The sequence below is a fragment of the Balaenoptera borealis genome (genome assembly GCF_965194805.1).
Source record: "Balaenoptera borealis genome assembly, contig: HAP1_SCAFFOLD_1331, whole genome shotgun sequence".
Taxonomy (NCBI): domain Eukaryota; kingdom Metazoa; phylum Chordata; class Mammalia; order Artiodactyla; family Balaenopteridae; genus Balaenoptera; species Balaenoptera borealis.
In genome coordinates this window covers 21,954-166,132 of record NW_028122890.1, presented here as the reverse complement: position 1 = coordinate 166,132, position 144,179 = coordinate 21,954, and the positions used below count along the sequence as shown (strand labels likewise).

At 40.7% G+C, this 144,179-nt stretch overlaps 2 protein-coding genes and 3 long non-coding RNA genes across 7 annotated transcripts; 2 read left to right on the top strand and 3 right to left on the bottom strand.

The window, feature by feature from the left end:
- Nucleotides 1-4,223: 4,223 nt before the first annotated feature.
- On the top strand, nt 4,224-8,312 carry LOC309621985. Its single transcript, XR_014240401.1, has 2 exons — nt 4,224-6,746; nt 7,383-8,312. It is a non-coding gene; the product is annotated as an uncharacterized lncRNA (long non-coding RNA).
- Nucleotides 8,313-25,029: 16,717 nt separating this feature from the next.
- Nucleotides 25,030-124,239, top strand: LOC309621983. Of its 2 annotated transcripts, XR_014240397.1 has the most exons (5): nt 25,030-25,925; nt 27,098-27,195; nt 52,833-52,958; nt 62,750-62,864; nt 122,916-124,239. It is a non-coding gene; the product is annotated as an uncharacterized lncRNA (long non-coding RNA). The 2 variants fall into 2 exon arrangements; XR_014240398.1 differs by lacking the exons at nt 62,750-62,864; nt 122,916-124,239 and adding an exon at nt 52,218-52,489 and having other exon boundaries at nt 52,833-53,138.
- Nucleotides 28,364-50,477, bottom strand: LOC309621986 (RAD52 motif-containing protein 1-like; the record flags this gene model as incomplete). The annotated part of the gene is made up of 6 exons (XM_082409225.1): nt 28,364-30,903; nt 44,903-45,001; nt 45,968-46,136; nt 46,512-46,634; nt 49,822-50,019; nt 50,313-50,477. The coding sequence occupies 6 exons, from the start codon at nt 50,475-50,477 to the stop codon at nt 30,848-30,850; spliced, it is 810 nt and encodes a 269-aa protein (XP_082265351.1). The 3' UTR covers nt 28,364-30,847.
- On the bottom strand, nt 56,979-64,339 carry LOC309621984. Of its 2 annotated transcripts, XR_014240399.1 has the most exons (6): nt 63,950-64,339; nt 63,421-63,515; nt 58,966-59,014; nt 57,718-58,002; nt 57,309-57,450; nt 56,979-57,199 (listed from the first exon to the last, which is right to left on the bottom strand). It is a non-coding gene; the product is annotated as an uncharacterized lncRNA (long non-coding RNA). The 2 variants fall into 2 exon arrangements; XR_014240400.1 differs by lacking the exons at nt 57,718-58,002; nt 63,421-63,515; nt 63,950-64,339 and having other exon boundaries at nt 58,966-62,741.
- LOC309621982 (leucine-rich repeat-containing protein 37A3-like) lies at nt 64,361-76,383 on the bottom strand. Its single transcript, XM_082409224.1, has 3 exons — nt 76,274-76,383; nt 67,783-67,901; nt 64,361-65,759 (listed from the first exon to the last, which is right to left on the bottom strand). The coding sequence occupies exons 1-3, from the start codon at nt 76,342-76,344 to the stop codon at nt 65,446-65,448; spliced, it is 504 nt and encodes a 167-aa protein (XP_082265350.1). The 5' UTR covers nt 76,345-76,383; the 3' UTR covers nt 64,361-65,445.
- Nucleotides 124,240-144,179: the final 19,940 nt, after the last annotated feature.

Here is a 144,179-nt window from a genome sequence, read left to right as displayed (position 1 = left end):
AATGGGAGAATAATTACAGTTTCAGAGGTGCTCCCAGGTAGCAGGGGTATGAAGCCAACATCAGGCTCCCAAGCCCAGGGATCCTGTGCTGGAAAGAAGAGTCCCTAGAAAGTTGGGCTTTGAAGACCAGTAGTGTTTATTTTCCAGAGAGCCAGAGGGTTGTGGGAAATAGAGACTCCACTCTTAAAAGATGCTCACAAAATCCCACATGATCCGAAAATCAGAACAGAAGCAGTCATTTGAAAGGATCCTGGGTCACACCTACCTCCTGATCTTAGAGAGTCTCCCAGAGAGGCAAGAGGCAACTACAGCACAGCCTCAGGGACAGAGACACTGGCAGCAGCCATTCAGGGGAGCTCCTTCTACCTCGTGGACGCTGGTACCAGCAAGCATAATTTCAGAATCCTCCCTCTAGCTTATCAGCCGCAGGACCGAACCCTACCCATTTCCACCAGGCTATAGACACAAGTACTAGGATGCTGCAGGCCAAGCAACTAACTGAGCAGGGGCATAGCCCCATCCACCAGCAAACAGGCTGCCTTCAGACCCTCTCAAAGCACAGCTGACCCTGGACGTGGGTCCAGCCACCAAAAGCCCCAGGACCAGCCTCCACACCTCAGTGGACAGGCACCAGCCCCAGAGTCCCTGGCCCCTCTGACAAGTGAGCCTGCTCTGGCCTTGGAGTCAGCCTCACCATCGGCAGGTGATTACTGCACAGGGACTGGATGGAGCTTGGACCTACCCAACAGCAAACCTGCTCTAGCAGTGGGATCAGCCTCATACACCAACAGGCACACACCAGCTCCAGGAATACCACAGCCCAGCAGCCTGTGTGACCAGAACACTCACTTGCAGGCCAGAAGCAGCCATGGACTCAGCTGGGTCCTGACCCTGCCCATCAGAATGCCAACACAAGATTAGGGATACCCCAGACCCTGCAGAGAGCTGTGTCAGGAACAGTGATCCAACACCAACTCTGTGACTCCTGGGCCCTGCAGCCAGAATGCAGGACCTGTCTCTTCCTCCCAGTAGCCAGCATAGCCCCAGAACCAGTGACTGGGCACTAGCCCTGATATCACCTGGACTGCAATTCTACCCATAAGTGAACCAGCACTAGATTTGGTGTCCCCCAGAGATGTGCAGCCAGCTGCCTTATGATCTAGTCTCACCAAGCAGCACAGACAGCCTCCATACAAGGCAGAGCCTGGCAAACAAGCAGTCTGGGGGCAACCAAGCCTACCAGACCACCCACAGTAGTCAGCCCACCACAGCAGAAGAGCCCAAGCAGCCCACATAGGGGGTACACCTAGAACATATCATTCTAGTGACCAGGGGACAGTGGGCTGCTGGGACACATAGGACCTCTCCTACAAAAGGCAATTTCTCCAAGGTCAGGAAATGTAACGAACCTACTACATACATAGCAATAAAAACAGGAAGTTAAGAAAAATGAGGTGACACAGAAACACGATCCAAATGAAGGACCAAGATAAGAATTCAGAAGAAGAGCTAAGTGAAGTAGAGATAGCCAATCTCCTCAACAAAGGGTTCAAGGTAATGACTGTAAAGATGATCAAAGAACTCAGGAGAAGAATGGACGACCAGGGCAAGAAGTTAGAATTTTTTTAAAAAGAGTTAGACCATTAAAGAACAACAAAACAGAGATGAGGAATACAATAACTGAAATGAAAAATACATTGAAGGAAACTACTGTAGACTAAATGATACAGAGGAATGAATCAGAAAACTGAAGGACAGAGTACAGGCAATCACTGAAGATGAACGGTAAAACAATAGATTAAAATGAAATGAGGAAAGTTGAACAGACTTGTGAAAGAATATCAGGTGTACTAATATTTGCATTATACTGGTCCCAGAAGCAAAAAGGAAAGAGAAAGCAGTGTAGAACATACCTGAAGACATAAGAGCTGAAAACTTCCCTAACCTGGGAAAGAAAACAGACATCCAAGTCCAGTAAACACAGTAAGGCCAAAACAGGATCAACCCAAAGAGGACCACAGCAAGACTCATTGTAATTAAAATGGAAAAAGAAAAAAAGATAAAAAGACACCATTAAAAGGAGCGAAGGAAAAGCAACAAGTTACAAACATGGGAAATTGCATAAAGTTATCTGCTGACTTTTCAGGATAACCTCTGCATGCCAGAAGGGAGTGGCATGGTATATTTAAAGTCATGAAAGGGAAAAGCCTATAACCAAAAATACTCTACCCAGCAAGGCTCTCCTTCAGATTTGATGGTGAGATCTAAAGTTTTACAGAGAAGCAAAACTAAAAGAGCTCAGCATCGCCAAACCAGCTTTATGAGAAATCTTAAAGGGGCTTTTCTAAGTGAAAAAGAAAAGGTCACGATTGAAACACAAAAATTAGGAAAGGAAACTTACTAAAGGAAAAACCTCATTGGTTAAGGCAAATATTCAACAAAGGTAGTAAATCAACCATGGACACAGCTAATAGGAAGGATGAAAGAAAACAGTAATAAAATCATCTATATTCACAATAGGAAGTTAAGGGACACACAAAACAAGTAGATGTAAAATATAAGGTCAAATTCAGTAACTGTGGGGGAGCAGAGTAACAATGCAGGGTTGTTAGTGTCCATGTGAAATTAAGAGCTCAGCAACTTAAATAATCACACACACACACACACACACACACACACACACATACACAAAACTGAAAGAAATCCAAACATAATATTAAAGATAGTCCTCACATCACAGATGAAGGGAATAAAAGGGGAAGAAAGGAACACTGAAGAAATTAAAGAGGGATTCTAAAAATACCCAAGACAAATGAAAATGAACACACAATGATCCAAAATCTATGGGACACAGCCAACGCAGTTCACAGGGGGAAGTTATAGTGATACAAGCTTATTCTTAGGAATCAAGAAAAATATCAAATAAACAACCTAACATTACACCTGAAGGAATTAGAAAAAGAAGAAAAAACAAACCTCAAAGCTGTCAGAAAGAAAAATTAAGAAAACTATACCATACGCAATCACACCAAAAAGAATAAGACACCTAGGAATAAACACACCTAAGCAGGTAAAAGATGTGTGCTCAGAAATCTATCAGCCATTGGTGAAAGAAGTTGAGGACAACACAAAAAGATGGAAAAATATAGCATGTGCATGGACTGGAAGAATTAATACTGTTAAAATAACCATACTACCAAAGACAATCTACAGATTTAATGCAATCCCTATCAGAATACCAAAGCATTTTCACAGAACTTGAAAAAGTAATTTTAAAATTTATATAGAAACACAAAGACCCCAAATAGCCAAACAATCTTGAGAAAGAACACAGCTGGAGGCATCATGCACCTTGACTTCAGACTATACTGCAAAGTGACAGTAATCAAAGAGAAAGGTACCAGAGCAAAAACAGACACAAAGATCACTGGAATAGAATAGAGATCCCAGAAATAAGCCCACACACTTATATTTAATTGATTTATGACAAAGCAGGCAATATGGAGAAAAAACTGTCTCTTCAATAACTGGTACTGGGAAAAATGGTCAGCTACATGGAAAAGAATAAAATTAGATTATTTTAGCACACCATATATAAAATAATTGCAAAACTGAATAAAGACCTAAATGTAGGACCAGAAACCATAAAACCCCTAGAGGAAAATATAGAACATTCTTCAACATAAATGATAGCAACAGTTTTAGGTTCAGTCTACTAAGGCAAATGAAACAAAAGCAAAAATAAACAAATGGGACTTCACTAAACTTAAAAGATTTTGCACAGCAAAGGAAACCAAAGACAAAATGAAAAGACAACCTGCTGAAGGAGAGACAATATTTGCACATGATAAGAGGTTAACACCAAAAAGATGACCAAGCAAGGGTTCATATCTAAACTACAGAAACAGCACATACAACTCAATATCAAAAAAACACCCAAAATCTTTTTTAAAAAAATGAGAAGACCTAAATAGACATTTTTCCAAGGAAAAACTACATATAGACAGCCAGAACTCACAAAGATGCTAAACACAGCTAATCGGCAGTAAAATGCAAATCAAAACTATGAGATAGGGCTTCCCTGGTGACGCAGTGGTTGAGAGTCTGCCTGCCAATGCAGGGGACACGGGTTCGAGCCCTGGTCTGGGAGGATCCCACATGCCGCGGAGCAACTAGGCCCATGTACCACAACTACTGAGCCTGCGCGTCTGGAGCCTGTGCTCCGCAACAAGAGAGGCCGCAAGAGTGAGAGGCCCGTGCACCGCGATGAAGAGTGGCCCCCACTTGCCACAACTAGAGAAAGCCCTCACACAGAAACGAAGACCCAACACAGCCATAAATAAATAAATTAATTAATTAATTAAAATAGCTTTACAAAAAAAAAAAAAAAGCAAAATCATTTAAAAACAAAAAAACAAAAAAACTATGAGATATATCACTTCAGTCTTGTCAGAATGGCTGTCATCAAAAAGATCACAAATAACAAAGGTTAGTGAGGATGTGGAGAAAGGGAAACTCTTGTACACTCTTGATGTGAATGTGAAGTAGTGCAGCTACTGTGGAAAGCAGAATGGAGGTTCCACAAAAAACTAAAAATAGAACTACCATAATAGCCAGCAATTTCACTGTTGGGTATATCAGAAGAAAACAAAAACACTATTTAAAAAAAAAATAACTGCACACCAATGTTCATAACAGTGTTATTTGCCATAGCCAAGATATAGAGTCAAACTAAGTGTTCATTAATAGCTTAGTGGATAAAAAAGATTTTTTATGATGACTTCAGCAAAAAATGAAATTTTGCCATTTGCAAGAACATGGATGGACTTGGAGGGTATTATGCTTAGTAAAATAAGCCGCAGAGAAAACAAGCATGGTGTGTTATGAGAAAAAAAGCGTGGTATGTTATGAGAAAACAAGCATGGTATGTTATCACTTACACGTGGCATCTAAAAAATTGAATACAACAACAACAACAACAACAACAAAACAGACTCACAGATTAAAGAACAGACTAGTGGTTACCAGCAGGGAGAGATAGGGTGGAGGAGCAAAATAGTGGTAGGAGATTTTGAGGTACAATCCACTATGTATAAAATCAATAATCTACAGTGATGTACTGTATAGCATGGGGAATATAGCCACTCTTTTATAATAACTATAAATGGAGAAGAACCTAACCATTTATGAATCACTATGTTGTACCTCTGAAACTAATATAATAATGTAAATTAACTATAGATCAATAAAATATAAAGTAAGAAACAATAAAGGGGAGACACAGATTATTAGATAGAAATCAATTAAATAAACACAAGTTTTGGAAATCAAGGAATTAAAAAACAACACGTAAGACACAACATTGGCATTTAAAGTGTACAATCTATTCATTTAAAAGAAATCATTTAAGTGGTAAAAAATGGTACCCATTCTCACAATTTTGTATATCTAGGATAAATTATTATCTACAAAAATATGTTACAAATATTCACTCAAAAAGAAAGAGAAAATTGGGATAAACCCATTGTAGTATACAAATTTAATATCAAAGTCTCTATGTAAAATTGATTTGAATAAGTTCTGTTAGCCACTTCTAGTTTCTTTGTGATGTAAAATCTTTTAAAGCATAAAAATCAGCCTTTCTACATTATTCCATTAGACATACATAGAAGTTAAAAGAAATGAGAAGACAGAACAATCAACCAGGAAGGTGAATTTACTGAGAAACAGTCATTCGTTCTCCCTCCTCCTTTTCTTTTCCTCCTTTACCAGGTCTCTTTCTGTTCCAATCAAGAGAAGTCTTGAGAGTTCTGAGAATATTTCTTTGAGGGCTTCAAATCACCATACCTACATCCTCTGCCACAACTACACACACGGGAACAAAAATAAACCTCTGCTATCTACTCATGTAGGAGGGATTCATGCAAAATAAACTCCTACATGGAGACCAACAGGTGAGTTTTCTACCTGTTCTTTATAATGTCCTTCCATTAGAGTAAATCCCACACATTATGAGGAAGAAGCGGTTATGTGAGCTTTTCCTTGAAGTCAAAAAACTTGCATTCATTTCAAGTACGTGGTGATCATAGGGTACAGCCAGGGAAGGTGCCATCCCCCTTGGGGGGAGGGGCGGTGAATGGGCTCCCGCACCCATGCACCTCCTGATGTACAGATTCTGGAGAAACAGAGGGCGGTCACACCGCAGTCAGCCTGTCGGGCCACTGGGCAACCCGACCAGCCTGGAAGTGCCCCATCAGTTGCTGAAAGCAAAACTCTGTCCCCCCTGTGAAGCCAGGCAATTTAGGTCAGAGAGTCAGAGGAGACCGGTAATCAACTCCTCCTCTCTGCTCACCTCCTTGGGGTTACAGCAACCCCATCTCCAAACCCAAATCTGACCCTGGAGTGCCAAACTGGGAGTGGCAGGTGGGCTCTGCCGGTGCTTCAGCGCCCTCTGGAGGTTGTCTGCTCTAATGGCAACTCTCAGCCCTTCCTCCTCCTCCTTCCCTAGTCCTGGGGGCTGCCTTGGCCTCCTGCAGCTGCTGGCCTGAATTCATTCTTCTTTTTTCTCCAATTACAGTGAAGTGTCTTACAGAGGTTTGGAATCTCTTGAAGAAGGAAGATCTTTTAGCCAATACACCTTAACCGTGAGAAGCCGGTTTCAAGAATGAACCTGAAATACTGTATTTTTCTCCTGATGATTCCAAGGAGAGACAGCTCAAGTTTTCTAAATCATAAGAAAAACCAAGGTAAATATGATATTCTGAGCCAGAGATGAAAAAGCAGCTTTTAGCACCCCCTCCTCATGTCATATGACCGGGATTTAAATCAATCAACTGCCACTGGTTTTTAAATCACATGACCCAACTTTAAATCAATCAGCTGCTTCCCTGTAACTCACGTGACTTGGCTTTGAATAGTAAGAAATGCAGAGGTAATGGCTGAAACATTTATATTAACATATTTCCATACAAATAACCCAATGAAAGTTTAGTATTAGTTGTTTTGTTTGTTTGTTTGTTTATACTGCAGGTTCTTATTAGTCATCACATGTGTGATAGCGCAGCACATGTGTGATAGCGCAGACCCCGGATCTCTTTAGTCAGCTGAGGCCAGTGTTGCCGGCATCCCTCCAGTCCCATCCCCCAGCCCCTCCCTCTGGGACTGTATCTAATAGAAGAAAGAGCACAGAGGAATTGGCTGAATCAAGGGACCTGGGAGCCTGGGTATGAGTTTGAAGACCGAGAACCTAAGGCGCAATTACATATTATTGGAAACTCTTGTGGGGTGTGTGGGGGGAGGTTAGGAGGCTGAGAGGCTGAGTCGACCTGGTGAGTCCAGCCCCAGGACACCACACAGCCCCGCCCCCCTTTCCCTGCCATCAGACAAGGGGTGCCGCAACTCCAGCCGGGACTCTGCACTTCCCCCTCCCTGATTCTCCAGAAGAGCAGGTGGCCCCCCTCTGAGGGCAGGGGCAAGACAACGGACCAAGTCCCCCTGCACTAAGACGCTACTGGAAGCTCTTCCTGAACAGCAGTGCTGGCTTGGAGCGAACCCGTGCACCGCCAAAGTTGGTCTCGTCCTGCAGCTGAGGGACGCAGGCTTTAAGTCAGCTGCCTTGGCTTTAAATCAGTCAGTCCCCCCTTTAAGTCAGGTGACCCGACTTTAAATCACTGTGTGCCCCTCAAGCCTGCAACTTCAAAAGTTGGGAACTTCACTTTGATCCCAGCACCTCACACAGCTGAATGCACACTGTAGTCACCCCCAAGCCTGGCTTAGAGGCAGGCTATAAGGTAAGGGGATGGGCTGCACACGTGGTGAGGAGGGTGCACTTCATGTACCAGAAGGGTCCAGGTACTCTGGGTACAGCAAGCAGTGCACGATACAGCAGCTCCCTGGCCAAGCTGGTGATGCACAGGGGGAGCAGGCACACCCAGGCACGCAGAGGTTCCAGGCCGGGAGCTGGGGCACAGCCAGCCGGGAGGGTGTGGAAGCCGAGGATCTGAGCCTTCTTGAGAAAGGCAGACACAGAGGATGGATGAGAAACAAAGACCAGATGAAACATGGATTTGAAAAACACACCCTGCTCTTGCAATTGGGGTGGGGGGCACCCCAGATTTGAGTCTTCTTACTCCCCAGGACCTAGTGCTTTGGCATTTGCCCAATTACTTATAAAATGTGACTGATAATATCTAACCCATAGAATACTGCATTTGGAGTGGTTTTGCGTGTTTATGTTTCTATACTGGAATAATCTTTTCTACAAGAAAAATGTACACAATCTGAAATAAATTAAAACCCCTCTTTAAAAAGTACTATATCGGACTTCCCTGGTGGCGCAGTGGTTAAGTATCTGCCTGCCAAGGCAGGGGACATGGGTTCGAGCCCTGGTCAGGGAAGATCCCACATGCCGCGGAGCAGCTAAGCCCATGAGGCACAACTACTGAGCCTGCAGGCCACAACTACTGAAGCCCGCGCGCCTAGAGCCGGTGCTCCACAACAAGCGCAGCAAGAGAAGCCACCGCAATGAGAAGCCCGCGCACCGCAACAAAGAGTAGCCCCCGCTTGCCGCAACTAGAGAAAGCCTGCCCATAGCAACGAAGACCCAACGCAGCCAAAAACAAATTAATTAATTAACTAGTTAACTATTTTTAAAAAGTACTATATCCTTCTGTACAACTTCTCTGGGAAGAACAGAGAGATGGCGTAGGAGAGTGAGAAAGACCAATATTTAGCGCACATCTCTCATGCAGGTGCTCTGCTGGCTCAAATAGATTTATCCCCACTTTACAAAGGAGGAAATAATCTCAGAGAGGTTTAGTAATTTTCCCAAAGCCAAACAGCTATTGAGTGGCAGAACCGAGATCTGAACCAAGTCTGTTACCTTCAAAGCCTAAGTCCTCATCACAACAAAACTCAATTAATATTTACATTTATCGAATTACATTGCAACCTGGGGAGTTCTTGGCACAATCCTGAATAAGAGTGAGAAAGAAAGAAATAGCATTGTTCCTACAGTCAACCAAAATTTTTGGAGCAGCTGCTAGATGCCTGTCCCTTTTTGGGGTTCAGCAGTGATCAAGACAGGAAGAGTCCTGCTTTCATGAACCACGTAGTGGGGAGGAGAGACGGGTGCAACTTGGGTGAGGGATTTCACCTTGCTGGACCTCTGTTTTCTCATCTGGAAAATGGGATGGGTGTTCCTCATTTTCTGGGATTGTCCAGCCCTCACATTCTCTGATTCCATAAGAAGCATTTGTTTTCCTGTTTTCTTTAAAATTCATTCAGGCCGTGAGCTGTGATGAATGTTGTTAGCTGCTCCCCAAATCACTCTATTCCCACCCTTTTCCTGTGATCAGGTCTTTCCCGAAACATGACTCACAGTCAGTCAAGTCACAGAAGCTAAGGGGCACCCAGCAGAAAAATTCCAACCCTTGCTTCCCAGGAGCTCTGCGGTCTACCTGCCAGGTAAACTTAACTCACCTGGCACAAGGTGGCCATCCCCGGTTTCACATCAACATGATCTCAGGCACAAACCTCCTTGTTTTTCCATTTTGTCTTTAAGTTACTTGTTGAAACAGCTGCACCGATATGACAAAGATATAAAATCAGGCATCTTCTGCCCCCAGTGCCTACTAATAAATGATTTTCTGCCACTTTAATGATAAAGATAGAACATTTCAACATTCTGCTGCCCTTATTATTTGTCATTTTTGTTGATATTTCTATTGAACACATCTTTCAATATTTTAACAATGGAACATTTATCTAGGTTGTTCCACACCCAGCCTTTAGTGGTAAAGGTTTTGTTGTTATATCTCTATTATGTTTCCTTTAAAAATCATTATCCTATTTAAATGGATTCAGCCAATTCTATAGGCATTTATCTTATGATATTGATGAAACTGATACATAGAGGGCAGTGGTACACGTTGATTGGACTTGAGAACCTCTATTAGCACAGTTAAGTATAAATATTGTCTATATGTGAACCAAAGTACAGGCCGAGTGAGACTCCCTGACTCTTTTTCACTGTTTGCCCCTCAAGCCTGTGAGAAATGGAATATTTCTTGCCATATCAGTAAACAAAAGGTGTCACAGTCATCAGCACTTGCAGCCCTCCAACGTGAGCCGGCGGGCCCTGAGGCACTCTGGATATGCAAATACAGAATGCAGGCCCCAGAGGGCTGAGATGCATATCAAAGGAAGGATTTCAGTGAGCCCAGACTCTTGCATCTTCCCATACAAAGAAAAGCGCTGCATTCCTCACCTTGGGAGAGCTGGTTTTCCTTAGTTAACAATCACCTTTTGATGTTCCCCATTACCTGCGCCAGTCCCCTGCCCTGTCTCCTCCCCCCGGTACTTTAGCTCAGGGAGGAAGGAGCGCAGAGGGACTCGGCTGAATGAGGGGCCTGCGCGTCTCGGGAGGAGTTTTCAGCCGCTTTCCCCGCAGTCCGGGGGAGGGGCGCTGACGCTGCAGCCGGACCCTGCGCCTCCCTTGCCCCGTTTCCCCTCAGGACGCTCAGGCCGACCCCCTCCCCACGCCCACCAGGCCCCGCGAGCCAGGCTGAGGGCAGGGGCGAGAGGAGGGACCGAAGTTCCCCGGGACCAGACGCTGGGGGCCGCTCTTTCTGCACAGCAGCGGCGGGTGGCAGCGAACCCCTGCCCCTCAGAAGCTGGTCTTGCGCTGCCGCCCAGGCACCGGACCAGGTGGAGGGTCGGCGCCCATTTACCCGGCCCGCCGTCCACTTACCCGGCCCGCCGTCCCCGCGACTGTCGCGGCTTCGGCCGCCGGGGCCCCTCCAGAGCCGGCAGCCTCAGTGAGGCCGCCCTCCCCTCGGGCTCCGGGGCAGTTCCGTGACGGAGGAGGGAAGAGACCCCGAGCCGGGAGTTCCAGCTCTGCGGAAACGCGGGCTCTGTTCAGCGCGCAGGGGCTGGGACCGCTCTGCCCCGAGGCCTTCCGGGAGGGAGCGGGGCGGCGGGGGAGGGAGCCGCCAGGAGCGCAGGGCCCCGTCGGGGGTCCTGGAGGGGCGGCCCGGCCTGGGGGCCACGCCCACTGTGGCCGCAGCCCAGGCCTTTTTCCTGGAATCCCACACAAAAAAGTTAGAAAGATACACAGTCTATAGTTAATATTCACAAATGATTGTTGCTGCTGTGCTCACTATTCTATTAAAGGTGTAAAATCCATAAAACACTAAGTTCAAAATTAAATATGAATTTTTACCTTTCTAATTATGTCTCTGCTATTCACAGTTGTGGTTAACGAATCAGAGACTGTCGCATCACTAGTTAAAAATGAGCTCGTTAAAAAAATAGAACTCAGGCCCACCGGACCTACTGAATCACAATCTGCACTTTTACAAACTCCCCAGTGTACTTGTGTACCCATGAATAGTTGAAAGGTACATTTCTACCTCGACATGTCTTTTCTGTATGAGAAATACACACATTTTATGCAGTTTGATATAAATAAAACACTCAAAAATGCATATGCCTGTGCTGAAACCATCATTTTATCATTTCTTTTCCAGACAAGTATAGTCTCTATACTGGTTTTGTGGATCACATGCCATACTCTTTTCTTGTAGTTAGAAATAAGGTAGAGGAAGTTACTTTGTAAATATATATATATATATATATATATATATAGAGAGAGAGAGAGAGAGAGAGAGAGAGAGAGAGAGAGAGAGAGAGATGATAGATAATTGAAGACACTCTTCTAAATTAAAACCAGTTCTCTTAACTTGCTGTTTTCTTCTTGGGTCACACTATGAACTCTTCCCGTGGCCACATGGCATGTGTACTTTTAATTTCAGGGACTGCTGACATTCCAGGATGTGGCCATAGATTTCTCTCAAGAGGAGTGAGAATGCCTAGACCAAGATCAATGGGAACTGTACAGGGATGTGACGTTAGAGAAGTATAGGAACCTGCTCTCCTTGGGTGAGGATACCTTCCTTCCAGAATTCCTTATCCAACCACAGGGTTTGGAGTCCTTCATTTGTAGAATGTCTCCTGGAATCTTCTGCTTCCTACAATAGGGTTTCAGACTGCAACGTTTCAGGAAAGATTGGAAGTTTGTGGGTATAATTTTTCTTATTCTTTTAAAATTGCAGCCTCCCTTTTAATATATTTTGTAACTGCTTGGGATGTGTCTATATGAACTGTGTACTATATGCTTCTGTTATAGTCCTTACAATATTTTATTGTCTTATTTTCTGTAACAATTTTCCATGGATTCTTTGGGCTTAAGGTATATTTAAAGGGAGACAGTGGTTCTGGGACTTCCCTGGTGATGCAGTGATTAAGAATTCGCCTGCCAATGCAGGGGACCCGGTTCGATCCCCGGTCCGGGAAGATCTCACGTGCCACGGAACAACTAAGCCAGTGGGCCACAACTACTGAGTCTGCGCGCCACAACTACTGAAGCCGGTGTGCCTTGAACCCGTGCGCCATTTATTTTTTGGAGAATAAAACCACTTCTGAGTGATTAAAATTTAGACCAGCTAGTCAAAATGCTTTATCACCTGTTCTTCTAAAACACTGATCAATGGAACAAGTTTTACTAGGGATAACAGTGTAATTGTATTCTGGAGTTCATATGGGCAATATGGTTTATGACCTTGATGCTGGATCACGACATTTCAATGGTATAACTGCTATTATTTGTCTGTTTGTTCAACGATTAAAGTCTCACGTGATCTGAGTTCAGACTGGAGTCATCCTGGTCGGTTTCTGTCTATTGCAGATTTCTTCCAGTATGAAAGGACAAGAGCAATACGGCTTACTTTACAAAATGTCTTCAAACTAAATGATGATATAATCTACATTCAATTAATTTATACATACCCTACTGTAGAACAGGGTTTGTTACGGTGGCAGAGCCCGGTAATTATGTAAAACTGAAACTTTTTCTGCACTGGTTCAAGTCCTCTTCCTAAGAATATGTTTATAATCAACATTCTTTCACAAATTACCCAATTTAATTCACCATAGCATTCCTCATATCAACTAAACGGAAAATCCTAGGCTATATACAAATCCAGAAAGGGCCAAAAATCATCAGCCCCCATGGATTATTACAACCCATTGCTGAGGCATTCAAATTACTTATTAAAGAACCACTATGTCCATCAACATCATCAATTTATATATTATTGCCCCAATGCTAGCCTTAACCCTGGCTCTCACAACATGAATTCCTCTTCCCATATCTTATCCACTAATTAATAAAAATGTAGGCATATTATTTATATTAGCCATATCACACCTAGCCATTTATTCCATCCTCAGATCTGGATGAGCTTCACATTCAATATACTCACTCACTGGAGCTCTAGGGACAGTAGCACAGACAATCTCATATGAAGTAATGTAGCAGTTATTCTATTCTCAGTCTTACTGATAAATGGATCATTTATACTTTCAACGGTAATTATTACACAAGAACACCTAAGACTAATTTTCTCCTGACCCCTACCCAGAATTTGATTATCTCCGCAGTAGCAGAAATCCAATGAAGCCCCACTTGATTTAACAGAAGTAGAATCAAAACCTGTATATGTCTTCAATGTAGAAAATGTAGCAGGCCCATTCACCCCGTCCTTCCTAGAGAATATGTCAATTCCCCTATAATAAACATTTCCACAACAATCTATTTTTAGGAGCATTCGACAATCCCTAGGTGCCAGAATTATAGATTCTTTCATCTTGTAAATATAGTTTTTCTAAAAAATAATTTTTATAGTTTTACTACCTTTAAACAAAATGTACTCCATTGCTGTGGAATATTCCTTCATAGGAGCGTGCATGGTTCATTTCTGCATCCACCTGTGTTGGCCTTCAGGTTCTTTCAGGTTTGGCTCCTGTGGCTGCAGAGTCCATGTCCGTGTGTCCTGGTGCAGGGCTGGTGGGTTTGTGTTCAACTGGGAGGAGCACTGTGGGTCTCTGTTAACGGACTTCGCTATCTGAGGCCCGATTGTTTCAGAAGTGGTTGCATCCCCCCGTTGTGTACCAGGCTTTCCATTGCTCCACATCCTGCTGATATTTGATATCATTTGATTTCATGTCTGCCATTCTGGTAGGTGTATGCACAGTATTTTTCTTATGGCTTTAATCCCTCGGTTGTTAGTGAAGTTGTGCATCTTGTGGTATTCATGGACTATTTCCTGTTGTTTTTTAAAAAGTTTTAAAAATTGTGGTCAGATACACATAACATAAAATTTACTATCTTAACCATTTTTAAGTGCACATTTCAGGGTCAAGAAGTAATTCGCACTGTTGTGCAAACCTGACCGCCATCATCCTCCAGAACTTTTTCATCTTGCAAAATTGAAACAGTCCCCAATAAACACTCACTCCCCATTGTCCCTCCGTCAGCCCCTGGCACTCAACATCCTACTTTATGTCTCTATGTTTCCGACTGCTCTAGGGACCTTGTATGAGTGGATCAAGCGCTGTTTGTTTTTTTGTGTCTAGCTTACATCACTGAGCATAATCCCCTCAAGGTTCATCCCTGCTGCAGCCTGTGTCAGAATTGCCTTCCTTTTTAGGCTGAATAGCATTCCCTTGTATTGATGGACCGTGTTTTTTCTTCTCCATTCATCCATTAGTGGACACATGTAATATCTACATTCATTTCTCCTGTCATAATATTTGTGGAATAAAATCAGAAAGTCCTATGAATCAAAAGTCATTTGCCATTAACTTTTTTCTTAAACTTTTTGTTGTGGAAAACATCAAGGCTAAGAAAAGGGAAAAAATACATGTCAGCTTCACTTGTGTTCAGGAATTAATGCTTTACGGATTCCCTTTATTCCCTGTGTGTGTGCTATGCGTGTGCATGTGCCTGTTTGCATACATATGCTGTGCATGTGCATAGGTATGTGCACTTGCACACATTAGTGTGTGCATGGGCATATGCGTGCATGTGTGTTCACATGCTAGTGTGTGAATATATTTGTGCTGTGCACGTGCATATGTTTGTGTGTGTGCTGTGCCTGCCTGTGCGCACACCTGTGTGTTTGCTGGAACCGCTTGCAAGTTGGCTGCAGACCGAATTGTGCCCCAGATATATCCGCACGCAGCTGCTCTAATAATCCTGCATAGCCACGTAAAGGTCACAGATCTCAGGGATTTAAATGGATGGAGCAGGATGTCCTGACACAGAGTCTGTCTTCCAATGACTGTCACTGTCTCAGTAACATCCTTCACACCTTCTTTAAGCCCCATTCAGGGTCCAGTTTAGACTCCCATTACATTCAGTCACCTGCCCCAGGTCCCCTAAAGCAACAATGTCACCGTTGGAGAGCCCGGCCAAGGCTGTGGGTGCCCCTCCTGTTGACCTGGCCTCCAGGCCCTGCACTTGGCTCCTGTGTTCCCATCTCTCAGCCAGGCCCCGACTTGGATGGGGCCGCCACCTCTTTCCTTACAGGGTCCCATCGGCCAGTCAAGGGGGTTCATTCTCCCCAAACACAGCATCAGGAGTGGGGGGGTGACAGTCCCTACTGGGTCTCCTTCATGTGAGACCCTGTGCTGTTGAAAGAGCAGGCGCCCTGCCCTCGGGGGTGGGGGGCTGGGGGGTGACATGCGGCCCACGATGGGCAGGCGGGTCTCCGGGTGGGGCGAGCCAGTGTGCAAGGAGTTCCGCGGTGGGTTCTCCTCTCCAACGGCTTCTGTGCCCCTACCTCTCCCCGTGCCTCCCCTCGAAGACAGCGCGGTGCCTGGGACGGGAGCCATGGGAGCCGTCAGCCTCCGCCCCCTCTACACACACACACACACACACACACGCACACGCACACGCACACGCTGCAGGGAAGCAGGACCTGAGTGCAGGGCTCTCAGCGGCCCTGAGCGCCCCGCCCGGAATCGGCCAGCCGAATGGACAGACTGGATCTCCCGTCCCGGACAATGCAGGACTCTCCTGCCTGGGCTTCCAGTGTGGCCGCCTCCTTCTGGAAGCCTGGGAGGCTGGAATCAGGCCACTTCTTGTCTGTCCTGGCAGCAGACTGGGCTGCACTCTAAGAAGTTCGTGGCTCGCCCGTGGATCCTGACCATCAGGTGGCCAGAGAAATTGGGAACATTTCTGTTTTGCCTGTTGAAATGTTTAATGACAAAGATTTTGTTCAGTTTCCTGATGTGGGTGTCCAAAGATGAGAGACCCATGTGTGTGATCTGTACCTCCTATGAGATCAGCCCTAAGCTAGTTTAAACATGATCAAGTTCTGTCTACACGGTAGATTTAGACCTCTGCATGTTCTGTCTACTGATTATGTTTAGAGCTGACCATGTGTTGTCTATAATAAGAAGATTTAGACCTGACCATGTTCTGTGTACGCTAGGACTATGGGGACCTGGGTAGAGACCCGGCCTGGCCTCAGTACTGGGAAGCTCCGTGCCTGCATCGGAATGTCAGTGCTTAGATGTCTGGGGTCTGGAGCTGAGGTGGGCTTGTCTACGTAACAGCCTCTCTTCTGAGTGTGGTGACCTGGTCCTCCCAAGGGTCAGTGCTATGGTCGGGGCCTTAGTCTTAATCCCTGCAAGGTTCACCTTCCCTGGGGCTCATGGAGAATCCTCAGGAGGACTACCTGGCAATAATTCCAATTTACCAGCACGTGCATGGTGCATAGGGAAGCAGGTTTAGCTGGTGAATTGATTGCAGGGCACGCAGATCGGGCAAAAGGTCGATGGGTGACAGCTGAGGCTGCTGCTGAGCTCTCCCTCCAGTCTACCGTCCCTACTCAGCAAAGTCCAGAGCTGCCCCTCGGCTTTCAGCCCTGCTGTCCTGTGAGTTTTCTCAACATGTAAGTGAGACGAGAAAGGACTGAGCATGCCAGCACCAGGGTCGTGTGTTCAACTCTAGTATGAAAGCTTTAAAAACAGTGAAAATCACACAGAACCAAAGTGAGAAGAGGAGGACTCCTCTGGGACAAGTGTGGGGAAAGGAGACCCATCTGACACTTTTTCCCATCCCAGGAGGTCCCAGGGACCCAGCTTGTTTCCACATTGGGGGAGCCCCCTGCAGAGCCATGGTGTCCTGACCAAGGGGACGTGTGACCCCAGGTGCAGGGTCTGGGGAGGTGAGGTCACCCTGGGACTGTGGACATGTGACCCAGGTGGAGGGGTCTGGGGAGGAGGGTCACCTGGTGAGAGAGAACGTGTGACTTTAGGTGCAGGGTCTGGGGAAGTGGGTCACCCTGGTGAGTGTGGATGTGTGACCCCAGGTATAGGGTGTGGGGACTGTGTGGGTCTCACCACACCTGCATGGGTCAGGATCACATGTACGGGGAGACTGCATATGCACTCTTTGCCTGCAGTGTGTCCTGTCCCCTTTGAGATTTCCAACCTCTGCATTAAGGGTGTTGTCCTGATTAACCTGTGGTTCCTTTTCTTCTCTTAATCTTGTCACAATCATATGAGGTCAGGCATGTTTGGGTGGGTTGCTGCTCTGTGTTCTGGTGAGTGACAACACTTGGTGGTATCATATTAATATCATAGCATATCATATGTCTAATCTATGGGGGTCACCACTGCCTGGGTCCCCCTGGACAGAGGTCAGGTTAGCACAGACTAGCCCCCCCTAAGAATGGTCTCACACGTGCTCTGTGAGGGTACCGTGATGGCCCCTAAGGTAGGGGAACTGTGTCTGGGCCTCCGACATTTGTGATGAAGGGGAGTCGAAATGGAATCTCAATTAACAAGACATCATTTTAAGAATTTATTTAAAGTGAAATAAAACACATGTCACATACCCATTACCATCATCACCAGTTTAAGTGCATGTTTCTGAGGCATCAGGTATATTCACTTTCTCGTGGAGCCATCACCACCATCCCTAGAACTTCTCATCTTGCAAAACCAAAATTCCACAACCATGAAAGTCTCACTCCCCATTCCCTCCCACTGCCCCTGGCACCGATATCCACTTCAGTCCCTGAGTTGTCAACTCCAGGGCACCCACTGGAGTGGAATCCTGCAGTGTTGGCTGACGGGTCATTTTGGAAGAGCTGACTTTCAGTCTGAAGCTCTGCCTGTTTGCATCTGAAGAATCTGCATTTAAGGAGAGGATGTATGAAGAAGGGGGTGTATGAGGGACAAAAGTGTCCGGGGTGCAGGTGAGCCAGGACCTGACCAGCTGCCTTTTGGGTCCTCTGGTCCCATCTCTTGGTCTGTGCCTCATCTGCATCATCACTGTCCCCGCTGGCACCGCTGGGGTGTTGTTGTCTGAGTGAGATTCCCCTGGTGCCCCTGCTCTCCTCCCCTCCTCCTGCTGGTTGCGGAGGGAACTGCTTGCTGTGTGGGCTCTACTCCTGAGGCACGAAAGACACTGTAGCATGGACCTGCAGAGCGTGGGGTGTGGTCCCAAGAGCATGGGGCCCACATAGGACACAACATCGGGGCGTGACAAGTGCTAGGGCTGCCTCATCACTGACAGGGAATGTTGCCCAGATCCTGCTCGAGAGGGTGTGGTGGGTGGCCTGGGACCCTAGAGGCCCCATTCCTATCCTGGAGCTTGGAGAGTGCATCCCCATGGGCTCCAGATTCACCTCATATCTCAGCCATATCCCTCTGTCTTGTCTTTGAACTCAGGAAAACGAGCTCTCTTGTCCACAACATAGGCCTGGTCCTGTTGATATTAGGATTCTTTAAGTTAGGCGTCCTGGGATAGCAGCTCTTTTTAGGCCTGAGAAGGAACAACTTAGGAGTGTACAACAATTTCAGATGAAACTAATATTCAATGACTATCTCTAACTACTCGGTTGTTGACTTCTATTAGTCATTATTCTCCTGGTTTTAGCTCTGATGTGGGGACTACAGAGGAGTCAACATTTAAATCTTCATAATCTGTGTATTTGTAGCTTCAGTATCATTACTAACCCATAGTTTTTTATGGTTTGGGAAGAGTTATTGATTTCATGTATCATGTAAAGAATTCACAATGATGATAGGGAAATTAAGATTACAATAATGGCTAGTAAATTGTTCACATTTTCTCTACCTGTGCATCTATTGTATGCATATGAGTTAGTTTAGATGTCAATATTAGTGAAATGATATAGAGGACTAGAGAACTTATTTTAAAAATCACTATTAATGTGTGATGATGAAAATGTAAAAGTTCTTCCATAATCGGTGATGTTGTATCTTGAGAGCCTAGATGAAATTGATATGCTTTAGTGATATACAGGATTTTAGCCTATGATTTAACTTTGACAAAGCTACATCACTTTTTACTTTTATCTCATTTATTGAGAAAGACATAATTGTTATGGTGTTGGCTTGAAACTGGTTGAAAAGGACTTGAGTCCTTCCTTATTTTACATTTACATAGGTAGGATCTTGAAACATAGGATATGGTGGAGGGTATTCGTGTAACCATTCTAGGTTAGGAGTAGCAATTTCCACTGCTAAGACTTCTTGTTTAGACACAAATGCTTTTCAAAGTATGAAGATTATTAGCATTACTGCTGCTACTGAGATGAATGAGCCTAAAGACAAAATATTTCATGTTGTGTGTGCCTCAGGGTACTCAGACTAACGTAGTGACATCCCTGAGAGGCCACGAAAGTGCTGCAGGAAGTCATATTTACTACTACAAATATACTTGTGAAGTGAATTTTTGCTCATGCTGAGTTAAGTGTATAACCTGAGAATAGTGGGAATCAGTGTAGGAAGTCTCCTATAATAGTGAAGACTGCTCCCATGGACATTAGGTCATGGAAGTGTGCTACTACATAGTATGTATCCTGGAGGACAATGTCTGGGGATGAGTTGGCTAAGATGATTCCTGTCAAACCACCTACCGTAAAAAGAAAAACTAAAACCTAAAACTCATAATATAGTGGGAGGTCATATAATATTACCTCCGTGAACAGTTGCTAACCAGGGACTTCCCTGGTGACGCAGTGGTTAAGAATTCGCCTGCCAATGCAGGGGACACGGGTTTGAGCCCTCGTCTGGGAAGATTCCACATGCCGCGGAGCAAAAAGCCCGTGTGCCACAACTACTGAGCCTGCCCTCTAGAGCCCGCAAGCCACAACTACTGAAGCCCACGCGCCTAGAGGCCGTGCTCTGCAACAAGAGAAGCCACTGCAATGAAAGGGCCGCACACCGCAACGAAGAGTAGCTACCGCTCACCGCAACCAGAGAAACCCCACGCGCAGCAACCAAGACCCAACTCAGCCAAAAAAAAAAAAAAGAAAAGAAAAAGAAAAATTAAATAAAGAGTTGCTAATCAGCTAGATACTTTGACTCCTGTAGGGATAGAAGTAATTACGGTAGCTGATGCAAAGTATGCTCCTGAGTCCACAGCTATCCCTATGGTAAACATATGATGGGCCCACAAGAGAACTCCTAAAAAACCAGTGGACATGACTCATACTATTCCCAGATAGCTGAAAGGCACTTTTTGTCCTAAATAGTATGTAATGATATGTGAGTTTATAACAAACCCTGGTAGGCCATGAATACAGACTTCAGGGTGAGCAAAGAATCAAAATAGGTGTTGGTATAGGATTCGGTCTCCTCCTGCAGGGTCAAAGAAAGTAGTGTTTAGATTTCTATCTCTTAACAGTATGGCAATTCTGGCTGCTCGGACTGAGATTGGTAATTATAGTAATATGGCTATAGTTGGGGAAGATTAAACAAATAATGGTGTTTGGTATTGGGATATGACTGTTGGTTTTGTATTAAAGACTATAGTAATAAAAGTAATAATACCAAGAATTGAAGAGACACCTGCTAAATGTAAGGCGAAAACAGTTAGGTCGACAGAGGCTCCTGCATGGGCCAGATTGCAGGCTAGAGCTGAATACACGGTTCCACTGGTACCAGAACCAGCTTCTACTATTGGTGATATGAGTAGGAGTAAGAATGATGGGGGAAGTAGTAAAAAGTTTATATGATTTATTTGGGGAAATGCTACTTCAGGTGTCCGAGTTATTAGTGGCCCAAGTCAGTTTTCAAAGCCTGCAATCATAACGGGTACAAATATTAAGAAAATTATTACAAGTGCAGGGACTGTTATGACTACCTTACAGATTTGGGCATCTCCAAGTAGCGCTCCAGGTCAGCATAGCTCAGCCTGGATTAATATACTTAAGGTGCTGCCTGCTACTCCAGCTCAGGCACCAAATAGTAAATATAAAATGCCGATATCTTTGTGATTTGTTGAAAATAATCAGCAGTGTATGAACAGAGGTAAAATGACTGAGTTAGCATTAGACTGTAAATCTAAAGACAGAGATTGAGCCCTCTTTCTGGCAAACCCTGTGGTGAATCAACAAATTGAATTGTAACTTCAGAGAAGCAGCTTCAATTCTGCCGGTGATTTTCCTGCCTTTTTTTTTTTTTTCTTTTTTTCTTTCTCAAATGAAGGAGAAGTAGACTGAAGCCTGTTGACTAGAGGATTTGCCTGTTAACTAAAGTTTCCTGGGATTAAAACTCATCAATCTCGTAGAGATTTGGCTTAAATACAGTGTTTGCTTTACATTCAATTGATGTAGAATAAAGTCTTGCAATCCTTATTTTTAGGAATTAAGTAAATTTTACTTGTTTAGGGTTTTGAAAGCTCTTGGTCTGAACTAACCTAAATTCCTAGTCCAGCACCGATAGAATGGGTGTTGTGTGTAGTAATCGTGTGGGTATTATGATTGGTAATGATAGGAAGGTTATTTCTTTGCATGTTCAAATTGTTTTGTGTTTGTGTTGTTTAATGAAGGGAATATAGTTAGTGATGTGGAGTATGTTAGCTGCAAGTAGAAATATATGCTGAAGACTGCTATGATGGCTATTAGTGTTGGTAGAATGATGTTGTCATTTTTGTTATCTCTTGGATAATTATTCATTTGGGTAAAAACCCTGATAGTGAGGGGCGATGTCCTAATGATACTATAATGGTGAGGAAAAGGATTGTGATGGGAGGTGTTTTATCTCACGTGTGTGATAATGATACTCTGGTAGTACATGATCTGGGCATAAATAAGAAGAAGATAGTGTTGTTATGATATAAATTAGTATGTTTAGGATTGTTATAATCTGAATATACATTATAATAACTGTTATTCATCCTATGTTGGCAATTGATGAGGAGGGTGTAATATTTTCCAGGTGAGTATGGCGAAGTCTGCCTCAGCCTCCAGCTATGATTTATAATATCACTATGATTAATAGTATATTTAGGTTGATGGATGGTGGCAGGTGGTATAAAACTGATAGGGGTGCAATTTTGTCATGTTGATAGCATCAGGTCTGCTGTTCATGGGATGCTTTGTGTGACTTCAGTCACTCAGAAGTGAAATGGGGAAAGTCCTACTTTTCTGACAAGGGCGATTGTCATGAGAGTGGATGCTGCTGGATTAAAGATTTTTGTTATTCATTGTGCTCTTTGACCAGAGTATATTAGATTAATGATAATAGCCATTCTAAGTAGTATTAATGTGGTGGATTGTTTTAGGAAATATTTGTTGGATGCTTCTGTAGCTTATGGGTTCATCTTTTTATTAGAATGGGGATACCATTAACCAGTGTGAGCTTGTTATACAATTATATTTCCTGAGAAAATGGTCAGTAGAATGATAGTAAAAACAATGAGAGTTTATTAACATAGGAAGGATATACAAAAACATTTTGGGGGTATGGGCCTGAAGCTTACTTAAAGAACCTTACTATATAGCATGTGGTGTAATGTGGTAGCATGGAGAATGTAAAATTCTTAGGAAGAATTCAATTCCAGGAATAAGAGCATTGAAACCTCTATGATTAACTCTATCAAAGTAACTCTTTTGTCAGACATATTTCTTAAGTTTGTGGTGGGTTGCCTGGTATGATGACAAGTAGTGAAAACTCTCATATACATAGGGTTAATGTTAGTCGTAAAAAAACTTTTTATAAGAGATGTATGCGTTGATCATATCAAAATTGTGGGTAGGATGCTCAACTTCATAGAAAGGAGATTGTTATATGTGTTTTAATGATGACTTGGGCTGTATAAAATTCTGACACCTAAGGATTGTCGAATGCTCCTAAAAATAAATTGTTGTGGAAATGTTTATTATAGGGGAATTGACATATTCTCTAGGAAGGACGGGGTGAATGGGCCTGCTACATTTTCTACATTGAAGACATATACAGGTTTTGATTCTACTTCTGTTAAATCAAGTGGGGCTTCATTGGATTTCTGCTACTGCGGAGATAATCAAATTCTGGGTAGGGGTCAGGAGAAAATTAGTCTTAGGTGTTCTTGTGTAATAATTACCGTTGAAAGTATAAATGATCCATTTATCAGTAAGACTGAGAATAGAATAACTGCTACATTACTTCATATGAGATTGTCTGTGCTACTGTCCCTAGAGCTCCAGTGAGTGAGTATATTGAATGTGAAGCTCATCCAGATCTGAGGATGGAATAAATGGCTAGGTGTGATATGGCTAATATAAATAATATGCCTACATTTTTATTAATTAGTGGATAAGATATGGGAAGAGGAATTCATGTTGTGAGAGCCAGGGTTAAGGCTAGCATTGGGGCAATAATATATAAATTGATGATGTTGATGGACATAGTGGTTCTTTAATAAGTAATTTGAATGCCTCAGCAATGGGTTGTAATAATCCATGGGGGCTGATGATTTTTGGCCCTTTCTGGATTTGTATATAGCCTAGGATTTTCCGTTTAGTTGATATGAGGAATGCTATGGTGAATTAAATTGGGTAATTTGTGAAAGAATGTTGATTATAAACATATTCTTAGGAAGAGGACTTGAACCAGTGCAGAAAAAGTTTCAGTTTTACATAATTACCGGGCTCTGCCACCGTAACAAACCCTGTTCTACAGTAGGGTATGTATAAATTAATTGAATGTAGATTATATCATCATTTAGTTTGAAGACATTTTGTAAAGTAAGCCGTATTGCTCTTGTCCTTTCATACTGGAAGAAATCTGCAATAGACAGAAACCGACCAGGATGACTCCAGTCTGAACTCAGATCACGTGAGACTTTAATCGTTGAACAAACAGACAAATAATAGCAGTTATACCATTGAAATGTCGTGATCCAGCATCAAGGTCATAAACCATATTGCCCATATGAACTCCAGAATACAATTACACTGTTATCCCTAGTAAAACTTGTTCCATTGATCAGTGTTTTAGAAGAACAGGTGATAAAGCATTTTGACTAGCTGGTCTAAATTTTAATCACTCAGAAGTGGTTTTATTCTCCAAAAAATAAATGGCGCACGGGTTCAAGGCACACCGGCTTCAGTAGTTGTGGCGCGCAGACTCAGTAGTTGTGGCCCACTGGCTTAGTTGTTCCGTGGCACGTGAGATCTTCCCGGACCGGGGATCGAACCGGGTCCCCTGCATTGGCAGGCGAATTCTTAATCACTGCATCACCAGGGAAGTCCCAGAACCACTGTCTCCCTTTAAATATACCTTAAGCCCAAAGAATCCATGGAAAATTGTTACAGAAAATAAGACAATAAAATATTGTAAGGACTATAACAGAAGCATATAGTACACAGTTCATATAGACACATCCCAAGCAGTTACAAAATATATTAAAAGGGAGGCTGCAATTTTAAAAGAATAAGAAAAATTATACCCACAAACTTCCAATCTTTCCTGAAACGTTGCAGTCTGAAACCCTATTGTAGGAAGCAGAAGATTCCAGGAGACATTCTACAAATGAAGGACTCCAAACCCTGTGGTTGGATAAGGAATTCTGGAAGGAAGGTATCCTCACCCAAGGAGAGCAGGTTCCTATACTTCTCTAACGTCACATCCCTGTACAGTTCCCATTGATCTTGGTCTAGGCATTCTCACTCCTCTTGAGAGAAATCTATGGCCACATCCTGGAATGTCAGCAGTCCCTGAAATTAAAAGTACACATGCCATGTGGCCACGGGAAGAGTTCATAGTGTGACCCAAGAAGAAAACAGCAAGTTAAGAGAACTGGTTTTAATTTAGAAGAGTGTCTTCAATTATCTATCATCTCTCTCTCTCTCTCTCTCTCTCTCTCTCTCTCTCTCTCTCTCTCTATATATATATATATATATATATATTTACAAAGTAACTTCCTCTACCTTATTTCTAACTACAAGAAAAGAGTATGGCATGTGATCCACAAAACCAGTATAGAGACTATACTTGTCTGGAAAAGAAATGATAAAATGATGGTTTCAGCACAGGCATATGCATTTTTGAGTGTTTTATTTATATCAAACTGCATAAAATGTGTGTATTTCTCATACAGAAAAGACATGTCGAGGTAGAAATGTACCTTTCAACTATTCATGGGTACACAAGTACACTGGGGAGTTTGTAAAAGTGCAGATTGTGATTCAGTAGGTCCGGTGGGCCTGAGTTCTATTTTTTTAACGAGCTCATTTTTAACTAGTGATGCGACAGTCTCTGATTCGTTAACCACAACTGTGAATAGCAGAGACATAATTAGAAAGGTAAAAATTCATATTTAATTTTGAACTTAGTGTTTTATGGATTTTACACCTTTAATAGAATAGTGAGCACAGCAGCAACAATCATTTGTGAATATTAACTATAGACTGTGTATCTTTCTAACTTTTTTGTGTGGGATTCCAGGAAAAAGGCCTGGGCTGCGGCCACAGTGGGCGTGGCCCCCAGGCCGGGCCGCCCCTCCAGGACCCCCGACGGGGCCCTGCGCTCCTGGCGGCTCCCTCCCCCGCCGCCCCGCTCCCTCCCGGAAGGCCTCGGGGCAGAGCGGTCCCAGCCCCTGCGCGCTGAACAGAGCCCGCGTTTCCGCAGAGCTGGAACTCCCGGCTCGGGGTCTCTTCCCTCCTCCGTCACGGAACTGCCCCGGAGCCCGAGGGGAGGGCGGCCTCACTGAGGCTGCCGGCTCTGGAGGGGCCCCGGCGGCCGAAGCCGCGACAGTCGCGGGGACGGCGGGCCGGGTAAGTGGACGGCGGGCCGGGTAAATGGGCGCCGACCCTCCACCTGGTCCGGTGCCTGGGCGGCAGCGCAAGACCAGCTTCTGAGGGGCAGGGGTTCGCTGCCACCCGCCGCTGCTGTGCAGAAAGAGCGGCCCCCAGCGTCTGGTCCCGGGGAACTTCGGTCCCTCCTCTCGCCCCTGCCCTCAGCCTGGCTCGCGGGGCCTGGTGGGCGTGGGGAGGGGGTCGGCCTGAGCGTCCTGAGGGGAAACGGGGCAAGGGAGGCGCAGGGTCCGGCTGCAGCGTCAGCGCCCCTCCCCCGGACTGCGGGGAAAGCGGCTGAAAACTCCTCCCGAGACGCGCAGGCCCCTCATTCAGCCGAGTCCCTCTGCGCTCCTTCCTCCCTGAGCTAAAGTACCGGGGGGAGGAGACAGGGCAGGGGACTGGCGCAGGTAATGGGGAACATCAAAAGGTGATTGTTAACTAAGGAAAACCAGCTCTCCCAAGGTGAGGAATGCAGCGCTTTTCTTTGTATGGGAAGATGCAAGAGTCTGGGCTCACTGAAATCCTTCCTTTGATATGCATCTCAGCCCTCTGGGGCCTGCATTCTGTATTTGCATATCCAGAGTGCCTCAGGGCCCGCCGGCTCACGTTGGAGGGCTGCAAGTGCTGATGACTGTGACACCTTTTGTTTACTGATATGGCAAGAAATATTCCATTTCTCACAGGCTTGAGGGGCAAACAGTGAAAAAGAGTCAGGGAGTCTCACTCGGCCTGTACTTTGGTTCACATATAGACAATATTTATACTTAACTGTGCTAATAGAGGTTCTCAAGTCCAATCAACGTGTACCACTGCCCTCTATGTATCAGTTTCATCAATATCATAAGATAAATGCCTATAGAATTGGCTGAATCCATTTAAATAGGATAATGATTTTTAAAGGAAACATAATAGAGATATAACAACAAAACCTTTACCACTAAAGGCTGGGTGTGGAACAACCTAGATAAATGTTCCATTGTTAAAATATTGAAAGATGTGTTCAATAGAAATATCAACAAAAATGACAAATAATAAGGGCAGCAGAATGTTGAAATGTTCTATCTTTATCATTAAAGTGGCAGAAAATCATTTATTAGTAGGCACTGGGGGCAGAAGATGCCTGATTTTATATCTTTGTCATATCGGTGCAGCTGTTTCAACAAGTAACTTAAAGACAAAATGGAAAAACAAGGAGGTTTGTGCCTGAGATCATGTTGATGTGAAACCGGGGATGGCCACCTTGTGCCAGGTGAGTTAAGTTTACCTGGCAGGTAGACCGCAGAGCTCCTGGGAAGCAAGGGTTGGAATTTTTCTGCTGGGTGCCCCTTAGCTTCTGTGACTTGACTGACTGTGAGTCATGTTTCGGGAAAGACCTGATCACAGGAAAAGGGTGGGAATAGAGTGATTTGGGGAGCAGCTAACAACATTCATCACAGCTCACGGCCTGAATGAATTTTAAAGAAAACAGGAAAACAAATGCTTCTTATGGAATCAGAGAATGTGAGGGCTGGACAATCCCAGAAAATGAGGAACACCCATCCCATTTTCCAGATGAGAAAACAGAGGTCCAGCAAGGTGAAATCCCTCACCCAAGTTGCACCCGTCTCTCCTCCCCACTACGTGGTTCATGAAAGCAGGACTCTTCCTGTCTTGATCACTGCTGAACCCCAAAAAGGGACAGGCATCTAGCAGCTGCTCCAAAAATTTTGGTTGACTGTAGGAACAATGCTATTTCTTTCTTTCTCACTCTTATTCAGGATTGTGCCAAGAACTCCCCAGGTTGCAATGTAATTCGATAAATGTAAATATTAATTGAGTTTTGTTGTGATGAGGACTTAGGCTTTGAAGGTAACAGACTTGGTTCAGATCTCGGTTCTGCCACTCAATAGCTGTTTGGCTTTGGGAAAATTACTAAACCTCTCTGAGATTATTTCCTCCTTTGTAAAGTGGGGATAAATCTATTTGAGCCAGCAGAGCACCTGCATGAGAGATGTGCGCTAAATATTGGTCTTTCTCACTCTCCTACGCCATCTCTCTGTTCTTCCCAGAGAAGTTGTACAGAAGGATATAGTACTTTTTAAAAATAGTTAACTAGTTAATTAATTAATTTGTTTTTGGCTGCGTTGGGTCTTCGTTGCTATGGGCAGGCTTTCTCTAGTTGCGGCAAGCGGGGGCTACTCTTTGTTGCGGTGCGCGGGCTTCTCATTGCGGTGGCTTCTCTTGCTGCGCTTGTTGTGGAGCACCGGCTCTAGGCGCGCGGGCTTCAGTAGTTGTGGCCTGCAGGCTCAGTAGTTGTGCCTCATGGGCTTAGCTGCTCCGCGGCATGTGGGATCTTCCCTGACCAGGGCTCGAACCCATGTCCCCTGCCTTGGCAGGCAGATACTTAACCACTGCGCCACCAGGGAAGTCCGATATAGTACTTTTTAAAGAGGGGTTTTAATTTATTTCAGATTGTGTACATTTTTCTTGTAGAAAAGATTATTCCAGTATAGAAACATAAACACGCAAAACCACTCCAAATGCAGTATTCTATGGGTTAGATATTATCAGTCACATTTTATAAGTAATTGGGCAAATGCCAAAGCACTAGGTCCTGGGGAGTAAGAAGACTCAAATCTGGGGTGCCCCCCACCCCAATTGCAAGAGCAGGGTGTGTTTTTCAAATCCATGTTTCATCTGGTCTTTGTTTCTCATCCATCCTCTGTGTCTGCCTTTCTCAAGAAGGCTCAGATCCTCGGCTTCCACACCCTCCCGGCTGGCTGTGCCCCAGCTCCCGGCCTGGAACCTCTGCGTGCCTGGGTGTGCCTGCTCCCCCTGTGCATCACCAGCTTGGCCAGGGAGCTGCTGTATCGTGCACTGCTTGCTGTACCCAGAGTACCTGGACCCTTCTGGTACATGAAGTGCACCCTCCTCACCACGTGTGCAGCCCATCCCCTTACCTTATAGCCTGCCTCTAAGCCAGGCTTGGGGGTGACTACAGTGTGCATTCAGCTGTGTGAGGTGCTGGGATCAAAGTGAAGTTCCCAACTTTTGAAGTTGCAGGCTTGAGGGGCACACAGTGATTTAAAGTCGGGTCACCTGACTTAAAGGGGGGACTGACTGATTTAAAGCCAAGGCAGCTGACTTAAAGCCTGCGTCCCTCAGCTGCAGGACGAGACCAACTTTGGCGGTGCACGGGTTCGCTCCAAGCCAGCACTGCTGTTCAGGAAGAGCTTCCAGTAGCGTCTTAGTGCAGGGGGACTTGGTCCGTTGTCTTGCCCCTGCCCTCAGAGGGGGGCCACCTGCTCTTCTGGAGAATCAGGGAGGGGGAAGTGCAGAGTCCCGGCTGGAGTTGCGGCACCCCTTGTCTGATGGCAGGGAAAGGGGGGCGGGGCTGTGTGGTGTCCTGGGGCTGGACTCACCAGGTCGACTCAGCCTCTCAGCCTCCTAACCTCCCCCCACACACCCCACAAGAGTTTCCAATAATATGTAATTGCGCCTTAGGTTCTCGGTCTTCAAACTCATACCCAGGCTCCCAGGTCCCTTGATTCAGCCAATTCCTCTGTGCTCTTTCTTCTATTAGATACAGTCCCAGAGGGAGGGGCTGGGGGATGGGACTGGAGGGATGCCGGCAACACTGGCCTCAGCTGACTAAAGAGATCCGGGGTCTGCGCTATCACACATGTGCTGCGCTATCACACATGTGATGACTAATAAGAACCTGCAGTATAAACAAACAAACAAACAAAACAACTAATACTAAACTTTCATTGGGTTATTTGTATGGAAATATGTTAATATAAATGTTTCAGCCATTACCTCTGCATTTCTTACTATTCAAAGCCAAGTCACGTGAGTTACAGGGAAGCAGCTGATTGATTTAAAGTTGGGTCATGTGATTTAAAAACCAGTGGCAGTTGATTGATTTAAATCCCGGTCATATGACATGAGGAGGGGGTGCTAAAAGCTGCTTTTTCATCTCTGGCTCAGAATATCATATTTACCTTGGTTTTTCTTATGATTTAGAAAACTTGAGCTGTCTCTCCTTGGAATCATCAGGAGAAAAATACAGTATTTCAGGTTCATTCTTGAAACCGGCTTCTCACGGTTAAGGTGTATTGGCTAAAAGATCTTCCTTCTTCAAGAGATTCCAAACCTCTGTAAGACACTTCACTGTAATTGGAGAAAAAAGAAGAATGAATTCAGGCCAGCAGCTGCAGGAGGCCAAGGCAGCCCCCAGGACTAGGGAAGGAGGAGGAGGAAGGGCTGAGAGTTGCCATTAGAGCAGACAACCTCCAGAGGGCGCTGAAGCACCGGCAGAGCCCACCTGCCACTCCCAGTTTGGCACTCCAGGGTCAGATTTGGGTTTGGAGATGGGGTTGCTGTAACCCCAAGGAGGTGAGCAGAGAGGAGGAGTTGATTACCGGTCTCCTCTGACTCTCTGACCTAAATTGCCTGGCTTCACAGGGGGGACAGAGTTTTGCTTTCAGCAACTGATGGGGCACTTCCAGGCTGGTCGGGTTGCCCAGTGGCCCGACAGGCTGACTGCGGTGTGACCGCCCTCTGTTTCTCCAGAATCTGTACATCAGGAGGTGCATGGGTGCGGGAGCCCATTCACCGCCCCTCCCCCCAAGGGGGATGGCACCTTCCCTGGCTGTACCCTATGATCACCACGTACTTGAAATGAATGCAAGTTTTTTGACTTCAAGGAAAAGCTCACATAACCGCTTCTTCCTCATAATGTGTGGGATTTACTCTAATGGAAGGACATTATAAAGAACAGGTAGAAAACTCACCTGTTGGTCTCCATGTAGGAGTTTATTTTGCATGAATCCCTCCTACATGAGTAGATAGCAGAGGTTTATTTTTGTTCCCGTGTGTGTAGTTGTGGCAGAGGATGTAGGTATGGTGATTTGAAGCCCTCAAAGAAATATTCTCAGAACTCTCAAGACTTCTCTTGATTGGAACAGAAAGAGACCTGGTAAAGGAGGAAAAGAAAAGGAGGAGGGAGAACGAATGACTGTTTCTCAGTAAATTCACCTTCCTGGTTGATTGTTCTGTCTTCTCATTTCTTTTAACTTCTATGTATGTCTAATGGAATAATGTAGAAAGGCTGATTTTTATGCTTTAAAAGATTTTACATCACAAAGAAACTAGAAGTGGCTAACAGAACTTATTCAAATCAATTTTACATAGAGACTTTGATATTAAATTTGTATACTACAATGGGTTTATCCCAATTTTCTCTTTCTTTTTGAGTGAATATTTGTAACATATTTTTGTAGATAATAATTTATCCTAGATATACAAAATTGTGAGAATGGGTACCATTTTTTACCACTTAAATGATTTCTTTTAAATGAATAGATTGTACACTTTAAATGCCAATGTTGTGTCTTACGTGTTGTTTTTTAATTCCTTGATTTCCAAAACTTGTGTTTATTTAATTGATTTCTATCTAATAATCTGTGTCTCCCCTTTATTGTTTCTTACTTTATATTTTATTGATCTATAGTTAATTTACATTATTATATTAGTTTCAGAGGTACAACATAGTGATTCATAAATGGTTAGGTTCTTCTCCATTTATAGTTATTATAAAAGAGTGGCTATATTCCCCATGCTATACAGTACATCACTGTAGATTATTGATTTTATACATAGTGGATTGTACCTCAAAATCTCCTACCACTATTTTGCTCCTCCACCCTATCTCTCCCTGCTGGTAACCACTAGTCTGTTCTTTAATCTGTGAGTCTGTTTTGTTGTTGTTGTTGTTGTTGTTGTATTCAATTTTTTAGATGCCACGTGTAAGTGATAACATACCATGCTTGTTTTCTCATAACATACCACGCTTTTTTTCTCATAACACACCATGCTTGTTTTCTCTGCGGCTTATTTTACTAAGCATAATACCCTCCAAGTCCATCCATGTTCTTGCAAATGGCAAAATTTCATTTTTTGCTGAAGTCATCATAAAAAATCTTTTTTATCCACTAAGCTATTAATGAACACTTAGTTTGACTCTATATCTTGGCTATGGCAAATAACACTGTTATGAACATTGGTGTGCAGTTATTTTTTTTTTAAATAGTGTTTTTGTTTTCTTCTGATATACCCAACAGTGAAATTGCTGGCTATTATGGTAGTTCTATTTTTAGTTTTTTGTGGAACCTCCATTCTGCTTTCCACAGTAGCTGCACTACTTCACATTCACATCAAGAGTGTACAAGAGTTTCCCTTTCTCCACATCCTCACTAACCTTTGTTATTTGTGATCTTTTTGATGACAGCCATTCTGACAAGACTGAAGTGATATATCTCATAGTTTTTTTGTTTTTTTGTTTTTAAATGATTTTGCTTTTTTTTTTTTTTTGTAAAGCTATTTTAATTAATTAATTAATTTATTTATTTATGGCTGTGTTGGGTCTTCGTTTCTGTGTGAGGGCTTTCTCTAGTTGTGGCAAGTGGGGGCCACTCTTCATCGCGGTGCACGGGCCTCTCACTCTTGCGGCCTCTCTTGTTGCGGAGCACAGGCTCCAGACGCGCAGGCTCAGTAGTTGTGGTACATGGGCCTAGTTGCTCCGCGGCATGTGGGATCCTCCCAGACCAGGGCTCGAACCCGTGTCCCCTGCATTGGCAGGCAGACTCTCAACCACTGCGTCACCAGGGAAGCCCTATCTCATAGTTTTGATTTGCATTTTACTGCCGATTAGCTGTGTTTAGCATCTTTGTGAGTTCTGGCTGTCTATATGTAGTTTTTCCTTGGAAAAATGTCTATTTAGGTCTTCTCATTTTTTTAAAAAAGATTTTGGGTGTTTTTTTGATATTGAGTTGTATGTGCTGTTTCTGTAGTTTAGATATGAACCCTTGCTTGGTCATCTTTTTGGTGTTAACCTCTTATCATGTGCAAATATTGTCTCTCCTTCAGCAGGTTGTCTTTTCATTTTGTCTTTGGTTTCCTTTGCTGTGCAAAATCTTTTAAGTTTAGTGAAGTCCCATTTGTTTATTTTTGCTTTTGTTTCATTTGCCTTAGTAGACTGAACCTAAAACTGTTGCTATCATTTATGTTGAAGAATGTTCTATATTTTCCTCTAGGGGTTTTATGGTTTCTGGTCCTACATTTAGGTCTTTATTCAGTTTTGCAATTATTTTATATATGGTGTGCTAAAATAATCTAATTTTATTCTTTTCCATGTAGCTGACCATTTTTCCCAGTACCAGTTATTGAAGAGACAGTTTTTTCTCCATATTGCCTGCTTTGTCATAAATCAATTAAATATAAGTGTGTGGGCTTATTTCTGGGATCTCTATTCTATTCCAGTGATCTTTGTGTCTGTTTTTGCTCTGGTACCTTTCTCTTTGATTACTGTCACTTTGCAGTATAGTCTGAAGTCAAGGTGCATGATGCCTCCAGCTGTGTTCTTTCTCAAGATTGTTTGGCTATTTGGGGTCTTTGTGTTTCTATATAAATTTTAAAATTACTTTTTCAAGTTCTGTGAAAATGCTTTGGTATTCTGATAGGGATTGCATTAAATCTGTAGATTGTCTTTGGTAGTATGGTTATTTTAACAGTATTAATTCTTCCAGTCCATGCACATGCTATATTTTTCCATCTTTTTGTGTTGTCCTCAACTTCTTTCACCAATGGCTGATAGATTTCTGAGCACACATCTTTTACCTGCTTAGGTGTGTTTATTCCTAGGTGTCTTATTCTTTTTGGTGTGATTGCGTATGGTATAGTTTTCTTAATTTTTCTTTCTGACAGCTTTGAGGTTTGTTTTTTCTTCTTTTTCTAATTCCTTCAGGTGTAATGTTAGGTTGTTTATTTGATATTTTTCTTGATTCCTAAGAATAAGCTTGTATCACTATAACTTCCCCCTGTGAACTGCGTTGGCTGTGTCCCATAGATTTTGGATCATTGTGTGTTCATTTTCATTTGTCTTGGGTATTTTTAGAATCCCTCTTTAATTTCTTCAGTGTTCCTTTCTTCCCCTTTTATTCCCTTCATCTGTGATGTGAGGACTATCTTTAATATTATGTTTGGATTTCTTTCAGTTTTGTGTATGTGTGTGTGTGTGTGTGTGTGTGTGTGTGTGTGATTATTTAAGTTGCTGAGCTCTTAATTTCACATGGACACTAACAACCCTGCATTGTTACTCTGCTCCCCCACAGTTACTGAATTTGACCTTATATTTTACATCTACTTGTTTTGTGTGTCCCTTAACTTCCTATTGTGAATATAGATGATTTTATTACTGTTTTCTTTCATCCTTCCTATTAGCTGTGTCCATGGTTGATTTACTACCTTTGTTGAATATTTGCCTTAACCAATGAGGTTTTTCCTTTAGTAAGTTTCCTTTCCTAATTTTTGTGTTTCAATCGTGACCTTTTCTTTTTCACTTAGAAAAGCCCCTTTAAGATTTCTCATAAAGCTGGTTTGGCGATGCTGAGCTCTTTTAGTTTTGCTTCTCTGTAAAACTTTAGATCTCACCATCAAATCTGAAGGAGAGCCTTGCTGGGTAGAGTATTTTTGGTTATAGGCTTTTCCCTTTCATGACTTTAAATATACCATGCCACTCCCTTCTGGCATGCAGAGGTTATCCTGAAAAGTCAGCAGATAACTTTATGCAATTTCCCATGTTTGTAACTTGTTGCTTTTCCTTCGCTCCTTTTAATGGTGTCTTTTTATCTTTTTTTCTTTTTCCATTTTAATTACAATGAGTCTTGCTGTGGTCCTCTTTGGGTTGATCCTGTTTTGGCCTTACTGTGTTTACTGGACTTGGATGTCTGTTTTCTTTCCCAGGTTAGGGAAGTTTTCAGCTCTTATGTCTTCAGGTATGTTCTACACTGCTTTCTCTTTCCTTTTTGCTTCTGGGACCAGTATAATGCAAATATTAGTACACCTGATATTCTTTCACAAGTCTGTTCAACTTTCCTCATTTCATTTTAATCTATTGTTTTACCGTTCATCTTCAGTGATTGCCTGTACTCTGTCCTTCAGTTTTCTGATTCATTCCTCTGTATCATTTAGTCTACAGTAGTTTCCTTCAATGTATTTTTCATTTCAGTTATTGTATTCCTCATCTCTGTTTTGTTGTTCTTTAATGGTCTAACTCTTTTTAAAAAAATTCTAACTTCTTGCCCTGGTCGTCCATTCTTCTCCTGAGTTCTTTGATCATCTTTACAGTCATTACCTTGAACCCTTTGTTGAGGAGATTGGCTATCTCTACTTCACTTAGCTCTTCTTCTGAATTCTTATCTTGGTCCTTCATTTGGATCGTGTTTCTGTGTCACCTCATTTTTCTTAACTTCCTGTTTTTATTGCTATGTATGTAGTAGGTTCGTTACATTTCCTGACCTTGGAGAAATTGCCTTTTGTAGGAGAGGTCCTATGTGTCCCAGCAGCCCACTGTCCCCTGGTCACTAGAATGATATGTTCTAGGTGTACCCCCTATGTGGGCTGCTTGGGCTCTTCTGCTGTGGTGGGCTGACTACTGTGGGTGGTCTGGTAGGCTTGGTTGCCCCCAGACTGCTTGTTTGCCAGGCTCTGCCTTGTATGGAGGCTGTCTGTGCTGCTTGGTGAGACTAGATCATAAGGCAGCTGGCTGCACATCTCTGGGGGACACCAAATCTAGTGCTGGTTCACTTATGGGTAGAATTGCAGTCCAGGTGATATCAGGGCTAGTGCCCAGTCACTGGTTCTGGGGCTATGCTGGCTACTGGGAGGAAGAGACAGGTCCTGCATTCTGGCTGCAGGGCCCAGGAGTCACAGAGTTGGTGTTGGATCACTGTTCCTGACACAGCTCTCTGCAGGGTCTGGGGTATCCCTAATCTTGTGTTGGCATTCTGATGGGCAGGGTCAGGACCCAGCTGAGTCCATGGCTGCTTCTGGCCTGCAAGTGAGTGTTCTGGTCACACAGGCTGCTGGGCTGTGGTATTCCTGGAGCTGGTGTGTGCCTGTTGGTGTATGAGGCTGATCCCACTGCTAGAGCAGGTTTGCTGTTGGGTAGGTCCAAGCTCCATCCAGTCCCTGTGCAGTAATCACCTGCCGATGGTGAGGCTGACTCCAAGGCCAGAGCAGGCTCACTTGTCAGAGGGGCCAGGGACTCTGGGGCTGGTGCCTGTCCACTGAGGTGTGGAGGCTGGTCCTGGGGCTTTTGGTGGCTGGACCCACGTCCAGGGTCAGCTGTGCTTTGAGAGGGTCTGAAGGCAGCCTGTTTGCTGGTGGATGGGGCTATGCCCCTGCTCAGTTAGTTGCTTGGCCTGCAGCATCCTAGTACTTGTGTCTATAGCCTGGTGGAAATGGGTAGGGTTCGGTCCTGCGGCTGATAAGCTAGAGGGAGGATTCTGAAATTATGCTTGCTGGTACCAGCGTCCACGAGGTAGAAGGAGCTCCCCTGAATGGCTGCTGCCAGTGTCTCTGTCCCTGAGGCTGTGCTGTAGTTGCCTCTTGCCTCTCTGGGAGACTCTCTAAGATCAGGAGGTAGGTGTGACCCAGGATCCTTTCAAATGACTGCTTCTGTTCTGATTTTCGGATCATGTGGGATTTTGTGAGCATCTTTTAAGAGTGGAGTCTCTATTTCCCACAACCCTCTGGCTCTCTGGAAAATAAACACTACTGGTCTTCAAAGCCCAACTTTCTAGGGACTCTTCTTTCCAGCACAGGATCCCTGGGCTTGGGAGCCTGATGTTGGCTTCATACCCCTGCTACCTGGGAGCACCTCTGAAACTGTAATTATTCTCCCATTTGTGGACCACCCACCTGGTGGTATGGGTCTTGACTCTATTGAGATTTTGCCCTTCCTTCCTGTCTTGTCGAGGTGCCTTCCTTATGTCTTTAGCTGTAAAACATCTTTTATGGTAGGTCCCGGCCTTTTTCATCAATTGCTGTTCTGTAAACAGTTGTGACTTTGGTGTGCCCATGAGAGGCATCACGCTCTGGGTCTTTGAATGCTACCATGTTGGGCAATCTTTCTACTTCATTCTTAAATCATATTATTTAATTTTTCTTAGTATCTTATTTGATTAGCGACAGTTTGAAATTTATTATCACTCATGTTTACTTCGCCTGTTTAAAAAAATTGAATAGTGCATTCATTCATTTTGAAATGAAGGTAGTGACCTGTGAATTTCCATACCTCAAAAATCAAGGATAGGACAAAAGCCTTTTCTACCTGTGTTACCCTCAAACTCTGCACCCCACCCCAGCCTGGGGATTAACCTCTTGCACCCATGCTCACCTTTTGTTTTCCGACCATTAACCATCATTGCATCTGTATGTGTGTTGACAAAGTGAACTCTAGTCTTTGAAGTTTTTGTGTTTTGTTTTTTGGTTTAGGGAGCAGTCCTACTATGAATGTACATTTACTGCTCTGCTGAAGTTCATATATAAACCTGTCAAGCACATTACCAGAATTGGAATTGCTTGTATATACACTTTGATAAATTTTAGAGACAATGGTAGAACAGAAATAAATTGTATTTCAAATCCCACAATATTCTCACACCATGAAAACCCTTCCCTTTTTAATATATTTGTGTGTAGTTTATCTTTATGCCCATACTATATTTCCCAGAGATGGGTAAGTGTTATGTTTCTTGCTGGCACATTTACCGTATTGTTCAAAGTCAGGCGTTTAGTGGTTTTAACATGATCATATTTCCATGAACTCGCAAATACAAGATCTTCTCTCACACTGTCTTTTACTCCCTGCTGTTTTATATTACCCTCCTAATTCTCAGTCCTGGTCTTTCTTTATGTTCTTCATCAACCTGGATAGGTTATACTATTTTCTCCCTTATTCAAGACCAATAGAATAGAATAGAACACCCAGAAATAAACCCTGATATATGGCCAAATGATTTTTGACAAGTTGCCAAGACTTTTCAAAGTAGGAAGGATAGTATTTTCAACAAGTGGTGCTGAGAAGTCTTGTGGTCAACATGCAAAAGAAGGAAGATGGACCCTTACCTAACATCATATGCAAAAATTAATGAAAACATATCAAGAAACTAAATATAAGACCTAATAAAATTAAAAGTCTTAGAAGAAGGCACAGGACAAGAGCTTCATGACATTGGATTTGGCAGTGTTTTCCTCAATATGAAACGAGGGAACAACAAATGTACAGCTAACAAAAAAATAAACAATTTGAAGTACACGATTAAAAAAAATGTGTATCAGAGGAATGTAAACAGAATAAAATGGCAACCCACAAGATGGGAGAAAATATTTGAAAGCCATCTATCTGACAAGAGATTTCTATTGAGAATTTACAGAGAACTCCTATAACTGAACAAAAAGCAAACAAACACCCTGATTCAAAAATGGATAAAAGACTTGAATAGATGGTTCTTCAAAAAGATGTACAGAAGATTAACCAAGATGGCGGAGTAGAAGGACGTGCTCTCACTCCCTCTTGCGAGAGCACCAGAATCACAGCTGGCTGCTGGACAGTCATCGACAGGAAGACACTGGACTTCACCACGGAGGATACCCCACGTCCAAGGACAGAGGAGAAGCCACAGTGAGATGGTAGGAGGGGCACAATCAGAGTAAAATCAAATCCCATAAGTGCTGGGTGGGTGACTCACAGACTGGCGGACACTTATACCACAGAAGTCCACCCACTGGAGTGAAGATTCTGAGCCCCACGTCAGGCTTCCCAACCTGGGGGTCCAGCAACGGGAGGAGGAATTCATAGAGAACCAGACTTTGAAGCCTAGTGGGAATTGAATGCAGGATTTCGACAGGACTGGGGGAAACAGAGGCCCCACTCTTGGAGGGCACACACGGAATAGTGTGTGCATAGGGACCCGGGGGAAGGAGCAGTGACCCTGGGGGAGACTGAACCAGACCTACCTGCTAGTGTTGGAGGGTCTCCTGCAGAAGCGGGGGCTGTCTCTGTTTCACCGTGGGGACAAGGACACTGGCAGCGGAGGTTCTGGGAAGTACTCCTTGGCATGAGCCCTCCCAGAGTCTGCCATTAGCCCCACCAAAGAGCCCAGGTAGGCTCCAGTGTTGGGTTGCCTCAGGCCAAACAACCAACAGGGAGGGAACCCAGCCCCACCCATCAACAGTCAAGTGGATTCAAGTTTTACGGAGCTCTGACCGCCACAGCAACAGTCAGCTCTACCCACCACCAGAGCCTCCCATCAAGCCTCTTAGATAGCCTCAACCACCATTGGTCAGACAGCAGAAGCAAGAAAAACGACAATCCTGCAGCTTGTGGAACAAAAACCACATTTACAGAAAGATAGACAAGATGAAAAGGCAGAGGGCTATATACCAGATGAAGGAACAAGAAAAAAACCCAGAAAAACAACTAAATGAAGTGGAGATAGGCAACCTTCCAGAAAAAGAATTCAGAATAATGACAGTGCAGTGAAGATGAACCAGGACCTCGGAATAAGAATGGAGGCAAAGATTGAGAAGATGCAAGAAATGATTAACAAAGACCTAGAAGAATTAAAGAACAAACAAACAGAGATGACCAATACAATAACTGAAATGAAAACTACACTAGAAGGAATCAATAGCAGAATAACTGAGGCAGAAGAACGGATAAGTGACCTGGAAGACAGAATGGTGGAATTCACTGCTGCAAAACAGACTAAAGAAAAAAGAATGAAAAGAAATGAAGACAGCCTAAGAGACCTCTGGGACAACATTAAACGCAACAACATTCGCATTATAGGGGTCCCAGAAGGAGAAGAGAGAGAGAAAGGACCCGAGAAAATATTTGAAGAGATTATAGTCGAAAACTTCCCTAACATGGGAAAGGACATAGCCACCCAAGTCCAGGAAGCGCAGAGAGTCCCATACAGGATAAACCCAAGGAGAAACACGCTGAGACACATAGTAATCAAAGTGGCAAAAAGTAAAGACAAAGAAAAATTATTGCAAGCAGCAAGGGAAAAACGACAAATAACATACAAGGGAACTCCCATAAGCTTAACAGCTGATTTCTCAGCAGAAACTCTACAAGCCAGAAGGGAGTGGCATGATATACTTAAAGTGATGAAAGGGAAGAACCTACAACCAAGATTACTGTACCCGGCAAGGATCTCATTTAGATTTGATGGAGAAATCAAAAGCTTTACAGACAAGCAAAAGCTAAGAGAATACAGCACCACCAAACCAGCTCTACAACAAATGCTAAAGGAACTTCTCTCAGTGGGAAACACAAGAGAAGAAAAGGACCTACAAAAACAAACCCAAAACAATTAAGAAAATGGTCATAGGAACATACATATCGATCGATAATTACCTTAAACGTGAATGGATGAAATGCTCCAACCAAAAGACACAGGCTGGCTGAATGGATACAAAACAAGACCCATATATATGCAGTCTACAAGAGACCCACTTCAGACCTAGGGACACATACAGACTGAAAGTGAGGGGACGGAAAAAGATATACCATGCAAACCAGATAGATTTAATTGATATTTATAGGACATTCCATCCAAAAACAGCAGATTACACTTTCTTCTCAAGTGCGCACGGAACATTCTCCAGGATAGATCACATCTTGGGTCACAAATCAAGCCTCAGTAAATTTAAGAAAATTGAAATCATATCAAGCATCTTTTCTGACCACAACGCTATGAGATTAGAATGAATTACAGGGAAAAAACCGTAAAAAACACAAACACATGGAGGCCAAAGAATACATTACTAAATAACCAAGAGATCACTGAAGAAATCAAGGAGGAAATCCAAAAATACCTAGAGACAAATGACAATGAAAACACGACGATCCAAAACCTATGGGATGCAGCAAAAGCAGTTTTAAGAGGGACGCTTATAGCTATACAAGCCTACCTAAAGAAACAAGAAAAATCTCAAGTAAACAATCTAAGCTTACACCTAAAGGAACTAGAGAAAGAAGAACAAACAAAACCCAACGTTAGCCGAAGGAAAGAAATCATAAAGATCAGAGCGGAAATAAATGAAATAGAAACAAAGAAAACGATAGCAAAGATCAATAAAACTAAAAGCTGGTTCTTTGAGAAGATAAACAAAATTGATAAGCCATTAGCCAGACTCATCAAGAAAAAGAGGGAGAGGACTCAAATCAAGAAAATTAGAAATGAAAAAGGAGAAGTTACAACAGACACCGCAGAAATACAAAGCATCCTAAGAGACTACTACAAGCAACTCTATGCCAATAAAATGGACAACCTGGAAGAAATGGACAAATTCTTAGAAAGGTATAACCTTCCAAGACTGAACCAGGAAGAAACAGAAAATATGAACAGGCCAATCACAAGTCATGAAATTGAAACTGTGATTAAAAATCTACCAACAAACAAAAGTCCAGGACCAGATGGCTTCACAGGTGAATTCTGTCAAACATTTAGAGAAGAGCTAACACCCATCCTTCTCAAACTCTTCCAAACAATTGCAGACGAAGGAACACTCCCAAACTCATTCTATGAGGCCACCATCACCCTGATACCAAAACCAGACAAAGATACTACAAAAAAAGAAAATTACAGACCAATATCACTGATGAATATAGATGCAAAAATCCTCAACAAAATACTAGCAAACAGAATCCAACAACACATTAAAAGGATCATACACCACGATCAAGTGGGATTTATCCCAGAGATGCAAGGATTCTTCAATATACGCAAATCAATCAATGTGATACACCATATTAACAAATTGAAGAATAAAAAACATATGATCATCTCAATAGATGCAGGAAAAGCTTTTGACAAAATTCAACACCCATTTATGATAAAAACTCTCCAGAAAGTGGGCAGAGAGGGAACCTACCTCAACATAATAAAGGCCATATACGACAAACCCATGGCAAACATCATTCTCAATGGTGAAAAACTGGAAGCATTTCCTCTAAGATCAGGAACGAGACAAGGATGTCCACTTTCACCACTATTATTCAACATAGTTTTGGAAGTCCTAGCCACGGCAATCAGAGAAGAAAAAGAAATAAAAGGAATCCAAATTGGAAAAGAAGAAGTAAAACTGTCACTGTTTGCAGATGACATGATATTATACATAGGGAATCCTAAAGATGCCACCAGAAAACTACTAGAGCTAATCAATGAATTTGGTAAAGTTGCAGGATACAAAATTAATGCACAGAAATCTCTTGCATTCCTATACACTAATGATGAAAAATCTGAAAGAGAAATTATGGAAACACTCCCAATTACCATTGCAACAAAAAGAATAAAATACCTAGGAATAAACCTACCTAGGGAGACAAAAGACCTGTATGCAGAAAAGTATAAGACACTGATGAAAGAAATTAAAGATGATACCAACAGATGGAGAGATATACCATGTTCTTGGATTGGAAGAATCAATATTGTGAAAATGACTCTACTACCCAAAGCAATCTACAGATTCAATGCAATCCCTATCAAATTACCAATGGCATTTTTTACGGAACTAGAACAAATCATCTTAAAATTTGTATGGAGACACAAAAGACCCCGAATAGCCAAAGCAGTCTTGAGGGAAAAAAACGGAGCTGGAGGGATCAGACTCCCTGACTTCAGACTATACTACAAAGCTACAGTAATCAAGACAATATGGTACTGGCACAAAAACAGAAACGTAGATCAATGGAACAAGATAGAAAGCCCAGAGATAAACCCACGCTCCTAGGGTCAACTAATGTATGACAAAGGAGGCAAACATATACAATGGAGAAAAGACAGTCTCTTCAATAAGTGGTGCTGGGAAAACTGGACAGCTACATGTAAAAGAATGAAATTAGAACACTCCCTAACACCATACACAAAAAATGAACTCAAAATGGATTCGAGACCTAAATGTAAGACCGGACACTATAAAACTCTTAGAGGAAAACATAGGAAGAACACTCTTTGACATCAATCACAGCAAGATCTTTTTTGATCCACCTCCTAGAGTAATGGAAATAAAAACAAAAATTAACACATGGGACCTAATGAAACTTCAAAGCTTCTGCACAGCAAAGGAAACCATAAACAAGATGAAAAGACAATCCTCAGAATGGGAGAAAATATTTGCAAACGAATCAACGGACAAAGGATTAATCTCCAAAATATATTACAGCTCATTCAGCTCAATATTAAAGAAACAAACAACCCAATCCAAAAATGGGCAGAAGACCTAAATAGACATTTCTCCAAAGAAGACATACAGATGGCCAAGAAGCACATGAAAAGCTGCTCAACATCACTAATTATTAGAGAAATGCAAATCAAAACTACAATGAGGTATCACCTCACACCAGTTAGAATGGGCATCATCAGAAAATCTACAAACAGCAAATGCTGGAGAGGGTGTGGAGAAAAGGGAACCCTCTTGCACTGTTGGTGGGAATGTAAATTGATACAGCCACTATGGAGAACAGTATGGAGGTTCCTTAAAAAACTAAAAATAGATTTACCATATGATCCAGCAATCCCACTACTGGGCGTATACCCAGAGAAAACCATAATTCAAAAAGACACATGCACCCCAATGTGCACTGCAGCACTATTTACAATAGCCAGGACATGGAAGCAACCTAAATGCCCATCGACAGACGAATGGTTAAAGAAGATGTGGTACATATATACAATGGAATATTACTCAGCCATAAAAATGAACGAAATTGAGTCATTTGCTGAGACGTGGATGGATCTAGAGACTGTCATACAGAGTGAAGTAAGTCAGAAAGAGAAAAACAAATATCGTATATTAAGGCATGTATGTGGAACCTAGAAAAATGGTACAGATGAGCCGGTTTGCAGGGCAGAAGTTGAGACACAGATGTAGAGAACAGACATATGGACACCAAAGGGGGAAAACTGCGGTGGGGTGGGGATGGTGGTGTGCTGAATTGGACGATTGGGATTGACATGTATACACTGATTTGTATAAAACTGATGACTGATAAGAACCTGCAGTATAAAAAAACAAACAAACAAAACAACTAATACTAAACTTTCATTGGGTTATCTGTATGGAAATATGTTAATATAAATGTTTCAGACATTACGTGAAATTTCTAAAAATCTTATATGTTCTGGTATCATGTTATGAGTCATAATTCTAGTTATTACTTTAAAATTTATATCTCAGAAAAAACTAACTTTCATTGTCAATTGCACTATTATGAACTTTCATCAAATCTTTAACCGTGGTCATTTTTAAGTCTTTTGTCAGTTACAGACAGTTCTGGGTGTACTCTGATGCTTTTGCAAATATGTTCCTATAAAAGGGTTTCATCTTCAAGGAATTCATAGAAAAGACTCTGACAAGTACTGGTTTCTGGTAACTGTACTGCTGAACTGAATGAATAAGCATTTTCAGAACTCTAATGGAAAACTGATGAACTCATAAAAGTGCTAACAAAAGATCAAGATGAAAACAAAATTAATTACATGGGACTGAGTGAACTGATGAGGATGATTATAATTTTTCTGACTTTCTGTTTGAATTAAAAAGAAAAAATTCCACAAGGACTCAGAGGCAAAGAATATAGAAATCAATTTTCACTGCAAAGTAAAGGAGCTGTTACAGTGGAGGATTCCTGGACTGAATGTCAATATTATGACATAGTATGAGTGTGTTTCGTGTTTGGTCATTGCAATCATTGTTGCTTTTGTTGTGGTCATCCATTTACAATGCTTGGTGTCAGTATATTTATTTCTTGTAAAAATAAAATACAGTGTGTGTGTGTGAAAAAAAAAAGAAATTGTCTAGGATAATGTTGAAAGGACAAAGAGTCATCTTAAAGCTGCTACTAGTAGCTAAGTTGTGAATACTTGAACATCAGTAAGAAAAAGTTATTATCATTATATAAGAAGTTGAGTCTGTGCCTGTGAATGATATTCAAAGAGAGAAAAGTTAAAAATAAAGTATATAAGAGCTACTTTTACTACAACTAAAGGACATATCATAGGACATTTATTTTAATGAACTTTGAGTGAGTACTGAAAAAAAAAAAAAAAAGGTCTTACCTAAAACCACAATCAGCAGTTTCCGGAATGCTTCTGTCATAGCCTTCTGAATAGCAAGCTTCTGGGCTACCTTCCTTTTCATAAGGAATGATAATGACCCTAAATCCAACCAAAACAGATGAATTTGAAATGCCTATCTGAATAACTGATTTCTAGGTTATGTGTTTAAAACTAAACATGCATCTGTCATTCTTAGATCATTATCTTTGTGATTAAGGGCAGGCACAACACTGGGCTATGGTTGAATGTCTCTGTTGTAGGTATACCCTGGCATGGCACACTTTTACTGCTCAGATCTATTCTGGAAGTTCCTAAAACACTCGATGGGAAATGCAAACCAAGAACGCGGCACAAATCTCATGTTACTCACAGATTTCAAATGGACAAGCTGAGGCTACACTGCTACACACCCTGCTCTCCTGTGCGTAAAGGGCTGGATTCATACAGTGAGATAGACTTGGTGGTAGTGCAGATGATCTGGCCTCTCCTCAACCATCACCCACTCAGGTGGATGGTGGAGCCTCCTCTACTCCATTCGCTAACAGCCCTGCCTCTGACTTAAAACCCTAAGCCCAAGTGCCAAGGATTCTAGGAAAAATCTCAGTACCAATCGGAATCCCCTTTCTAGGGATCTACATTTACTTTTTCCACTCAGGCCCCTCTATAGGAGGCAAAGGACTGAACATTTACACAAGAGTTTATTTCAATCTTTAGACAATGATTTTGTTGGGATAACTGAAGGCCAGAAGACATCTGTATTTGAAGGACTATTTTAGCACAAAACAAATTATTAACCAAAAAAAAAAAAACCAAAATCTAACTAATTTTCCCTCCTCCTAAGCTTCTTGGCAGGCAGTCAGTTCTAAAATTCTAAAGTTTAAGGTGCTGTCAGGTATTGCCTAAGATAAAAACCTATATCGTCAGGCAGAAAAATTCTGCCCAGGGCTTTAGTTGCTTAGCCAAGGTGATGATGTATCTAAAAGTTGAGTTTCAGAAAGAAAGGAAAAAAGAGAAATCCCACTCCCTCACCTCCCCCCCCCCCCACACACATACTGGAAAACAGACCTTCCTCCAACTTATCCAAAGGTTCCTCAGCCATGCCAGCTGCAGGACTCCTGCACTCGTGGGAGGGCAACGCCACCTCTAAAGCACAGAAGAGCTTCAGGCTTTGCTTCTGAAGTGGTGTCACAATATCTTCATTTTCCCTTTCTTCAAGGTTAGAAAGATCCTGAAGCTGTTAGGATTTTGAATTAAAGGCTAGACTTCAAAATATTCTGGTGTTAGAGATAAAAACTAAACTCCAGCAATCCCAGGTAATAGTTTAGGTATGCTATAGCTTCAAAATCAAGTGAGATTTGCAAATGAATGACTAGATATAGACAACAGTTTTTTATTATATACCATACAAATACTGGAGAAAATTATGGACACCACCATCCAAGTCATTGAGATTATCACTAATTCTAGGTGGCAGGCCAATGCTCAGATACTTCCATGTGGAAGCCTCTCACATCTCCTCCCCATAGCCCTGTTCTATTCTTCTCTCTAAAGTCTAGGAGTTCAATGTTGAAAGGAGTCTGGTTAGTCACAGAAAATCTACAGAGTTTACCCTGATGATCCTTTTTGACCACCCATTGAAACCAAAGTAGTAATTTGCCAATTCTTGGCATCTGGAGCTGTTTAGGGCAAGCGTATTATGTTGAACCGCCTTATGTCTGGTGCCGAGACGAACCTAAAGACATATAAGACCTAAAAATATCACAACCCTACGTAGAGACTTATTTTGGATATACCTGAGATTTATCAATACCAATTTCATAGAGTGGTTGTGAAGATTAAGTAGCACATTTTAAGCAATGAGTTCACAGTGAACCCTAAATAAATGGTATTTATTATTTTTAAGTCAGTACTTTTCTGCTTCATTTCCAGGACCCCTGATTAATCAGGAAGGTTCCCTGACCTCTGGTGGTGAAAGTGATGATGAAAGCAACCAAGGAAGCCCAGCAGAAGCCTATCACGGGGCTGGGGGTAAGCAAAGGAAGTGAACTGTTTTAGTCATCTCATCCTGTAGCTCCTGCTTGAGAATATGACCTGAAGAGGAGATAAGATAGACCTGCCACTGAATTAGGACCTTAATCTGTAGCACCCCCTTCCCAAGTTACTAACCCCTGTTAGAAGAGGGAATACGTATACCTCTATAAATGTAAATAAAGCAACCAAAAGAATTAGAGGTTCATCTGCATTAACAAGCTTCTTTGAGAGTGTAAATATTTCCAGTCTTAACTCTCTAAATAACTTACATATTACTGTGGATCTTTTTACATCACTAGTTCTTTCTTAAATGTCTATTTCCATTTTGAACAGGGTGTGGTATATAAATATAGTTATAAAAATTCAAATAATACAAATAAAGTCAAAGCATTGTTAATTCTTTATTGATGTGTTTGTGCATCTTCCTCCATCACTAGTTTATGAGCTCCTTAAGTGCTTGAAGGAACCATATATTATTCTTTCCTTGTTACCAGAAACAAGCATAGATCTTGGCATATAATAGAGGAGTGATGGTCTGTTGACTGAGTGAATGAATGAGTACATAAGAAAACGAAATTACTTTCTCCAACTGAAGCTGCCTGCTGGGAAGGAGAAATGAAGACTAATTTTTAAGTGTTGAGTGTTGCAACATTTAAAACAGGGAGGCTAGGCCCTGTACGGTGAGTCATAATGGAGCTGTCCTGGACAATTAGGAAGCTTCAGAAGGGCTCTGAGCCCCTGGGTAGTAGAGACAGTTGACTTCTGGGATAACCTTGCCACAGTTCTTGCTGGCAAACATTTCCCTTCATGCTACTGAGAAAAACTCAGATACATTAGGCCTTTCCTTCATTTTATTTGAAGATGTTATTCTCTTGTCTGTATTTATAAAAAATACAGGGGAAAAAAGATAAGAAGTATGTATACCTGCTAATGAATAAAAGAAGACATAATTGGAACTTCCCTGCTGGTGCAGTGGTTAAGACTCCGTGCTCCCAATGCAGGGGGCCCGGGTTTGATCCCTGGTCAGGGAACTAGGTGTCACGTGCATGCTGCAACTAAGAGTTTGCACGCCACAGTTAAGGAGCCTGTGAGCCACAACTAAAGGAGCCTGCCTGCTGCAACTGGGGAGCCCACGTGCCGCCACTGGGGAGCCCTTGAGCTGCAACTAAGGAGCCCGCCTGCTGCAACTAAGACCCGGTGCAACCAAATAAATAAATAAATAAAATTTAAAGAGAACGCATAATTAAAGTAGGTAACAATTTCGGGGGTGTGGGTAGTAAACTAAGGCTCTGCATTAAATAAAGAAACCTAATACGAATGCCCTTTCCTCTCAACTCTATAGTGACTTGTAGAACATTTTCTTCATTACTCTATCAGTGACGGGCTTTATGCTGTGAAAATCTCAGAACCTAAGCTTATGGAATGGTCTTAATGTCCAATATAAGAAAAGAACTCATTACTCACAACTGATACCAAGTAACTGTTTCATAATCTTTCCAGGACCATCCGTAATGTCTGAGTGGTTATGTGAAATGGTCGCAGGGTCTGCAAATTAAAGAATGTCTGACATGAAATCATTTCAATCCCAGGGAGTACAGCCAGGATTGAAGAGGGTGTTAAACAGGGTACAGAAGTGGGAGGTAGTGTACCTGGAGTCACATCTGAGGCGAGTTCTCAGATTCAATAAAGGTGAAATCAGTGAGTAAAGAAATATGGGTGAGAACAGGCAGCAAGGTCAGTGGGAAGTAGCCAGAGCAAGAAGCCAATCAGAGAAGACACACAATTCTAAAGTGAAAGGTCTGGGAAATCGAAGCCTCACTCACTTATTCAGAGGAATTGAAAAGGTCCTTGAAAAAGGAATGGTGGCTGAATGGAGGCACATAATGAAATGTTAATTCTGGGGAAGTAAAATTGGATGGCATGTTAATATGGAATAAGGTTTCTACAATGCATTAAAGAATATTTTAACCATTTTCTGGAATCTGAAGGGAGTTCTGAATAGGCAGTTTCAGAGTGATGATGATGACGAAGCCTCCTTTATGTTACATCTGACAAAAGTTTGTCAAGCTCGGGACTTCTCGGGTGGCACAGTGGTTAAGAGTCCGCCTGCCAATGCAGGGGACACGGGTTCGATCCCTGGTATGGGAAGATCCCACATGCCGCAGAGCAACTAAGCCCGTGTGCCACAACTACTGAGCCTGTGCTCTAGAGCCCGTGAGCCACAACTACTGAAGCTCACGTGCCTAGAACCCGTGCTCCGCAACAAGAGAAGCCATCGCGATGAGAAGCCCACGCACCGCAACGAAGAGCAGCCCCCGCTCGCCGCAACTAGACAAAGCTGGTGTGCAGCAACGAGACCCAACGCAGCCAAAAATAAATAAATAAATAAATTAATTAATTTAAAAAACAATTTGTCAACCTCACACATTTAAAATCCACATAAAAGTAAATATAAGGAAGACTCTTGTGAAGATTTCTTAAATTAAGGGGCAGCATAAAATGACGTGGGGTTTAACATCAGTTCAGTTTGGGTTTGGACTCTAGTTTCCACGTTTATTGTCATGAACCTTAAGTCAGTCACTTAACCATCCTGAGTTCGAGTTTCTTCATCTAAAAAAAAGAAAGAAAGAACTGGGGAACTGGGGGATCAGTGGAGCAGTGCATCTGAGAGCATTCTGAACACCACAGTGCTGTACAAACGCTGGCCTTTTTAAAATTTTTTTTCCCCCTTGGGATCTTAGTTCCCGGACCAGGGATTGAACCCGGGCCCTCAGCAGTGAAAGTGCAGAGTCCTAACCACTGGACCGCCAGGGAATTCCCGATGGCCTATTAGTTTTAAATTCAGCACTTCATCCCAGTAGAGCGAGGAATTCCACATTTGGACCCACCTTCACTGGAAATGTCTGAAAAAGCTGCTCCTGGTCGCATGCCTTTTGGGCTCTGTGGGCATCCCTTGCTGAATAAACTTTGATGATGGCATGGAACCCAGGACTGGCCACTGCTGCGTTTGGGAAGATGCGGACCGAATACAGAAGGCCAAACTGGGAGAAGACTGTGAACAGAGTATGCTGTAGGGTGGTCCCATGCTAAGTAAGTGCAGGAAATTTCATGCCCAGGAAGCCAAACCGCCCGTTCCCTTCTATTCCCCCAGCCCTTTGCCGCAGGCAACTGTGGTGATCCTGCAACTCCAAACACTTCTCATTTCAGCAACAAGATTCCCTCTGAAATCCTAAGCTTCGAGAAGCATTAGGAGGCAATGCCAACTGTTGGGAACTATCTCTCAAAAATCTGTGGGGGCCAGCTGACTGCTCAGGTCGGCTCTAGAACTAAGATTCCTCTCAGCGGAGACCACAGGCAGATGAGGTGCTGAAGCAGTTACCCGGGGCACCCAGTTACTGAGGCGCAAGGTGGCTTCCTCCACCCCTCCCTCCGCCCCGGCTCGGCTCGCTTGCAAGGCCTCGGCCGTGGGTCCAGAGCTCAGCTCCCACTCCGGCAAGGTTTTGTCACCCATGATGGGAACCACAAAAGGCACCAACTCCACCATCCGACCGTTACCGCGCGTGCACGGCTCGGGGCGCAAACGCACCGCGTCTGCGCACGCGCGCCTGCGCACCGCGTCTGCCCCTGTGCGCCTGCGCATGCGCTGTTTACAAACGGAAGCCTTAGGGGCGGAGCTAGTTTGTTGGAAGGGGGAAGAGGGCGGTGCTCGGACCTCTCCCTCGCCCCTCCCACTCCGGGCTTGTCTCTGCCTCTAGTTCCCCTTCCGCAACTCCCGAGCCCAAAAGCTTTGGAGTTTACTGCTTCTATTCAAGTGTATTTTTACCGTAGAGTCCAAAGTGTGAGTTTACAGGATCGAATGGTGCGGACATCTAAAGCAGCTGGCTTCTTCTTCAAACTCCCAGAGAGGACTAGAGTACTAAGTAATTAGCGTCAACTATCCACTGAACTTTAAAAATTTAGATATCCTGACTCTGTGTGAGAAACGACCACCAAAGATGCAATCCTTCGACTTGAGTGTTTTCATGAGTCTTAAATATGCAAATCAAGGTATAACTCATTAAAGCCATCAACAGTCTAGTATGAAACTCTTAAAAAGCTGGTTTCTAGCCCATTTTCCTAAAGTACCCCCAAATCACCGAGCCCATTTCTCCATCCCCACCACGCCTTTCTCCACCTCAATATATCAGACCCTTAGCCCCACCCATTAACGACTTCTGAGCTCTTTTACTTCAAAAATTGTTGACTTTGGAGGAATTACTTGGATCTTGATACTGTTTCAAACCAATAACTATAGATTTATTATCCATATCATTATCCATTGCATTCATTGTATGTATCCATTTATTCATTGTATCCATTATCTGTGTATGGAGAAGATCCATAATCTTATCCAGAGCGATTATGAACACTTCAGGAACAATATTTACAGATTTATCATTCTTTTTCTAGTACCTAGCACACTCATACTCTATTAGGTACTCAAATATACTTGGGATTAATCCGTTGCGGAACACGGGCTCTAGGCAAGCGGGCTTCAGTAGTTGCAGCACGATGGCTCAGTAGCTGTGGCTCGCAGACTCTAGAGCACAGGCTCAGTAGTTGTGGCACACAGCCTTAGTTGCTCCACGGCGTGTGGGATCTTCCCGGACCAGGGCTCAAACCCATGTCCCCTGCATGGGCAGGCGGATTCTTAACTACTGCGCCACCAGGGAAGTCTGGAAGGCGGATTCTTTACCACTGGACCATCAGGGAAGTCCCAGGATCAGCCTTGTAAAGAAGCATCCCAGAGATGTTTGACTGTAGAGGTCCACAGACCATATTTTGAGAAATGGTATTTCCCTATGGACACCTTTCCTCTGGCAGCTCTTTTGAATGGCAGCTATGTTCTCTCCGATGCTGCACTGCCTGCAGTCTACCCAGCTTTCATTCCAGTGAGAACATTCCAGAGACCAACTAAGGATCAACTCCAGGTGTTTCTCCAGTCACCTCTGGGGCTGACTGCATGTCACCAGCAACCAGTACCTCACCTGCTGCCCAACTACAGTGACACCTTCCAGATTTGTGACTCAGCTAGCTCTCCACCATGTTATTCTATGTGGACACCACCCCCCTTTTACAAAGCCTTGGACACCCATAAGCCTATAAAAAAAAAAAAAAAAAAAAGAAGTAGGGCTCCAGGACTTCTCCAAGTACAGGTGGTGCCTCCTCACCATACCTGTATAAGGACGCGTGTTGGATAGTGTTGGTTGGCTCTTGACACCCATTTCTACCCCCTTCTCTGCAGGTGCTAGAAGCCTGGGAACCATATTTCACAGATCCCCTCGACAGCAGGGTTCTGCCAATAAAATGTACTTGTGTGAAATTTGGAAGGTGGAAAGCAGATGGAAATCATTCTTTCCTCCTCTGCAGCAGACTCCATATTCCCCATCTAGTCACCACCCTTGGGGCTTTGGGGCTGCAATGACCTCATCAGTGGTTTCCCAAAGTTTCCTGACTTCTGAGTGGCAGCAGCAGTTTTGAGTCTATGGAAAGCAGCTGTGGTAAAGTAACCTGAAGGCTAGTGCTACAGTGCCCCCCATCCCCAACTTTCACCACCATTGGCCCCCTCAATAATAAGCACCAGCTTTTTGGATATAATCTTTCTTTCTTTCTGGCTTTTTTTTGGGGGGGCTTGAAATATCTAGAGTGCTTTCTATTTTCTTGTCTATGGTAGTTTTAAAATATGTCCTCAAATTCTTTGACTCTTCTTTCTTCAAAAGGTGGAGCCTAAATCCCCTCCTCTTGAATGTGAGCTGGAACGAGTGACTGACTTCTAACCATGCTATGTGGCAGAAGTGGTGCTATGTGCCTTCTGAGGCCAGGCCATAAGAGGAATAACCTCTGTCTCTCTCTTGGACAGCTCCCTCTGGAGGAAGCCAGCCATCATGTAGTGAGGACATTCAATCAAGTAGCAGGTGGACAGACAGGCCCATGCAGGGAGGAAATGAGGCCTCCCACTAACAACCAGCACCACCCTGACAGCCAGGTAAGGGAGTGAACCATCTTGGAAGTGGACCCTGCAGCCTCAGTCCAGCCATCAGATGACTGCAGCCCTGGCCGATATCTTGAGGACCTCATGAGAGACCCAGAGCCAGAACTGCCCAAGATATCCCCCTAAAGGCTTGACTCAGAAATTGTGAGGAGTAAATGTTTATTGTTGTTTTGAGCCACTATTTTGGTGTGATCTGTTACATACCACCAGATAATCAATACACTGTCTGATTCAGGGGTTGAACCAGACAGACTTGAGACCCTCAGTATTTTGAACTGGCATATTAATGAATGATGCCCTCATAACGGTTGGGGACTTCGGTCCTGGGCTCCAAGTCTTTTCTTCTACCACAATACTTGCCATGCCAACAAGCCACAGATTTTCCTGGGCATGGAATTCCTCAACCCCCTACTGTGCAAATATTCAGTAGGGTTTTATTGTTCGGGGGGAACTTATAAGCAGAACAATAACAGAGTGCACTCAATCCCCCAAGCTTTCAGAGAAGGGGATTAGACCAGACTTAGCTGGATTGTGTGTCCCATGACCAGAGTTCCCGTAGAGGAGGGGCCAGCCTGGAGTGCGTCACAGTTACAGGGATGGTGAGGCAGGGAACGTCTATACTACTAACAGTGGCAACTGCTTGGTGACAGAAATGGTTGCAGTAGGAGGGGGAGCCTATGTTTTCCATTGAGCTCGCTGGTACCTGCTGAGCTAGCTTTTTGCTGAGCTACTGAAAGGGGAAAGGAATGAGTGTCCAGGACTATCCGAATTATTTCTCATCACCTTCTGGATTCCCAACACCTCACTGATCTCCATTCCCAGGTTACATTTGGAACTTATCATCACCTGGAATTTGTCATGAAAAATCTTAAAAGTACAATCTTTCATTCTCTGAACATAAGCTCTTGTCCTTTCAGTTCTCACTCATGTGTATCCAGCGTACATGCTCTTCAGTTGCATCAAAACCTCGGGTCTGGTGCCCCATTTTCTCCCAGTTTCTACTTGGTCTAAACACCCAAGTTGACCTCTCGGCCTCTCTACTTTTAGGCCACCATCAAGGTACTCTTTATAAAACTCAAGCTTGGTCACGTCTCTTCTCTGTTTAAAACATTGTAGTTTGTGCTCTGTTTGGTCAAGGCCATGAGCCTTGACCAGGCCCTTTGGGATTGGGTCTCTGCTCTCCCGCACAGCCTCACCTACTGCCCTTTCCTCCTTGTGCTTCATGCTTGGGAATACCAGACTGCACACGCTTCAAGCCCACCCAAGGTTTCATGCCTCTTGCCTCTGTACTGTCCTCCGTCTAGAATGCCTTTCCTTCATCTCGTCCTCCCAAGAAACTTCTGTTTGGCTTTCTTCTTCTTCCCCTCCTCTAAGCCATCCCTCACATTTACTCCTTTGCAGCCAACCAAGAGCTGAACCACTTCTTGGTACACTGCCATTGTCATGTCAACACACTGTCTTCTCTGTATAATATGTCTTCAGGTGTCTGTGCCTCCTCTCAGTCTTAGGGCCCCACAAGAGCAGGGACTTTGTCCTAATCAACTCTTTCCCCAGCACCAGGCACAGTGTCTGGCATGTAATCCAGGCCCAGATCAAGTTCTACCTTTTTCATGGACCCTCCCTAGTTTCCTAAACTTCCCTCCTCTGAATCCTACAATTTTCTTCTCTTTATCATTTTTGCCCTAATCATATATTGTCTCATTTCATTATCTTTTAAAAAGTGGCTAATTTCTCTGACAGATTTCATCGGAATCAGAATTTGCATTCATCTAGTAGCTGTTGGCCTTGTATCTCCCTCTCCCCTTCTATCTCTCAGGTCTCAGTAAGGAGTTGGGCTCTGAGCTAGTTTATCCATCATAAGATGGTGACAGAGGCAGCCCCAGGCGGCCATGTGTTGTACCACCTGACCCTGGGCACCCCTCCTGCTTCTGGGCCACAGCCAGGGATGAGTCCCTGATCCAAGGAGAGACAGCTCACTCACAGGTTGGCCAGGTGAAGTCTCTGGCTCTGGCAAAAACACTGCCCAATCTCGGTCAAGCTGGGCCAAGCAGAATCTTACTCTTGGGAATTTTAATTTAGAAATATGGTAGGGTAGCATTTGAGACTAGTAAAAACTTGTGCAAATCTGAGGTAGTATGATACAAAAAATATTATCTAAGCCTCATTTATGTACCAACTTTGAAATAATGGAAATATCCCAAAATAGGAACCTGGAGCTACCTGGAATCCTGGTCCACACTTTGGGAAGCCCAGCAGTACAAGGATCTCTACCCCTGGTTTCTCGTCAGCTCCCTGTCTTTGTGACCACCTCTCTTATTGAAATCAGACCCCCACTCATTACAGAGTTTGAGCGGGCATGGGGACTTTCCACTCTTGTGACCTAATAGTGTAACCAAAGTGCCTAGTACTGTACCTGGTCCATAGCAGGTGCTCAATAAACAGCAGCTGCCTCCTTCTCCTCATTATTATCATTGTTATCAACTCTTTGGTGGCAAACACAGCTTAGACGTCTCTGCATCCCTGTTGGAGTCTAACAGTTCTGGGCTCCAACCTTAACTCACACTTTTGGACGTGGGGCCTTGGGCCATTGAGCAGGTTACCTACATTCTTTAAACCCTGTTTCCTATCTGTCAAACGAGGCTAACAAGATATGCTTCCACGGACTGTTGGGCTAAATAAGACCATAAGATGCCTAACCCAGGGCTGGTCACCAAGCAAGCAAGTGGTAAATGTTAGCTGCTGCTGCTTCCTATTGTTAGTAGTATTAGTCATGCGCCTTAAACACAGTAAATACTTGTTGGCTCACTGAAGTCACCGCCCAGAGAAAAACACTTGTTTTTCATTCTCAGTAAGAATCTTTGGGAGGTGACTTGGGCAGGCACTGAGAGAACAGATGTCTCTCATGCAGCATCAGCAAACTCATAAATCAGAAGAACTGATGGGCCGTTCACTTTGCTTGGAACCCCACCCAACGGGCAGAACCTGCTGGGCTATCTCCCAGGCCCACTGATCCTCTGGGGGACCGTGTGCTATCACCCCATGGCTTGCACAGTCCTTCACCTCATATTACTAAACCACCAGCACTATCTGTGGTCATTTTGGTAGATTATCAGATCTTGTTCATTCAGAATTTCTTTTACTCATTAATGTATTTAACTCTCACTGACTTAAGAAATGTGATTAATGACTTTCTTTGCAGGAGTGGAAGGGCCTTTGCACTTTTCGCAGGTGGCACTGTCACTATATAATCACTTGGAATCATGCATCCCTGGGCCTGTGCTGGGTGAGGCAAGAGGTGGGTAGGTTTGGGGCTGGGCTGAGCTGGAGGGAGCCGAGCAGCACACAGCTGACCCTCAGGGGGGTCAGGAGAGGCCAGGGCCTGAGGAGGGCCGTCTTGGGCAATGGCTGCTCTCACACATTCTTCTTTACCCTGTCTTTCTGGCACCTCCCTGCTAGTTATCCAAGGGTTGGGATTTCTTTTTAAAGAAAAAAAACAACCCAATGGGAATTTTCCACCAGCTTGAAATGGTGGAGAACCCCCTACCAAGACAGGGTACACATTTGTACATGAGTTTGAGAACTTGGGAGAAGAGTCAGGCCTTGGCTCCACAGTCGAGGGAGGACCAGTGATCCAAATATTCTGGCAACCCCAATGACCGTACGAGAGGGGCCAGAAGTAGATGGTCCTCTATGGGCAGGAGGTCGAGCATGTTGTAAATAACTGGTACTTGATGACCCAGGAGAGAGAGCACCAGAATAAATTGCTATTTGATCTAATGATCTATGCCCCTTGAGGATGGTATGTTTTCCAGTTCCCAGGGACTGATGATACTGGGGAAACAAGGGAGGGAAGCCCCTCTTCATCCTTCTACTCATCCTCCTTTGCCCACATTTCCTCTTGTGGAAGTACTGGCTACCATGAGGGATTCTAGTTTCAGCTCTGCTTCTTCTTGCGGCCCTTGTTAGTGGTGTATAAATATTCAACTATTTACATTTTAATTCCTTACCACATGGTTAGACTTGGTTATGAATTTATACATTTTAATATGAGAAAAATAAGTATTTTACAAGCAATGCTGAGAAGCCAATATTAGAAAATAAAATTTGCAGGTGGCTTGAGGCAGAACAGGGCTCACTCTGTGGCAGTCTCGTGTGCTGTCTCACTTTCCTCACTCGCCTCTTCATCAACCCAATATGCAGCCAGAAGCTTCTCTGCTGGGGCTTTGATGACTTCCCTGGGGTAAGAAGAATAATGCCAAGGCTTTTACTTTTGAAAGGAACAATTATTGTTTTCATTATTTCCTCATTTTAGATGAGAATTTTAAACTGTCCCCTATCATTTACCCTGCATCCTTATAGAATATCTCATCCTCATCAGAAGACTCCCTGTCGTGTAGCTTCTGTGCCATGTTTTCCTTGCATGTGGCGTTGAGAGGCCTATACATATCCCTAAGCCAAAGTGGCCGCCTTCTCCGAAAAAGCCCTCCTAGAACACAGAAAGGGAAATATTAATTCAGCATCTCCCCTGCTTTCTCTGGCCACAGTACTTTATCCTCCTCAAATTTACCTGACTCTCACTTTCCCCTGAGCTTCTCTTACGCAGCAGAAAGCGAAAAAAGCCCCTTGGAGGAAAACACACACCGTTAGTGTTACATGTCATTTTTCATCTCTCTCACAATGTGTTATCTCTGGTCTTATTAGGACTAAATGGGTACCTCAGTCCCTAAGCACAATGAGCAAAATCACCACGGACCCGGGATCTTGAAAATCATCCCATGCATGCTGGCCTTCCAGAAGTTCTCTGTGTCTGTCCAAAATGGCCCCCCAGTGTCTCTGGGGAGACCTTTGCATGTGGCTTAGCATGGAGTATAGGCAGGATTTTCAGCTCCGTTCACCTTTCTTGGCCCTTGGCCAAGTGCCCTCGTGCAGAGAAAACACTGCACTATGGCGCTGGGCAGAAACACGTTACTCTCTAGATGCGCTTCACACCAGTCCGCTTCAGACTTAGTCGCACATGCAGCATTTGCTGGGGGTGTGGCTGTGGGGAGAAGGTGCTTTTATTTTCCTGGCTGCTCTATCCTAACCTATAAGTTGAATCACACTAAGTAAACGCCTGAACCCAACTAGCAAAGTTATCTATAGCTCTCTGACTTTCATATTGCAGGCTGTCACTGAGGTGTCAGTGAATTGTGAAATCAGTTTAAAGGCCATGACCAGCAGGGAAACACAAAATACTCTTTTTGAATACAAATAGAATAGAAAAAAATCAGAGTTCACAATAAGTTTGTTTCAGAAACTACTTATGCCCATATAGTATGTGTATACTGAATTGTGACATAAAACGGAGCTCACAGCCCAAGCACAGTGTGATCAGTAGAGAAGCCCTCAGTGGAAAGCGACCATGTTCTTTTTGATAATCACTAGCAGTATGACCATGGGGCACGATATTTTCCCTTTCTCTTTCTCCATTTCCTTATTATAAAAGGAAGAGACAAACTACTGTCTAAAGTTTCTCCCGGTTAAAATTCTATGAGGTTTGGATAAAGGGAACAGAGATTAGGGGCCTGAAAAACAGTAGGGTGAGAAGGGAGGTTTTCTTGCCACTTTACAGAAGGGACTCATGTTCTACCTTTCGTCAGCTTTGAGTGAGGCCAGCCCCTAAATCCCCAACCATGTGGTCCTCCCTACCCCAGAGCCTCCTAGAAGACCTCTGGCCTGGCCTGATGCCTAGGAATCAGGCACCAGGCCAGCAGGAACTGGTACAACCAAAACCTCTCCCCGTCCACCCTCTTTCCTTAAAGGACTAGTGAAAGCAGATGAAACTGTGCCAGTCCTGTTCTAACTCAGCTTGGGCTGGGGAGCTAATTCTGCTGATAAATAAATTAGGGTAAACCATTAGGGTAATTAAACATTCTTCCTGCCTTTGGTGAGGAAATTGAAATAGATGAGTTCTAAGTTCTCCTCTAGTTGTAAAATTCTGCTTTAACAGACCAATATTTACCTTCTGCTTCTTTTTTATCTTCCCCTTTTGCAATTCTGTGAGAATAAATCTGTTTTGAAAGAAAACATGATCATGATTATCCATTACAACTATTTCCAAATCCTTATTCATTCCTTTTTACTTTAAATCTTATCTACCCAGTGAGATAACTTTTTTAAGGAAAGGAATTCTACCCTGTTTAATAATCCTTTGAGTCTTCCACAGTACCTAACTTAGGGTCTTGCATGCAGCTGGCGATATATTTTATTGACTGTTCTAGATAACGTTCAACAGGTAATTCCTAATAAAACCTCTTAGAAGTAGGAAAAGAAAATAAAAGTATCTAGCAGAAACCTAAGCATTGTTTATGGTCAAGAACAAGAGTAGGATGCCCATCATTACTGCTACTATCGATCATTGTGGAGGAGGTCTTAATCAGTACGATAAGAAAAACGAAGTATTGGAAAGGAAGAGACAAACATATTTGCATATGAAATGAGGGACCTAAAAAGACCAAAAGAATCAACCGAAATTTTACTGGGAGTAACATGAGTAAGATGGCTACATACAAAATCAAGAGATCAACATAGAAGCCTCAATAGCTTTCCCATGTAACACAAATAACTCACTAAAAAACAGAAGAAACATCCCATTTACTATATCAATAAAAATGCATAAAGTACCTAGCAATAAACTTAACCAAAAATTTGTAAGACCTCTGTGATGAAAATATTCAAACTTTTCTGAAGGATATTAAGAAGAAGAACTTACATGGCATGAGATACCATCCTCCTAGAATGTTGTAAAGAGATCAATTCTCCTCAAATTAACCTACAAATTCAATGCAATCCATTTATATCCAAAATAATTTTTAAATAAAACCTGGCTAGCTGACATTTGGTAGAGAATATATGTAAGAATAGTTGTGAAATGTATGAAAAAGAAGGTCAAAGAGTAGGAACTTACCCTACCAGATATAAAATATGTTATAGAGCAACTGGAATTAAGCAGTGTGATATTGGTACTGGTACAGGACAAGATAACTGGATCACAGAATAGAGTCCAGATGAAGATCGTATATTAGAGCAGGGAAGAAAGAATAAACCATTCAGTGAAAGATTTGAAAACAATTATATCTTCATGGAGGGGGAAAAAGTTAGATCCCCTACCTCAGCCACACTAAAAAACAAATACAACAAATTCTAGACAGATTATAAAAGTACTTGAAGAAAATATTAGCGATTATTTGTACGTCATGAGGTGACAGAGGCCTGGCTAACAAAACCCACCCCACATGAGCCATGAGGAGAGGACGGGCAGATATGGTGACAGACTGTCAACACATCTGCTACTCTGAACAGCCCCTGCCCCCTTTTCCTCTGGACTGTTTGTCGTCTTCTTGTTGACTTATAACACTGTTGGGAGTTCCCTGGTGGCCCAGTGGTTAGGGCTTGGCGCTTTCACTGCTATGGACAGAGGTTCAATCCCTGGTCAGGGAACTAAGATCCCGCAAGCTGCACAGCATGGCCAAACCCCGCCACCCCCAAACAAACAAACAAACAAAAAACGCTTTATAGTAAAGAAATACTGGCTTTCATTGAATTTCAGTGTTTCGAATCTTTCCAGTGTTTTTGTCTCTAAGGAGACAAGACAAAAGAGTGGAGTAGGGAGCACAAGCTTTGCAGTCGGGTGAAACTGGCTTCTGCTTTTGGTTTGGCCACTGGGGCCTTACAGTGATCTCCTTCATCTATGAAGGAGGGGTAGTAATATCATCCTCACAGAACTGTGGGCATTAAATCAGACAATATATGGAAAACTCTTCATCTTACTCTTGGCATGAATCAGTGCTAAGCTGGTGTCACAGACAAGATGGTGGAATATATCAAAGGCTCTGCTTGTGACATCAGGCTCTGAAGGTTCTTTCCCACCATAAGATTATAAAAATATTGCTTTTATTTCCTTCTAATACCTGTATGTGGTCTTTTTTCACATTTATGGAATATGTTTATTTAAGATGACAAATGGGGATCTGCTATTCTTTACCCCCCGAATAGTTAGGCAGCTATTCTATCACCATTTATTCATTTTCTCCCACTGATTGGAATGTTAAAACATGACATTTCAAAAGTCTTAAGAACACTTGGGTCTATTGCTCTACTCAATGCTACTTCAAATAAATATTTGGTTGCATGATTCCTCACTGTGGAATTGACATAACGCCTCAGCTCTGTTCCGTTGAACACCATTAGTGTCTACCATAGGAAGAACACTGCATGGCCCCTGTCCTCGAAGAGCTTATCTTATAAGTGGGGAGAGAAAATAACGGTTAGGACTCCTCGCTTTCACCGCCGAGGGTACAGGTTCAATCCCTACTTGGGGAACTAAGATCCCACAGGCCAAAACAAAACAAATGCAAGGTTAAACTCCATAGAAGTTAAAAACAATAAAAAGGGGACTTTACAGAAATTCTAAAAAAGCAAAAGGCCATATGCCACCTGGAGATGTAGAGGGGACAGTCTGGGCAATGGCCAATGACTAGCAAGCTGACCCCATGCTAGTCCCCAGCCTCCTAGGCTCAGAAATCATACGCTTCCTCACCAACAGAGAACTCACGTCTTCCTGCTGTGGCAGTCTCACTTTATCAATAGCACAGGATTGATCAAAAATCAGAATGCCAAATTATTACTTGACAATGAGAAATACATCTGTTCTACACACAGGGCATCCGTGTCTACACAATCAGAGAATTACCTTCTGTGGAGACAGGCCTCCGTGGCACACTAAAGCACAATCACACAATCGAAGGCTACTTGGTGAGAACAGAATTAGAAAAGGAATCAGCTGAATCCAGAATTTAATGGGAAGGCCTGAGGCAGCTGGATCCATCCAGCTCCTCAACAGGCACAGCCTGGCTAGTGGGCCTGACTCTTCAGTTCTGAGGCCTAAGGTGCCATCTCTACTCTCGGGCAATGTGAGGATGGGCACTGCCCATGTTGGTCTCTCCTCACCTTTTCTATGCTTTCACTACTGACCAACCCTCCTGCAGATAGACACATTTCTCTTTAGAAGTTAGTACATCATGTCAGGTTTTATTCAAGTCTGATAGGCCAGGAAGCCATTGGTCCTTACACATCTCTGCTCAGCTCCATGATGTGCTAACCTTGGTGTTTCTCTCTTGGGGGGCTGCCTTTTAAAAAACTGCTTATCACTTTTGTGAGCTCTGAGGGGAGGGGACTGCTTTGCTATGGCCCCTAAGAAATGGTGACAAACCTCACAGGACTAGGATCAGGAGAGCTGGAGTATTCAGGGAAGGCTTTATGAAGAAAGATATCTGAACTTGAGTTGGCTTTTGCGGGATTCATAGGACTTCCACAGGCAAAGCAAAATCAAGGAACTTTAGATGGGCAAAGGCACAGACAAAAGTAGGAATGGGTGTGGTGTAACTAGTGTATAGTGAGGAGCTGCTCTGGCTGGAAAGGAGGGCTGCCATTACAAGAGAAAAGGTAAATAAAGCAGGTTGGACTGGTAGGGTAGAATCAAGATTGCCAGCTCATTAAAATCACTCTTTTAATGCTAGCAACTGCCTGTTGGGAAAAGTAATAAACCATTATGTAACTGAACAAAAGGTAAACAGGCTAGCTCCAGGAATAGGCTGCTATAAATATGACATACTTTAGGGTAGCCTGCTACAGGATTTTACTTGCAGTGTTTTAATGGAACCTATCTACACAATTCCTAATACACTGGAGAAGAAAGCTGCTAAGTAAACCTAAGGAATTGACAAGATCACACATTTATCTTTTAGGCATGTCCTTTTCGCCCTCCCAGGGTGACTGATAGCTCCATGAGTATGGAGATCATATGTCTCTCATCACTTCAGCCACCAAGGAAAGAAATCAACAGTAGAAAGAGAGTGACTGGTGAGTACATCAAATCAGCATAGCTTTTTGAGTTGAAGAAATTTTACTATCATGTCAACTCTGGCCTTCTTATAAACTTAACTTGTCAAAATAGTCCAATGGCTTGTTATCATGGATCCAATTCCATAGAGATCTGCTGGGAGTGGAGTTCCTTTAAAAATCCGGTGGGGACTTCCCTGGTGGCGCAGTGGTTAAGAATCCGCCTGCCAGTGGAGGGGACATGGGTTCGATCCCTGGTCTGGGAAGGTCCCACATGCTGCGGAGCAACTAAATCCGTGCACCACAAGTCCTGAGCCCGCGCGCCTAGAGCCCGTACTCCATACAAGAGAAGCCACCGCAATGAGAATCCCGCGCACCAGAGTGAAGACATGTTGTAGACAAAAAAAAAAAAAAAAAAAAAAAAAAGAAAAAAATCCTGGGAATATACTTTTCAGTAAAAGAACAAAGTGTATCTCAGTCCTCATGACTAAAGAGTAGAATCAAGTAGTAGTAGGTGGAAAGGTGGCTTTGATTCTCAGCTTGTGGGTTCTAAATCTGAATGAATTATTGTCCTTACCTCAATGAGACAGAGAATTGTAACCAAAATCGTCACTGCAACAGTTACAGATATTGCCAAGATGAGCTTGTTGTTATAGCCATATCCTAGAACTACTTTTGTGAGCTAAAAAAATAAATAACAATTTTTCAAAAATAAGGAGATAGAAGGGATGAAAGCTAACTGTTCTTAAACCTATTCTAAACAATAGCTAACTATTGTTAAACTACTATAAAACCCAATCCTTTCAGGCGAGTAGCTTCTATAAGAACAAGCCAAATTTAATGTTATTAATCTTATCATTAGCATTTTCTTCTACAATTTATTTATCTACAATTTATTTGTCTTGTGTTATGTCCTTTTCTCGTCTACCCTAGGAATAGTGGCACACTCACTAAATGAGCCAAGTGGGAGATCACTGTCTTAGCCAGTATCATGTCTGAAGATAAGATACAGATAAGGAGCCCATGGTATTCCTGCTTGGGCACGTTCATGGCATGTCCTAAACTGAGTAAAAGTCCAGGTCCGATGTTTCAGGGGTTCTCCTCACCTCACTTGACTCCTGCTCTTTCTGCTCACTCTGGGCTTCTGTGCTCTCACTGATAGAGTTTACACTTTTCCACTGGTCCGTATCTCATTCTGCTTTGGACACCTTTACTTCCTGCTGCTTGCTGAGAAGCTTCATCAGGAGGCCTGTTCTAGAGATGAGGTTGGCACAGGCCAGCTGCACGTGGGTCTCCGAGCAGTCTATTTTCAGAGTCTGGATAACATGAGAAATGAGCCTTCGCATGTCATTGTTGGGGATGAGGGACCGTAGCTGCTGCTTTAGCTGAGTTTCAACTTGATCACCCGGAGATGTGAGCCCTGGGAAAGTGAAGCCTGTGGGCTTAGAGGATAATTCAGTGCCCGTGTTGTGGTGCTCCCATTGTGTTTCGTAGGTGTGTTGAACAGTTGGCATATTGTTGTGTGCAGCAACAGTAGAATGTGCAGTGGAGACATCCTTATGGGTAGTGTTTCCAGGGTTGGTTCATCCAGGTAGAGTAGACTTTCCTGTAGAAATAATTTCTTCAGAAACATTTTGTGCAGTATTGTTTTCTGAAGTAGTGTTTTCTATAGAAGGGTCTGAAAGAGAAAATAATTTGGAAAACGATTTTCTTGAGAAGTCACTTCTCTTGAAGGTGAAACAGCTTTCTGTGGAGGGGAATTTATGAGACTCCTCACTACAGAGAACGGAGGGCTTGCCAGCATCATTCTATCGAGTGAACTTTTCTTTCTGAACTTTCGACTCCTTTTGACTTTGGGTTTTCTGTGGACCCGATGAGTCCTAATTTTATGGAAGATGTATTTTTTCCCAGAATGTGAGATTAGTTCAAAATCCTTAATATTTCTAACTCTATACTTTGCATCTTCTAAAACAAGTATAGTGTTGGATAAGTCTTTTGATTTGCTTTTAAACTCAGATGGGGATTTTGGAGGGATGGAGGCAGAAGGCCTGTCCTTGAAGGATTGTTTCAGGGTAGAGGAATCTGCTGCCTTTTGTTCCTTTATGAATGAAGACTCTGCATTGGAGGACTTTCCCACCAGCTTCCTGGGCCTCTGCACCATGAGAAGCTGTTTCAGCTTTCTTGGGGATGGCCTCCTGAGCCTTCTTTCTTCGGCAGTGCTCACCACAGATGGCTGGGCATTCTGTTTCCTCCTGATTCTGTCATCTCCCACTGCTTTGAGGTGCATTTTCTGTAGGCCCCTCGGGCCCTTGAGGACCCTGTTCACTCTCAGCAGCTTTTCCTCTGTACTCTCAGTCTTTGCTAGGCTGCCTTTCTGTGGTTGGGCAGTTTCCAACTTCTTTTGAAAGATGTAGCGTTTAAACATGGCACTTAAAAGGTTGGAACGCGTAGGCGTGGCAGGTTTTTCTTCCTTTCTAACCTCATCAAATTTTTCTTCAGTTTCTGCATCTAACAAATTTTCCAGAAAATGGAGTTTCCTCAATTTATTTTTCTTAGTTGAGTTGTTGCATACAGGTTTAACAGAAGGGCTCCTTGTATTGTTTTACAGAAGGCCCAGCAGCATATCTCCATCTTGTGTATTTGAAAAAAGAAGTTGAAGGAATGGTAATAATGTTGATTCCACATCTCCTAGATTTCCCTCTGAGATATAAGGCAGTATGTAATTTCGTGCCCTGATAATATCACTTTTATTATTAAAGTCCAGCTGCTCATTCATGAAGCCTGACAAGCTGAAAACACTTTTATCTGAGGATGCCCTCTCTGACTCAATAGTCATCTCGGGGCTGTGGTTCTTCTTCCACGCTTGTAACACCTTCATCAATGATCCTTCTGCATTCTCTAGAGATGTTTCTTCATCTGTCAAAAAAGAGGAGACTGTTTTTGATCATTGACGACTGATTGGACAGCTTTTTGTCAGTCCACAGCCAAATAAATTAGGAATCAGTCAATGTTTGAGTGCCACTTCGGAGAAAAAGAAACTCACACTTAAGCCTATGAGTGGCAACAACAAAATGTGAAAAAGATATCTCTTGAAAAAGTGGCTATCTACTTAGAAAATTCTGTAGCGTGAAATATAGTAACTATATTCAGGATTACTCCACTGGTTTCCAGGGGCCAGTACTCAAGAAAAGCCAATGCTGGAGGACAAATATTCCCCTGCTCAGCTGGACTCTCTGCAGATCTACTGTGACTCCTCACATTCATATATCCCACCCTGTCCTGCCTCAGAGGCACAGAAGTGTGAGGCTTCCTCTCTCCACCTCTTCAGTGTGTTTGCGTTCTTGCTACTATCACAGATGACCACGACAACAACCGCTGCTAACAGGTCATCATGTGGACATGTCCTTCTCCACCCACCCACCGAGTCCTTTGCTCCGTCCCTGCTTCCATATATCCCAGCCCCCATAAAAGAAGGCTCTATACAGAAAAAAACACTATGTCTGCCCTGGCTCTTTGCTAAAATTTGGGCAGGGATCTGGGCTGTAAGTTAAGAGATTTGCCAGATTGCATGCCAATGTGGAATGTTCAACAAATCAATGGAATAATACTTGAGGCCCTAAAATGCAGAAGGGAAAAAGCAATTTCTGTAAGATGGATATTTTGCTTTCATTTCATTTTCCTTCTAATATTTCCAGCTTTACTTGGGGAACCATCCAAACTTCCGACTGTGTGAACGTAATGTGTACCATTGTGTAGCTGGGCTTCTCTTCCAAAAGGATTAAAAGTATTTTTGGTCAGGGTCAAAGGAGGAGGGAAGGGTCATGAGAAAGAGGAGCATGGGCTTGCAGAGAGCCCCAAACTGGGGACGGGAGATCAGGGCACTAGGGTCATAGCACTTACACCTCTGATCTTTTATCCCTCACCTGTAAAAGGAGATTAAAAATGCCTTTTCTGCCCACTTCTGGGCGAGAAGGGAGTAATATAATAAGTAGAAAAATTGTTTGAGGGAGTTCCCTGGTGGTCTAGTGCTTAGGACCCGGAACTTTCCCTGCTGTGGCCTGGATTCAATCACTGCTTGGAGAACTAAGATTTCACATGCTGTGTGGCTCGGCCAAAAAAAAAATTTTGTTGAAAAATCAGCAATATTGTCTTTATAAGAGTAGCAAAGTGTTATTATTTTTGAGGTGCTCTCAATCACTGAAAGAGACCTGTATTCAAGCTACCTGAGCATGAAAGCACATTTTGGAAGTCATCAAGTTAGTGCCAAAAATCTAATATATAGAAAAATAGTTGAAAGCCCCTGAGTGTTTTGTGGATAGAAAAGCTTGAGATTCAGAACAAGTTCAGAGCTGGACAGTCTAAGAATAAACTAGCTCTCCCATCCATTAGAACGGCTAGGTAGTAGCTTCTGGTTATGGAACCAGAAACTCTCAGGCTCCAAATAGGACATAAAACAGTATCACTTGTACGCTTTATACAATTGCAGAAACAAACAAAATAAAAATATATTTATGCCTGTCCTATAAGACAAAGGGTACTTGAGACCTAATGTATATAAAATCAGTTTACAAAGTGTGATGCACTATCTGAATAAGTTCTCCTTTGCAGAGAGCACAGCATAGGATATGTGGCCATTAATGTTAATTCCCTTCCCCCTTCCATTCCTTTCTCTTGTTCCTTTATGTATGCAGATCATTTACATTATTAAGCTAACAATGTAACTGAGCTCTTATTAGCTTAATAATGTAACCAAGAATCTGATTTTTTGCAAGGGGTAGTTCTTAGAAACTTAGGAAGCTGGAATTCCGAATGAATGAATTAAAATAATGCAATTACATCATTAATTTTAAAATTTATCATCATTGATTAAAAATAAAAATTAAAAATTAAGAAATTAAATTAAAAATTAAAAATTTATTATCCCGCAATTGAGACTCACCACAACGTGTGACGTCTGTCAGGCATTCACTGTCACAATGCAGCTTGACTTTCTGAGAGACAACCTCAATAGTATTTTTAAATTGGCAGAGGCAGCAGGCCATATGGCTAGGTAAGTCCCTATAAATGGAAACACAGGTAATTAAATTCGTGGTAAAAGACTTACTTGAGTAGGTAGAAGAGGTAGGTAAGGGCTACCACAGACCAGTGCAAAAAGGAGTTCTTGGGGCATATGGACTGGAGAACTGGATAGGGGCCGGTTGGCCAATTGCTGCTCTTGACTGTTGTAAATAAATATAGAGGAGGAGAGAGGTGACCAAAAGAAGGATTAGGATGGCAGTAGGTATGGTATGTCTAGAAAAAAGGGAATAGGGATTAGAATTGGGTGACATTGATCTGTAGTTTAATACAGAAGTATCTCCTTCCCACCGGAAAGCCTCATTTTGTGTTGAGAGTACACAGGAAGAAGGCAGACTTCTAAGAAGAGTCTGAATAAGACCACACCTTCTGGAGTCCATTTTTTAGTTCCTATTTGTGAGTAGTAATATACTACAAACTATTCTAGTAATAAAAAAGCATCGTGAGGTTAAACAATAACAGAGATCGCATTGGCCAAATCTGGACAAAAGGAAAATTTCAAAGAATAACATTATCACTATAATAAGGTATAAGATAGTTAATTTTTAAAAAAGCACATGAGTTCATAATGATACTCAAAATGAAAAGTGGGGGAGCTCTTCTTTAAAGAATAATGTCAGCTTATAAATGCAAAAGGAATGATAGAATTAGGAAAGTGTCATTTTGCAACTATCAATGTAATAATCGATTCAGACAAGGATTATCACTGATGCACAGTTGGGTGAAGATTTGTTTGAAAGTAGGATCTTCACTGATCCCAAAGTATCACCCCACATAGTATTTATCAATTACCAAGGCGAAAAATAACTTTACAATGGAGAGATATGCAAGATAACAGCTTAGTCAAGTGATCAAACTTAGCACTGGGCCACCTGAGGTGCTGAAGTATGAAGAATACATCACCTATATAGTATTCTTTCCAAAAATGTTTACTTTGAATCTAATGAGGAAACAGAGAAATCCATATTGTGGGGCAATTGACAAGACAAGTGGCTTAGCCTCTTCCAAAATGCCAATGTCATAAAAGACCAACGAAAAAAATAGTAAGAGATGGGAAATAAATGAAGTGATCCCTATAATTGCCCTAACTTACTTCTCAGAGAGAGTTTCCAGGTCATGGTACAGGGAAAAAAGTCCAGGTAGAGACTGGTGGACTCCCTGACTGAGGAAATGGAGCTGAGAATCTGGGAAAAACAAGGTAACTAGAGTTCGCAATGCATAGTATCAGAGAGAAGAGAAGTGCACAACAAAGAACTCTGGAGATATGCAGAGGGATCTCTTGAGAATTCAACAAAGTATTGGTCAGTACATTTGTGTGAGGAATTACTTGATGCTAGGAAAAGAATCACATGAAAGGATTAATAATAAGAATAACTGGATATCACACAGGGTTGTAGGAATAGTACCTGTTCCTACAAGTCAGACTGCAAAACCTCATGATACACCGAAAGGACTTGTCTCAGTAGTTGCAAATAATGAGCTCCAGACTAAAGGCTACTTGGACTCTTACCCAACTAATCTTAAAAGCTAGACCTAAAGAATAAAATTGTTTTGAGTAATTTAATTTCAACCAACACAAAGCCCAAGCATTTTACAGGAATATGAATATATGTAGCACACAATAAACTAAAACTTACAATATCTGGGATCATATGAAAAATTGCCAAGCATGCAAAGAAGTAGGAAAATATGACTAATACTGAGGAGAAAAGGCAATCAATCAAAACTAACTCATAATCTGTACATATGTTAGAACTGGCAGAAAAGAACATTTAAAAAGTTATTATACGTGAAGAAAAGTTATGATAACTGTATTTCATATGTTAAAAAACCCACACTAAACACTGAAAAAGTTAAGTACAAGCATGGAAAATGTAAAACAGACCCAAATTGAGCTTCTAGAGATTAAAAACAATGTCTAAATCAAAAAGACATTGAACGAGGTTAATGGCAGATTAGACACTGCAGAAGAAAGGGTCAGTGAACATTAAGGCATAGTAATAGAAACTATCCAAAATGAAACAAAAGGAGTAACAAAACAAAACAACATCAAAAATGAATACAGCATCAGTGAATTGTGCAACAACTTCAAGTGGCCTAATACATGGGTACTTAGAGTCCATGAAGGACAGGAAAAATACAAAAATTTGAAGAAATAATAGCCAAAATTTTTCCAAAATGGTAAACACTATAAACTCACAAAGTCAAGAAGATCAATGAACTTTAAGCATAAGAAACATGGACAAAACTACACCAAGGCACAAAAAATAATCAAATTGCTCAAAACCAGCAATAAAGAGAAAAATTTAAAAGCAGCCAGAGGAAAAAACTATACACTACATACAGAGGAACAAAGATAACAATGACAGCAGAATTCTTGTTGGAAACAATGTAAAGGAGAACTCAGTGGAATAACATCTTTAAAGTAGTGAATTGAATTCTATCAAGCTAGAATTCTATACCCAGATGTGTCCAAACAAAAGCAAAATGAAGACTATCTCAGACATACAAAAGCTGAAAGAATTCATTACTAGCAGACTTTCAGTATAAGAAATGTTACGAGAAGTATTTTTAAGCAGAAGAAAATGACACCAGATTGGAATATGGATCTACACAAAAGATTAAGAATACTGGAATTGGGACTTCCCTGGTGGTTCAGTGGTTAAGAATCTGCCTGCCAATGCAGGGGACGCAGGTTCGATCCCTGGTCCAGGAAGATCCACATGCTGCAGAGCAACTAAGCTCGTATGCCACAACTACTGAGCCTGCATTCTAGAGGCTGTGTGCCACAACTACTGAAGCCCACGCTCCTAGAGCCTGTGCTCTGCAACGAGAGAAGATATCCAATGAGAAGCCGGTGTAGCACAACAAAGAGTAGCACCTGCTCACCGCAACTAGAGAAAGCCCACGCGTAGCAACAAAGACCCAATGAGGCAAAAGAATAAATTAAAAAAAAAAAACTTAAAAAAATTTTTTAAAACATTTTAGTCATTCAATATATGTCTCTGACCACAATGGAATTAAATTAGAAATTAACAAATCCGGAAAATCTCCAAATATTTGGAAACTAGACAACACACTTCTGAGTAACTTTGTGGTCAAAGAAGAAATCAAAAGGGAAATCAGAAACTATTTTGAACTCACTGAAACTGAAAACATAATATGTCAACATGTGGGATATTGCTAACGCTGTACTCAGCTTCCTCAACTTCCACCTTAAACTGGAAAAACGAGAGCAAATTAATCACAGAGTAAGAGAAGAAAGAACACAATAAAGATCAAAGTAGAAATAAATAAAATAGAAAACAGAAAAATACTATCGATATTAAAAGGATAGTAAGAGAATATTATAGAAAACTTTATACCAATAAATTCAAGATGAAATGGACAAATTCCTTGAAAGACATGCACTACTAAAGTTTATTCAAGATAAAGATATTAAAGAAATTGGATGTTCAGTTTAAAACGTTCCATCAAAGAAAGCTTCAAGTCCAGGTGGCTTAACTGAGAAATTCTACCGAACACTTAAGGAATAAAATAATGCCAATTCTACACAAACTCTCCCAGAAAGTTGAAGAGAAGGGAATACTTCCCAACTTATTTATAAGGCCAACTTTCACCATATCAAGATTAGACAATGACATTACAAGAAAACTATAGACCAATATCTCTCATGAACACAGAGGCAAAAATTCTTAACAAAATTTTAGCATATCAAATCCAATAATATATAAAATGATGATACATCATGACCAAGTGGGGTTTATCTCAAGAAGGAAAGGTTGGTTTAATATTTAAAAATCAATTTTCCCAACTTAGTACACTAAACAAGAAAAATCAGGACATCTCTGGTGGGGCAGTGGTTAAGAATCCACCTGCCAGTGCAGAGGACAGGGGTTTGAGCCCTGGTCCAGGAAGATCCCACATGCCACGGAGCAACTAAGCCTGTGCACCACAACTACTGAGCCTGCACTCTAGAGACCGTGATCCACAACTACTGAGCCCATTTGCCACAATTAGTGAAGCTTGTGCACCTAGAGCCCGTGCTCTGCAACAAGAGAAGCCACCACAATGAGAAGCCTAGATACTGCAACGAAGAGTAGTCCCTGCTCGCCACAGCTAGAGAAAGCCTGCATGCAGCAATGAAGACCCAATGCAGCCAAAAGTAAATAAACAAATTAAGAAAAGAAAAGAAGAGAAGAGAAAAATCACATAATCATTGCAATAGATGCAGGAAAAGAATGAAAAAATCTAACATCCATTCCTGATTAAAGAAAAGAACAGCCCTCAGTAGACTAGGAATGGAAGGAGACTTCCTCAACTTGATAAATGACTTTGACAAGAAACCTAACATCATATGAAGGACATATGGTGAAGGACAAAGTACTTTCTCTCCAGGATCAGGACAAATGCAAGGATGTCTGCTCTCATTACTTCTATTTGACATTGCACCGAAGCTTCTAGCCAGTGCAATAGGGCAACAAAAAGAAAAGAGATATTCAGAATGGAAAGGAAGAAGTAAAACTATCTTTATTTGCAGAGAACATGATTATGTAGAAAACCTGATAGAATCTACAAAAATGCTACTGGAACTAACAAATGAGTTTATCAAGTTTGCAGGGTACAAGATCAACATACAAAAAGATTAATTTATCTCAACAAACAAGCAGAGATCAAAGTTTTAAAATACTACTTATAATAAAATCAATCATATAAAATACTTAGAATAAATCTGAGAAAAGATGTAAAAGACTTGCACACGGAAAACTGTAAAATATTGCTGGGGGGAAATTAAGGAAGACCTAAATAACTGGAGAGATATAATGTATTCATGGATCAGAAGATTCAATGCTGTTAAGACGTCAATTCTCCCCAAATTGATTTATAGATCAACATCCCAGTAGGCTTTTCTATAGAAATTGACAAGCTAATTCTAAAATTCAAATGGAAATAAAATTTAGAATAACTAAAACAACTTTGAAAAAGAACAAAGTTGAAGAACAAACAGTAACTGATTTCAAGGCTTATGAAGCTACACTTTCAAGACATTGTGATAGTAGTGTAAAGATAGACAAAAAGACCAAAGGAACAGAATAGAAATTTCAGAAGTAGAGAGATGTGGACAACTGAATTTCAGGTTCAAAGGCATTTAAGTGGAGAAGCGATAGTCTTTTCAAAAAATGATGCTGGAACAATTGAATATCCAGGTGCAAAAAAAAAAAAAAAAAATGAACTTCCATCCAAACCATATACAGAAATGAACTCAAATTGGTTTAAAGATCTAAATGTAAAACATAAAACTAAAAAACATAAAACTATGAAACTTCTAGAACAAAACAGGTGAAAAATTTTATGACCTTGAGTTAGGCAAGATTTCGTAGATACAACACCAAAAGCATAATCCATAAAAGAAAAAAATAGATAAATTAGACACCATCAAAATTAAGAATTTCTGCCCTGCAAAAGACACTCCTGAGAGAATGAAAAGATGAGTCACAGAATGGGAGGAAATACTTAGCAACTTACATATTGGATAAAGGACTAATTTCCAGAATATATAAAGAACTCTCAAAACTCCAGAAAAATATATATAAAAGATTCAAAGATATACAGAGGGAAAATAAGCATATGAAAAGATGTTTGTCATGATTAATCATTAGGAATGCTACAGTGAGATACAACTACACACCTATTAAACTATGTCAAATTGAAAATACTGAGCAGAGCAAGAGTTGGCTGCAAAGTGAAGAAAATGCAACTCTCATAAAATGCTGGTAGAGATGTAAAATGATCAAACCACTATGGAAAATAGGTATTTTTTAAAAACTTAAACATACACTTACCAATGATCCAGCCATTCTACTTGCAGGTATTTACCCAAGAGAAATGGAAGTATACATCCATACAAAGACCTGTACACAAATATTCATAGCAACTTTATCTGTAATAGAGAAAGACTGAAACAACTCAAATGTCCATCAATGGTGAATAGATAAATGGTGGTACATCCATATAATGGAATACTATTCAGCAATAAACAGAAATGAATTACTGATATATACAACAATATGGATGAAGATTAAAATAATCATGCTGAGTAGAAAGCCAGTTAGAAAAAAGTATACACTGTATGATTCCATTTACATAAATTTCTAGAAAATGCAAACAGAAAGCAGATCAACGGTTGCATGGCGATTGGGAAGGGCAAGGAACGATGGGAAGGAAGAATTACAAAGAGACATTAAGAAACTTTCTGAGGTGATGGACATTTTGATTTTGATGATGTCTTCATGGTGTGTATGTATGTGTGTGTGAACACAGATTATTGTATGTCAATTATACCTCAAAAAGATGTTAAAAGAAATGATATTATATGAGAGAGACAATTGGGGAAATTTGAATAGCAACTCTTTATTAGGTAATATTATTGTGTAGGAATTTAATTTCTTCAATACTGTGTGTTAACAGTATTGTAGTTACATAGGGAAATAATTTTTAATATCCAGAGAGGAGGGCATGTAGCTGACAAGATAGGGATCGCAATTGTGGCAGATGCTGTGGAAGGCTGAGGAAGATGAGGCTAGAGCAGTGACCAACAGATGTGATGGTGTGGTGAAGACAGTCATTTGTCAGCTGACCTGACAAAGACGGTTGGAACAGACTGCTAAATGCAGGGCCCTTTCTGCCTACTAATCTCATGCAATCCCCTCAACTAGCCTTGGCATAACAGAAAGTTTCTATTAGTTTGCCATATTGGAGGGGGGATGGCACAATTTAAGGTGCAGTTAGTTGTGTAATAAACTGTCACCATAGGGTCCTACACAAATAGTTTTTTATAAACTACAAAAAAATGAAACTTGACCCTTCCCTCACCACATATATGAAAGTTAACTCAAAATGAATCATAGACCTAAATGTAACTATACAACTTCTGGAAGAAAACATAGGAGAAAATCTTTCTGATTTTGGGTTAGACAATGGGGTCTCAGACAAAGATTTCTTAGATAAGACACAAAAAAGCACGAACCATCTAAGAAAAATTGCTAAGGGACTTCCCTGGTGGTTAAGACTCCGAGTTCCCAATGCAGGGGGCCCGGGATCAATCCCTGGTCAGGGAACTAGATCACACATGCATGCTGCAACTAAGAGTTCACATGCCACAACTAAGAAGCCCATGAGCTGCAACTAAGCAGCCCATCTACCGCAACTAAGACCCAGCACAACCAAATAAATAAATTAAATTAAAATGAAAAAAAAAAGAAAAATTGCTAAATTAGAGTTCATCAAAAATTTTAAACCTCTAGTCTTCAGAGACACTTTAATACAATGAAGATAAGTCACAATCTGGGAGAAGATATTTACTAAACACATATCTGAGAGAAAGGACTTTTTCCATTGCTTTTTATATAAAGCACTCTTAAAACTCAATATAAATATCCAATTAAAAAACAGATTTGAACAGACACTTCATTTAAAAAGATATTTGCACATGAATAGACAACATCATCAGCTATTACAGAAATGCAAAATGTGGCAAAAACCACGAGATGCAACTACACACCTACTAGAAAGGTTAAAAGTTTTTACAAAACAAATATAATGATCAGTTGAAGATGTGGAGCCACTGTAACTCTCATAGACTGTTAGTGGGAAAGCAAAATGGCACAGGCACTTTAGAACATAGTTTAGCACTTTTATAAAAAGTTAAATATGCACTTAGCATATGATGAAGCAATCCCACCCTTAGGTATTTTACCCCAAAGAAATGAAAACATATGCTCGCACAAAACATATGTTCACACACACATGTGAGTGTTTTCAGAGGCTTTGTTCATAATAGCCAAAAAACTAGAATCAACTCAAATGTTCATCAAATGATGAATGCGTAAACAAACTGTGTATCCACACAACTAGAATACTACTCAGCAATAAAAAGGAATGAACTACTGACAGGTGCAACAAAACAGATGAATCTCCAAAGAGACTGGCTAAGTGAAAGAAGCCAAAAACAAAAGGCTACATGCCACATGATTTCATTTATAACGTATTCTGGAAAAGGCAACATTATACGGACAAAAATCAGATTGGTGGTTGCCAGGGGTTGGTAGTGAGAGGAGGATGGACTGACTACAAAGGGACCTGAGGGGTCTTTTGGGAGTGCAGAAGTTTTCTTTACCTCAAATGTGGTGGTGGCTACAGAGCTTTACGTTTGTCAAAACACATCACACTGTATATTTAAAAATAGTGAATTTTGTTAAATGAAAATTATACATAAATAAACCTGACTTAAGAAAATAATAAAACAACCTATAAAAACAATTGAGTGAAAACAAATGTAAGAAAAATCAACTTACAGTTTTTCCAATTCAAGGGTCATCATGAGGATGCTTTCAATTGTTTTAAGTGACACTTGTGTTGTTCCCATCTCTCTGAAGGAGAAGCCCAAACATGCATGATATAAAACCCAAAGACAAAAATTCTAAACTTAAAAAGATACTTAACATGTGATTACTTCATTTCTGGCTTCTTACTTGCCATACATGATAATTCCAAAGAGCTCTTACTGAAGAAATTTAAATTTGCATCATCAAATTAATGACCTTGGTGCTGAACAGTACAATCATTTTTATTATCCTAACCTCTCATTTTCAATTGCATCTACCTCTTTTGATCACTCTTTTTTAAAAAAATAATGTACCCCTTATTCCTTTTTGCTTTCTGGGATAAATAATATTCTTACATGCATCTACATGTTCCATATCTATATGTGTTCTTCAACACTGTTCTCATTCTCTGCTGGCTGTCTTACCCATATATATTCTTTCTTAATCCTTTTCTTTGTCAATAACTCTTATTTTCAATAACCCAGTTAAAATCTAAATAATGACTTTTTAGCCAAAGTACTCAATCTTTGACGAAAGTAAAAAAGAGCAGAAATTATCTCATGAACCATGAAACTGTTGCAATACTTACAAACATTTTAATGCTGGCAATTTAAAAAGGTAAGAATCTTCAACTCTTGTCAAAGGATTATGATTGAGAATTCTGAAAAATGGAATGGAATTTAAATTATCTGAATTTTCAATTACTTCCATGAAAGCTTGTATTCATGTTTTTTGGTACAGAACGTGAAAGTTTAAAAAAAAAATCATTTTCTGTCTTTACCTATAAATCACCCTTAGCATCTGTAAAACGCTTTTTCATTGGGAACTACCCAGGTCTCTAGATGATAAAGTGGAGAAGAGAAATAAACAAAGAAACACATAGGAAAAGATTTGCTAGCCAAGAAAAAAATATGCCGAAGAACTTTTCAGGTTAAAAACCCTAGAAGTGACTATGCTGGTAGGAAGCCCTTGCTCGGTAAAAAAGTACTATTTCTAGTGTCCTCCATAATTCAAGGTGTTTTTCTTTCATCTCTACAAATTTTTTAAAATTTCATGATTTAAACTACCCAGTTAAAGACAAAAATAGGGCTAATTCCTTGGTTCTGGAGCCAAAGAAGAAGAGATAAATCCAAGAGGAACTGGTGAAAGCCATACTCCCATCACATAGTCCCATGTGTATTCTTGTATCATAGCCTTTGTTACTGTGTATGTAATCACCTGTTTACTTGTCAGTCTCCTAGATTGTCAGCAACTTGAGAGCAGGGACCACACTTTATTGTCATTATTATTCCTGTGCCTGACATAGTGTCTAATATTTAGTAGGTATTTAATAAATACTTGCTGAATAAATAAATAACATTTTGTTTATATATCAATGAAATAAACAAATTAATTTTGGGGAACAAAATTTTATTTTAAAATGCTGGAATAGATTTTCTTCTTAGTTCTTTCTTTCTTTCTTTGTTTTTTCTTAGTTCTTTAAAACAAATAAGGGGAAAAAGAAAACCCAAAAGAAACAGGAAGAAAGAAAAGAATATCTGACTTTAGGTTAAATCTCCTCTAGAATTATTAATGTATTTTTGCGAATATTATAAAGATAATTATCAAATCTAATATCTTTTGGGTTGCCAGGCATCTGTGATCAGCATTTAACATTTAATCCTCAAAGTAACATTATGTGATAGATATATTACCCCATTGTACAAATGAGGAAACCGAGGCACAGAGAAGTTATATAACTTGTCCTAAGTCATCAAGCTAGTAAGAAGCAGAGCTGGAATTTGAACTCAGTTCTGACTCTAAAGCCTCTACTAAACCTGAATGAAAAAAAAACGGGGGAGGGGCGGTTTAAAACATCTGTTACTTTAACCTTAATTTTGAGAGAACTAAATATAGAAATACCTTTTCAAACTTCATCTACCTATCTGGGAAAGCGTCTATGAGAATGATATTTTCTCTTTTTATTTATTTCCCTTTTTATTTATTTTCTCCTTAATCATCTCCCATCATAAATATTTAATTAGCCTATGGTCATTGAGACTTTAGAGATTTTAAAAAATATTGCAGGAAAATCAGTAAAAATGATGGAGGAAGGACATCTGAAAATTCATCCCTCCATAGAAGCAACAATAACAATAACAACAACAACAACAAGAAAACTGGCAAAAAAGGTCAGAATCAACTTTTTCTGAACTCTGGAAATTTAACCAACAGGCTTGCAGCAAATTGGGGAGAAATTTATTCAAGGAAAACAAATTAATTTCTGCAAGAACTATGAGATCTGTGTTGCTTTAACTTGTCCTTGCCCTTTGCTCTCAATGCTAGTGGTAGTCTTGAAAAATAGCCCACATACCTGGTACCAGAAGGAGCAGCATGGACTGGGAGGTCCTTCAAAGCCTCATTCCCAAAGAACTGTCATTGTTTTACATGCCTGGTGGTCCCCTGGAAGACCTCACTTGAAAGGCTTGCCTTTGACCTGACTGAGAGCTGTCTAGGGAGAAAAGCCTCTCCTCACGTGGCATTTTTGGAAAATATTTTCAAGCAAATATTTTACCATGGCGGTTGTATGAGGGAATGGATAACAGTTTGGGGCAAAAAACAGCCGAACCGAAAAGCTTAAAAAAAAAAGCTGAGGAATGAGATGTCCACAGAGACTTTGAAACGTTCCTGTGTATTCCTGGGAAACTGGAAGACCACAAGACATATTCCTGGGAATCTAGGAAAATAACTGTTAGCATTAATAAATGAGTTCAGCAAGGTTGTAGGATATAAGATCAATATTATTTCTACACACCAGCAATGAGTAATCCAAATATGAAATTAAGAAAACAATTCCATGTGTTACAGCATCAAAACAAATAAAACACTTAGGGAAAAATATAACCAAGTAAGTGCAAGATTCACACTGAAAAGTATAAAACTGTTGAAAGCAATAGAAGATCTAAATAAATAGAAAGAAATGCTGGATTCATGGACTGGAAGATAATCTTATTAAAATTTCACTACTTCCCAAATCGACCTATGGTTCCATTGCAATTCCTATCAAAATCCCAGCTGACTTCTTTCCAGAAATTGCCAAGCTAATTCTAAAATTCATATGGCAATTCAAGGAAACAGAATAACCAAAACAATGTTGGTAAAGAACAAAGTGGGAGGGCTCACACATCCTGGTTTCAAAACTCAGTTCAAAGCGACTGGAATCACAGTGCGGTACTGGAATAAGAACAGACATGTAAATCAATGGAATAGAATTGACAGTATAGAAATACACCCTCATATTTATGGTCTATTGATTTTCAACAAGGGTGCCAAAACAATTCAATGTGGAAAGAACAGTCTTTCCAAATGATGCCGGGATAACTGTACATCCACACACAAAATAATGAAGCTGGACTCCTACACTTCCCACCATATATGCAAATTAACTCCAAATGGATCAAATATCCAAATGTAAGAGCTGAGGCTATAAAACTCTTAGAAGAAAACACAGGAGTAAATCTTTATGACCTTGCATTAGACAACAGTTTCTTAGATATGATACCAGAAGCACAAACAACCAAAGGAAAAATAGATGAATTGGATTTTATAAAAATTAAAAAGTTTGTGCTTCAAAGGACACTATCAAGGAAGTGAAAAAAACATATAGAATGGGAGAAAATACTACAGGTGGGAAGAATAAGATGCAGTTGGGAGAAGAAAAGTGTAGTAGTTGCTAGGTGTTACAATCTCAAAATTTTGAACTATTACAAATAAAACAGCCACCCTAAATCACCCCAAAGGACAGACCCAAGTTATTTTTGTTTTTAGCGTTTATGCCTTTCTAAATCTGAGAAGCTGCCAGGATTCTAGTACATAGCAAAAAGTGACGACAACACCCTGAAGTGTGTAAGCTTTTGTGTGTACATAGCTATCTAAAGGAAACCAAAGCTAGTTGACTGGGGCAGCATTAGGGCGGCTCTGTGACCTCAGCTCAATTTGCCTTCATAGTGTGGCCACACCTACCTCATTGATGTTCTCAACAATGGGGTAAATAATTCAATAGGGATAAGGCTTTGATTTTCCTCTTATTCTCTCTTAGTGCTTATGTTCTTTGTACAATATTGCTGTACCACAGACAAGCCAGCATGTGAATGTCCTCTGTCTGGTTAAGTTATATAGCCTTTGTACATTGTAGAGTCCTTCAGTTTCTAAAAGCATGGCGCTTGTATTGTTAGAAACAATGAAGTGACTAAAAGAATTTTTAAAAATAAGCCATCAGTCTGGACCTGCATAGGTGAATGAAGGAGAAACACTTTAAAGTCAGAAAAAAATTATACTTAACATTTAGGATTATCAACCAGTGCTGGTTTTCCATAATACATTTCATTCCTGATTTTATCTGAAAGAGATATGATTATTACTACCACCATTCAAAGAGTGGCACTTTATTAATTAATAAGCTCTTGGCTCAACTTTGAGGTAGATTTCGAATTTAAAATAGACTACCACACTGCTAACTACTTCACCTGATATTTGTCAATAACATAGAGGCTTCATTCAAGAAATCTACTGACTTATAATTACCTGAAACCCAGTGATGAATCAAGGTTTTGTGGGGCCTGAACGTCATCTACGTTGGGAAATCCTGTCTAATAAAAACATGCACAGTTATGAATGCGAAAATCACTAGGACCCCTCTCAAGACCTTGGAGGGGACCTATGCAAGTGAGGAGCCCTGAAGCCTAAGCTTCATTGAATTCATGATAAATCCACCTCAGCTGGGGCCCTTTGCCAAACTTATTTAATGCAGGCAACTTATAAACACCCCAGTAATATGTCATTATAGGTAGTAAAATGACTTAACTCGAGGGTGGCATCTTCCCTTGGTGGCTTGCCTTTGGAAAGAGATGCACTAAAGTTTGTATCTCACCATGGCAAATGTTTCCTGAAGCAAATTAGCTTTGTCTATTAGAAAGACTTAGCCCAAAACAAAGACTTACTATACTGTGACAATCTTTTGAAAGTAACTGCGAAGGAGTTTTAGGAGTACAGTACTAATTTATTTCCAACATCAGATGGTTCTGATTCTTTCACTACCTTTTTCTGTCATTTAAGAGGAACACAAATTCAAAAGGAACAAGATGGTGCCTCTTCCATTACAAATCTTTTCTAACCTACCACCCATTTTCTACTTCATCACCCCCCTCCTCACCTTGTTACCCTGCTGCACAGATGTTAGAATGGCTCTCATATATGTTTTCCCATCAACATCCATCTTTCTCCTTTCAGTATGAAAGCTTCTTGGGGACAAAGTCCCTGCCCTATGCGTCTTTGTATCTTCAGCACTTAGTACAGTTCTGACACACAGTGGGCATGGCACTCAGTGAATGTTTTTGAATGAATTCATTAATTTTTAAACTGTGATTTATGTATGTATGTATGTATGTATGTATTTATTTATTTATTTCCACAATGTATTTTCTTGTGTTGCCTACATAACTATAGTGAAACTCTGATTCTTATAAGGAACTCTTGGTGTTATAGGATGTTTAGGAAACGTGGTGAGTTTAAGACGTTGTATTGACGCTACTAAAACCTCCTGGTGAAGGGACCTCATGAGCCTGCTCTCCGGTGTGCTGGCAAAAGAAAAACTGACCCTTGGTGCTCTCTCCCCAAGGTAGGCATCAGCAAACTAACAAGGGAAAGGAAGGAGGCCACTAAAGATAGGCATCTGCAGGAATTGCTAATCCAGCTCCAGACACAGCCTCAACACCTTCATTAACCCAAAATGAACTGTGTGAAACTGGATTTCTGAACCATAAGACAGGTAAGAGAGTCTTTTCCAAAGCCAGGTGTAGAAGAGCTCTTTACCTTGAGTCTAAAATCGCCTTCGGGCCATTGAACGTACTCACTCTCATTTCCTTGGGTCATCAGAAATCACAGAATTTTTGAGCTGAAGGGGTGTAAAATCCACACTTCTTATTGAAAAGTAGTCAGCAAAGAAAGTATATTGAATTAGGCTACAGCAATGTATTTTCTTTGTATTTCTCACACTACAGCTAAACACAAACAAAGTCTTTTTCCATACCTCAAAGCTTCCTATTGGCCACAGATCATTCACTTCAGAGATCTATGCTTTTTGAAAAATAATGTTCTGGGTGGCTGGGGAGAGCCCTGTGGTGGGTGTTCAGGAATTCTTTCTGCTTTACCATTTAAAAGAGCTAATAATGGTTGGGGAAGCACCCACACCTTTTGCTCCCTGAAGAATTCGGTGCTAAACTTAGTTCTTTGCAGCTCTGTGTTGCATACATTTTAAGCAGTTAGGAACTTTGCACATGAGCAGGAATCAAAGTGAAATTCAAAAGTGGAACTTCATGGACCATTCGCATATTGGAGAGGCATCAGTGGGATTCCATGACAATGCTAATTTGAGTGTTTTTGCTTGGTGCCTTTTATTGCCCGTGCCAAAGATCAGTACTATGGAAAGCAGAGCGTTTCATATATATGAGTTAAACAAGTCTCTTGGCCTCTTTGTACCTTACTTACTTTCCTCATTTGAAAAATAAATAAATAAATGGCTCTCAAGACATACTTTCCAGAATTCATACTGGGCTTACACCCAGCTTACCAAAAACTGCATGATGTTTTTACACACAGTTTTTTACATGTATTCATCTTCTATTTCACTTACAACTTGTGTAAAAACTGCATTCCATGCCAGGCCTGAAACGTTCCAAAGCTCAGTTCTGTGAGTAAATTGCAACCAAGATTTCTACAAAAAAAGACACAAGCAAAAGAAGAAGAAAAATATATATTCTTTCAGAACATTTATCCTTTGGCAATAATTCTAATTTATATATGATGAAACATAACAACACTACTCCCTTCATAAACTAAAGAAATCTCACTGTGGAAGACATTATGATTTATACTTTCATGATTATATATGTGGTGCATTAGATACAAAATAGTAAATGCTCATTAAATACTTGTGTTAAGTGATCTTTATTTCTCTAGAAAGGCAGCACTATTGACATTTTGGGCTGGATAATTCTTTGCTGTGGGAGGCTCTCCTGTACAGTGTTGGATGTTTAGTAGCATCTCTGGCCTCTGTCCACTAGATGCCAGGAGCATATACAGTTCTGACCAGCAAAATTGTCTCCAGACACTACCAAATGTCACCTGCGTGCAAAATCACCCTGGTTGAGAACCACTTCTGTATAATGATTCACTCTGATCTGTGTAATAATTCTCACACTAATATTTGCTAGAGAGAAAAAGGATTTGCTACAAAATTTTACTAGTAATTTTAATCATATTTCAAAATAAGTAACAAATTAATTTTATAAAAAATTAAGCTTTACAAAAATTCCAAATATAATGAAGTTATATTTGGAACTTACATAAACTGCAAAAAAGGTAATGGTTCAAATGTATGTCTTTCGATAGACTGTATTTTATTGCAGGATAAATCTCTAGGAAAAGTAAAAGGAAAATATTGCCTTAATTAGCTATTTGATATCTAATTAGTAGGAATAACTAGTAGACTTTAGAATGACAATAATAAATAAGAAGCTTTGGTCTAAACTCCAAACCTTAGGAATTATTATTTGAACCTTCCAGAGCCCCTAACCCTGCCTTCACCTCTCTTAAGAGTCTCATCTTCAAGATCTTCATAAATTAAATATACAACTATAGATCTTGATAGATTTTGGAGGTAATCTTTCCTGAGAGCAGAAGCATTGATTAGATTCCACCTTTCGTGGTCTCATCAAATTCTAGATTATGAGCTCAAAGTTTTTATCTCTATATATCATTATAATTTCTAATATTAAAAGGAATATTCTTATATTTACACACTTCCCAGTAGAGTTCTGTTTTTCTAGGTCAATTCATTACCAGAAGAAATAAAAGATACCCTTTCACACAACTTGAAAGGAAGTTACTTCTCTCATTAATATGTAACTTTAATCCAGTATTACACTTTCTATCATATTGACTTTTATTCGAAAATACCTACTCTTGACTATAGCTGACTATCTTATTTCCATTGATTCCAGCTTAGTCTCTCATTTCACCTGGATGGGTATAACTGTCTTCTGACTGGTGTTTCCATCTCTACCCTCTCCCTTTCTAAGCCATCCTCCACGCGATCACCAGATTAACTCTCCGGAAGTGGTCTTCAAATACCAGCATCACTTGTGAACTTACTGAAGATACAAATACTCAGCCCTACTCTGGACCTCTTGAGTCAGTAACTATGGGGGTGGGGCTTGTGTTTTCACAAGCCCTCCAAGTGGTCGGTTCTGTTGCAGGCTAAAGCTTGTCCTAAAGCACTGCTGTGGTAATATGGTAGCTTGATATGTGATCCTTGGCTTGGCCTCCAAAGCCCTAGATGATCTGGCTCTAATCTCCTCTTCCCACTTGTACTCTACAGGTACTCAAAGTATTTTTCCTGTGTTTTTCCTTTCTCCCACTTTCCTTTTGCAAGCTTATTCTTCCCAAAGTGTCTGTCATTGATACCCAATGGCCCTTCAAGATACCGTTTAAACAGCATTGCTCTAGTAACATCTTCCCTGATCCAACTTGAAGTCTTTTTTCCCTCTTTTGTGTTCCAATACCAACTTATAGCTCTCTTTGCCCATATTCATTTCTTTCTTTAAATATAGCTATTTTTGCAACCCATTTCCTCTGAGCATAAACTTCTTCAAATTATGGACAAGATCCTGCTTATGTGCATCGTCTATCATGTTTAAAGCCAACACGTGGACATAAAGCAAACTCAAATATTAATAAAATCAACAAATAGCTGGGGAGTGGATAGAAGGAGGAAATGACTGTTTTAAAAGAAATGTAGTTTTATGACTTCATGGTGCCTCCACAGCACTTTGTCATTATGGTTTGAGCTCATATGTTTTTTTTCCCTGTGAGATCATGAGTTGCTAAAAGGAGTCCTGTCTTACCCATCTTCGTGTTTACAACACTAGGCATAGTGCTGATTAGCATATTCTTTTTTCGCCTTTTTATTGATTGGCATTTTTTTTTAAAGAATGAGAATACTTATGCTAACCTGAAATAATCAGATTATAAAATATTTCATAGTAGAAGTAATGAAGGGCCTAGTCCACTGAGCAGTTACCTTATTTGTTTTTCTCCAAAGTGTGTTTGTACAGTTTGGAGTGTAGATGGCAGAGAAAAGACTAAAATAAAGGTGATTACCCCTTAAGGCTTGGAAGGTTTGATCATTAAAAGAACTATTTTTAGGGTCATGTGAGGCTCTTTATACCCACTTCCCTTAAGCCTTTTATATTTGCAAGAAGAATCTATTTGCTAAAGAGGATCATTAATTGGCTTAATAAGGATTAATGACATACACAGCTTTGGGTGCCATGGACAAAGGACGAAAACTGAGCTTTTATAGCAAAAAACACAGTTATCTCCTTATCCCTAAATAAAAAGAAATACTAGGCAAGCATTTCCTCTTTGATATAGAAGCTGGAGAGGGAATTCCCTGGCCGTCCAGTGGGTAGGACTTGGAGCTTCCACTGCTGGGGACCTGGGTTCAATCCCTGGTCAGGGAACTAAGATCCCACAAGTCATGTGGCGTGGCCCAAAAAACAAAACAAACAAACCAGAAAAAAAATGGCTGGAGAGATTTTTGTTAGGGGCATTTCTGATATGCTTATTTAGTGTAAACATTTCTAAATATACCACTTAACCATCATCTTACATATTCTTAATATTGGTATCACAATTCCTGCATCGAAATCCTTACCAACAGTTTGTTCTTTTGGTAACTTAATGTGTTCTTGACAATACTGATTTTATTTTTAAGATTTTTTTTTTTTTGATGTGGACCATTTTTAAAGTCTCTATTGAATTTTTTACAATATTGTTTCTTTTTTTTTTATGTTTTGGTTTTTGGCCATGAGGCATGTGGGATCTTAGCTCCCTGACCAGGGATCGAATCTGCACCCCCTGCACTGTAAGGCAACGTCTTAACCACTAGACCACCAGGGAAGTCCCTTGACAATACTGTTTACATAATTCATCTGCTTAAATATTTAATATTTAAGTGTTCATTTTATTTAGATTAAATTATCAAAGTATGAGTTAATGGCATTCATATTACTGTAAGTGTTCTATATTTTCTTGTCCGGTAGGGGACAATTTAAGGTTAACTTTAATTCCTCTAATTTCACTAAACCAACTTTTTCAAACCTTTTCTGTAAAGGCCAGATAAGTCAATATTTTAGGCTTTGCAGGCCACATGCAGTCTCTGTCACATATTTTTCTTCGTTTCTTTTTTTTTCTCATTTACACCCCTTTAAAAATCACTTTTAACTTATGGGCTGTATAAAAACGGACTGTGGGCCAGATTTGGTCCATAGGTCATAAACAAAATACAAATACAGATGGAGAGTATATGAACACTTATATAACAAGATTCATATGGGAGTTTATAATTGCGCAGACCTCATTACCACTTTTCCTCTACAACTAAAGTGTATTTTTCTATCTATACCTTGTCTAATAATGAAAAAATTATAAATGAATAGGATATATTTAGTGCTAGTGATGGGCTGGGGCCCTCCACAGTCTTACAGAATTGTAGAATTTTATTGCTAGAAGAATTTGAAGAGATTATGTAACTTGAACCCCTTAATTACTTTATAGATAATCTACTTTATAGATAAGAACTCATAAATAAATATGATTAACTTACAAAGATCAGAGTGATAGCAAGCCTTCAAAGGAGTCCTTATGTAATTCAGTCAAATAATTTTCCCTGAGAATTCTGAAAAATGAAAATGTTATTTCTGGATCAAAATGCAAAATAACTACAACTGTATACTACATAGGACTAACTCCTATATGTGGAGGAAAGCTGGGTAATGGTGCCACCTAAACAACCTAATTCTTATTTAATTTTGGGATGATGATTTCTGCTCTGTTTTCATTTAAACCTTCTTTTCACGTCCTCCTTTGTGTCCATCTCTCTCCATCACGCATGGGCGCGTGCACACACACACACACACACACACACACACGCAAACACACACACACCCCAACCACGAAATCATATAGTTAATGCCTCCTCTCTAGATTGCGAAGTCTCTGTTAGAACCCAGCTCTGGGTGGCACCAACGTTGCAGAGCTGCCCTTCCCTCCTCTCTTTCCCCAAACCTTATTCGGAAGTCCCACACAGAACTGTATCAGGGCAAATGAAGCCATCTAATTTTTTCCCCCTTTAAAAATTTTTTGAAAACTAAAATGTGCATAAAATATACATAACTGTTCAATAATCCAATTGAACAACTGTTCAACTGTTTAATAATTACAAAACAGACCCCCATGTTACACCATTCATGTCAAGAAAGAGTCCTGCCAGCATCCCAGAAGCCCCCCGTGTGCCCTTTTCCAATCACAACCCTCTCTCTGACTTCCTAGAGGGAACCACTATCCTGACTTTAATAATAATTTCCTTGCTTTTTAAATGTAGTTTTGCCTTTTCTCTATCAGCCATAAACAACACAGTTTAGTCTTGCTTCTTCTTGATCTTTATATAAGTGGAATCATATTATATATATTATTTTCCACATTGCTTCTTTCATTCAACGTTATTTTGTAAAATTATTTTATTTTTGCCTGTAGTATGTAGTGTTGCATGTCCAACTACATGAGGCTTCTGAGTATTTGAAAGTGGCTAATGTGACTAAGGAGTTGAATTTTTAATTTAATTAATTTCAATTATTTTAAAATTAAAATTAAAAAAACTGATACTCAATGTAATTATTGGAAAATGTTTATGTTAGCAACAATTTGCATATGTGATACTACGTTTTTGACTGTAAATTTTATGAAATCTCAATACCGATCAAGTATTTGTAATAAAATTTAGCAACCAAATTGTGATTTCAAAGAGTTAGTATGGGAAAAGAAGGTAGATTCTCTCATTAATTTTTATATTGATTACATGTAGATATGATAATACTTTGGATATTTTTAAATACTTAGTATGAAAAAAAAGTAGAATATCTTATTAATAATGTATATAATGATTACATGTTAAAATGATAATATTTTGTAAATAAGGGTTAAGTAAAAGATATTAACATTTATGTCATCTGTTTCATTTTACTTTTGTTTTTAAGTGGCTACCAGAAAACTTAAGATTACTTATGTGGCTTGCATTATGTTTCTGATGAAGTGTATGACTTCTACGTATGATTATACCATACTTTATTCATTCAACTCTTGGTGTATACTGAGATGTTTCTAGTTTTTATTTATTAAAAACAATACTGCTTTGAACATTCTTGTATTTGTGTCCTGATACATATTTGCCTGAGTTTGTCTAGGATGTAATAGCGATACAAAATTGTTTCCTAAGAAGTTGTGCTATTTCAAGTTGGCAGATTGAAACATGTCAAGTCTCCACCCCTTCAACTTCCACCAAAATCCCTAAGAATGATAGAAAAGATATAACTTAAAAGTCACACCCTTAGCTCAATGCGTGGGAGCAGCTCCACAAATGCTCCCCTACCAGAAACGTCCTGGAGCTACCTACAGGGTGATCAGTTGGAATAGTGCGGTAGGAGCAGCCTACAGCACACATCAACCCCACGTCTTTCCTCCTTGATCCAGGCAGCAAAAGGTGTCTTCCTCTAGGCAGGAGCAATTGGTGTTAGAAAGGGGGCAAGGTCCCAGAACCCTGGAAGAAAGGTATGCACTCCCTGACTAGCCACCAGAAGGCACCTTCCACCTCTGCCTTATTGTCAGGGGAACCCATTGGGAGTAATAAACCCCAGCAGCTCATTTCACTTCTCCCCTAAAGCTGGGAAACAAACACAGTAGAATCTCAACTACAAAGATGAATTACACTCAGGAAGGACGAAACAATGTGAGAAAGGCAACTCCATTAAGGACAGAAAACAAAAACAAACATAAGAACTTATAGCCAATGAATCAGAGTTAACAAAGCACAAGAGGACCTTAGGATAGCACAATTATTACCCTCAGACAGATGTAAACAGATAGTGCATCCATTAATCAACTCAGGAATATACAAAAATTGAATAAAAAAAAATTCCAACTGGACTCAGAGGCAAAAAATATATAAATCAATTTTCACTGCAAAGTAAAGGAGCTGTTACAGTGGAGGATTACTGGACTGAATGTCAATATTATGACATAGTATGAATGAGTTTCGTGTTTGGTAATTGCAATCATTGTTGCTTTTGTTGTGGTCATCCATTTACAATGCTTGGTGTCAGTTTATTTATCTCTTGTAAAAAAAAATTCAGTGTGTGTGAAAAAAATAGAATATATGAAAGAAAAGTGTTAGCAATAATAAAAAAACTCGGTATATGAGCAGCAGAAATGACAGTTAAAGAATAAATTAGGAAACTGAGAGATTCAGCCAATGACTTCTCCAGAATGCAGAATGAAGGGAGCAGGAACGATTCACAGTCAAGCCTGACTCCTGGGTCTGCCCGAGGAATTTTAATCACTTTGCTTCTGCTGGTCTCACAATAAAGACTAGGAACATGCTGTGGGAAGGAGGGAGTGGTGTTTTGCACCAGTTTCTTATAACTGATAAGCAGGAAGGCACATAGCCAGTATCCCAAGAGTGGAGTGAGGGAGTAGTAGAGAGAGCCAGTACAGAAGAAACTCTATAAGACGTCAGAGGTAGGTTTCTCTTGCCTGGAAGAATCCCCTTCCTTGCAGGTGATATTAACTGTGGTACATCCTTCAGGAGCCTTGGGGATCTGAGCACAGGCTATGTTGCCTTGTGAAACTATTTCCACTGAGTTCTGCATTTAAAACCTTCTGCTTTTCACTCAACAGTGTCTCTTGGTCACATATTTATATTAATTCCATCTCATAGCTTAATTCCAGCTCATAAATTAATTCTTTACTCATAGCTTATGAGAATTAAAATATTATTACCTGGAAACTCTGCAACTCAATTATTAAGGTGGTTCATACTATACGGAATATGGTCACACACATTTTTAAAAGATCACTAAAACAAAAACACAAAAGACTTCAATTCCCACAAAGAACTCTTGGAGCCCTGAGCATGCTTCAAAGACCCTGACCTCAATTTGAAATTCACCATTTTAGAAGGAACCGCAGTGATTGTCAGAATACATGTTAGGGGGAATGGTCAACAGATGGTGCTAAGAGTGATTGTTTTCTCACCTCTAAGTAGTGGTTTCATATTTCCATGGAAGGGATCCAAAAAGAAAAAAACCAAATCAATATGTCCAACGACATTTATGGTAACCTTTTTCATACCTTCAAAGGTAGGAAAAAACTCTACTTCCCCATATCGCATAACAAAACTCTATGTATATACCATAATGGCATATGAAAAAAAGCTACACAAAAGTGGAACTCATTCTCCAGGATAGATCATATCTTGGGTCACAAATCAAGGCTTGGTAAATTTAAGAAAATTGAAATCATATCGAGAACCTTTTCCGACCACAACGCTATGAGACTAGATATCATTTACAGGAAAAGATCTGTAAAATATACAAACGTATGGAGGCTAAACAATACACTACTTAATAACCAAGTGATCACTGAAGAAATCAAAGGGGAAATCAAAAAATACCTAGAAACAAATGACAATGGAGACACAACGACCCAAAACCTATGGGATGCAGCAAAAGCAGTTCTAATAGGGAAGTATATAGCAATACAATCCTACCTTAAGAAAGAGGAAACAGGGATTTCCTGGTGGCACATGGTTGAGAGTCTGCCTGCCAATTCAGGGGACATGGGTTCGAGCCCTGGTCTGGTAGGATCCCACATGCAGTGGAGTAACTGTGCCCGTGAGTAACAATTACTGAGCCTGCACGTCTGGAGCCTGTGCTCCACAACAAGAGAGGCCGCGAGAGTGAGAGGGCAACGCACTGCAATGAAAAGTGGCCCCTGCTTGCCACAACTGAAGAAAGCTCTCACACAGAAGCGAAGACCCAACACAGCCAATAAATAAATGAATAAATAAACAAACAAACAAATAAATAAATAAATAAAAAAACAAACAAAAAACAACTGGCCAGATACTAATCTTCAAAAAAAAAAAAAAAAAAAGAAACAGGAAACATCTCAAATAAACAACCTAAACTTGCTCCTAAAGCAATTAGAGAAAGAAGAACAAAAAAAACCCCAAAATTACCAGGAGGAAAGAAATCATAAAGATCAGATCAGAAATAAATGAAAAAGAAATAAAGGAAATGGTAGCAAAGATCAATAAAACTAAAACCTGGTTCTTTGAGAAGATAAACAAAATTGATAAACCATTAGCCAGACTCATCAAGAAAAAAAGGGAGAAGACTCAAATCAATAGAATTAGAAATGGAAAAGGAGAAGTAACAACTGAAACTGCAGAAATACAAACGATCATGAGAGATTACTACAAGCAACTCTATGGCAATAAAATGGACAACCTGGAAGAAATGAACAAATTCTTAGAAATGCACAACCTGACGAGACTGAACCAGGAAGAAATAGAAAATATGAACAGACCAATCACAAGCACTGAAATTGAAACTGTGATTAAAAATCTTCCAACAAACAAAAGCCCAGGACCAGATGGCTTGACTGGCGAATTCTATCAAACATTTAGAGAAGAGCTAACACCTATCCTTCTCAAACTCTTCCAAAATATTGCAGAGGGAGGAACACTCCCCAACTCATTCTACGAGGCCACCATCACCCTGATACCAAAACCAGACAAAGATGTCACAAAGAAAGAAAACTACAGGCCAATATCACTGATGAACATAGATGCAAAAATCCTCAACAAAATACTAGCAAACAGAATCCAACAGCACATTAAAAGGATTATACACCATGATCAAGTGGGGTTTATTCCAGGAATGCAAGGATTCTTCAATATACGCAAATCAATCAACGTGATACATCATATTAACAAACTGAAGGAGAAAAGCCATATGATCATCTCAATAGATGCAGAGAAAGCTTTTGACAAAATTCAACACCCATTTATGATAAAAGCCCTGCAGAAAGTAGGCATAGAGGGAACTTTCCTCAACATAATAAAGGCCATATATGACAAACCCACAGCCAACATTGTCCTCACTGGTGAAAAACTGAAACCATTTCCACTAAGATCTGGAACAAGACAAGGTTGCCCACTCTCACCACTATTATTCAACATAGTTTTGGAAGTTTTAGCCACAGCAATCAGAGAAGAAAAAGAAATAAAAGGAATCCAAATCAGAAAAGAAGAAGTAAAGCTTCACTGTTTGCAGATGACATGATACTCTCCATAGAGAATCCTAAAGATGCTACCAGAAAACTACTAGAGCTAATCAATGAATTTGGTAAAGTAGCAGGATACAAAATTAATGCACAGAAATCTCTGGCATTCTTATACACTAATGATGAAAAATTTGAAAATGAAATTAAGAAAACACTCTCATTTACCATTGCAACAAAAAGAATAAAATATCTAGGAATAAACCTACCTAAGGAGACAAAAGACCTGTATGCAGAAAATTATAGGACACTGATGAAAGAAATTAAAGATGATACAAATAGATGGAGAGATATACCATGTTCTTGGATTGGAAGAATCAACATTGTGAAAATGACTCTACTACACAAAGCAATCTACAGATTCAATGCAATCCCTATCAAACTACCACTGGCATTTTTCACAGAACTAGAACAAAAAATTTCACAATTTATATGGAAACACAAAAGACCCTGAATAGCCAAAGCAATCTTGAGAACAAAAAATGGAGCTGGAGGAATCAGGTTCCCTGACTTCAGACTATACTACAAAGCTACAGTAATCAAGACAGTATGGTAATGGCACAAAAACAGAAATATAGATCAATGGAACAGGATAGAAAGCCCAGAGATAAACTCGCACACATATGGTCACCTTATTTTGATAAAAGAGGCAAGCATATACAGTGGAGAAAAGACAACCTCTTCAATAAGTGGTGCTGGGGAAACTGGACAGGTACATGTAAAAGTATGAAATTAGAACAGTCCCTAACACCATACACAAAAGTAAACTCAAAATGGATTATAGACCTAAATGTAACGCCAGACACTATAAAGTTCTTAGAGGAAAACATAGGCAGAACACTCTATGACATAAATCATAGCACGATCCTTTTTGACCCAGCTCCTAGAGAAATGGAAATAAAAACAAAAATAAACAAATGGAACCTAATGAAACTTCAAAGCTTTTGCACAGCAAAGGAAACCATAAACAGGACGAAAAGACAACCCTCAGAATGGGAGAAAATATTTGCAAACGAATCAACAGACAAAGGATTAATCTCCAAAATGTATAACCAGTTCATTCAGCTCAATATTAAAGAAACAAACAACCCAATCCAAAAATGGGCAGAAGACCTAAATAGACATTTAGTGACTTACTCATTCTCAGTCTAGACTTTACTTCTAGGCTGAATTTACCGTTGTTATTTTTAAAATTTATACTATCCTGTCATCCAAACAACTTCACAGCAAGAAACCCCATTAATTTGAAATACATACTGTTTTGTTACCCCCTGTCCTACCATGACACTCAAACTCTAACCAGTCTGATATGGCCATCAGCCAATCAGAAAAGACAGTGCCATAAAGAGTTGAGGATCAGCCCCATCTCTTTGCTGTACTTACTGAATCCTTGTTAACGTTCAAAGTTATAATTAATATATATGAGTTCCACTTTTGTGTAGCTTTTTTTCATATACCATCATTTCCTATGATGTTTGTATATCATTTATGGTATATACATAGAGTTTTGTTATGCGATATTGGGAGGTAGAGTTTTTTCCTACCTTTGAAGGTATGAAAAGGGTTAACATAAATGTCGTTGGACATATTGATTTGGTTTTTTTCTTTTTGGATCCCTTCCACGGAAATATGAAACCACTACTTAGAGGTGAGAAAACAATCACTCTTAGCACCATCTGTTGACCATTCCCCCTAACATGTATTCTGACAATCATTGCGGTTCCTTCTAAAATGGTGAATTTCAAATTGAGGTCAGGGTCTTTGAAGCATGCTCAGGGCTCCAAGAGTTCTTTGTGGGAATTGAAGTCTTTTGTGTTTTTGTTTTAGTGATCTTTTAAAAATGTGTGTGACCATATTCCGTATAGTATGAACCACCTTAATAACTGAGTTGCAGAGTTTCCAGGTAGTTATAGTTTAATTCTCATAAGCTATGAGTAAAGAATTAATTTATGAGCTGGAATTAAGCTATGAGATGGAATTAATATAAATATGTGACCAAGAGACACTGTTGAGTGAAAAGCAGAAGGTTTTAAATGCAGAACTCAGTGGAAATAGTTTCACAAGGCAACATAGCCTGTGCTCAGATCCCCAAGGCTCCTGAAGGATGTACCACTGTTAATATTACCTGCAAGGAAGGGGATTCTTCCAGGTATGAGAAACCTACCTTTGACGTCTTATAGAGTTTCTTCTGTACTGGCTCTCTCTACTACTCCCTCACTCCACTCTTGGGATACTGGCTATGTGCCTTCCTGCTTATCAGCTATAAGAAACAGGTGCAAAACACCACCCCCTCCTCCCCGCAGCATGTTCCTAGTCTTTATTGTGAGACCAGTGGAAGCAAAGGGCTTAACATTCCTCTGGCAGACCAAGGCGTTAGGCTTGACTGTGAACCGTTCCTGCTCCCTTCATTCTGCATTCTGGAGAAGTCATTGGCTGGATCTCTCAGTTTCCTAATTTATTCTTTAACTGTCATTTCTGCTGCTCATATACAGAGATTTTTTATTATTGCTAACATTTTTCATTCGTATATTCTTGAGGTGATTAATGGATGCGCTATCTGCTTACATCTGTCTGAGGGAAATAATTGTGCTATCCTAAGATCCTCTTGTGCTTTGTTAACTCTGATTCATTGGCTATAAACTCTTATGTTTGTTTTTGTTTTCTGTCCTTAATGGAGTTGGCTTTCTCACATTGTTTCGTCCTTCCTGAGTGTAATTCATCTTTGTAGTTGAGATTCTACTGCGTTTGTTTCCTAGCTTTAGGGGAGAAGTGAAATGAGCTGCTGGGGTTTATTACTCCCAATGGGTTCCCCTGACAATAAGGCAGAGGTGGAAGGTGCCTTCTGGTGGCTAGTCAGGGAGTGCATACCTTTCTTCCAGGGTTCTGGGACCTTGCCCCCTTTCTAACACCAATTGCTCCTGCCTAGAGGAAGACACCTTTTGCTGCCTGGATCAAGGAGGAAAGACGTGGGGTTGATGTGTGCTGTAGGCTGCTCCTACCGCACTATTCCAACTGATCACCCTGTAGGTAGCTCCAGGACGTTTCTGGTAGGGGAGCATTTGTGGAGCTGCTCCCACGCATTGAGCTAAGGGTGTGACTTTTAAGTTATATCTTTTCTATCATTCTTAGGGATTTTGGTGGAAGTTGAAGGGGTGGAGACTTGACATGTTTCAATCTGCCAACTTGAAATAGCACAACTTCTTAGGAAACAATTTTGTATCGCTATTACATCCTAGACAAACTCAGGCAAATATGTATCAGGACACAAATACAAGAATGTTCAAAGCAGTATTGTTTTTAATAAATAAAAACTAGAAACATCTCAGTATACACCAAGAGTTGAATGAATAAAGTATGGTATAATCATACGTAGAAGTCATACACTTCATCAGAAACATAATGCAAGCCACATAAGTAATCTTAAGTTTTCTGGTAGCCACTTAAAAACAAAAGTAAAATGAAACAGATGACATAAATGTTAATATCTTTTACTTAACCCTTATTTACAAAATATTATCATTTTAACATGTAATCATTATATACATTATTAATAAGATATTCTACTTTTTTTTCATACTAAGTATTTAAAAATATCCAAAGTATTATCATATCTACATGTAATCAATATAAAAATTAATGAGAGAATCTACCTTCTTTTCCCATACTAACTCTTTGAAATCACAATTTGGTTGCTAAATTTTATTACAAATACTTGATCGGTATTGAGATTTCATAAAATTTACAGTCAAAAACGTAGTATCACATATGCAAATTGTTGCTAACATAAACATTTTCCAATAATTACATTGAGTATCAGTTTTTTTAATTTTAATTTTAAAATAATTGAAATTAATTAAATTAAAAATTCAACTCCTTAGTCACATTAGCCACTTTCAAATACTCAGAAGCCTCATGTAGTTGGACATGCAACACTACATACTACAGGCAAAAATAAAATAATTTTACAAAATAACGTTGAATGAAAGAAGCAATGTGGAAAATAATATATATAATATGATTCCACTTATATAAAGATCAAGAAGAAGCAAGACTAAACTGTGTTGTTTATGGCTGATAGAGAAAAGGCAAAACTACATTTAAAAAGCAAGGAAATTATTATTAAAGTCAGGATAGTGGTTCCCTCTAGGAAGTCAGAGAGAGGGTTGTGATTGGAAAAGGGCACACGGGGGGCTTCTGGGATGCTGGCAGGATTCTTTCTTGACATGAATGGTGTTACGTGGGGGGTCTGTTTTGTAATTATTAAACAATTGAACAGTTGTTCAATTGAATTATTGAACAGTTATGCATATTTTATGCACATTTTAGCTTTCAAAAAATTTTTAATGGCGGAAAAAATAAGAAGGCTTCATTTGCCCTGATACAATTTTGTGTCGGACTTCCCAATAAGGTTTGGGGAAAGAGAGGAGGGAAGGGCAGCTCTGCAACGTTGGTGCCACCCAGAGCTGGGTTCTAACAGAGACTTCGCAATCTAGAGAGTAGGCATTAACTATATGATTTCGTGGTTGGGTTGTGTGTGTGTGTTTGTGTGTGTGCGTGTGTGTGCATGTGCCCATGCGTGATGGAGAGAGATGGACACAAAGGAGGACGTGAAAAGAAGGTTTAAATGAAAACAGAGCAGAAATCATCATCCCAAAATTAAATAAGAATTAGGTTGTTTAGGTGGCACCGTTACCCAGCTTTCCTCCACATATAGGAGTTAGTCCTATGTAGTATACAGTTGTAGTTATTTTGCATTTTGATCCAGAAATAACATTTTCATTTTTCAGAATTCTCAGGGAAAATTATTTGACTGAATTACATAAGGACTCCTTTGAAGGTTTGCTATCTCTCCGATATTTGTAAGTTAATCATATTTATTTATGAGTTCTTATCTATAAAGTAGATTATAAAGTATTTAAGGGGTTCAAGTTAGATAATCTCTTCAAATTCTTCTAGCAATAAAATTCTACAATTCTGTAGGTCTGTGGAGGGCCCCAGCCCATCACTCGCACTGAATATCTCCTATTCATTTTTAATTTTTTCATTATTAGACAAGGTATAGATAGGAAAATACACTTTAGTTGTAGAGGAAAAGTGGTAATGAGGTCTGAGCAATTATAGACTCCCATATGAACCTTGTTATATGTGTTCATATACTCTCCATCTGTATTTATATTTTGTTTATGACCTGTGGATCAAATCTGGCCCACAGTCCGTTTTTATACAGCCCATAAGTTAAAAGTGATTTTTAAAAGGCTGTAAATGAGAAAAAAAAGAAACGGAGAAAAATATGTGACAGAGACTGCATGTGGCCTGCAAAGCCTAAAATATTGACTTATCTGGCCTTTACAGAAAAGGTTTGAAAAAGTTGGTTTAGTGAAATGAGAGGAATTAAAGTTAACCTCAAATTGTTCCCTACAGGACAAGAAAATTTAGAATACTTACATTAATATGAAGACCATTAACTCATAACTTTGATAATTTAATCTAAATTAAATTAACATTTAAATATTAAATATTTAAGCAGATGAATTATGTAAACAGTATTGTGAAGGGACTTCCCTGGTGGTCTAGTGGTTAAGACTTTGCCTTCCAATGCAGGGGGTGCGGGTTAAATCCCTGGTCAGGGAGCTAAGATACCACGTGCCTCATGGGCAAAAAACCAAAACATAAAAAAAAAAGAGGCAGTATTGTAACAAATTCAATAAAGACTTTAAAAATGGTCCCCATCAAAAAAAAAAAAATCTTAAAAAAATATCAGTATTGTCAAGAACACATTAAGTTACCAAAAGAACAAATTCTTGTTAAGGATTTCCATGCAGGAATTGTGATACCAATATTAAGAATGTTTAAGATGATGGTTAAGTGGTATATTTAGAAATGTTTACACTAAATAAGCATATCAGAAATGCTCCTAACAAAAATCTCTCCAGCCTTTTTTTTCTGTTCTTTGTTTGTTTGTTTGTTTTGTTTTTTGGGCCACGCCACACGACTTGCGGGATCTTAGTTCCCTGACCAGGGATTGAACCCACGTCTCCAGCAGTGGAAGCTCCAAGTCCTACCCACTGGACTGCCAGGGAATTCCCTCTCCAGCTTCTTTATCAAAGAGGAAATGCTTGCCTAGTATTTCTTTTTATTTAGGGATAAGGAGATAACTGTGTTTTTTGCTATAAAAGCTCAGTTTTCGTCCTTTGTCCATGGCACCCAAAGCTGTGTATGTCATTAATCCTTATTAAGCCAATTAATGATCCTCTTTAGCAAATAGATTCTTCTTGCAAATATAAAAGGCTTAAGGGAAGTGGGTATAAAGAGCCTCACATGACCCTAAAAATAGTTCTTTTAATGATCAAACCTTCCAAGCCTTAAGGGGTAATCACCTTTATTTTAGTCTTTTCTCTGCCATCTACACTCCAAACTGTACAAACACACTTTGGAGAAAAACAAATAAGATAACTGCTCAGTGGACTAGGCCCTTCATTACTTCTACTATGAAATACTTTATAATCTGATTATTTCAGGTTAGCATAAGTATTCTCATTCTTTAAAAAGAAAAAGCCAATCAATAAAAAAGTGGAAAAAGAATATGCTATTCAGCACTACGCCTAGTGTTGTAAACACGAAGATGGGTAAGACAGGACTCCTTTTAGCAACTCATGATCTCACAGGGAAAATAAACATATAAGCTCAAACCATAATGACAAAGTGCTGTGGAGGCACCATGAAGTTATAAAACTACATTTCTTTTAAAACAGTCATTTCCTCCTTCAATCCACTCCCCAGCTATTTGTTGATTTTATTAATATTTGAGTTTGCTTTATGTCCACGTGTTGGCTTTAAACATGATAGACGATGCACATAAGCAGGATATTGTCCATAATTTGAAGAAGTTTATGCTCAGAGGAAATGGGTTGCAAAAATAGCTATATTTAAAGAAAGAAATGAATATGGGCAAAGAGAGCTATAAGTTGGTATTGGAACACAAAAGAGGGAAAAAAGACTTCAAATTGGATCAGGGAAGATGTTACTAGAGCAATGCTATTTAAACGGGACCTCGAAGGGCCATTGGGTATCAATGACAGACATCTTGGGAAGAATAAGCTTGCAAAAGGAAAGTGGGAGATAGGCAAAACACAAGAAAAATACTCTGAGTACCTGTAGAGTACAAGTGGGAAGAGTAGGAGATTAGAGCCAGATCATCTAGGGCTTTGGAGGCCAAGCCAAGGATAACATGCCAAGCTACCATGTTACCACAGCAGTGCTTTAGGACAAGCTTTAGCCTGCAACAGAACCAACCACTTGGAGGGCTTGTGAAAACACAAATTCCACCCCCATAGTTACTGACTCAAGAGGTCCAGAGTAGGGCTGAGTATTTGTATCTTCAGTAAGTTCACAAGTGATGCTGGTATTTGAGAACCACTTCCGGAGAGTTAATCTGGTGATCGCGTGGAGGATGGCTTAGAAAGGGAGAGGGTAGAGATGGAAACACCAATCAGAAGACAGTTATACCCATCCAGGTGAAATGAGAGACTAAGCTGGAATCAATGGAAATAAGATAGTCAGCTATAGTCAAGAGTAGGTATTTTCGAATAAAAGTCAATATGATAGAAAGTGTAATACTGAATTAAAGTTACATATTACTGAGCGAGGTAACTTCCTTTCAAGTTGCATGAAAGGGTATCTTTTATTTCTTCTGGTAATGAATTGACCTAGAAAAACAGAACTCTACTGGGAAGTGTGTAAATATAAGAATATTCCTTTTAATATTAGAAATTATAATGATATATAGAGATAAAAACTTTGAGCTCATAATCTAGAATTTGATGAGACCACGAAAGGTGGAATCTAATCAATGCTTCTGCTCTCAGGAAAGATTACCTCCAAAATCTATCAAGATCTATAGTTGTATATTTAATTTATGAAGATCTTGAAGATGAGACTCTTAAGAGAGGTGAAGGCAGGGTTAGGGGCTCTGGAAGGTTCAAATAATAATTCCTAAGGTTTGGAGTTTAGACCAAAGCTTCTTATTTATTATTATCATTCTAACTTCTACTAGTTATTCTTACTTATTAGATATCAAATAGCTAATTGAGGAAATATTTTCCTTTTACTTTTCCTAGAGATTTATCCTGCAATAAAATACAGTCTATCGAAAGACATACATTTGAACCACTACCTTTTATGCAGTTTATGTAAGTTATAAATATAACTTCATTATATTTCAAATTTTTGTAAAGCTTAATTTTTTGTCAAAGTAATTTGTTACTTATTTTGAAATATGATTAAATTTACTATTAAAATTTTGTAGCAAATCCTTTTTGTCTCTAGCAAAGATTAGTGGGAGAATTATTACACAGATCAGAGTGAATCATTATAGTTCAGTGGCTCTCAACCAGGGTGATTTTGCACGCAGGTGACATTTGGTAGCGTCTGGAGACATTTTTGCTTGTCAAAACTGTATATGCTGCTGGCATCTAGTGGACAGAGGCCAGAGATGCTACTAAACATCCAACAGTGTACAGGAGAGCCTCCCACAGCAAAGAATTATCCAGCCCAAAATGTCAATAGTGCTGCCTTTCTAGAGAAATAAAGATCACTTAACACAAGTATTTAATGAGCGTTTACTATTTTGTATCTAATGCACCACATATATAATCATGAAAGTATAGATCATAATATCTTCCACAGTGAGATTTCTTTACTGTATGGAGGGAGTAGTGATGTTGTGTTTCATCATATATAAATTAGAATTATTGCCAAAGGATAAATGTTCTGAAAGAATATATATTTTTCTTCTTTTTTGCTTGTGTCTTTTTTTGCAGAAATCTTGATTGCAATTTACTCACAGAACTGAGCTTTGGAACGTTTCAGGCCTGGCATGGAATGCAGATTTACACAAGTTGTAAGTGAAATAGAAGATGAATGCATGTAAAAAACTGTGTGTAAAAACATCATGCAGTTATTGGTAAGCTGGGTGTAAGCCCAGTATGAATTCTGGAAAGTATGTCTTGAGAGCCATTTATTTATTTATTTTTCAAATGAGGAAAGTAAGTAAGGTACAAAGAGGCCAAGAGACTTGTTTAACTCATATATATGAAACGCTCTGCTTTCCATAGTACTGATCTTTGGCACGGGCAATAAAAGGCACCAAGCAAAAACACTCAAATTAGCATTGTCATGGAATCCCACTGATGCCTCTCCAATATGCGAATGGTCCATGAAGTTCCACTTTTGAATTTCACTTTGATTCCTGCTCATGTGCAAAGTTCCTAACTGCTTAAAATGTATGCAACACAGAGCTGCAAAGAACTAAGTTTAGCACCGAATTCTTCAGGGAGCAAAAGGTGTGGGTGCTTCCCCAACCATTATTAGCTCTTTTAAATGGTAAAGTAGAAAGAATTCCTGAACACCCACCACAGGGCTCTCCCCAGCCACCCAGAACATTATTTTTCAAAAAGCATAGATCTCTGAAGTGAATGATCTGTGGCCAATAGGAAGCTTTGAGGTATGGAAAAAGACTTTGTTTGTGTTTAGCTGTAGTGTGAGAAATACAAAGAAAATACATTGCTGTAGCCTAATTCAATATACTTTCTTTGCTGACTACTTTTCAATAAGAAGTGTGGATTTTACACCCCTTCAGCTCAAAAATTCTGTGATTTCTGATGACCCAAGGAAATGAGAGTGAGTACGTTCAATGGCCCGAAGGCGATTTTAGACTCAAGGTAAAGAGCTCTTCTACACCTGGCTTTGGAAAAGACTCTCTTACCTGTCTTATGGTTCAGAAATCCAGTTTCACACAGTTCATTTTGGGTTAATGAAGGTGTTGAGGCTGTGTCTGGAGCTGGATTAGCAATTCCTGCAGATGCCTATCTTTAGCGGCTTCCTTCCTTTCCCTTGTTAGTTTGCTGATACCTACCTTGGGGAGAGAGCACCGAGGGTCAGTTTTTCTTTTGCCAGAGCACCGGAGAGCAGGCTCATGAGGTCCCTTCACCAGGAGGTTTTAGTAGCGTCAATACAACGTCTTAAACTCACCGCCTTTCTTAAACATCCCATAACACGAAGAGTTCCGTATAAGAATCAGAGTTTCACTATAGTTATGTAGGCAACACAGGTAAATACATTGTAGAAGTAAATAAATAAATACATAAATCACAGTTTAAAAATTAATGAATTCATTCAAAAACATTCACTGAGTGCCATGCCCACTGTGTGTCAGAACTGTACTAAGTGCTGAAGATACAAAGACGCATAGGGCAGGGACTTTGTCCCCAAGAAGCTTACATTCTGGAAGGAGAAAGAGGATGTTGATGGGAAAACATATATGATACCCATTCTAGCATCTATGCAGCAGGGTAACAAGGTGAGGGAGGGGTTGATGAAGTAGAAAATGGGTGGTAGGTTAGAAAAGATTTGTAATGGAAGAGGCACCATCTTGTTCCTTTTGAATTTGTGTTCCTCTTAAATGACAGAAAAAGGTAGTGAAAGAATCAGAACTATCTGGTGTTGGAAATAAATCAGTACTGTACTCCTAAAACTCATTCACAGTTACTTTCAAAAGATTGTCACAGTATAGTAAGTCTTTGTTTTGGGCTAAGTCTTTCTAATAGACAAAGCTAATTTGCTTCAGGAAACATTTGCCATGGTGAGATACAAACTTACTGCATCTCTTTCCAAAGGCAAGCCACCAAGGGAAGATGCCACCCTCGAATTAAGTCATTTTACTACCTATAATGACATATTACTGGGGTGTTTATAAGTTGCCTGCATTAAATAAGTTTGGCTAAGGGCCCCACCTGATGTCGATTTTTTATGAATTCAATGGAGCTTAGGCTTCAGGGCTCCTCACTTGCATAGGTCCCTTCCAAGGTCTTGAGAGGGGTCCTAGCAATTTTTGTATTCATAACTTTGCATGTTTTTATTAGATTGAATTTCCCAAAGTAGATGAGGTTCAGGCCCCACAAAACCTTGATTCATCACTGGGTTTCAGGTAATTATAAATCAGTAGATTTCTTGAATGAAGCCACTATGTTATTGACAAATATCAGGTGAAGTAGTTAGCAGTGTGGTAGTCTATTTTAAATTCGAAATCCACCTCAAAGATGAGCCAAGAGCTTATTAATTAATAAAGTACCACTTTTTGAATGGTCGTAGTAATCATGTCTCTTTCAGGTAAAATCAGGAATGAAATATATTATGGAAAACCAGCAGTGGTTGATAATCCTAAATGTTAAGTATACTTTTTTTTTCTGACTTTAAAGTGTTTCTCCTTCATTCACCTATGCAGGTCCAGACTGATGGCTTATTTTTAAAAATTCTTTTAGTCACTTCATTGGTTCTAACAATACAAGCTCCATGATTTTAGAAACTGAAGGACTCTACAATGTAGAAAGGCTATATAACTTAACCAGACAGAGGACATTCACATGCTGGCTTGTCTGTGGTACAGCAATATTGTACCAAGAACATAAGCACTAAGAGAGAATAAGAGGAAAATCAAAGCCTTATCCCTATTGAATTATTTACCCCATTGTTGAGAATATCAATGAGGTAGGTGTGGCCACACTATGAAGGCAAATTGAGCTGCGGTCACAGAGCCGCCCTAATGCTCCCCCAGTCAACTAGCATTGGTTTCCTTTAGATAGCTATGTACACACAAAAGCTTGCACACTTCAGGTTGTTGTCATCACTTTCTGCTATGTACTAAAATCCTGGCAGCTTCTCAGATTTAGAAAAGCATAAATGCTAAAAACAAAAATAACTTGGGTCTGTCCTTTGGGGTGATTTAGGGTGGCTGTTTTATTTGTAATAGTTCAAAATTTTGAGATTGTCACACCTAGCAACTACTATACTTTTCTTCTCCCAACTGCATCTTATTCTTCCCACCTGTAGTATTTTCTCCCATTCTATATGTTTTTTTCACTTTCTTGATAGTGTCCTTTGAAGCACAAACTTTTTAATTTTTATAAAATCCAATTCATCTATTTTTCCTTTGTGCTTCTGGTATCATATCTAAGAAACTGTTGTCTAATGCAAGGTCATAAAGATTTACTCCTGTGTTTTCTTCTAAGAGTTTTATAACCTCAGCTCTTACATTTGGATATTTGATCCATTTGGAGTTAATTTTCATATATGGTGGGAAGTGTAGGAGTCCAGCTTCATTATTTTGTGTGTGGATGTACAGTTGTCCCAGCATCATCTGAAAAGACTGTTCTTTCCACATTGAATTGTTTTGGCGCCCTTGTTGAAAATCAATAGACCATAAATATGAGGGTTTATTTCTATACTGTCAATTCTGTCCCGTTGATTTACATGTCTGTTCTTATTCCAGTACCACACTGTGATTGCAGTCGCTTTGAACTGAGTTATGAAACCAGGATGTGTGAGTCCTCCCACTTTGTTCTTTACCAACGTTGTTTTGGTTATTCTGTTTCCTTGAATTGCCATATGAACTTTAGAATTAGCTTGGCAATTTCTGGAAGGAAGTCAGCTGGGATTTTGACAGGAATTGCAATGGAACCATAGGTCGATTTGGGAAGTAGTGAAATTTTAATAAGATTATCTTCCAGTCCATGAATCCAGCATGTCTTTCTATTTATTTAGATCTTCTTCAATTTCTTTCAACAGTTTTGTATTTTTCAGTGTGAATCTTGCATTTACTTGGTTAAATTTTTCCCTAAGTGTTTTATTTGTTTTGATGCTGTTACACATGGAATTGTTTTCTTAATTTCATTTTTGGATTACTCATTGCTGGTGTGTAGAAATAATATTGATCTTATATCCTACAACCTTGCTGAACTCATTTATTAATGCTAACAGTTATTTTCCTAGATTCCCAGGAATATGTTTTGTGGTCTTCCAGTTTCCCAGGAATACATTGGAACATTTCAAAGTCTCTGTGGACATCTCATTCCTCAGCTTTTTTTTTTAAGCTTTTCGGTTCGGCTGTTTTTTGCCCCAAACTGTTATCCATTGCCTCATGCAACCTCCATGTTAAAATATTTGCTTGAAAATGTTTTCCAAAAATGCCACGTGAGGAGAGGCTTTTCTCCCTAGACAGCTCTCAGTCAGGTCAAAGGCAAGCCTTTCAAGTGAGGTCTTCCAGGGGACCACCAGACATGTAAAACAATGACAGTTCTTCGGGAATGAGGCTTTGAAGGACCTCCCAGTCCATGCTGCTCCTTCTGGTACCAGGTATGTGGGCTGTTTTTCAAGGCTACCACTGGTATGGAGAGCAAAGGTCGAGGACAATTAAAGCAACAGAGATCTCATTGTTCTTACAGAAATTAATTTGTTTTCCTTGAATAAATTGCTCCCCAATTTGCTGCAAGCCTGTTGGTTAAATTTCCAGAGTTCAGAAAAAGTTGATTCTGACCTTTTTGCTAGTTTTCATGTTGTTATTGTTGCTTCTATGGAGGGATGAATTTTCAGATGTCCTTCCTCCATCATTTTTACTGATTTTCCTGCAATATTTTTTAAAATCTCTAAAGTCTCAATGACCATAGGCTAATTAAATATTTATCATGGGAGATGATTAAGGAAAAAATAAATAAATAGGGAAATAAATAAATAAATAAAAAGAGGAAAATATCATTCTCATAGACACTTTCCCAGATGGGTAGATGAAGTTTGAAAAGGTATTTCTATATTTAGTGCTCTCAAAATTAAGGTTAAAGTAACAGATGTTTTAAACACCCCCCTGCTTTTTTTTCCATTCAGGTTTAGTAGAGGCTTTAGAGTCAGAACTGAGTTCAAATTCCAGCTCTGCTTCTTACTAGCTTGATGACTTAGGACAAGTTATATAACTTCTCTGTGCCTCAGTTTCCTCATTTGTACAATGGGGTAGTATATCTATCACATAAGGTTACTGTGAGGATTAAATGTTAAATGCTGATCACAGATGCCTGGCAACCCAAAAGATATTAGTTTTCATATTTATCTTTATAATATTCTCAAATATACGCTAATAATTCTTGAGTAGAGTTAACCTAAAGTCAGATATTCTTTTCTTTCTTACTGTTTCTTTTGGGGTTTTGTTTTTCCCCCTTATTTGTTTTAAAGAACTAAAAAAAAAAGAAAGAAAGAAAGAACTAGAAGAAAATCTATACCAGCATTTTAGAATAAAATTTTGTTCCCCAAAATTAATTTGTTTATTTCATTGATATATAAACAAAATGTTATTTATTTATTCAGCAAACATTTATTAAATACCTAGTAAATATTAGACACTATGTCAGGAACAGGAATAATAATGACAATAAAGTGTGGTCCCTGCTCTCAAGTTGCTGACAATCTAGGAGACTGACAAGTAAACAGGTGATTACATACACAGTAACAAAGGCTATGATACAAGAATACACATGGGACTATGTGATGGGAGTATGGCTTTCACCAGTTCCTCTTGGATATACCTCTTCTTCTTTGGCTCCAGAACCAAGGAATTAGCCCTATTTTTGTCTTTAACTGGGTAGTTTAAATCATGAAATTTTAAAAAATTTGTAGAGATGAAGGAAAAACACCTTGAATTATGGAGGACACTAGAAATAGTACTTTTTTACCGAGCAAGGGCTTCCTACCAGCATAGTCACTTCTAGGGTTTTTAACCTGAAAAGTTCTTTGGCATATTTTTTCTTTGCTAGCCACTTTTTTTCTATATTTTTGTTTGTTTGTTTGTTTCTCTTCTCCACATAGTCATCTAGAAACCTGGGTAGTTTCCAATGAAAAAGTGTTTTACAGATGCTAAGGGTGATTTATAGGTAAAGAGAGAAAATGACTCTTTTTTTAAACCTTCAAGTTCCATACCAAAAAAACTGAATATAAGCTTTCATGGAAGTAATTGAAAATTCAGATAATTTAAATTCCATTCCATTTTTCAGAATTCTCAATCATAATCCTTTGACAAGAGTTGAAGATTCTTATCTTTTTAAATTGCTAGCATTAAAATATTTGTAAGTATTGCAAGAGTTTCATGGCTCATGAGATAATTTCTGCTCTTTTTTACTTTCGTCAAAGATTGAGTACTTTGGCTAAAAAGTCATAATTTAGATTTTAACTGGGTTATTGAAAATAAGAGTTATTGGCAAAGAAAAGGATTAAGGAAGAATATATATGAGTAAGACAGCCAGCAGAGAATGAGAACAGTGTTGAAGAACACATATAGATATGGAACATGTAGATGCATGTAGGAATATTATTTATCCCAGAAAGCAAAAAGGAATAAGGGGTACATTATTTTTTAAAAAAAGAGTCATCAAAAGAGGTAGATGCAATTGAAAATGAGAAGTTAGGATAATAAAAATGATTGTACTGTTCAGCACCAAGGTCATTAATTTGATGATGCAAATTTAAATTTCTTCAGTAAGAGCTCTTTGGAATTATCATGTATGGCAAGTAAGAAGCAAGAATTGAAGTAATCACATGTTAAGTATCTTTTTAAGTTTAGAATTTTTGTCTTTGGGTTTTATATCATGCATGTTTGGGCTTCTCCTTCAGAGACATGGGAACAACACAAGTGTCACTTACAACAATTGAAAGCATCCTCATGATGACCCTTGAATTGGAAAAACTGTAAGTTGATTTTTCTTACATTTGTTTTCACACAATTGTTTTTTTAGGTTTGTTTTATTATTTTCTTAAGTCAGGTTTATTTATGTATAATTTTCATTTAACAAAAGTCACTATTTTTAAATATACAGTGTGATGTGTTTTGACAAATGTATAGTTCTGTAGCCACCACCACATTTGAGGTAAAGAAAACTTCTGCACTCCCAAAGGACCCCTCATGTCCCTTTGTAGTCAATCCGTCCTCCTCCCACTACCAGCCCCTGGCAACCACCAATCTGAATTTTGTCCGTATAATGTTGCCTTTTCCAGAATACCTTATAAATGAAATCATGTGGTATGTAGCCTTTTGTTTTTGGCTTCTTTGACTTAGCCAGTCTCTTTGGAGATTCATCTGTTTTGTTGCACCTGTCAGTAGTTCATTCCTTTTTATTGCTGAGTAGTATTCTAGTTGTGTGGATACACAGTTTGTTTACGCATTCATCATTTGATGAACATTTGAGTTGTTTCTAGTTTTTTGGCTATTATGAACAAAGCCTCTGAAAACACTCACATGTGTGTGTGAACATATGTTTTGTGCGAGCATATGTTTTCATTTCTTTGGGGTAAAATACCTAAGGGTGGGATTACTTCATCATATGCTAAGTGCATATTTAACTTTTTAAGAAACTGCTAAACTGTGTTCTAAAGTGCCTGTGCCATTTTGCTTTCCCACTAGCAGTCTATGAGAGTTGCAGTGGCTCCACATCTTCACCTGATCCTTATATTTGATTTTTAAAAACTTTTAGCCTTTCCAGTAGGTGTGTAGTTGCATCTCGTGGTTTTTGCCACATTTTGCATTTCTGTAATAGCTGATGATGTTGAGTGTCTATTCATGTGCAAATATCTTTTGAAATGAAGTGTCTGTTCAAATCCATTTTTTAATTGGGTATTTATATTGAGTTTTAAGAGTGCTTTATATAAAAAGCAATGGAAAATGTCCTTTCTCCCAGATATGTGTTTAGTAAATATCTTCTCCCAGATTGTGACTTATCTTCATTGTATTAAAGTGTCTCTGAAGACTAAAAGTTTTAAATTTTTGATGAACTCTAATTTAGCAATTTTTCTTTTTTTTATATTTATTTAATTTACTTATTTAGTTGTGCTGGGTCTTACTTGTGGCAGATGGGCTCCTTAATTGTGGCTCATGGGCTTCTTAGTTGTGGCATGCTATCTCTTAGTTGTGGCATGCATGTGGGATCTAGCTCCCTGACCAGGGATCGAACCCGGGCCCCCTGCATTGGGAACTACGAGTCTTAACCACCAGGGAAGTCCCTTAGCAATTTTCCTTAGATGGTTTGTGCTTTTTTGTGTCTTATCTAAGAAATCTTTGTGTGAGACCCCATTGTCTAACCCAAAATCACAAAGATTTTTCCTATGTTTTCTTCCAGAAGTTGTATAGTTACATTTAGGCCTATGATTCATTTTGAGTTAATTTTCATATATGTTGTGAGGGAAGGGTCAAGTTTCATTTTTTTGCAGTTTAAAAAACTATTTCTGTAGGACCCTATTGTGACAGTTTATTACACAATGTACTGTACCTAAAATTGTGCCATCCCCCTTCCAATATGGCAAGCTAATAGAAACTTTCTGTTGTGCCAAGGCTAGTTGACGGAATTGCATGAGATTAGTAGGCGGAAAGGGCCCTGCATTTAGCAGTCTGTTCCAACCGTCTTTGTCAGGTCAGCTGACAAGTGACTGTCTTCACCACGCAGTCACACATTGGTCACTGCTCTAGCCTCATCTTCCTCAGCCTCCCACAGTATCTGCTGCAATTGTGATCCCTCTCTTGTTAGCTAGATGCCCTCCTCTCTGGATATTAAAAATTATTTTCCTATGTAACTACAATACTGTTAACACAGAGTATTGAATAAATTAAATTCCTACACAATAATATTACCTAATAAAGAGTTGCTATTCAAATTTCCCCAATTGTCTCTCTCATATAATATCATTTCTTTTAACAGCATTTTGAGGTATAATTGACATACAATAATCTGTGTTCACACACACACATACATACACACCATGAAAAAATCACCAAAATCAAAATGTCCATCACCTCAGAAAGTTTCTTAATGTCAATGTGTAATTCTTCCTTGCTATCGTTCCTTGTCCTTCCCAGTCACCATGCAACCATTGATCTGCTTTCTGTTCGCATTTTGTAGAATTTTATGTAAGTAGAATCATATGGTGTATACTTTTTTCTAACTGGCTTCTAACTCAGCATGATTATTTTAATCTTCATCCATATTGTTGTATATATCAGTAATTCATTTCTGTTTATTGCTGAATAGTGTTCCATTATATGGATGTACCACAATTTATCTATTCACCATTGATGGACATTTGAGTTGTTTCAGTCTTTGTCTATTACAGGTAAAGTTGCTATGAATATTTCTGTACAAGTCTTTGTATGGATGTATACTTCCATTTCTTTTGGGTAAATACCTGCAAGTAGAATGGCTCAATCATTGGAAAGTTTATGTTTAAGTTTTTAAAAAATACCTATTTTCCATAGTGGTTTGATCATTTTACATCTCGACCAGCAGTGCATGAGAGTTGCATTTTCTTCACATTGCAGCCAGCACTTGCTTTGCTCAGTATTTTTAATTTTAGATAATTTAATAGGTGTGTAGTTGTATCTCACTGTAGCATCCCTAATGATTAATCATGTCAAACATCTTTTCATATGCTTACTTTCCATCTGTATATCTTTGAATCTTTTATCTATATTTTTCTGGAGTTTTGACAGTTCTTTAAAGGGAAATTAGTCCTCTACCCAATATGGAAATTAGTCCTTTATCCAATATGGAACTTAGTCCTTTATCCAATATGTAAGTTGTTAAATATTTTCTCCCATTCTGTGACTCATCTTTTCATTCTCTCAGGAGTGTCTTTTGCAGGGCAGAAATTCTTAATTTTGATGGTGTCTAATTTATCTATGTTTTTCTTTTATGGATTATGCTTTTGGTGTTGTATCTAAGAAATCCTGCCTAACTCAAGGTCATAAAATTTTTCACCTGTTTTGTTCTAGAAGTTTTATAATTTTATGTTTTATAGTTTTATGTTGTACATTTAAATCTTTGAACAAATTTGAGTTCATTTCTGTATATGGTTTGGATGGAAGTTCATTTTTTTTTTTTTTTTGCACCTGGATATTCAATTGTTCCAACATCATTTGTTGAAAAGACTATCGTTTCTCCACTTAAATTCCTTTGAACCTGAAATTCAGTTGTCCACATCTCTCTACTTCTGAAATTTCTATTCTGTTCCTTTGATCTTTTTGTCTATCTTTACACTACTATCATAATGTCCTTAAAGTGTAGCTTCATAGGCCTTGAAATCAGTTACTGTTAGTTCTTCAACTTTGTTCTTTTTCAAAGTTGTTTTAGTTATTCTAAATTTTATTTCCATATGAGTTTTAGAATTAGCTTGTCAATTTCTATAGAAAAGCCTACTGGGATGTTGATCTATAAATCAATTTGGGGAGAATTGATATCTTAACAATATTGAATTTTCTGGTCCATGAATACATTATATCTCTCCATTTATTTAGGTCTTCCTTAATTTCCCCCAGCAATATTTTACAGTTTTCAGTGTGCAAGTCCTTTTTTTTTTTTTTTACACACACACACACTGTATTTTATTTTTACAAGAGATAAATAGACTGACACCAAGCATTGTACATGGATGACCACAACAAAAGCAACAATGATTGCAATTACCAAACATGAAACACACTCATACTATGTCATAATATTGACATTCAGTCCAGTAGTCCTCCACTGTAACAGCTCCTTTACTTTGCAGTGAAAATTGATTTGTATATTCTTTGCCTCTGAGTCCTTGTGGGATTTTTTTTTTTTAATTCAGACAGAAAGTCACAAAAATTATACTCATCCTCATCAGTTCACTCAGTCCCATGTAATTAATTTTTTTTTTCATCTTGATCTTTTGTTAGCACTTTTATGAGTTCATCAGTTTTTCATTAGAGTTCTGAAAATGCTTATTCATTCAGTTCAGCTGTACAGTCAGTTACCAGAAACCTGTACTTGTCAGAGTCTTTTCCATGACTTTCTTGAAGATGAAACCCTTTTATAGGAACATATTTGCAAAATCATCAGAGTACACCCAGAACTGTCTGTAAATGACAAAAGACTTAAAAATGACCACGGTTAAAGATTTGATGAAAGTTCATAATAATGCAGTTGACAAGAAAATTAGTTATTTCTGAGATATACATTTTAAAGTAATACCTAGGATTATTACTTATAACATTATACCAGAACATATAAGATTTTTAGAAATTTCATGTAATGTCTGAAACATTTATATTAACATATTTCCATACATATTTCCATACAAATACAAATATAAGATTTTTAGAAATTTCATGTAATGTCTGAAACATTTATATTAACATATTTCCATACAAATAGCCCAATGAAAGTTTAGTATTAGTTGTTTTGTTTGTTTTTTTATACTGCAGGTTCTTATTAGGCATCAATTGTATACACATCAGTGTATACATGTCAATCCCAATCGCCCAATTCAGCACACCACCATCCCCACCCCACCGCAGTTTTCCCCCCTTGGTGTCCATATGTCCATTCTCTACATCTGTGTCTCAACTTCTGCCCTGCAAACTGGCTAATCTGTACCATTTTTCTAGGTTCCACATACATGCATTAATATACGATATTTGTTTTTCTCTTTCTGACTTACTTCACTCTGTATGACAGTCTCTAGATCCATCCACGTCTCAACAAATGACTCAATTTCGTTCCTTTTTATGGCTGAGTAATATTCCATTGTATATATGTACCACAACTTCTTTATCCATTCGTCTGTTGATGGGCATTTAGGTTGCTTCCATGACCTGGCTATTGTAAATAGTGCTGCAATGAACATTCGGGTGCATGTGTCTTTTTGAATTACGGTTTTCTCTGGGTATATGCCCAGTAGTGGGATTGCTGGGTCATATGGTAATTCTATTTTTAGTTTTTTAAGGAACCTCCATATTGTTCTCCATAGTGGCTGTATCAATTTACATTCCCACCAACAGTGCAGGAGGGTTCCCTTTTTTTACAACTTTTGTCAGATTTATTCTAAGTATTTATATGATTGATTTTATTATAAGTAGTATTTTAAAACTTTGATCTCTGCTTGTTTGTTGAGATATATTAATCTTTGTGTATGTTGATCTTGTACCCTGCAAACTTGATAAACTCATTTATTAGTTCCAGTAGCAATTTTGTAGATTCTGTCAGGTTTTCTACATAATCATGTTATCCGCAAATAAAGATAGTTTTACTTCTTCCTTTCCATTCTGAATATCTCTTTTCTTTTTGTTGCCCTATTGCAGTGACTAGAACTTTCAGTGCAATGCCAAATAGAAGTAATGAGAGCAGACATCCTTGCCTTTGTCCCGATCCTGGAGAGAAAGTACTTTGTCCTTCACCATTAAATATGATGTTAGGTTTTTTTGTCGAAGTTATTTATCAAGTTGAGGAAGTCTCCTTCCATTCCTAGTGTACTGAGGGCTGTTTTTTTCTTTAATCAGGAATGGATGTTAGATTTTTTCATTCTTTTCCTGCATCCATTGCAATGATTATGTGATTTTTCTCTTCTTTTCTTAATTTGTTTATTTATTTTTGGCTGCATTGGGTCTTCATTGCTGCAAGCAGGCTTTCTCTAGCTGTGGCGAGCAAGGACTACTCTTCTTTGCAGTATGCTGGCTCCTCATTGTGGTGGCTTCTCTTGTTGCAGAGCATGGGCTCTAGGTGCACGGGCTTCACTAATTGTGGCACATGAGCTCAGTAGTTGTGGCTCACAGGCTCTAGAGCACAGGCTCAGTAGTTGTGGTGTGTGGACTTAGTTGCTCCGTGGCATGTGGGATCTTCCCGGACCAGGGCTCAAAGCCATGTCCCCTGCACTGGCAGGTGGATTCTTAACCACTGCCCCACCAGAGATGTCCTGATTTTTCTTTTTTAGTGTACTAAGTTGGGTAAATTGATTTTTAAATATTAAACCAACCTTTCATTCTAGAGATAAACCCCACTTGGTCATTATGTATCATCTTTTTATATATTATTGGATTTGATATGCTAAAATTTTGTTAAGAATTTTTGCCTCTGTGTTCAAGACAGATATTGGTCTATAGTTTTCTTGTAATGTCGTTGTCTAATCTTGATACGGTGAAAGTTGGCCTTATAAATAAGTTGGGAAGTATTCCCTTCTCTTCAACTTTCTGGTAGAGTTTGTGTACAATTGGCATTATTTTATTCCTTAAGTGTTTGGTAGAATTTATCACTTAAGCCACCTGGACTTGAAGTTTCTTTGTTGGAAGGTTTTAAACTGCACATACAATTTTTTTAATATCTTTATTCTTGAATAAATTTTTTAAAAATGAATATTTTATTATCAATGTAAAGTAGAAAAACTGAATTCCAAATTATACATACTATACACAACTATGTAAACAAATAAGAAATACAGAGGAAAGACCTGTAGAAATACATTGAAATATTAATAATAGTTATCTTTGAGTGGTAAGACTTTGTCTTTTTTATTTCTGTGTATTATTTTAATATTGAGAATTTATACTTTTTTTAACATCTTTATTGGAATATAATTGCTTTACAATGGTGTGTAAGGTTCTGCTTTATAATAAAGTGAATCAGTTATACATATACATATATTCCCATAGGTCTTCCCTCTTGCATCTCCCTCCCTCCCACCCTCCCTATCTCACCCCTCTAGGTGGTCACAAAGCACCGAGCTGATCTCCCTGTGCTACACGGTTGCTTCCCACTAGTTTGGGAGTGTATATATGTCCATGCCACTCTCTCACTTTGTCACCTCTTACCCTTCTCCCTCCCCATATCCTCAAGTCCATTCTCTAGTAGGTCTGTGTCTTTATTCCCGTCTTGCCACTAGGTTCCTCATGACCTTTTTTTTTTCCCCCTTAGATTCCATATATATGTGTTAGCATGCTGTATTGGTTTTTCTCTTTCTGACTTACTTCACTCTGTATGACAGACTCTAACTCCATCCACCTCACTACAAATAACTCCATTTCGCTTCTTTTTATGGCTGAGTAACATTCCATTGCATACATGTGCCACATCTTTTTATCCATTCATCCGATGATGGACATTTAGGTTGCATCCATGTCCTGGCTACTGTAAATAGAGCTGCAATGTACATTTTGGTACATGACACTTTTTGAATTATGGTTTTCTCAGGGTATATGCCCAGTAGTGGGATTGCTGGGTCATATGGTAGTTCTATTTGTAGCTTTTTAAGGAACCTCCATACTGTTCTCCATAGTGGCTGTATTAATTTACATTCCCACCAACAGTGCAAGAGGGTTCCCTTTTCTCCACACCCTCTCCAGCATTTATTGTTTCTAGATTTTTTGATGATGGCCATTCTGACTGATGTGAGATGATATCTCATTGTAGTTTTGATTTGCATTTCTCTAATGATTAATGATGTTGAGCATTCTTTCATGTGTTTGTTGGCAATCTGTATATCTTCTTTGGAGAAATGTCTATTTAGGTCTTCTGCCCATTTTTGGATTGGGTTGTTTGTTCTTTTGTTATTGAGCTGCATGAGCTGCCTGTAAATTTTGGATATTAATCTTCTGTCAGTTGCTTCATTTGCAAATATTTTCTCCCATTCTGAGGGTTGTCTTTTCGTCTTGTTTATTGTTTCCTTTGCTGTGCAACAGCTTTGAAGTTTCATTAGGTCCCATTTGTATATTTTTGTTTTTATTTCCATTTCTCTAGGAGCTGGGTCAAAAAGGATCTTGCTGTGATTTATGTCATAGAGTGTTCTGCCTATGTTTTCCTCTAAGAGTTTTATAGTGTCTGACCTCACATTTAGGTCTTTAATTCATTCTGAGTTTATTTTTTTGTATGGTGTTAGGGACTGTTCTAATTTCATACTTTTACATGTACCTGTCCAATTTTTCCAGCACCACTTATTGAAGAGACTGTCTTTTCTCCACTGTATATGCTTGCCTCCTTTATCAAAGATAAGGTGACCATATGTGCACGAGTTTATCTCTGGGCTTTCTATCCTGTTCCATTGATCTATGTTTCTGTTTTTGTGCCAGTACCATACTGTCTTGATTACTGTAGCTTTGTAGTATAGTCTGAAGTCAGGGAGCCTGATTCCTCCAGCTCCATTTTTCGTTCTCAAGATTGCTTTGGCTATTCGGAGTCTTTTGTGTTTCCATACAAATTGTGAAATTTTTTGTTCTAGTTCTGTGAAAAATGCCAGTGGTAGTTTGATAGGGATTGCATTGAATTTGTAGATTGTTTTGGGTAGTAGAGTCATTTTCATTATGTTGATTCTTCCAATCCAAGAACATGGTATATCTCTCCATCTATTTGTATCATCTTTAATTTCTTTCTTCAGTGTCTTATAATTTTCTGCATACAGGTCTTTTGTCTCCTTAGGTAGGTTTATTCCTAGATATTTTATTCTTTTTGTTGCAATGGTAAATGGGAGTGTTTTCTTAATTTCACTTTCAGATTTTTCATCATTAATGTATAGGAATGCAAGAGATTTCTGTGCATTAATTTTGTATCCTGCTACTTTACCAAATTCATTGATTAGCTCTAGTAGTTTTCTGGTAGCATCTTTAGGATTCTCTATGGAGAGTATCATGTCATCTGCAAACAGTGACAGCTTTACTTCTTCTTTTCCGATTTGGATTCCTTTTATTTCTTTTTCTTCTCTGATTGCTGTGGCTAACACTTCCAAAACTATGTTGAATAATAGTGGTGAGAGTGGGCAACCTTGGCTTGTTCCTGATCTTAGTGGAAATGGTTTCAGTTGTTCACCATTGAGAATAATGTTGGCTGTGGGTTTGTCATATATAACCTTTATTATGTTCAGATAAGTTCCCTCTATGCCTACTTTCTAGAGGGTTTTTATCATAAATGGGTGTTGAATTTTGTCAAAAGTTTTCTCTGCAACTATTGAGATAATCATATAGTTTTTCTCCTTCAATTTGTTTATATGGTGTATCACGTTGATTGATTTGTATATATTGAAGAATCTTTGCATTCCTGAGATAAATCCCACTTGACCATGGTGTATGATCCTTTTAATGCGCTGTTGGATTCTGCTTGCTAGTATTTTGTTGAGGATTTTTGCATCTATGTTCATCAGTGATATTGGCCTGTAGTTTTCTTTCCTTGTGACATCTTTGTCTGGTTTTGGTATCAGGGTGATGGTGGCCTCGTAGAATGAGTTGAGGAGTGTTCCTTCCTCTGCAATATTTTGGAAGAGTTTGAGAAGGATAGGTGTTAGCTCTTCTCTAAATGTTTGATAGAATTCGCCTGTGCAGCCATCTGGTCCTGGGCTTTTGTTTGTTGGAAGATTTTTAATCACAGTTTCAATTTCAGTGCTTGTGATTGGTCTGTTCATATTTTCTATTTCTTCCTGGTTCAGTCTCGGAAGTTTGTGCATTTCTAAGAGATTGTCCATTACTTCTAGGTTGTCCATTGTATTGGCATAGAGTTGCTTGTAGTAATCTCTAATGATCGTTTGTATTTCTGCAGTGTCAGTGGTTACTTCTCCTTTTTCATTTCTAATTCTATTGATTTGAGTCTTCTCCCTTTTCTTCTTGATGAGTCTGGCTAATGGTTTATCAGTTTTGTTTATCTTCTCAAAGAACCACCTTTTAGTTTGATTGATCTTTGCTATTGTTTTCTTCATTTCTTTATCATTTATTTCTGATTTGATATTTATGATTTCTGTCCTTCTGCTAACTTTGGGGTTTTTTGTTCTTCTTTCTCTAATTGCTTTAGGTGCAAGGTTAGGTTGTTTATTCGAGATGTTTCCTGTTGTTTGTTTTTGTTTTTTTTTTTAGAACATCAGTATCTGGCCAATTGTTTTGTTTGGTTTTTAATTTTTATTTATTTATTTATCTTATGGCTGTGTTGGGTTTTCACTTCTGTGCGAGGGCTTTCTGCAGTTGCAGCAAGCGGGGGCCACTCTTCATCGTGGTGCACGGGCCTCTCACTATCACGGACTCTCTTGTTGCAGAGCACAGGCTCCAGACGCTCAGGCTCAGTAATTGTGGCTCACGGGCCCAATTACTCTGTGCAATGTGGGATCCTCCCAGACTAGGGCTCCAACCTGTGTCCCCTGCATTGGCAGGCAGATTCTCAACCACTGTGCCAGCAGGGAAGCCCTGTTTCCTGTTTCTTAAAGTAGGATTGCATTGCTATAAACTTCCCTCTTAGAACTGCTTTTGCTGCATCCCATAGGTTTTAGGTCGTCGTGTCTCCATTGTCATTTGTTTCTATATATTTTTTGATTTCCCCTTTGATTTCTTCAGTGATCACTTCGTTATTAAGTAGTGTATTGTTTAGCCTCCATGTGTTTGTATTTGTTACAGATCTTTTCCTGTAATTGATATCTAGTCTCATAGCGTTGTTGTTGGAAAAGATATTTGACACGATTTCAATTTTATTAAATTTACCAAGGCTTGATTTGTGACCCAAGATATGATCTATCCTGGAGAATGTTACATGAGCACTTGAGAAAAATGTGTATTCTGTTGTTTTTGGGTGGAATGTCCTATAAATATCAGTTACGTCTATCTTTTTTAATGTATCATTTAAAGCTTGTGTTTCCTCATTTATTTTCATTTTGGATGATCTGTCCATTGGTGAAAGTGGGGTGTTAAAGTCCCCTACTATGATTGTGTTACTGTCGATTTCCCCTTTTATGGCTGTTAGTATTTGCCTTATGGATTGAGGTGCTCCTATGTTGGGTGCATAAATATTTACAATTGTTATATCCTCTTCTTGGATTGATCCCTTGATCATTATGTAGGGTCTTTCTTTGTCTCTTGTAATAGTCTTTATTTTAAAGTCTATTTTGTCTGATATGAGAATTGCTCCTCCAGCTTTCTTTTGATTTACATTTGCATGGAATATCTTTTTCCATCCTCTCACTTTCAGTCTGTATGTGTCTCTAGGTCTGAAGTGGGTCTCTTGTAGACAGCATATATACGGGTCTTGTTTTTGTATCCATTTGGCCAGTCTGTGTCTTTTGGTGGGAGCATTTAATTCCTTTACATTTAAGGTAATTATTGATATGTATGTTCCTATTCCCATTTTCTTACATGTTTTGGGTTTGCTATTGTAGGTGTGTTCCTTCTCTTGTGTTTCTTGCCTAGAGAAGTTCCTTTAGCATTTATTGTAAAGCTGGTTTTGTGGTGCTGAACTCTCTCAGCTTTTGCTTGTCTGTAAGAGTTTTAATTTCTCCATCAAATCTGAATGAGATCCTTGCTGGGTAGAGTAATCTTGGTTGTAGGTTTTTCTCCTTCATAACTTTAAATATGTCCTGCCACTCCCTTCTGGCTTGCAGAGTTTCTGCTGTTAACCTTATGGGGATTCCCTTGTGTGTTATTTATTCTTTCTCCCTTGCTCTTTTAATATGTTTTCTTTATATTTATATTTAATTTTTGATAGTTTGATTAATATGTGTCTTGGCGTGTTTCTCCTTGGATTTATCGTGTATGAGACTCTCTGTGCTTCCAGGACTTGATTAACTATTTCCTTTCCCATATTAGGGAAGTTTTCAACTATAATCTCTTCAACTATGTTCTCAGTACCTTTCTTTTTCTCTTCTTCTTCTGGGACCCCTATAATTCGAATGTTGGTGCGTTTACTGTTGTCTCAGAGGTCTCTGAGACTGTCCCCAGTTCTTTTCATTTTTTTTTCTTTATTCTGCTCTGCAGTAGTTATTTCCACTATTTTATCTTCCAGGTCACTTATCCGTTTTTCTGCCTCAGTTATTCTGCTATTGATCCCTTCTAGAGTATTTTTAATTTCATTTATTGTGTTGTTCATCCTTGCTTGTTTCCTCCTTAGTTCTTCTAGGTCCTTGTTAAATGTTTCTAGCATTTTGTCTATTCTATTTCCAAGATTTTCGATCATCTTTACTATCATTATTCTGAATTCTTTTTCAGGTAGACTGCCTATTTCCTCTTCATTTGTTAGGTCTGGTGTGCTTTTACCTTGCTCCTTCATCTGCTGTGTGTTTTTCTGTCTTCTCATTTTGCTTATCTTACTGTGTTTGGAGTCTCCTTTTCTCAGGCTGCAGGTTCATAGTTCCTGTTGTTTTTGACATCTGTCCGCAGTGGCTAAAGTTGGTTCAGTGTGTTGTGTAGGCTTTCTGGTGGAGGGGACTAGTGCCTGTGTTCTGGTGGATGAGGCTGGATCTTGTCTTTCTGGTGGGCAAGTCCACGTCTGGTGGTGTGTTTTGAGGTATCTGTGGCCTTATTATGATTTTAGGCAGCCTCTCTGCTAATGGATGGGTCTGTGTTCCTGTCTTGCTAGCTGTTTGGCATAGGGTGTCCAGCACTGTAGCTTGCTGGTCGTTGAGTGAAGCTGGGTCTTGGTGTTGTAATGGAGATCTCTGGGAGGTTTTCACCATTTGGTATTACGTGGAGCTGGGAGGTCTCTTGTGGACCAGTGTCCTGCAGTTGGCTCTCCCACCTCAGAGGCAGAGCCTTGATGCCTGGCTGGAGCACCAATAGCCTTTCATCCACATGGCTCAGAATAAAAGGGAGAAAAAATAGAAAGAAAGAAAGAAAGAAAGAGGATAAAATAAAATAAAATAAAGTAAGATAAAATAAAATAAAATTATTAAATTAAAAAATAATTATTAAGAAAAAAAATTAAAAAAAAGGACGGACAGAACCCTAGGACAAATGGTGAAAGCAAAGCTATACAGACAAAATCTCACACAGAAGCATACACATACACACTCACAAAAAGAGGAAAAGGGGGAAAAAATAATATATCTTGCTCCCAAAGTCCACCTCCTCATTATGGGATGATTCATTGTCTATTCAGGTATTCCACAGATGCAGGGTACATCACGTTGATTGTGGAGCTTTAATCCACTGCTTCTGAGGCTGCTGGGCGAAATTTCTCCTTTTCTTCTTTGTTCGCACAGCTCCCGGGGTTCAGCATTGGATTTGAACCCGCCTCTGAGTGTAGGTCGCCTGATGGCGTCTGTTCTTCGCTCAGACAGGATGGGGTTAAAGGAGCAGCTGCTTCGGTGGCTCTGGCTCACTCAGGACGGGAGGGAGGGAGGGGTACGGAGTGCGGGGCGAGCTTGGGGCGGCAGAGGCCGGCGTGATGTTGCACCAGCCTGAGGCCCTCAGTGCGTTCTCCTGGAGAAGTTGTCCCTGGATCACGGGACCCTGGCAATGGCGGGCTGCACAGGCTTCCAGGAGGGGAGGTGTGGAGAGTGACCTGTGCTCACACAGAGGCTTTTTGGTGGCTGCAGCAGCCTCTTTGGCATCTCATGCCCATCTCTGGGGTCCGCACTGATAGCCACGTCTCGCGCCTGTCTCTAGAGCTCCTTTAAGCAGCGCTCTTAATCCTCTCTCCTCGCGCACCAGGAAACAAAGAGGGAAGAAAAAGTCTCTTGCCTCTTCGGTCGGTCCAGACTTTTTCCCAGACTCCCTCCCAGCTAACTGTGGTGCACTAACCCCTTCAGGCTGTGTTCACACCGCCAACCCCAGTCATCTCCCTGGGATCCGACCTCTGAAGCCCGAGCCTCAGCTCCCAGCCCGTACCCACCCTGGCAGGTGAGCAGACAAGCCTCTCGGGCTGGTGAGTGCCGGTCGGCACTGCTCTCTGTGTGGGAATCTCTCCGCTTTGCCCTCCACACCCCTGTTGCTGCGTTCTCCTCCACGGCTCCGAAGCTTCCCCCCTCCGCCACCTGCAGTCTCCGCCCACAGAGGGGCATCCTAGTGTGTGGAAACCTTTCTTCCTTCACAGGCCCCTCCCACTGGTGCAGGTCCCGTCCCTATTCTTTTGTCTCTGTTTTTTCTTTTTTCTTTTGACCTACCCAGGGACATGGCGAGTTTCTTGCCTTTTTGGAGGTCTGAGATCTTCTGCCAGCATTCAGTGGGTGTTCTATAGGAGCAGTTCCACGTGTAGATGTATTTCTGATGTATCTGTGGGGAGGAAGGTGATCTGCGCTTCTTATTCTTCTGCCATCTTCTCCTCTCTCTGCCACATCTTCTTTATCCATTCATCTGTCGATGGACACTTAGGTTGCTTCCATGTCCTGGCTATTGTAAATAGAGCTGAAATGAACATATTGGTACATGACTCTTTTTGAATTATGGTTTGCTCAGGGTATACGCCCAGTAGTGGGATTGCTGGGTCGTATGGTAGTTCTATTTGTAGTTGTTTAAGGAACCTCCATACTGTTCTCCATAGTGGCTGTATCAATTTACATTCCCACCAACAATGCAAGAGGGTGCCCTTTTCTCCACACCGTCTCCAGCATTTATTGTTTGTAGATTTTTTGATGATGGGCATTCTGACTGGTGTGAGATGATATTTCATTGTAGTTTTGATTTGCATTTCTATAATGATTAATGATGTTGAGCATTCTTTCATGTGTTTGTTGGCAATCTATATATCTCCTTTGGAGAAGTGTCTATTTAGGTCTTTGGCCCATTTTTGCATTGGGTTGTTTGTTTTTTTTTTGTTATTGAGCTGTGTGAGCTGCTTGTAAATTTTGGAGATTAATCCTTTGTCAGTTGCTTCATTTGCAAATATTTTCTTCCATTCTAAGGGTTGTCTTTTGGTCTTTTTTATGGTTTCCTTTGCTGTGCAAAAGCTTTTAAGTTTCATTAGGTCTCATTTGTTTATTTTTGTTTTTATTTCCATTTCTCTAGGAGGTGGGGCAAAAAGGATCTTGCTGTGATTTATGTCATAGAGTGTTCTGCCTACAAATTGAAGGAGAAAAACCATATCATCATCTCAATAGATTCAAAGAAAGCTTTTGACAAATTTCAACACCCATTTACGATAAAAACCCTGCAGAAAGTAAGCATAGAGGGAACTTTCCTCAACATAATAAAGGCCATATATGACAAACCCACAGCCAACATTGTCCTCAATGGTGAACAACTGAAACCATTTCCACTAAGATCAGGAACAAGACAAGGTTGCCCAGTCTCACCACTATTATTCAACATAGTTTTGGAAGTGTTAGCCACAGCAATCAGAGAAGAAAAAGAAATAAAAGGAATCCAAATCGGAAAAGAAGAAGTAAAGCTGTCATTGTTTGCAGATGACATGATACTCTACATAGAGAATCCTTAAGATTAGAGTCATTGGGAGATTTAGGAGTCATAGGAGTCATCCTATGCAATGATGACTACCATAATCCCCATTTTACAGATGAGGAAATTGAGTCATAAAGCTAATAAATGACAGACCTGGGTTCAAACCCAGGTAGTCTGGCTCCAGAATCTCTACTCTTAACCACTTTGCTGTATTACCACCAATGAGATGGGGAGAGGGACATTTTGCTGTAAAGAAGATGTAATAAAGATGGGAGAAGAGTAGATGTTAAGAAATTAAATAATGGGGTAAAAAATGGAGAAGGAAAAAATAAGGGCAATTAAAAGTAAAAGACTGGAGGAGAGGGAAAAATAGTAAGAAGGAGAATGAAGATAAGGAATCATGGACAAACAAAAGGTGGAAACAGAAAGTCAGTCTATGTGGATTGGGAGATAAGGAGGACCCAGGAAGACCTGAAGAAAGGCTGCCATGTCAGGCAGGATGCAGAGAACAAATGAGGAAAGGCGATTCTTACATGATGGTGAAGGCGCCATTGTAGGTGTTAGACTCTGGCTCATGCACTCTGTGGAGCTTTCTCTTTGGGCTGAGAACAACACACGACAGTGTCTCATTTTTGCAGCTACAGAGCTCACATATGCTGATGTTTGTGGTGGCATTCTGTTCTGGCTGCTTCTTTTCTGGGGTATATTTTACATCAGGAATACCTGTGGATACTGAATACTGAGTCAAAGGAAAAAGTACTGTCTCAGATGGCCTTGGTTGCTGAGATATGTTAACTGCTAAGTCCACAGGTGGAACTGTGTCTTGAGTCAGGTGTAGTTGTGCAAGTGTCACCTCAGGGTGTTTTGGAGGGGGAGCTGTAGTCTGCCGTAGGGATGTAGAATGTCCAACCTCCATAGTGGGTTCTGGAGTTGTGGTTTGCTCTAGGTCCACATGATGAACGGTGACACTGGATGATGTTGAATGCTGACCTTGATCCTTACTTGGGGTTGGAACTGTCACCTCCTGCTGGAATGGAGATTGAACTACAACCTCCTGAGGTGCCTCTGGAGGCTGAGGTGGGGTCTCCTGCATGACTGGAGAATGTACAGTCTCCATATTGGATCCTACAGTAACGGTAAGTTCCACATCCATAGGTTGAATTGTGACTTGAGTCAGCCTTGGCTGTGCAAGTGTCACCTCAGGGTATTTGGAGGGGGAGCTGTAGTCTGCTGCTGAGCTGTAGAATGTTCAGACTCTGTAGTAGGTTCTGGAGTTGTGGTAAGCTCCAGCTCCAAAGGTTTAACTGTGATACTGGGTGATGTTGGATGCTCAGCATGATCCTGATCTGGTGCTGGAACTGTCACCTTGGGATACAATGGAGATTGAGCTACAACTTCCTTAATGAGCTCTGGAGGCTGAGCTTGGGTCTGCTGCATGGTTGGAGAAGGTTCAACCTCCATACTGGATTCCAGAGTTAACATAAGTAAGAGGTTCAAAGGTTGAACTGTGACCTCAGTCAAGGTTGGATGCTGAGCCTGAACTTGCTCTGGATTTGGAAGAGTCACCTCGGGGTATGTTGGAGGGACTATAGTCTCCTGCAGGGGTGTGGAATGTTCAGCCTCCATAGTAGGTTCTGGAGTTGTGGTAAGCCCCTGGTCTAAAGGTTGAACTGTGACACTGGGTGATGTTGGAGGCTCAGTGTGATCCTGATCTTGTGTTGGAAAAATTGGGTTCTGATATACTGTAGGCTGAGCTACAAAAACCTCCTTAGGTGGTTATGGAGGCTGGGTTAAGGTCTCCTGCATGGTTGGAGAAGCTTCATCCTCCTTAGTGGGTTCTGGCCTTATGGTCAATTGAAGGTCCAAAGGTTGAACTGTGACCTCAGTCAAGGTTGGATGCTGAGCCTGAACTTGCTCTGGATTTGGAAATGTCACCTCGGGGTATGTTGGAGGAACTGCAGTCTGCTGCAGGACTGCGGAATGTTCAGCCTCCGTTGTAGGTTCTGGAGCTGTGGGAAGCCCCTGGTCCAAATGTTGAACTGTGACACTGGGCAAGTTTGAATGCTGAGCTTGATCCTGTCCTAGTGTTGCAACTGGCATCTCATAATGCACTCGAGTTTGTGCTACAACCTCCTTAGGTGGCGCTGGAGGCTAAGACGGGGCCTCCTGCTGGGCTGGAGAAGTTTCTGTCTCTTTCAGGGGTTCCAGAGGTAGGTCTGGGAACTCCTGTTGGACTGGAGAAGATTCCATATTCTCAGGGGGCTGTAGAAGCTGAGGAAGGGTCCCTTGAGGGATTGAAAATAGTTCCACCTTTGCAGGGAGCTCTGATGACTGAGCCTGAAGCTCTTGCTGTGTGGGAGAAGGTACCACCTCCTTCGGGGGCTCAGGAGATATAGCTGAGCCCCCCTGGGCAACTGGAGACTGAGCTGGGGCCTCCGCCTGGACTAAAGAAAGCTCTATCCCTCCAGGGGGATCTGGAGTCTGAGTAGGGTCCTCCTGCTGCACTGGAGGATGTTCAACCTCTTTAGTGGGCTTTAGAATTAAAGCAACTGCCAGATCCACGTGTTTACCTGTGATATTAGGCAACACTGGATGTTCAACTTCATCTGGACCTAGAGGTGAGAATGTCACTTCATTATGTACTGAAGGTTGATCTGCACCATCTGTAGAGGCCCCTGGAGGCTGAGTTGGGTGCTGATGCTGGACTGGAGAAGGTTCAACCCACTCAGTGTGCTTCGGATCCTGAGCTGAGCTCTCCTGCTGCCTTGGAGAAGGTTCAGTTTCCTCAGGAAGTTCTTCAGGTTGAGTTGGGGCTCCCTGCTGAACTGGAGAAGGTTCAACATTTTCAAAGGGGGTTGGATGCTGATTTGAAAACTCTTGTTGGACTGACAAAGGTTCCAACTGCTCAGGGGACACTGTAGACTGAGCCGAGGTTTCTTGTTGGGGTGGAGAAGTTTCAACCTCATTAGTGAACGCTGCAGTTAAGGTAAGTGCAAGATCCACAGGTTTAACAGTGACATCGGGCCGCTGCAGAAGCTGACCTTGATCCTGACCTAGAGGAGAAACTGTTATTACATGATGCTCTGGAGAGAAAACTACAGTCACATTAGAGAGCTCTGGAGACTGGGTTGGAGAGGAGTCAACCTCACCAGGAGACTGTGGAGGCTGAGCTGTGTCTGCCTGCTGAGGTGGAGAAGGTACAAGCTCAGGAGCCAGTGGATGCTGATCTGGAGTCTCCTGCTGGGTTGTGGCAGGTATAACTTCTTCTCCAGGATGCTCTGGATACTGAGCTGGGGTCTCCTCTTGTACTGAAGGTTTATTATGTGTACTGGCTTCTGGAGATTGGGCTGGTGCATCCTGTTGAACTGGTAAAGGTTCAACCTCCTCAGGTGGCTGTGAAGGCAGCGTGGGGGCCTCATGCTGGGTTGTAGAAAATTCTGCATTAGTAAGGGGCACTGAGGGCTGAGCTGAAGGCTTGTGCTGATTTAGAGAAGGTCCCACCTCTGGAGTGGGTTCTTTTGTTATGGTAAGCTCCACATCTGCAGGTTTGACAGCGACACTGGATAAGTTTGAATGCTGAGCGTGATGGTGACTTGGAGGTGAAACTGTCATTTCATGATGCTCTGGAGGTTGAGCTGGCTGTTCCTGTTGAGTTGCAGAAGGTTCCACCTCCCCTCAAGAAGGCTCTGGAGGCTGAGCTGATTGCTCCTGCAGGGTTTCAGAAGGTTCTGTCTCCGCTGGAGTCAGAGCTGGGATCTCCTGCTGGGTTGGAGAAGATGCTGCCTCATTAGGGGGCTCTGGAGACTGAGCTGAGGCTTTCTCCTGGGTTGCAGAACTTTCAGCTTCTCCAAAAGACTCTGAAAGCTGAGCTGGGGTCTCCTGCTGGGTTGCTGGCTTCACCTCCTCAGGAGGCTCTGTAGGCTCAGAAGGCTGAGTCGGTTGTTTCTGTTCACTTGGAGAAGGCTCAGCTTCCACAAGAGGCTCTGGAGGCTGACCTGTGGTCTTCTGCTGGGTTGGAGAAGGTTCAACTTCCTCAGGGGGCTCAGAAGGTGGAGCTGATTGCTCCCGCTCACGTGAAGGCTCAACCTCTCCAGGAGGCTCTGGAGGCTTAGCTGAGGTCTCTTGTTGGATTGGAGAAGATTCTGTCTCCTCAAGATGCTCAAGAGGTGGAGCCAGGGCCTCCTGCTGAGCTGTAGGAAATTCAGCTTCCGGAGTGGGCTCTGGAGTGATGCTAAGTTCCAAATCCAGAGGTTGAAGTGTCACACTGGGCAAGTTTGAATGAGCGTGACGCTGAACGCCAGGTAGAGATGCTACCTCAGCACTCACTGGAATTTGAAGTACATACTCAGCAGGGAACTCTGGAGCCTGAGTTGGGGCCTCTTGATGGAGTAGAGAAGGTTCAACCTCCTCAGGGAGCTCTGGAGGCTGAGATGGGGCCTGCTGCTTGACAGGAGAAGGTTCAACCTCCTCGAGGCTCTCTGGAGGCTGAGATAGGGCCTCCTGCTGGAGCGGCGGAGGTTCAACCTCTTCAGGGCTCTTTGGAGGCTGAGATGGGGTCTCCTGCTGGACTGGAGAAGGTTCAACCTCTTTGGTGACCTGTGGAGTTATGGTCAGTGCCAGATCCAGAGGTTTAACAGTGACGTTGTACAAGTTTGACTGCTGAGCTTCATTTACCCCATGATGTGCTACTGGTCGAACTACAACCTCCTTAAGTGTCTCCAAAGGCTGGGCTAGGGCCTCCTGGGGACTTGAAGTTTCTAGTTCCTCAGGGGCCTCTGAAGGCTGAGATGGAGCCTCCTGCTGAAGTGGAGGTGGCTCTACCTCTTCAGCGGGCTCTGGATGCTGAGCCCGGGCCTCTGCCTGGGGTGAAAAAGATTCAACCTCCTCAGGCGTCTGTGGATGCTGAGCAGGGGCCTCGTGCTGGGGTAAAGATTCAGCCTCCTCAGTGCGCTCTGGATGACGAGTGTGGGCCTCCTGCTGGGATGGAGAAATTTCAGCTTCCTCAGGGGGCTCTGGAGGTTCATCTGGGCTCCCCAGAAAATCCGTAGGTAGGCTGTCCTCAGGATAAAAGGCATGCATACTGGGATCTAAATAATCACCCTGCAACTGTTGTTCTAGACCCTGAGTTTTTTTTGAAATTGGCCTGTAGTTTCAACAACTTTGGCAAGCCATCGATGCTGAACTAGATCTTTCTTCAGGCTTGGGGGTGAAACAAGAAACTTCATTGGTTTTGAGCTCTTACTACCTAGAGGTGGAACAAGTATTTCAAATGATTGGTGACCTGCAGCCTGATCTAGACCTATGTTTTTCGTCTTATATTTGCATTGAGAAGGCAGAACCAAGGCCTGATTCTGATTTCAGTCCAGCACTGGAACTTCCTCTGGGAGCTTTTGATGTTGGGTTTGCTTGTTATTCAGATCCTGATGTGGAACAGCAAACTGATCTGGCCCTGTAGGCAGCTCCCCAACCGAATCCGTGTCCGCGTATGGAACCTCAGTCTCAGTCAACTCCTGATGAGGCGGGGCCAACATCTGGACTGGAGACGAGGACGTCAAGTAATTAAAGCCCCCGGCTACTGCCAGGGGTGTAAGGGCATGGGGCAATTTAGGAGGGGGGTCTGAGGCGTATGAAGACCAAGCCTCGGTCAGGCGCGCAGGGTTGGGGGTCACCTGGACGGGGTCCAGGGCCCACTCCGGAGGCTGAACTGCCTGGACTAGAAACCACAGTTGTTGCCACATGAGGAAGAGCCTTGGCAACCAAAGGCGCAGCTGGGACATAACACGCGGCGGCTCCCAGGCGCAGTGACCCAGGCCACTGAGGAGCCAGAGCCACATCCTGCGTCTGAGCTGAACTGCTATGCCAGCGCCGATGCTAGAGCTCACATTAGCAACTGCATGCCCCTCCCCCATCTAACGTCCAACCCATTATTTACGACATCTTTAGTTCTGCCACCTTTATTAGGTTCGTGCGGAGATCCAATCCACGCCACCAGAGTGGGCCTTTTTCCCAGAGACCCCAGGGCGCAAGCCATCCTTCCCCTTGCAAAGGCGACAATTACCTCCTGCTGGGCCCTCTTCCCAACCCCTCCCTGCCCTCCCTGGCCCCAAACAATGAGGCGGGATTTGGGCTGCAGACCCGAGTGGCCCCAAACTCCAGCAGCCCAGGGGTGGAGGGGGGTTTGGGAGGATGCTGAGCTTCCCAAGGAAACCACAAGACCTGGCATTCTGGGAAATTCAAAAGTGCTAGTCCAGTTCTGGCAGTCTGAACTCTTCCTCCTCAAAGCTGAAGTCTGAGAGACATTCTTCCTCCCTTTGGCCACACGGCTGACAAGAAAAGTAGCTGACCTGCAAAATGAGCACCAGTTATGGTGGCGGGAGGGGAACACACCTTACAATTATTGTAAAATGTTGCGTATATATGTCCATGCCACTCTCTCACTTTGTCACAGCAGCTCGGTGGTTTGTGACCACCTAGAGGGGTGGGATACGGAGGGTGGGAAGGAGGGAGACGCAAGAGGGAAGAGATATGGGAACATATGTATATGTATAACTGATTTACTTTGTTATAAAGCAGAAACTAACACACCAGTGTAAAGCAATTATACTTCAATAAAGATGTTAAAAAATAAAAATAAAATAAAAAAGTAGAAATAAAATGGTGCCATTTCCTCCAAACTCTCAGTATTCACGTCTCATTATTAATTCACCACTCTATTATTAGGGGTTACCACTGAATCAGTGATGACTCCAGAACTTCTGTAGGAAGGGTTTGGGGCAGGTGAGCAATTCATTCTGGGAAAGAGAGTCTAAAACCAAGTGAATGGCCCTTTACATTAGCATGGAAAACTTCCCCCATCCTACCTTGTCTCAACAGAGCCATTAATCTAGAAAAAACTACAGTGTCGCTTTTCAGAGGTCTACCCTGTGTTCAAACATGGAGAAGACACTTAGAATGTTAAAGTCAGCATGGTAAGTAATTTTCTTCAAATACTGTAACTAGCTCCCAGTTTACTTTCTTCACAGTCCTTTTCATAATCTATTTAATTTTAGTCCTTTTTAATTGTCTGGTACACCTTTAACACCTAAACTCCAAGAGAGAATGAGCTTCATCTTATTTCCAGTGCCTAGCACATAATGGTTTCTAAATGGAACTGATTCCAAGATTGGCCTCATTTAGGAATGGATCTGTTGTTATAATCAGGTTTCCGAAATCTTTAGTATCAATATGGAATCCTTTCCTCTCACATTTCACAGGAAGCTAGACTTCTTAAAGCCCAAACATGGATACGTTTGAAGTTTCCTTGACTGATTTACATTGAATTAAAATAATTATTTTGTACAGGAAAAACTTTCAAAATTTTTACATTTTTCAGAACATAACCACCTTTTCTTTCTCTACTTTCTTCCCTTCAAAACAAACTTTGCAACATTGGGGTGAGTTAAATAATCAGAAATCTAGCCCCAAATTAAGCTCTCAATGACATGAAACACATTTTTGCTCCTTTTTAAATAAAAATCCTATATGCAGTACATTAATGTTTTCTTTTAGAAATTACGTTGACAACTTAATCCCTAATTCGAGGCATCCATATAATTGATTTACAGAAAGGTTCTTTGGCAAAATATTTAGCACAAGATATATATGAGATGCTGAGACCTGGGTAATATGCCTTACTTGAAAGGCGTGAATACTTTTTAAACACTGTAGCATAATCACACTTAAGGCCATAGTTACTTTGTTCCCAAATCCCTGCAATTCTATTTGAGGGGAGTTCTAAAAACCCTGTGTCTTCTCCTGTGTCCACAACTGTAGACGTACAGTGATGGCCCTTAATCCTGCTCTCCAAACTTCAAATAAGGGGCCAGAGACAAGGCTCGGGACTTGGAAAAGTCCTAGAAATTCCCTGCCTCAAAAGCAGTTTCAGAGTTTCATATTTTCCTAAGGATGACAGAGCTGAGTAGACATGCCAAAGTCTTCCAAATCCTGCTGGTTGTTTTGGATTACGGCTACACTGGCTGTGTACCCCTTGAGTTTTTATCTCCACATACTTGAATTAAATCCTGTAGTTCCTCTTCGGTTCTAGCATCTGTGACCTCTTCACAGGGTCTATATGCCACAGCTATTTTACCACTTTCTGAAATAAAGTTAACAAGGATCAGTTCAGAAGTTTTCTTGTTCTAAAACTTCCTGTATACAATGGTAGCACCCAATAATTAGACATTCTTTTGATTTCTAAAAGCAGAAAATGAGAGCACTTTCAAGCTAGAAGTGCCCTCATCTGACACTTCAGTCTTTATCATAATTATTTGTGAAAAAGTATATAAGAAGTATCAACTTTGGTTCAAAAACCTTTATGATCTTAGAAATAAGAACTAAGGAATAATGACATAGAAATTAAAAGCTGTGGAAACAAAAGTGTTCAATCACAATACAATTAAAGAGGAAGGCATTAGGTGGGGGTCAAAGTGAGTTCAAACCTGGGATAGATACCACTGGACTATAATAGATACTTCATATCAGAAGCAAGGCAAGTGCCTACTCCTTGGGACCAATTCTACCAGATACAATGAACAAAGCTTTGGAGACAGAGACAGAGAGAGAGAGCATTTCAACACTCTACTGGCAGAAACTGGCCCATGTACCTTTTGGACAATACAGCTTTCCTCAAGGCAAGCTAGAGCCACCAGACTTTTTGGTTTAAGGAGTTTTGAGGACATATAAGCAATACCTTTGCATATTAGGGACAAACAACCCAGACATTTAGTTTGGTTCTTAAAGGTTGTTACCCAGAGTTGACAGCTGATGGAGATTCTGCCTGATGACCAGGGAAGTCAAACTTCACTGGAAAGACTGCCCAGGCTGGAAGGCCAAGACCAAGCCACGGTCAACTCTTGCAAGCAAATAAGGTCTCTGACAACTTAGCTAGGATTCCTCAGTCTCTAAGCCTGCAGGGCTGTGAAGCAGAGGAGCAATTCTGTTCCGGGAATCTACTAATCATAAAGTTTCCTTTGGGCACAGCATGTGACATAGTCACCGCTGTATAACTCGATAGGGAACACAATGAACGCTATTCAGTAACATGAACACTTTCCACAGCTTTTAATTCCTGTGTCATTATTCCTTAGTTCTTATTTCTAAGATCATAAAGGTTTTTGAACCAAAGTTGACACTTCTTATATATTTTTTCACAAATAATTATGATAAAAACTGAAGTGTCAGATGAGGGAACTTCTAGGCTTCTAGGCTCACAAAAACGTAGCCGATTATTATATAAGAATCATATTCACCCAATATATCAGAAATGAAAACTGAAATTAAATGGATTCCAAAAACATAATCTAATAAACTCTTCAACAAGAAAACAACAATGATAATAATAATAGTCAATATATTTTGTCTGCTTACTATGTTTCAGGCATAGTTCTAAGATTTTGACATTCATCATCTCATTTCCTCTTACAATATCCCCCATTAGGTGATAAGCTGAATTACTAACCCTATTTGCAGATAAAGAAATTGCAGCTTAGAGATATTAAATACCTTCAAATGTCTCTGGCTAGGAAAACCTAAACTTGCAACAACAACAACAAAAAAATCTGAGCGACAAAGGTAGGACTCAAACACAGGTGTCCAAGGCTTATAATCACTACACTATTCTGTATGATAAGCAAGCAATTGAGGAAGAACTGGATCAAACACTTTCTGTATGAACTGAGGCAAGTCATTCTACATCTAAACACTGGGGACGATAATAGTTGCTGTCGTTTTTCTCATAAATGCCACAAAGAGCATATTTAAGACTGCTGCTGTGAAAGCATCTGGTGAATGAAAGAATATGTAATGTTTTAGATAACCATTATTTTCATCCAATTAACTTTTCAAATAAGTTGATTTGCTCACTGAAACTGAAGCACTTCAAGGACAGTCAAAAAGGTCTTTCCTAAAACCACAATCAGCAGTTTCTGGAATGCATCTGTCATAGCCTTCTGAATAGCAAGCTTCTGGGTTACCTTCCTTTTCATAAGGAATGATAATGATCCTAAATCCAACCAAAACAGATGAATTTAAAATGCCTATCTGAATAACTGATTTCTAGGTTATGTGTTTAAAACTAAAAATGCATCTGTCATTCTTAGATCATTATCTTAGTGATTAAGGGCAGGCACAACACTGGGGTACTGCTGAATGTCTCTGTTGTAGGTATACGCTGGCATGGCACATTTTTTACTGCTCAGATATGTTCTGGAAGTTCCTAAAATACTCGATGGGAAATGCAAACCAAGGACGTGGCACAAATCTCATATTACTCACAGATTTCAAATGGACAAGCTGAGGCTACACTGCTACAGACCCTGCTCTCCTGTGCATAAAGGGCTGGATTCATACAGTGAGATAGACTTGGTGGTAGTGCAGATGATCTGGCCTCTCCTCAACCATCACCCACTCAGGTGGATGGTGGAGCCTCCTCTACTCCATTCGCGAACAGCCCTGCCTCTGACTTAAAACCCTAAGCTCAAGTGCCATGGATTCTAGGAAAAAACTCAGTACCAATGGAAATCCCCTTTCTAGGCATCTACATTTGCTTTTTCCGCTCAGGCCCTTCTATAGGAGGCAAAGGACTAAACATTTACACAAGAGTTTATTGTACTGAACCCCGACTGATACAAATACCTCCTGGGTTTGCTCTAAGAATTCAGGGAGGTCATGAGAGGACTAAGCAGCAGGGCCTGGCATGGGGTTAGTTTATTCAGCACTTAATAAACATTGTTATCATCATCATTGCTGTCACCATTATTCCATTCCAAATGTGTGTCCATCTTGGCCCTTGGGATGCAGCTGAAAATGATAGACAGGCTTAATTCTCCAAAAGATCTTATGATCCAGAGGACTTAAAATGAGATTCATTTTTATGGTTGATTTTTAATGATCAATGATAGTTCTTTTAAAATAGTACTCTATTGCTTTTTTCGGAAAAATTAAAAGCTGGTCAACCAACGCCACCAGTTCCCTCATTTTAATTTTTTTATATCTATGAATACCAAAGCCTGGGAATCTCTGTTCTAGAAGGCATCCCCAGTCCCCTGACATGATAGCCTTGTTCTCAGAGGCTAGGCCTCACGGCTCTGGGAGCAGACCCTGAGCTTCGTGAACCAGGAGAGCATAACTCCTTCTTCTATTACTCGCCCTTGACCCAGTGACTGGCAGGACCTGGTCTCAGGGAAGCAGGGTGAATGAATGAACAACGAGGTGCCTTGCCTGACACTGTTTTCCTGGCCCTGCATCTAGGCCAGTATTTTTCAACCATGCCTGGCATTAGAATCATCTGGGAGCTTTAAAAAATTCTGATGCCCAGGATTCAACTCCAGAGGTCATGATTTAATTAGTCTGGGGTGTACTCCTGACCTTTGTATTTTTTAAAGTCCCTTTGATCCCCTGTCATTGGCCTTAATAATCACTTCCTGCAGGACTCAATGCTATAACGATTAGCTACACGTATGTACAGCTACTAGAATGAATTGCTGTGGTCCCAGTCATTGGCCGAGAGGCAGCAACATCAACCAGTTTAAGTTTAGTCTTCCTTTTTTGCCTTTCCCACCCTTGGAGGAGCAGGAATCACAAGGTGTTGGGTGAAGACCCAGTGACCCAATGAGTTCACAGAGGTTCCTCTTTTCTCCCTTTATTTCCAGGACCTGCCTCTTGGGCTTCACTGAAGCTGTCCCCCTGGCACTTGCCAAAAAGCTTGGTTCATTCTGACTTGTTGGGAGTGGCGGGAGTGAAATCCTTGGGAAAGACAGCCTCTGTGCAATCCCCTGCTCTTCAAGAACAGGTAGACATGTTGCTATTATTGTTTAAAAAATGTTTATTGCTGGAGCCCTTCATGTGTTCCTAATGTAGAGAGAGGAGTTCTGCATATTTCCATTTTGCTTCAGCAGGAGTCTCGGGTTATGGGAGCTGACTCCTTCCTGTCCCAGGCAGCTTGGTGGCAGCAGATGGAATCAACTCCAGTCACTGTAGTCAAGGTTTCACACCTGGGCTGGGGAATCAGAGATGGAAAAGAGCCAGGTCCTGCCTTCCAAGTGTTCACAGCGTAGTCCAACAGGGCAATAATTACAGGGCAGCAAAGGTAACTGCAAACCCAGAAGCATTAACAGGGCAAAGGCAGATGGTGGGGAGAACCGATTCACTCTTTCCAGGTTGAGTAACACTGGAGTCTTCAATGGAGAATGGACATTTGCCAAGTGGAGAAGGAGGGGAAGGGCATGCCTGACAGAGGGTACAGTATTGGCAAAAGCACAGAAGCAGGTTGTGGGGCACACAGGGGGAGGGACAGCAGCAGAAGTCAGAAAAGGCCAGGTTGTGAAGGTCTGCCCAGCCAGGCTCAGGAACTGGAATTTGGTTCTGGGGGTATGAGAAGCCATGAAGTGTTTTTTAAAAGAATTAAAAAAACTTTTTATTGAAATATAGTTGATTTACAGTGTTGTGTTAGTTTCAGGTGTACAGCAAAGTGATTCAGTTATATATATATATATATATATATTCTTTTTTAGATTCCTTCTAAAAAATATTATTTATTTATTTGGCTGCACTGGATATTCGTTGCATCATGTGGGATCTTTAGTTGCTGCATGCGAGCTCTTAGTTGCGGCATGTGGGATCTTCTAGTTCCCTGACCAGGCATTGAACCTGGGCCCCCTGCATTGGGGGTCTTAGCCACTGGACCACCAAGGAAGTCCCTAGATTTTTTTCCATTATAGGTTATTACAAGATATTGAGTATAGTTCCCTGTGCTATACAGTAGGTCCTTGTTGTTTATCTATTTTATATATAGTAGTGTGTTAGTCCCAAACTCCTAATTTATCCCCCACCCCCCTTCCCCTTTGGTACCATAAGTTTGTTTTTGAGTCTGTGAGTCTATTTCTGTTTTGCAAATAAATTCATTTGTATCATTTTTTTAGATTCCACATATAAGTGATATCATATAATATTTGTCTTTGTCTGACTTACTTCACTTAGTATGATAATCTCTAGGTCCATCCATGCCAAATGGCATTATTTCATTCTTCTTTTATGGCTGACTAATATTCCATTGTGTATACATACCACATCTTCTTTATCCATTCATCTGATGATGGACACTTAGGTTGTTTCCATGTCTTGGCTATTGTAAATAGAGCTGCTATGAACATTGGGGTGCATGTATCTTTTTGAATTATGGTTTTCTCCAGATATGTGCCGAAGATTGGGATCACTGGGTCATGTGGTAAGTCTATTTTTAGTTGTCTGAGGACCCTCCATACTGTTCTCCACAGTGGCTGCACCAATTTACATCCCCACCAACAGTGCAGGAGACTCCTTTTTTGCCATGGAGGGTTTTAAGCAAGGCAATAAATTACTAGGATTTGCCTTGTGGTGGGATTCCAGGCAGGACCGGCATGGCGGAGGGCACAGGTGTGGATTCAGATGGCTCAGAGTCTGGGACTTCCCTGGTGGTCCAGTGGTTAAGACTCCTGGCTTCCATTGCAGGGGGAGTGGGTTCAATCCCTGTTTGGGGAAGATCCTGAATGCCTCACAGTGGGGCAAAAAAAAAAAAAAAAAAGTAGGTCAGATGGCCCAGATTCTTTTTTTTTTTTTTTTTTTTTAACATTTTTATTGGAGTATAATTGCTTTACAATGTTATGTTAGTTTCTGCTTTGGCCCAGATTCTTATCCCAGCTGTGCTGCGTGAATGACCAACTATCCTTGGACTTGTCTCACTTCTTTGACCCTCATTGTCTTATAAAATGTGTATGATGATAAGTTATAATACTGTCCCAAGACTGTCCAGAGGCACAGATAGAGCAGGGGATATAAAGGAAATGTGAGAAATTGTGCTTGAGCAATTGTGCCTATTTTTGGTGCTGGGGTACAGGGTTTAGAATCCTTCTAAGTGCCAGAAAGGAAGAGGGGAAATATGAAGGAGGCTGGCTGTGCTCAGCGTGGCAGCAGATGTGAGGCTTTCTAACCCCCTGTAAAATCTGTGCTTCCCTCCACCCCTCTCTTGCAAGGCTTCTGTGCCCACTGTAGGTGGCTTGTCTAGGGTATTTTCCAGGCAGAGTCCACTTCTAGGGGACACATTGACTCCTCAGACTAACTGGACATTTCTCTTTCCTTCCCAGAGAGGGATGGGGGATAGGCAGTCTGCTCTTGGGAGCTACCAATGATGTGACTGCCTGTCCTGGTGCGAGGGAGATGTAAAAGTGACATGCATGTGCCCCGAAGAACTTCATGGCTCCAAGGACACTCAGGCCAAAATCAAGGGAAGTTAAGAAATATAGCCAGGCTTCTCGCTGAGGTCAGTGGTTTAGATTGTCACAAATGGGTTAGGGTAGGGTGGGTATGCCTAGTGGGCAGCTCTAAGGATTGGGTAGGAGGGGTGACCACCATCTCAGTCACTTGTCCCTGCACGAGGCACTTAAGACTTTCTTCATTTCAAATTCCTGTCCTGCCACATACTTGCTGTGTGACCTTAGGAAAGTCCCACAACCTTTCTGGGCTTTATTTTCTTCATTTGCAAATGGAGGTTTTGAGATCCTTTATAGGTCTAAATTTTTGTGATATTAATAACTACGCCTAATAATTGGAAATAAAATTGGACTTTGGTAATAAGAAATTATACTTGGATCAAGCAACTGGATATGGAACAATTTATTTTAATGTGTTTTAGGGTCCTCATTCTTCTCAAAGGCTTCTAGTTAGTTCATAGGCCTATGGTATGACTGGTGATTTGAACACAACTTGTGTGGGCCCAAGATGGAGGGAGTCTTAGCCTAGTGGTTTTCAAACTCTAGCAAGCATCGAAATAATAAATGCCCCAAACTTGAGGGAGCTGAGTGAGACTCTTCCTTATTGTGTTAGTTTGCTAGGTATGCCATAACAAAATACTACAGACTGGGTGGCTTAAACAACAGACATTAGTTTTCTCATAGTTCTGGAATCTGGAAGTTTAAGATTAAGGTGCCAGCAGGATTGGTTTCTCCTGAGGCCTCTCTCCTTGATTTGTCTCTGCCTTCTTGCTGTGTCTCCTCAGCGGCCCTTCCTCTGTGCATGCCCTCTCCTGGTGTCTCTCCCTCTTCTTATAAGGATATCAGTCCTATTGAACTAGGACCCCACCCTAATGACCTCATTTAACCTTAATTACCTCCTTAGAGGCCTTCTCTCCAGCTATAATCACATTGGGAGTTAAAGCTTCAATCTATACAGTCTATCATACACATTCAGACCGTAACACTTACAACCAAAAAATCCTAGCATTGTGTGGAGGTAGAATTAATGCCAGAAGACCTGAGTTCAAGTTGACTCCTTCCCTGACTCAGCACTTCTCTTAGACTAGCTCCTTCCTTTTCTGGGCCTGGCTTTTAGAGTGCAATGAGGGGGTTTGAGCAGAACACCCCCAAAGGCCCCTTCCAGCTGAGTCATTCTAGGGTCCTAAGGGTCAGGACACAATCTCGGGTAAGAGGAGCCCAGTGGGTCCTGTGTCTGTGCCTTGAAGATTCCCGGGGCAGGGTTCACAGGTGGACTTAGGTGAGTGCGGTCTAGAGTTGCTGCCCTGCACAGTTTCTGGGTCTGATTTTTTATGACAAATCAAAAATTTTCTCTTTGCAATGACTTCAGTGGCAGAATCCCTATTGCCACACTCTTATGGGGTTTCTTTCACACACTCATGCCTTAATGGCTTTAGAAAACCACTCCCAATCAACCAGCTTGGATGTTGTAATCTTGCACAGACAAAAGAATGAGGCATTGGGCTTCCCTGGTGGCACAGTGGTTGAGAACCTGCCTGCCAATGCAGGGGACACGGGTTCGAGCCCTGGCCTGGGAGGATCCCACAAGCCGCGGAGCAACTAGGCCCGTGAGCCACAACTACTGAGCCTGCACGTCTGGAGCCTGTGCTCCGTAACCAGAGAGGCCACGATAGTGAGAGGCCCGTGCACCGCGATGAAGAGTGGCCCCCGCTCGCCGCAACTAGAGAAAGCCCTCGCACAGAAACGAAGACCCAACACAGCCAAAAATAAATAAATAAATAATTAAAAAAAAAAAAAAAAAGAATGAGGCATTTCCCCAGGAATCCCAGTGTGGGGAGAAAAACACGAGGCTGTGGGATAGGAGTCTCAGGTCCCAGCTCTGTTACATACTTACCTATATAGCCTTGGACAGACCTTCCTGGCTTTGGACCTCGGTCTCCCTCTCTGTAAAATGGATTAGGGTAAGCTCATTGTCCTCTGGGCAGCAGGGATGGGAGATGTCCCCCTCCCCCCCAGCTCTATTGAGATATAATTGATATATATAGCACTTGTGTAAGTTCAAGGTCTACAATGTGCAGATTTGATACACTTATATTGCAATAAGATTACCACCACAGCGTTCGTAACACCTCCATCACATCACATGACTACTATTTCTTTGTTTTTGGTGAGAACATTTAAGACCTACTCTCTTAGCAACTTTCAAGTATATAATACATTATTATTAACTATAATCACCATGCTGTACATCAGATCCCCAGAACTTATCCTTTTTATAACTAGGAGTTTATACCCTTTGACCAACATCTACCCATTTCCCCCACCCCCTGGCCCCTGGTAACTACCATTCTAGTCTCTGTTTCTTTGAGTTTGACTATCTTAGATTCCACATATAAGTGAGATCATACAGTATTTGTCTCTGTCTGGTTTATTTCACTTAGCATAATGTTCTGAGGTCCATCCATGTTGCAAACGGCAGGATTTCCTTCTTTCTTATGGCTGGATGATAGTCCACTATGTATATATAAATACCATAACTTTTTTATCCATTCATTTGTTGACAGACACTTAGGTTGTTTCCATATCTTGGCTATTGTGAATAATGCTGCAGTGAACATGGGGGTGCAGATAGGGAGATAGTTGAGTCCTCTTTGACATGGATGTCTTATGATTCTTCACTCACTCTAAGAGCAACTCTTTTCTTTTCATATTCAAATAGCTTGCCCCTTGCATCTCTTTTCTCTTTTACCCCATCAAGTGGGCATCACTCAAAGTTCTTTTTAAGATTTTATGACTTTTCTGAAATTTTTTTCCAAGTCTGACTTGCTCTTTGATCCAGCCTTTGTGTTTTTCTTTGGTGCTGTGGGTAGGAGGGGAGCGGACCGCTCGGGGTGAAGGCTTCCTTCTGGGCCACTGACAGCTGCTGTGGCCACACAGGGGTAGCACTGCTGCTGCTGTTTCTGCAGAGGCAGAGTTAGGTTTTGATCATATTACTCTGGTTTGAGAGCTGTTGTCTGGCTGCTCATGGGACAAGGACTTTGAGTCTCTTTGTGTATCACCCTGTAAAGAATTTTCCTTGCCACTTCACACTGGACCCTAAACTCTTTGAAGGGATGGGCAGCTGCAATGCTGTCGAGTTTGAGTGCTGACAAATGACTAGAAGATCAGAAACTGGGGTATAGGAGATGGGAACCCTCCTTTATTCATACATACTATTTGTAGGAACTCTCACATTAGTGCCCTAATCTTTGAACCTTAATTTGTACTTATTTCCCAGGGCTGCTGTAACAAAGCACCTCAGACTAGGTGACTTCAAACAACAGATATCAAGGTGTCACAGGGCCATACTCTCTCTGAAACCTGTAGGGAAGAATCCTTCCTTGCCTCTTCCCAGCTTCTGGCAGTTGCTGGCGATCCTTGGTGTTCCTCAATTTGCAGCTGCATCACTTCCATCTCTGTCTCTGCCATTACATGGCATTTTTAGTTCATGTGTCTGTGTGTTTTCTTATAAGGACACCAATCATATTGGATTCAGGGCTCGCCCTGCTCCAGTATGACCTCATTTTAACTAATTGTATCAGCTATGACCCTGTTTCCAAATAAGGTCACATTTTCTGGTTCTGGGGGTTAGGACTTAAACATGTTTTTTAGCAGGGGACTTAAACATGTTTTTTAGCAGGGGAACACAGTTTAATGCATATCATCACTATAAGTGAGATCCTGATTTTTAAATTTAATTTAATTTTTTTTTTTTTTTACTTTGGGCTGCATTGGGTCTTCGTTGCTGCGTGTGGGCTTTCTCTAGTTGTGGCGAGTGGGGGCTACACTTCATTGTGATGCACGGGCTTCTCCTTGTGGTGGCTTCTCTTGTTCTGTATCATGGGTTCTAGGCATACGGGCTTCAGTAGTTGTGGCTCGCGGGCTCTAGAGCGCAGGCTCAGTAGTTGTGGCACACGGGCTTAGTTGCTCCACAGCATGTGGGATCTTCCCAGACCAGGGCTCGAACCCGTGTCCCCTGCATTTGCAGGTGGATTCTTAACCACTGTGCCACCAAGGTAGTCCCAGATATCCTGAATTTTATAGATGAGAAAACAGGTTCAGAGGAGTTTGTGACTCCTATAAATTCATATATATGGCAAGTGGCAGAGTCAGAATTTAGGGTGTAATTCTGGTTCTGATACCCATGCACGCTCCACTGTGACAGAACATTTCCATTTACAGCCTGTGGACCACCTGGATCAGAAGCACCTGGGGTTGGGAAGGCTGGTAAAACACACCTGGGACTGGGGAATCTGCATTTTTTTTTACAGCTGTTGTATTTTATTTATTTATTTAAAAAATTTTTTTAGCTTTGTTGTAGTTCACCTTTTTCCCCAATGTTTTATTTTATTTTATTTTTTTAACAACTTTATTGGAGTATAATTGCTTTACAATGGTGTGTTAGTTTCTGCTTTATAACAAAGTGAATCAGCTATACATATACATATATCCCCATATCTCCTCCCTCTTGCATCTCCCTCCCACCCTCCCTATCCCACCCCTCAAGTGGTCACAAAGCACTGAGCTGTTCTCCCTGTGCTGTGCGGCTGCTTCCCACTAGCTATCTATTTTACATTTGGTAGTATATATAAGTCAATGCTAGTCTCTCACTTTGTCCCAGCTTACCCGTCCGCCTCCCCGTGTCCTCAAGTCCATTCTCCACATCTCTGTCCTTATTCCTGTCCTGCCCCTAGGTTCATCAGAACCATTTATTTATTTATTTTTAGATTCCATATATATGTGTTACCATACGGTATTTGTTTTTCTCTTTCTGACTTACTTCACTTAGTATGACAGACTCTAGTTCCCTCCACCTCACTGCAAACAACTCAATTTCGTTTTTTTTATGGCTGAATATTACTCCATTGAATATATGTGCCATATCTTCTTTATCCTTTCATCTGTCGATGGACACTTAGGTTGCTTCCATGTCCTGGCTATTGTAAATAGAGCTGCAATGAACATTGTGGTAAATGACTCTTTTTGATATATGGTTTTCTCAGGGTTTATGCCCAGTGGCAGGATTCCTGGGTCATATGGTAGTTCTATTTTTAGCTTTTTAAGGAACCTCCATACTGTTCTCCATAGTGGCTGCATCAATTTACATTCCCACCAACAGTGCAAGAGGGTTCCCTTTTCTCCACACCCTCTTCAGCATTTCTTGTTTGTAGATTTTTTTTTTAACATCTTTATTGAAGTATAATTGCTTTACAATGGTGTGTTAGTTTCTGCTTTAAAACAAAGTGAATCAGTTATACATATACATATGTTCCCATATCTCTTCCCTCTTGCATCTCCCTCCCTCCCACCCTCCCTATCCCACCCCTCTAGGTGGTCACAAAGCACCGAGCTGATCTCCCTGTGCTATGCGGCTGCTTCCCACTAGCTATCTATTTTACATTTGGTAGTGTATATATGTCCATGACACTCTCTCACCCTGTCACATCTCACCCCTCCCCCTCCCCATATCCTCAAGTCCATTCTTTAGTAGGTCTGTGTCTTTATTCCCATCTTGCCACTAGGTTCTTCATGTCCTTTTTTTTTTTTCCTTAGATTCCATATAAATGTGTTAGCATACTGTATTTGTTTTTCTCTTTCTGACTTACTTCACTCTGTATGACAGACTCTAACTCCACCCACCTCACTATAAATACCTCCATTTCGTTTCTTTTTATGGCTGAGTAATATTCCATTGTATATATGTGCCACATCTTCTTTATCCATTCATCCGATGATGGACACTTTGGTTGCTTCCATGTCCTGGCTATTGTAAATAGAGCTGCAATGAACATTTTGGTACATGACTCTTTTTGAACTATGGTTTTCTCAGGGTATATGCCCAGTAGTGGGATTGCTGGGTCGTATGGTAGTTCTATTTGTAGTTTTTTAAGGAACCTCCATACTGTTCTCCATAGTGGCTGTATCAATTTACATTCCCACCAACAGTGCAAGAGGGTTCCCTTTTCTCCACACCCTCTCCAGCATTTATTGTTTCTAGATTTTTTGATGATGGCCATTCTGACCGGTGTGAGATGATATCTCATTGTAGTTTTGATTTGCATTTCTCTAATGATTAATGATGTTGAGCATTCTTTCATGTGTCTGTTGGCCATCTGTATATCTTCTTTGGAGAAATGTCTGTTTAGGTCTTCTGCCCATTTTTGGATTGGGTTGTTTGTTTTTTTGTTATTGAGCTGCATGAGCTGCTTGTAAATCTTGGAGATTAATCCTTTGTCAGTTGCTTCATTTGCAAATATTTTCTCCCATTCTGAGGGTTGTCTTTTGATCTTGTTTATGGTTTCCTTTGCTGTGCAAAAGCTTTTAAGTTTCATTAGGTCCCATTTGTTTATTTGTGTTTTTATTTCCATTCCTCTGGGAGCTGGGTCAAAAAGAATCTTGCTGTGATGTATGTCATAGAGTGTTCTGCCTATGTTTTCCTCTAAGAGTTTGATAGTGTCTGGCCTTACACTTAGGTCTTTAATCCATTTTGAGTTTATTTTTGTGTATGGTGTCAGGGAGTGTTCTAGTTTCATACTTTTACATGTAGCTG

Excerpts from the sequence above, each read along its gene's own strand:
- LOC309621982 (XM_082409224.1), bottom strand. The coding sequence starts at position 76,344 with ATGGGAACAACACAAGTGTCACTTAAAACAATTGAAAGCATCCTCATG. Across the intron at positions 67,902-76,273 it reads ACCCTTGAATTGGAAAAACT|GGACTTACCTAGCCATATGG; the intron begins GTAAGTTGATTT and ends TTCCATTTATAG. Across the intron at positions 65,760-67,782 it reads GACAGACGTCACACGTTGTG|ATGAAGAAACATCTCTAGAG; the intron begins GTGAGTCTCAAT and ends CTTTTTTGACAG.